The sequence below is a fragment of the Sinohyriopsis cumingii genome, chromosome 4 (assembly GCF_028554795.1).
Source record: "Sinohyriopsis cumingii isolate HCF-2022 chromosome 4, ASM2855479v2, whole genome shotgun sequence".
Classification (NCBI taxonomy): domain Eukaryota; kingdom Metazoa; phylum Mollusca; class Bivalvia; order Unionida; family Unionidae; genus Sinohyriopsis; species Sinohyriopsis cumingii.
The window spans coordinates 132,060,316-132,204,494 of NC_142964.1; the positions used below are offsets into that span (position 1 = coordinate 132,060,316).

Below are 144,179 nucleotides of genomic sequence, written 5' to 3' on the forward strand. Positions count from 1 at the left end.
TCCTGTTATTTTCGATTTTGTTTGTCTTACTTTTCAGCATTCCATTTTCAATATTATCGAATCGACATTATGGCTTTTGTGTACTCTATTTATATAAAAATGCATAAAATTAAAATACATTAGGTTAATTTTCTAATAAAGATTATACCCTACATTTAAAATCACAATATTGATTTAAAGTATTTGCGAGTAAATAATTTCGTGTTTTTTTTATTTAAATAAATTAGTACATATGAAATTATTGTCAATGACATCTATGACATTTATTGAAAATAGGTTATGGCTTGTAATAAAATGACAAAAATAACAAAAATATGTCTTATTGTCAAAGTCTTGATCATGGAGTATTCTATACTATCTGTGCATATCCTGCACTTTCATTTCGCTTTATTTTTGCTCATAATTCATTGCTTAGTGTTTTACGTATATACGTTTCTCCGGGGGTTTTCCGGGTTCTTCCTCCACCATTAATACTGGCCGCCATGTATAGCCTATCGTGTGCTGAAAAATGGCGTTAAACCCCACAACAACAACAACATATATACGTTTCATTTTTTTAACTTAAATTCATAGATTCGTTTGCTTTCAGCTTGCACGGCGTATGCAATCATTCTGCCTTCCCTTTCCCTTTATTATACATTACAGTTCCATGCAATAGGAGTAAAAATGGAATGTTTATTATTCTTTGTTACAATACTTAATTTTCGACCGTATTCTGTATGCTGTACCGCCACTAAGATCGAAATGGAATTGTTCTTTAATGTGAGTGGTGATGCAGAGATGCATTGTATGGCAACTATGGCAGTAGCCACATCATCACTGTGGAGCCACTTCATCATTGTAGAGTTTCGGCATTATATATTTACTCAAAACGGTTAGATCTGATCCACATCATTCGCTGTATTTAACTGAATCTTTGCGATGGTTTCATTTTGTGTCTAGCGGTTGTTGCCAGATATTATAGATAAAAACAATGAATATTACAAATGTTAATTGTTATTCATTTGATTCGTTACGATCGATGATCGGTTATTATGCTTGATAATCCTTTATAATATATTGTCTCTTAGGAAATGTGGACCACGTCATTATATTACAAAATGTCACAATGTTCAGATCTGTATGATTGACCTTCTGGGCAAATAGGCAGCAGCTCTAACCTGGCTGGTAGAATAGACATTGTATTCTGGTGACTTTCACTTTGCTCCATTGATTTATTTTGACTACGTAAAATACATAAATGAGGCTCAGTAGTTTAGAGCATTCTCCGCAATATAACTCCTAGATCATGTCGTTGCACATCCAAATGTTCAATTTGTCTGAACTATGCCATTTTCCTATCAAACGTGATGATTTGATATAATACAAGATTATAAAAGTCCGAATATGGACATGAGGACTGGTATATATATATATATATATATATATATATATATATATATATATATATATATATATATATATATATATATATAATCACTGTTCTATAGGTGATTGATGATTTGATATTATACAAGACTGTTTTTTGTAAAGTACAAATATGATGACGAGGACAGGTTGGTAAACACACACACACACACACACGCACACACACACACACACACACACACACACATATATATATATATATATATATATATATATATATATATATATATATATATATATATATATATAATCATTGTTCTATAGGTGGATTGTACTGTCCATACATGTCATTACATGTTGAATCATTCTTCTATAGGTGGACTGTACTGTCCATGCAAATCATCACATTTTGGATCATTGTTCTGTAGGTGGATGGTACTGTCCATACATATTATCACGTGGTGAATCATTGTTCAATATGTGGATTGTACTGTCCATACATATCATCACATTTTGGATCATTGTTATATAGGTGGATGGTACTGTCCATACATATTATCACGTGGTGAATCATTATTCTATTTGGTGGATTGTACTGTCGACATATCATCACCTGTTGAATCATTGTTAATCACATATTCGATCACTGTTCTATAGTTTGACTGTTCTGTCTATACATATCATCACATGTTGAATTATGCTTTAGGTGGACTGTTCTGTCGATACAGTAAGCTGTGTACGACTGGGTGTACAATACTATCCCACATTCAAAGTGTTTAGAAACGGTGAAGCAGAGGATTATACCGGCCGATTTATCGCAGGTAGGAGGCAGAATGTGTTACCGTTTCTCTTATTTTGCTGATTTTAATCCGTGTAGTATTTGGGCATTTGTATCCCTAAAACTATTTAAAGACTGTTTAAATAGAAGCTTCAATGCATAAAATAAGTATTTTACCAAATTAATATTGTCAAGCTATGAAAGGGTATATTTGAAACTGCAGTAATTAACTTACTGTCAACAAAATCTAATAAGAACAAATTTTGTTCAATTGATAAGCGCAATTTTTTCATATTTATGCAATATGTCTTTATGTGACCTCCAATTTTAGAGATTTATCTATAGGAAAGATTTGGTTTTGCTATTTCCGCTTTTTATGCATATATGCTTATGGGAATTTCCCAAGAGTATTTCAATATAAAATGTTCGAACATACCGTTTAATCATTGGTAAAATACTGGACTAAGGACATATTGAACTCTAATCAAAAAGCCCTACTCTTATAAACTTCCAGTCTGTTAAACATTTTCTTTAACATAATTTGGTTAGAATATGTTTGTTCACAATTTGTTTCCATCATTTTTTATGAATAAGTCATTACATTTAGAAGTTTATGAATTAGTCACACAAATATCGATATACCCATCTCGTGGGGTCAAGTCTCTGCTCGGCCAACGTGGGAATGTAAGACGTCCTACCAATAGCTTCTCGTGGTCCGGTGGTTCTGCTTAGGGTTTTCCTGGGTTCTTTCTCCACCAAATATACTAGCGCCATATATAACATATAATGTTCTGAACAATGGCGTTAATGCAGACAGATTTACCAACAACAATTTTATGTCACATGGCAGATTATTCATTGGTTGAATGTGATCCTCTTGTTTGGTAATTTATAACTCCCTTGTTTTCTGCAGATGTATTAGATTTGCAGTATATTTTATCTGCGCATTATCTATAAACTGCAAAGTTGTTCTAACTGTATTGTATTGGATAATTACTATATTTTATATCTGCATACAGTTATGCATATTAATTTGCATTTTTCGGTTAGTTTTTTATATTCCTTCATTACATGCTATTGTAAAGTAACATTGCGTATTGTACTTGACCTTGTCCGAAATTGAGTTCATTTATGCTTGACCTTTATCTGGAACATAACTAATACATAGCTAAATAAATACTATTATATGCATTGGTTTAAAATCAGAATTATTACTGTGAGAAATAAATGTTTATTTGGGCATGGGTCTAGGTTTTGAAAATTGTTTAGTGCATAGTCAAATTTCTGGTTCTTAATAATTACTAATAGTTTTTTTTTGTTAACATCAGGATCATTTTAGAAGCTTATTTTCCATCAGGTAATAGTTTTTTTTTAGAGAATGATAATTGTGACCTGAGGTCAAGCAGAGAACAATATAATCTTGTAACTGAGATGATTTTTCAGTCCTGGTTTAAGATCTAGCACCTTCAAATTGTATCATATGTTGTGTCCAGTATTTCATTTTTGGGCTGGAATTCTATTTCTTCAAAGTGTTTAATTCAAGTGATTATTTTCTCCGGAAATACAAAAGACAGTGAGTAAAATGTATCGTGAATTCAAACCTGGAATTATATTACTGTGTTCAACAACAGACTGGTGGCACATCTTGACTCTACGAGCTACCAGACACACATTATCACCATCAGCTTCTATTTAATTTGGACTTCTACTAAAATTTGTTTATGACTTTAATTTATTAGGACTCGGTATCTGTGCTGTATGATTATTTAGGATTTAATTCGTAATACCGCATGTTCCTAGTTATTACATTTTTTATTTTATATTCTAGGAAATAAAGTATTTGTAGAATTTTACAAAGCTGTTGCTTTTCACTATTTTATGTTACCTATTTTAAGAGCATAGACTCGTAACAATACTTTAATAATTTTTCGTGTTCAAGAAAAACACTTTACATATTATTGGATCGTTAGATTGTCGTCCGATTATAGTCAATTTGCAAATATTTTTACAGCCATTTAATTTCAGCATATCAAAAAATGTTGCAATAGTGTTTCAAACAAAGTTTTATTTTCAGATGATATTGTGAGCAGCATTGGAAACATGGCTGATTCCACATCATTAGAACTGAAAACTGTTGAGGTTGTCGAGAAATTATTGGCACATGACGGTTATTCTGTGATAGGTATGTATATAGTTGGTATCTGTGTGAGTAAATTTCACCTATATTGAAACAACAACACGTGCTATATCGGCGACTGTTAACTGTGTCAAGTTCTAGATGACCACCGTTGGCTACCTATATTTTATTCGCCCTCCATCAGGTGGAATGATTATATTATGATCTTTTTAGTCTGTGCATTATACATTCTTTTGAGTAATTAATTTTGTGTTTGCAGAATAATCTCACTGGCTTATTTATGGACATTGGGGCACTACAAAATCCTTCGAACTAGTGATCAATGGTTTAAGTGTCAAGGTAATTTTGACTTAAATACGCAAAATGGTTCCCGCACAATAACACGTGCCTAATTTCACATACATGGATAAATCTTTTTCATGCTTCCACATACAGTAAGAATGAAGCTGTTGAATTTGGGATCAAAATCTCAAGCGTAACGGTCATTGTGACAAGCAGAAGTAAATTGGTTTCAGCTATACAACATTAGATTTTTATACAGATATAGCTATTGAACATGGGCCAGATGTACATAGTGTACCTTCCAAGATACGCTTGTTATCTATGAATACGGAAGGTGCATAGAGTTACAGACGCTGTTTATCCCTAAATACGTTAGGCTGTTTAAGTTTGCTTGTGAGACAGTTTTACGTGCACAATTGATCGTCAGAGAAGAGGTAACCGCACCCTATTCATCAGCAAAAAATGCAACATAGCACATCACAACGAATATTACATGCTTGACATTGGACCGGCGAGATATTAATGAACATGTTTGACAGTGATATTATTGGTTCGTGGTACATATGTTTAAGTGTTTGAGTAACGGTTATTATCTTCAAGGTCGTACATTTTTTTCTATCATTGCTTAGAGTTACTTGCATCAAGATATTATAATGGGGAGTTTATAGCAGTGCCAACATTACCAACATGACACATTATGTCTTCTTAAATATAATTCAAGTCAGCAACAGCAAGTTATATTTATAAAGATTTAGGTCATGCTGAAATGTCAAAGTAAGGCATTTCTTATTAACATCACAATGGCTCCATAGTATATATATCCTATTAACACGGTTATGTTTCTCTTATTACTAACGTAAACCAAGGATATCTCTTCTTAAAAATAATACTCATATTCTGCTGGCTAACACACATCTACAATTTCAGTCAATTCAATGGATTTGTTTTCTTCTGTATTTATTATATCTGATGCACACATGTAATAGACTAATGATTTCTTTAACGTATACTTTTCTAAGCAGAGGAATCGTCCATAATTAAGGTATTTAGCATTTTATGCAGCCTGTTTGTTGCATATGTTTATCTTAAAATATGTAAACATATGCATGCAGTAACAGGCCAAGTAAAACCCACAGTCACTGAAATGTTTAAGATTGAATATGTCTTGTTCTTTAAATTTTATATTGCAGGTTTCTTCTACGATAGCGAGAGTGAATTGGCAAAGGCATACCGGAAGGTAGCGGATGCTTTAAGGCAGGAAATCGTCATTGCCTATACCACAGAGCAAGCTATCAGAGACAAGTATAATTATAACGAGTAAGTGTATAATTTTCCACTAAATGATAATTTAACACTTTTGTCTTCAATAAACATCTACCTGTGGATTTATTTATTGTGCATCATAGAGCCTATGAAGTATAAATTTATAAGTGCAAAATTACACAATTATATCGGTCCACATAGAGCAAGGAGGTATTTAATTAAATTGCAAGCATAGCTGATCAAGCTCAATTTGGTTGCATTACAGGTCCTGCTATACGTATATACTGAATCACTGCAAGCCGTCAGTCTCGCCTCTCAAATAACTAACCTGGTACTTTCAGTTTTCTTTCAAACTTAGAGAGTCATGTTGATGTCTACATTCCAGTGGATCACAAACAGTTCTTTGTTGGTCATTTAAGGTATAGGACAAAAAACGAAATTCATTACAGTGCACTCGGTAATAAAGACACTGGAAAATCTAAAATGTTACCAGGGTGTAATTATAGTCAAACTTATTTTTCTAATGAATTTGTAGTTCTTTTTTTTTTTAAAAAAAAAAAAAGATTTCCTGCCCACTGATGGATTTCTTTTATCCTTCTTCAAATACGTCACACGATCATAATACCTAAAGCGATCTACTACCATCTCGCTAATCCAGATAACTCAGGCTACAACGTTCGTCTAATATACAAAAAGTAATCTGCTCAAGTAGGTGGCATTTAGACTAGTGCCAAATCGTATAAACTTCGATTACTGCTTCGCTCAAGCTCTCTACAGATGGAGGCTTCAGAATCGCCATACAAGTATTTTGAAAGTTTGCGACCGTAAAGTAAGTTGCAGGAGCGTTCTCTTCCAAGCGAAATATACTCTATGTATACATTTCCAATTTTTCCTTTCTTTCTTTGCTTGAAAACAATCTATCTGGCATTTCAGTTTTATCACTTTACCGTCCTCGCACACTTGTTTCGGTTTAGAAACATATGCTCACCATCCAATACACTTGTTTTCGAACGTGATACACCAGATGAGAGAACTGGAGAATCGCCACATCATGATTGCTCCGCTCAAGTGGGAAAATTTAAGTCTGAACGAACTCATCAATATAGCAGCCGAAATTCAAAGGAAAATATATATTTCCTCATCCACTAAGGAAAGAGATTGATTCCTATCCATATTTGCTTAATTGACATATCAGGATTATATTAAACCAGACCTAACGATAAAATGGTTCTCGTATCAAGTGGCGGAGAAACTCGATAGAGCATCGTGACAGGACACACTAGCACAAGCTAAAGGTACCATGATTGACTAATTTTGTAAATAGATAAACGTAGCAGGCAATAAGGTCCGGGGCTAGTGAGACGAAGGTATGATATTTGCAATTTACTTGGAGTCAATAGATCCGCCTGTGTCCTGTCCCAGAGGGAACATATGCGAATGAATCCCAATGACTAATTGACCATTCTGCTTGTATTCGTTGATTCATCGTGGACAACGTGTCTACTAATACCTGTGGTCGGCCTGGACTATGACGAACTTGTCCTTGGATTTATCATTTAAGACATCGGTTTAGAAGTTTTCAAAGAAGAACGCAAAGCTATGGTACCTTGTTCCCCTTACCTGCTGAGATTTGTCGTGACAGTGGAGAGGTCGCACTGAATAAGAATACTCTTAAAGTAGGTTATCTTGCCAACAAAGCAATCCTTTCCATGTGACTTTAATATCGGGGATATCGGTTTCAAATATACGATCCAGAGCGAGCTAATATCCACTGGCCTTATATAATGATGGAAGGAAAGTACTCACATTTCGCTGTGTTTGTCTCCATACAAAGTGTGAGCTCGAAGATTGTACCAGCAAAGTATCACCTGACGTAAGCCAAGAAAGGTTCTCCAATTTCTGAAATGTGGCCTCATATGCTTTGTTTGTTCCAATGAAGAATTAACAAAGTTTCGGCTGCCATTCAGACTAAATTATCGTTCTTTTAATAGTCGCATAAATAGGCTATGTAGAACGGTGATGTAAGCTGCTGACCACGAAATATTCTCAGGCACAGAGACAGTTTACAGAATAATCAACTATCCTATGTATCGGGTCCGTAATAGGATCTGGTCACAAGGGTACAAACGGGCCATATAGTGAAATGAAACCGTTATGGTTCCATTATGCATGTCTTCACCAAATGGATACGTACACTTACTGAACACGTGATATTGAATCATTTAGACTGTGTTCGGTATTGACCGTGATCGATCTATATTTTATAGTATGGAGAGAAATTGTGGTGAACAATCCTTTTATTTGTGCTGTTATCCAAAATGATTCTGGAAAACCTAACTTTTAACTTAGTTAATCTTTAGAAGTGCTTCCCTTTGAAGCGTCCATATTAAGCTAATAATGTGGCACAACTGGTCACAAAGCCCAAATGGGTTCATTTGTGGCACAATTGGTAGACTGAGTCCTAAGATTGCCAGTGCGCTAACGTAGAGACTGCGTTAGGAATGATGATGCACGTAAGCGGGCCCAAAATTCAACATAATAGACCGGATCGCCGTGGTTATTGAGTTCGTGCAGTCTGATTCAGATTGCAAAATCCGAAAATGATGGAAAAGGGTCATTGTATCTTCTTTAACACTCTCAAATTGTTTATGTTGTGAGCGGGTTATAGGATATATACTCGACAAAACCGGTACCAACTGCATCGTACAGGACTGTATATGAGGTACTTCCGAGGGATTCACCATGTCTATGGCTGATGTTTGTCTGTAATGCTCTCCAGGTCAACCATACAACCCGACGGCGTCAGTTGTCGAGTGCGGGTGGTCTTTGCTGATCAGTATGATAAAGATTTAAAACACGAGTCTTTTCATGATTGCACAGACAAGTGCGGCACTAGCTAGGCTGATAACTATTTTGAAGAATGGCGCCATTACGCTTGGTCCAAGATTAAGCTTAAGCGCTCTCTTTTCATGTTTCTATTCCTGTATGCATGGTCGACACGACCCTGAAAACAGTAGTAGGGAGAATAATAAATGCTTTAGAGATAAGCTGTTATCGAATGATCCAGAAAATCTCACACTTAGAATACGTCTCTGATGAGAGGCGTACGTTAGAATCAAAGATGCAATTTAACCCAATGAAGGACGGCTCACCACCGTAAAAAAACACAGACTAAGATGGTACGTTTACGTCTCAAACACAATCCAACAGGGCACATTGAAAGTAAAGAGATACATGCAGAAGAAGGGACAGGAAGATTACACCAAATAGTAGACAAGCATGAATTTTGCATAGTCCCAAAGAGTATTGGAGAACCGATCAAAATGGAGAGAGGTTGTCCAAAAAGTATCAACGGTGCCCTTCGACCAGCCAGGTTACAGGTGAAATGAAAACTATGTATAACAACAAATGATGGTATTTTGGACCAATATGTTTACGGAGATGGAGAATGACAGTAAAAGTGTTGGCAACGTGCTGAAAAAAGTCTTCCGGTTGTACCACCAGAGTTTCACTCAATTAACTGTCGGAAGGCAGAGCCCTCTCTTGTCAGTCAGATATATATCAAAGAGGATTGAGCTTGTAAGCATACTTCGTGGTGTATATGTGAAAGTCGCAACTATGACGTCTCTTTTGCAATCATATATAAAACGGGAAAATATTCTCTTCAGGAGCGGCGCACCAAGTTAGAGAAACGTGCTCAAGGGAATGTGATCATTAAGTGAATATTCCTTTTGAGTGCAAAGACATGATAACCCGGTGACTCTATATCCTGTGTGTCCTGATGAACTAAACCATCACCAGGTGCATTGAGTAACCTGTGGCTGATTCGTGAATATGCCTTACGTTGTGGTGTAGGCAAAATGCACAAAGACCTTTCGTCATTTGTCGTAAATGGTAAGATCGATTGTGGTATTAGTGATCCACGAAAATGCATACATTACGTGGTTTTGCAAACTGGAAACAGAGCATTCGTCTGGTGACTTCATAGTGCGAACTGATGACGTCTTTGTCCCTCAACGTTACTCCTGCGCCTTCCACTTTACCTTCGGTACATCATCCCACTGATTTTCTGTACCTACAACAACTTTAGATTGGCAGCCAGAGCAAGCTACATATGTAGAGTGGGTGTCTGTACCGTGTTTCCAGCGTTTACATAGATTGCATTCATTCATATCCATGGTCTAAATCTGTACTACAAAATAAAGCGGACATAATATGAACGGGTAGTGCGGGACACATGGTGCCCTCTGAACTCAGCGTACGTGCAGAGTTGCATCCGATAGCAATTACTTTTATAATGGTGTGTGTTGCCGCCAATACAGTTAGAATATTGGTGCGTCGCCATTGATACTTACGATGTGGACCTTAAAAACATTAATTATAATAAACGTTACCTGCAAGAACGGCCAGGTGACTGGATATGGAAGGAAAAGCACCGATGCGTCGCTTAAAGTAACTATGAAATCTACATTTTAGCAAAACGTTGTATAGAGAACTTGCCGTTGTGTATTGAACAGCGTCGGAAACCATGAACCAATATGACCGAGTTTAGTTTCTTATTGCACTCGCAATACATGCACATAAATGTACTAAAGCGAGTAGATTTATACCTGCGAAGTCGACACTATAATATTAATTGCATTATAATATAACCCTGTTTGAAACGTCAAATGACGTCCTAAACGGGTAAAATCAGTAAAGCATCACGTATTTAACTATAAAGCGCAGGTTTGTCTTGTGTATGGCTATAATTCTTACCTTGAATCTTTGGCTTCCATTGAATATTTAGGAAAATATTTCTTTCGCCTGCATTATCACTTGTTGAGACATTCTTTAACTTGCAAATTCGAACAGCCCATTACACTGTTTAACTGACTACTCTTTTTTCAGTAACATTGTATTGTTCCAGCCAAAGATTTACCAAAGTGAGTTTGAAAACCCTGTCAGGATGTATAAGGGTGCTGCAAATGTGCAAAAGATTACAGCTTGGATTCAAAAGCAAAGGTATTCAGGTGTTTAATCATCACTTTATTAGCAAAAACAACATCTCTCATAGACATTACAGAGTTTTTGATCACAAAATGGGCACACAAGTCAAGCAACATCATAAGTATGATTGATAAGAGATGCAAGACAATTGTCAATGCCATTTCTATAGGTGTTTTCTCACTTTCGTGCACACTCAAACTCATCCATTGGATTATCATTATTATGCATGTCATATTCAAAATGTAGTTCTAATATGTTTTTGAGGTACAACACAAATATAATGGATTTTGCCTTATTGTGGACATAGCTTATGTCAGTTTCTCGTTTTATTTTCGAAAATAGAAACCATCCATGACTATAAAATTAAAGTAGAAATGTACATTTTATTTATGTTATTTATCATGTACGAAAGACTTAATATAAACTGCTCTCGAGTACGTACTCCGTTAAGGGAATTTGTACCTACTCGTTTAAGGGGCGCGCGTACCTAGTCCTTAAGGGTTGAGGTATAGCTCTCTATCTGTAAAGAAATTACAATTTGTTTGGGAGGGGGTACAATTTCTTATTTTGAATTTTTATCAGATTAATGTTGCTCCCTTATAGTTAAGAAAATTTGTTTTAATCTTTACGATTATATTTTTTTTATTCGTTTATTGGCTTTATGATATCAGAAAACTATTATCTTCCAAGACTGTTGCGCAATCCGGTTTTTTTAAAATTCCTTATTTCTGTTTTTGTTGATTGTGCCGGTGTCGCCGGTACTTCTTGGGTATCATGTTTTTTTATTGGTGCTAGTTGGTATTAGTGAAGAACCCAATGGGTATTTACCCTTCTTTCCTTCTCCTAATTTAATATTTTTATTCATTATTTTATTTTTAATTCTTTGATCCTGCTAGTTTCTTTACAGTTTCCTTAACGGCATTGTCCTTGATATTTTGTCTTCTGCCATATTTCTTACTCTTCTTTTTTTTTTCATTTTATTCTTTTGCTTTCGTTTCTTCTGCTATTATGACAGCTTTCGTACCCTTCCTTCTCTATCTTCTTGTTCTGCTTTATCTGCATTTTCCATTGCGTTCTTTTCCAGTCAATTGTGTCTACAGTATGGGAAGCTTACATACACGTTTTTTGGGTTTAAATGCACACGCAAGAGAAAATGTTTTAAAATGGATTCAACAGGAAACATAGAGTAAAGAACTTAGAAATACATACTTAGCAAACATATTTTACATACTTAGATGGTAGATTGTTTTGACAGGAATCACGGCTAATTACAGTCCTTGAGTCCTAAAAACTGAAATGCTAATAGTTATACCCAAATGATATATGTGTATGAGTTTGTGTGTGTGAATGTGCATTTGTTAGAATGGCATGTTGTGTAATGATATTCATGTTTCTCTGTTGTTTCTGTTTGTGTATATCAAGATCGGCGGACAATCTAAAACGTTTTAGGTATGAATAGCATTATTTATAATTAACATGAGAGCAATATATTCTTTAATCAAACAATCCCCGCATTTACCCATTAAAAATGGACACCTAATGGATCCAGATCGGCTAGCACATTGCATCAACAAAATATTTTACAAAGCATAAACAATCATTTGACCCGGGATTCATTTTATTCACCAACTGTCGGTAAATCGAGGTTAGATCTAATTCTATTTATGATACTCAAACAATGTTAATATCTTTATCGAAGTCTAAGATATTGGAAAGGCATTCTCGGGAATCCAAGTGTTGTCGATGAACTTGTGACACACTAAATACATAACAAGCTTAAAATGCTTCGCTATCTGATGAGATGGAAAACTATCCAATTCACAATTGGCTAAAACATGCTAAATGTTGAAATTAATCCAACGCCTGAAGAAAACGAATCATTGCAAGTGATAAAGATCCTAATATAATTCATATGACCCGATCTGACACTGGACTCGGTCCTACATGAGTCACTTATTTACAGATCATACATACCAATAAGGTGAAATGCTCGTTCTCAATGGGTTATTGATTTTACTTGGTACAGACAGATAGTCCTACATACGAATGGCTGCACCTGTTAAAGATACACGTGCCAAAGGTTGATTCGGAATGAACTGGATTGGCAAACGTTAGCTACCCAGAAATGGTGAAAAGAAAGCAATGTCAGATTTCATTTTTACACTATTACGCACGTAAATCTTTTTATTCTTAGCGAACTTCCTCAGTTTTGACGAAATGTCCAATCTTTCTTCAATGAAAACCATTTATCTTATATTTCAAGGCTTTTATGTTATTTATATTTTGTTTTCTTCTGATCTATTTCACATTCTTGAACCTCGTGTATATATTTTAATTCATATGATAAATTTCACGTTTTAGTACTTTATGTTTCAATTTTCCTTTGAAGATTTATTTTATCTCAACTTTAGACGAAGCAATCACTCTTGAAAATTAAGTAGATATCGTCAGAAAATCTACACATTGGATGCTGCTTGGAAATGGCATGGCTCAGACCAGTCAGCAAGAATCGAAAATAGCATCAATATTGTCCCGTAGACTTCAAAATTACCTTGATGGGGTTTATGTCATCAACATTATTATTGAAAAGATATGAAAATGTATGTGTAACTTACATTATTGTGAACTAAATCCAAAAGTGTCTTAAAGGTTCTAACATCTGTACCAATGAATAGAATGTTCCGAATCAATTCCATGTACGGAATGTGCTGATGCTGCAACAATCTTGATGACACTAGCCAAAATGTCTCCGAATGAATTCACAACAGACAAAATATAAATATATAAAACTCATGTAATGCATTATAATTAATATGGTAACATCATTTCCTCTGAGACCTATGTGTTCTTTATGGTTTATGGTTTTATCCCATTTACTCCTTTATGGACAGGGCTATTGTCCCAGGCAAGCTCAGTAAGCATTATCTTTTATGATGCACTTACTCTAGTTCATTTACTTCTTGCAGCCTTGGTCTTTGCTCTGAGCGTACTGAGAAAAATGCTGAAAAGTTTACGAAACCTCTTGTTGTGGTATATTTTGATGTGAATTTCCATCAGAACGAAAATGATACAATCTATTGGAGAAACAGGTGTGTATAAATGTTTGTTCGCTGTCTATAATGCTATTGCTCATATACTTTGGAGTGTTTAAGCAACAAAATGTTTAAAGTCTGTAACGTTATTGTTAAAGCCAATATTAGATCATGGATTGTTTTTACAAAATATTTGAGTAGTTAGACAATCTTCCTTAGGCATTGATGTTTCTCCCTGAACGAAATTAAAGTACCTTATTTTTTATATCATCATTATCTTAATTTACAATCTACGACCAGGGACATAACTGAAGAACAGAACATATGTCTACATACATAAATACATACATACATATCAAAATAAATATCCATTGTTTATAACTTGCAATTAATTTATTACAACATTCAAACAGGTCTAAAATATAACTGACTTTACCATCATCATATTTGTACTTTTGAACTTCTGACCATATAAGTAATTTCAAAAAGGTTTTAAAATGTTTTTTTCTGGACTTAAAGGGTACTGAAAGTGGCCAAGGAGTTCCAGGATGCAGGTAAAGAGGTTACTTTTGCCATCAGCAACCACAAAATGTGGGTCCATGAGCTTGGGACGTTTGGACTCACCGAACTTCAAGACAACAGACCGGTGTTTACTCCCAGAGATAAACCAGTTGTTACTGCTAGAGATACAAGGGAGAGAAAATATGTCATGTCTGATGAATTTTCGTAAGCATTTTACTCACTATGAGAACCTGATTTTGAGTCTAAAGGTAGAATTGTACGATTGGTTGAGTTAATACAGCTGAACACTGATGATCCAGACATTTAATTTGCAGATCATTTAGTCGTATGAACGTCCATACACCTACGCTAATGTCTATATAATTAGTTGCCTCGACAATGTTTGTAAATTTAGATAATGTTAGTGACAGAGTAACACGTGTAGCTTACATAGGCAAACAGCTAGGTACCTGCTCAAGGACACATAATAGTAGTCAAACGCATTCTTTCAGTTGAGCAAAACAAAAAAGGACTTGACAATGGTATCTTAGTTATATCTTTATTTAGGGCTCTGCATCAAAACCCGAAATCTTGATAGTAATATCTATTCATGTCCCTCCATCTGCCCATTTCGTCACACTTATTTGACCGTGCATAACTTAACCGACTTGCAAATAAATGGGTGTCGTTTAGTAAGTGAATTGTCGATGATACTTAGATGTCCCTTTTAACGATCTTACATTGTAATGTTCGATTATGACAGAGCTATTGCACTTTTTTAACCAAATTTAAATCTTCACTAAAGAAGATCCTTGTAACCTGCATAGCTCATGAACATTAATATACTATGACGCAGCTTGATGTGTAGGGTCTCTCATTTCCAGAGATGTGGTTTTTAATTGGTTTATCTCTCACCTCTATTTTGCGTATAGTTATGGCTGTGAAACTTAACCTTAATATGTTTATATTCGTCGCGTGTGCGTTTAACATGAATTATTTCAGTAATGGGTAAAATATTTTAGAATTCCATTACACATACATTTAAATTGCAAATATTTACTTTATTTAGGATCCTCATACATTCATATTCCTTTGGAAGGTACTTATTTACACGCCCCGAGATGTACATACGGCAGATCATTATTAAAGAATGTGGACGTGTTTGGACGATATCATCCGAAAGGTGTGATCACTAACATCCATATTTGATGTCGGGCGTTCTGATTTCACTGGGAAAGCGATGCATGTTGATAAACAAGTTCGAAGTTTCTATATTGTGACCATTAAACTCGACATGCCCTTTTCCTGATTCAGTTTAGTCCATGGCTAACATTGTAAAAGCCCATATCAATAGATAATGCTCGTCTGGAAGTTTCTTAACTTCAACTAATGCGCAGAGCATTCATTAATCAGGACTAAGCTGACATTAGTTAAACGAATTTAGTATTATTTTTTAAAACAACATTTAATTAAGATGAGTATGCATGATATTTACTACAGATAATGCTATTTGGTATGAATACTGTTTATAGAATGTGCTTAGATGATGTTATTTGGTATAGATATTGTCTAAATAGTTTTAATGGGTTTTGACATAGTTTGGACTTAATATGCCTTTCTCTAGGTAAATTGTGTGTTCAGGTGGAAACTCAAAATAATTCATACAATAAGCATATCTCAAGAACAATTAGAACTATTTTCGTGCAATTCGGAAATAATATTGTTATTTAGATCTGTAAGTGGTCTTATGAGATCTGTATTGACTATATCATTTTGAAAACGTTATGACCCTGTGAATCAACTTCATATTTTCGGAGGGGATCTGTTGCTTTAATTAGCATGGCTCATGAACCATGGAGCATATTTCAATGCAATTTTATGTGAACATAGCTCTTCGAACCGTGATGCACTAATGGCTAGTAGTTCTTGTTTCTCTTTGAGATCATTATTGAAAAGCCATTTTGTCAACATTTTCAAAATTATTATTCAAATTTTATTTGACTTTTCTAAAATAGTACCTGATTTCATGAGCATGTTAGTCTCATATCTAATTATCGAGAGATATTTCTCCATTTGGCAGCTAAATCTCCTTGAACAATGTAAGAGCCTCTGTTAAGTCGTTTAGACAGTCATGTAATTTCTACATCAGTATCCATACTGACTTCGAACTGAGGTATATTATCCAAATGATGGCCAAAGCCTGCATCCTGATTAGCTAGTGTTACTCTCATGACTGTATTGACAGAACTATATGTAATTAGAATGCATTACGTGAAACGTCTATGTGTAACATATACATATTTGCAGTTTATAAAAATATCAGCATTTTCTGCTGAACTTCTAAGAGCTAGTTGACACGTTTAAACGAATTGCTTGCACATTTAGCATTCTACACAAAGTCACCTAAGGCTATATTTATTTGAATGATTGATACCTGCCAGGGTGTTCACTTAGAGCTGCTATAGAAAAGGAATGTTCGTTGAATTGATAGCTCAAGAATCACTCCAATATATGTTGTTTGTATTGCTGATCTTCAGTAATAGTAGTAGTAATGTTATTACCATTATTATTGCTATGATTATTATTATCATTATTATTATTATTACAGAGAGGATAATCTAGAGAAGTTTGTAAACGACCTGCTGGAAGACAAATTAGAACAATTCTTGATATCGGAGCCTATCCCTGCTTCAAATGATGAACCTGTCAAGGTACAAAGCAAAACAAACTACAAATCATTCTCGGTACTCGAAAATCATATTGCGTTTCTTACAGGTGTAGATTACATTATTTATACTGAACTCCAAAGTTTCACATGTTGAATTTCCAACTGCATCAGCTGTTATATGCTCATACGTCTCGAGCAAACAATGTCTAACTTTCGATATATATGACATGGTGTTAGTATTACGTAATAACAGCAGGGCTGCAAAACTTTCACTGAGCACTATGACACAATACCTTTTTCAACTTATCACCCATACAAAACGAGATTCTCATGACTGCATGGTTACGAATCCAGTTTTCATACACTATACGGTATACAATGGGATTTTGTTGTGCTTTAATTTAACTTTCTTGCAACAAACGATTTTGATATTTTGCTCCCATCAGTGATGTGAAAGTGGATCTGTATCTCTAATGGTGATCTATACATAAAGTCGTCGTAGTGGATAAAATGTCGATTCACAGAAGGACTGAAATTTAGATGGTACAACTCAGTCTAGGGTCCATCGTAACAGAATATTAAGGCGTATAATTGTAACTCCTGCTGCAACATTTTAATCATTTTAGAGAATTAAAATTTGAAAGTTTTATCAGTACACACCATCAAAACGTATTTCTAAGCTTAGATGTTTAAATTCTAGTTGAATATTTTGAAAATCGGAATTGTTAAATATAAATCCAAACATTGCTGGACTTTAATGCTAGAGCGTCACTTCATATAAATAAGGTTTATTGGTGTGAGTGTCGCATTAGATTACTGCTTGGATTTTTTAATTATATGAAATCGATTTTAGTCCTGCCCTCCTCTTTATTTGGCATAAGGACGCTCCAAAAAGTAAAAAACAAGTCCTACCGCTCTTAACTATTAGCCACTCATGGCTGTAACAGCTCTGTGTATATGATGGAAGTGGGTGTTAAACTGGAGGTACAATCAAAACCTAAATTGATGGTAGAGGTACTTGTATAATTTTTATGCTAAGTTGACTGTAATTATTTGTCGTTATTAAAATAATTGGACATGAATTTTGCTTTAATTTACATTGCACATCACTTCTCTTAAATTAGCATATTTCAGGTGTTTTCCTTTTGCCAGAATACAATAATTTTTCACAAGCAAGATGAAAGCATCAGCTTTTTAAACACCAGTTACAAACAAATACTAGGCTATAAAGAAATTAGCCTTTTGCTTATGTACACTAATCAGCATCTATACGGGTTTTCTTCCAGGTGGCAGTTGCTAAAAACTTTGATGAAATAGTCAATAATGAGGACAAGGATGTTCTGATAGAGTTTTATGCCCCATGGTGTCCGCAATGCACGTCCTTTGAACCTAAATACAAGGAACTGGCTGAAAAGGTATGAAGATATTGAATAGACAAAAACCACAGAATTTTATACAAGCAAAAAATATTTGTAAATAGGTGAAACATGTAAGACTTTTTTAATCTTTGAAATTGTAGTTTTTAGTTTGCATGTGAAAAATTGCAAAATGATGTGATGCATGGGTATTGAAACGTGTATGATATTATATCTAAATAGATATATTATACAATTGGTTATACAGGATATTATTGTTGCAAATTTTATGGAAAGTGTAAACTGCAGGTAGTCAATGTTTGCAAAATCTTTTCATTCATGGAACACATTTGGTTAAATTAGTAACTGATTACGAACATTTTGCACCGTTTAGAAACTCAAAGCAGTTAGTTTCATTTCTAATTTTACTCAACACATTTTCGTATCACCTATTAATGACAAGTCTAATATAATTCATTATATTCTCTAGTATCGATACGTAAATCCCATATAATGGTTCCAAATTATAGGAAGAAGGATGGGTAGGTCAGGAAATAGCATATCGTCAATATAGATGTAGCATTCAAACAACAGAGTATTTCGTACCAGCATTTGTGTCATAAGCGGCGAACACGATTCTTGTTTACAATATAAATGTTTGTTACAAGCTAGAATTCTAGTAATGGGACAAATATGAATACAATTTGTTACTTGATCAGCATATGCATAATAAGAGTAAAAGTTCTTTTGGAAGTTGTACATATACATTTTGGCCATATATAACAATATTTTGTGTGATATTCATCTGTATCTCTCTCTCTCTCTCTCTCTCTCTCTCTCTCTCTCTCTCTCTATATATATATATATATATATATATATATATATATATATATATATATATATATATATATTATAACTCGCATATTTCATTGTTATAGTAGTCATCGGCTATTAAGCAAATTTAGAGAATTATGTAAAAGAAAATGTGTTGGCTGCAAAGATAATTTTATTTGTGCATGGTTTTTTTTTCTAGTTTAGTTTTGTTCGATTGGATTCAGTGTTCTAAGGCGGCGTTTTCAGTAAGACTCCTTTTCTTTCCATGTTTGGGGACTCTATTTGGGGTTGTGAGCAACTGCAATAAGTGTTATATCAGTGAAAATGTGGCACGGGGAGGAGACGTATTATGTGACCATGCTTCTGTACAGCTTTTTTTGTCATCCAGTCAGATCTATGAAGGTTGATCATTTTGTGTAGCTTTTCAGTTTGAACCCTTATACCGTATAGTCTAAGACGAGACATATCAACATATCAATGGTAAATCAAAGCTTCTACAGACACCTAACTAATTTGTAATTAGCTGAATTGATCGTGAGGCTAAAAGTGTTTATGAAACAGTTCCGCGTACATCGTCTATGGTCTGATTATCATGTATCGTTTGCTCATCAATAGATGATTTATAAAAGACTAGAACCTATTTTTCTGATCTGCAATGAAACTTGCATTATGATTTAATATCATTCACATTTTGGATTAGACCCTACATAATGCTAAGGTGGTATAGCATGTGATTGGCATAGCTTCTCGTCACACATAAAAATCTATTATTTCTCATCCTATTTGCTTGGATAAGACGTTTAAATATTTGATTTGCCTATATCATGTTGAATAAAACAAGTTGGACAAGAATCCAGTAATGAGAGATTCCATCTCTTTGTTTCACCTTCATGCAACTGTATAGGCAGATGGCTAGCCCGATTTTGATTATGTACAAGATCTACATATATTAGAGAGGTGATTTTGCATATGACTAACGAGCTTCTTACCAATGGATATACTGTTTTTCTCACCAGACTGTAATATCCCTTGTTAAAATTACTAATGGCGTAATGATGTTGCTTGATTCTTAATAATAATAATAATAATAATAATAATGAGCATTTTGTATAGTGCCTAATCTTTAGAAGCTCTACGCGCTTTACAACATTAAACAACGCATATAAGATAAAAAAACATATAATGATATGATTACAAAAACAAACACCATGAAATTAGAAAACATTAAAAGAAAACATGTTGAGAATATTTAAGGTAGGAAACATTATTAGGTCTTTAAGTTTGTTCTTGCAGTCGAAATAAGTGAGTTTTGAGAGCCCTCTTGAATGTGATCTCTGTGTCTTTGTGTCTAAGTTCAGTGGGCAATTCATTCCACGTTGCTGGGCCCTAGTATGCAAAAGAACGCTGTCCATATGACTGTTTTCATACTAGGAATAATGAGTATACGATTGTCAGAAGAGGAGCGTAACTATCTTGCTGGTGTGTACACATGGGTGAGGTAGGATAGGTATGTTGGACTAGAGTCCGACAGTGAAACGTAGCACAGAGAACAAATTTGGTGTTTGATTCTGGATCGAATGGATAGCCTTGGATATGTTCATGACATGTTGGTGCAATGTGAGAGTACTGACCAGAGTAACACCTAGGTTTCGTACTGATTGTGTGAATTTAATGTTGGTGTTGCTGATATTTATTGTTTGAGGTAAAGGATGTGAATGAGAAAGTCTTTGTGTTGTGATCAGAATGGCCTCAGTTTTATCATCATTCGTCCGCAGCTTGTTACATGTCGTTCATGATTTCACACCAGGAATGCACCTCTTCAGTTGGGTGGCTAGATTTGTATATTTGGGTGTCATCAGCGTACAATTGGTGAGACACTGGATGACGATATATGACACTTGAGAGCGACTGGTTGTACAGAATGAAGAGAACAGGTCCAAGAACAGACCCCTGTGGAACACCACAACAAAGATCAATTGGGCTGGAGTGTATTCCATTTGCAGATACAATTTCTGTCCTGTTCACCAAGTAGGACTAGAACAACAGTAAAGCTGTATCATGAATGCCAAATACATACTGGAGACGGTGAAGTAATATATCATGGTCTATTGTGTCAAATGCTACAGACAAATCAAAGAGGGTGAAGACTGTAATCTGTCTACTTTCCAACGCAGAGAGAATGTCATTAACTACTTTTAGAAGAGTAGTTTCAGTACTTTGGCAAGGGCGATATGCAGATTGTACATTGCTAAAAAGACTGTTTTAATTTAGATGAGATACAAGCTGGGATAGAACAACCTTTTCTAAGATTTTTTTATATGAATGGGAGATTAGAAACTGGGAGGTAGTTCTTTAAATCGTTATGGTTTAGTGTTGGTTTCTCCAGCAGAGGCTTTACAATGGCAGTTTTTAAAAATGATGGGAATTCCCCTGATGAGAGAGAGGTATTAATAATATCAGTTAGTGAAGGCAATACTGGACCTAAGCACTCAAGCAGCAGTGATGTTGGAACTGGATCAAGTTCACATGACTTTGGTGCACTCTTCATCAGGATTGTACGTACGAAATCCATAGAGAAAGGTTCAAATGCTGCTAATGGTTGCCGCTCGAATTCTGTATCCTAACTGTATCAGCAAGAATTGTGTATCAATATGAGGTTGTGTTATATTTGGTATGATTAAGTAAGCATTTATATGATTACTGTACACACTAGAGACTATATCTTCATAGGAATTTGGTCTGACTTTTTAATAAGATCGGTGCCATCAGCATATTGGTTGAGTACTATTTCGATATACATGCACACTAATGATGTGAAATTGTATTACATTTGTCAGCAATTTATAAACTATACTTTTGGTCAAAAAGCAATATTCTTGTATATTAATAAGATAATATTGGATTTGATTGGCAGAGCTTGTTACCATTAAGGGGAGCTAATTCCAATCGGAATGTGCCCTACTTAGATCATCATCGTCATATTAAAGTTCCATAAAGGTGAAGTCACCGCATATAAATGAGATATTTTGCTAGATCTAGAAATCTAAGTACATTATTGTAATTGTACTTCCTATATTTTTACAAGAGTTAAACAATTTTATAGCTTACCTGGTTGTAAGGTCAAGTGAAAAGTAAAATATTGTAAATAATAAATATATTGTTATGTGATAGATCAGTGTAACGTGTGGTCTATGTTATAGTTTAGAATGACATATTTGTGTAACATTATGTCCATGTTAAAGTTTAGAATGACATTTGTGTAACGTGATGTCCATGTTATAGTTTAGAAGATATTACCATACATATCAATTAATTAATATTTGCTTACAGTTGAAAGATCAACCAGAGCTGACCATTGCCAAGATGGATGCCACGGTTAATGAGCTGCCAAAGCCATATGAATACTCAATGTGAGTGTCATGTTTTGAGAAAAGAAAATATGATTAGATCACGAGATAACAAATATAAAACAGTATACAGTTTAAGTTGATTTAGAAAATAAATCATATTAGGTAAAAAGTGTCAATTCCTGATTTACAATATGTACATCATATGGGCTGTATTGCACTATACATTTTATGCCAATTGATACAGTTGTTGCCAATGTGCCATCAAATATAGCCGCCATTGCTACAAATAAAAATGTCTTCAAGGACTTTGTTTACAACATACTGAACATGAATGGACCAAATTAAGGAATTTAATTTACTCTTTATATGAGATTTAGTATACTCTGGATATATTGTACGAAATTTTGTAAATGCTTATCTCTTTCTAAATCATATTTAATAATGAATTTTGAATCTGAAACGCTATATATTTCTCGTTATTAATTAGAAATAATATAAAAGCTATTTTTCTTCTACAATGTAGGTCCTGTAGTAAACATTCGATTATAGACAAAACCAATTTGACTCGGCTGACAAAAGTTAAGAATATGTTATCCAGATTGTATGAGTCGACCATGCTTCGGTAAGGTGTAATATACCATTGCGTGGTTTATAATTAATACATTTTGCAGGCTTTTCCGTGTTAACGGTGAATCCGAAGGAATTATGAAATTTGTTATCTCAAAGGTTTCACTTTATTTCAAAGTTGAAATTCTTGTTTACGTTTTGCTTGGTTTCAACATCTCTCATCTCTGTCCTATTTCAGGTTCCCATTAATATATTTTGCTCCTAAGGGAAATAAGAAAAATCCAAAGCTTTATAATGTAAGTATTAATAATTCAGAATGTATTAATATGTGACAGGTTTTGCTTATCGTGTGAAGCATTGGCGAGACATAGGTATCACTCTTCCGACGTCATTGTAATTAACTGATACGTCAACATTAATGCTTGCATTAAGTTCAGTGTGTGTGACACTGTTACATAATACAGTCAAGAATAGTTTTATGAAACTGTTTTGACACAATTGCATAATACAGTCATGACACCTTGTTTGACACTATTATATAATACAGTCATTTAACTGTGACAGTTTCATGATATAGTCATGAAACAGTGGGGACACGTTTACAGAAAAACATCATGAAACATTTTGTGACATTGTTATATAAATAAGTCACGAAACCTTGTATGACACTGTTACATAATACAGACATGAAATGTCATAAGTCTATTAGTTATAGAGGGTACTACAAATTACATACCTGATGCTACACTAGCGTTATTTTGAAGCGACAATGACGTATCATAAATACGCATAGGTGGAAAAGACAAAACATGCCAGTCTATGGAATTGTTGTTTCGTGTATTAAGCTTACGATAACTACCATACCCTTCCTAATTGTTGTTAATCCCTCAATAGTACACGGTTTAACAGTTGTTTTGAATTATAGCTATGGGTGGGATGGAAGGTAAACTATGGGAAGACAGATCCAGAAATATCCTTTAGTATTCGGGTTTGAGACGAATGATAACACATATTCTAAGGATCTGTGAGATGGAACCCCGTGCAACATGTTTTGAAACATTATGTCTATAGTGTCAGTCGCTTTTAAAAGCGGTTTGCAAGTGCCATTCTTTCCACATTTATGCCAAATTTGGCTTCACATTTAAACTCCACTGGTAACAGAATTGAAGACCTTATGTAATGGTGAAATGTCTCTCAATTGGCATCCGATGTTCAATCAGCATATTTTTGATATTGCTACTGCTAAACCATTTGGAGGAATATCCCTTTAGGTCATTTATGTACTGTCACTTTACTTAGGTAGGTAGATGGGTGTCTGGATTGCTGTATCAGCAGATAGGATCAAATTATAGAAAATATTTCGTTTTAAAAACGCTAAACTGACTTTAGTGTGAATATGGTGTGAACTAGTGATTTTGTTTGAAACTGTTACTGGAAAGAACTGCCAGTAGAGGTGAGTTTTAAAATCACTGATCACGGTTCATATTTAAAGCATTATGAAAAATTGAGCTAAACAATTGCCGCTTTGGTGGCTATCTTACAAGTTTTATTACAACGTTTCACTATGAACATATTGTCATATCAATTTAAAGTTTGCATGTATTCCTTATAAATGGAAAAAATTCGATAGGTTCACAATCTTGAAATCAATCTTATTATGACGATGCCAATTGAATAGATACTAGAATAAACACGGGACTTGTTTTGAAAAAAATACTTGCAATATATAATTGGTCCTATATAACTGTATGCTAAGCATCTGGGCCTTGTGGGATGATCTAGGTGGGGGTGGGAGTAGGTTAACCTTATTTAATAGGGTTGTATTGCCAACATTTTGAAGAATACACTATCACTGCCACCATTTTTAAGAATACACTAACACTGCTAAAATATTGAAGAATACGCTTTCACTGCCAACATTGTGAAGAATACACTGTCACAGCCAACAGTTTGAAGAATATCAATCACTGGCAACATTTTGAAGAATATCTATCAATGGAAACATTTTGACAAATACACTATCACTGCTAAAATATTGAAGAATATACTATCACTGCTACAGTATTCAATAAGTCACAATCACTGCCAACATTTTCAAGAATACATTATCATTGCCATCATTTTGAAAAATATATATCACCGGCAACATTTTGAAGCATATCTGTCACTGGCAACATTTTGAAGAATACTCTATACTGCCAAATATTGAAGAATACACTATCATTGCTAAAATATTGAAGAATACGCTATCACTGCCAACATTTGAAGAATATTTATCTATCATTGACAACATTTTGAAGTATATCTCTCACTGGCAACATTTTGAAGAATACACTATCACTGCTAAAATATTGAAGAGCATCAAAGCAGGTTAGCTCTTTAATGTGCCCTTGTGGGAAACTGCATCCCGCTTTATTTGTTAAAAGGCTACACTGGGTCGCATATTGGGAATGACTGGAATCTAATGATTTTTGGGAATTCATTAACATGAACTATATTTCAGTTTACAATGGATATCACATCTAGTCCGTAAAAGCAAATGTTACAATTTAGGATTGTATGCTATTTTGTCTAATAAGTAGGAGAAATAAATGCATAAGCAAAATAATAAATTCTCTTTATATGTCAGGATGCACTGGAGGTTGATGCGCTTATAAAGTTCATAGCTAAAGAATCAACAAATGGACTCGAGGGATACACCAGAAACTGAAAGTGGAACAAGACCGAGCCTTAATATGCTGAAAGCGCACTTACACCTTGCTTTGAATTATCTTCACTAGCATATGCATTGATTTCATATTCATTTGATCTAATTAATGTTGTTATAGTTCTTCAACGTTATAATTAGTTTCATTATAATTCGATTCCGGACATAATCAGTTCCGCTCTAGAGCATGAGGCCAAAAATTCACTCAATTGTGCATGAATAGTTCAATCAAATCAATCACAATATGGTCTGAAACAAAACAACTTAATGTATTGTATTATATAGCTTTATTCGTTTATAAGGCAATGTTTTCCAGTCTCATGTTCGTCCATATTTGCTTATTCCTTCTATAATGTGGTTTTCGATATAATATTGTTTAATACATACCCATTTATCGCTATAACGTATTTTCGTATATATCTCAGTCGACAGTAATGGACCACATCTTCAGTGTTATAGCAAGTAAAATGTATATTGTCTATTTGGTTTAGTAACAATAGTTTAGAATGTCTTTCCACTATGTACTGCAGCAAACGCGATTTTTTAAAAATTATGTTCAATTGAGAAAGAAATTCGACCAGCGTAAAGGATTATACCGCTTTGTTTAATTTCTTCCATGCACTTGTAGTCTCTCAGTACTATTGTTTATGTTGAGACAGAATAATGTGTGAATGAAGTATATAGTCATCAATGCAAGGAGAATCTCCTGTAATTTTTTTCAAGGGTACATAAATTTAGGCGAAACAGAATTTGTTCATCACCTGTTCATATCGCTGATATATGAATGGGCAGTTGTATCAATATTATTGATGTGCGGATTTACCAACAGATTTGAACGTGAAATAAATCAGAATGACAGAATCGAGCATGTCTTTGAATGCGTTCTCAATAAGCCCAAATTAATCTTTAGTTCAGAATGTAAATGGTCACTTTATATTTCAATTAATAATGTAAATATATAATTCTCTACAACTGTATCTTGTTACAACTCTATGGTCTTAACAGAAGTAACAAAAAAGAGAGAGAAACCCAAGTTTTGTATATAATAATATATAATTGTTTTCCTTAAACACAAAGTGAACAAATTACAAATAAGATAGTGTGGTGAATTGTTACGTGTATATGCTCTCAAAATAAGTACCAAGGAAGATTTAAAGAAAACAATCTTTGTGAAGTTTAGCAAATATATTTCTTTCCCTAGAATACAGGGTGAAAATGAAAAAAAACTTATAGTATTGCGAAATAAATCCCAAATAATCAAAGGATCAAATGATTACAGACATAAGTCCTAATAAAATAATGTCCTGAATAAAACTCAGTACAAGTCCGGATGAGATCTAAAATTGAAGGCGATGACGGGTCAGTTATAGTTTATGTAGTGCTGATGTGTCAACAGTCTTTTGTTGAATCACAGAAATATAATTCCAGGTTTGAATTCAGTATGAATTCCTGTGAATTTCTGTATCCATGCATTTTATCAGAGGACGATTGAATTTCAACAGAACATTATCACTTCAATTGAATCATTTGTACAAAATAAAATTCAGCCCGAACTATACATAACATGATACAACTTCAAGGTGCCAGATGGTAAAGCACGATCACCCACCGAATCCTCACAATCATAAGATTAGTTTGCTCACTACTTGGCCTCAGGAAACAATTAACATCTTTTTAAAAAATTACCTAGTGGAAAATAACCGTCAAGAATGATCCAATGAGCCTTGTTTATCTACAACACAATACCCTGTAAAAGTCGCATAGGAAACTTCATAAACCTGACCCAAATCAACATACTTATTCATTCTTGTTTAACTAAATAAAAAATCTTGATATTAAGTTGATACATATAGAGAATAATGTACATATTATTAGTTGTTTACATAAAATGAACATAAGAAGTCAATCAGGTCAAGGAGAAATTAACTCAGTTTTTGACACGGTCAAATGCAGCATAAAATGTTATATTACAAAGTATGTAAAAATATTTTAAAAAATTAAAACTAACAAACAAGCAATTCAATTAAAGACGCATAACAGTTCCCCTCATAAAGATAAAGAAAGATTTGGTTTTTAAAAAAAAAGATGAAATCATATGAATACCACAAATCATACATAAGAAATATACTTCTATGCAGTTGAAAATGTATCCGCTGTTATACTGTCTTTTCTCTTGATGTACTTGATATTAATATTTTGTTCATGGAAAAACAAACTCAACCTTAAAAATATTGTGGTCACTAAAATCGCCTTATCCGTCAGTGGAATTTGCCATAATCATTTCAGAAAATTTATATTTGCTGACATACTTTGCACTTCCAATCTTATCTATACACTCGTCGATTCTTGGTAATGGAAATGAAATTGTTTTAGTCACACTGTTCACCTTTCCATAATTAGTACACATGCAGATTTTATTATCTTGTTTTGGAACAAGTATACTTTGTGAAATGCGGTCCCTATTACTGAGCTCAATGAAATCATTCTATATCAAATACTGAATTTCTTTTTTCAAGCATTCCATTTTGATAGGGTTCATCAGGTACGAGTGTTGTTTCATAGGTTTGGAATTTAAAATTTCAATGTCATGATAGATTGTACTTGTTCTTGTAGGAATATCTGGAAATAAGTGCTCATATTCAAGTAATAACTTTTTAAGTTCATTCTTTTCTTGATGCTACAAATGTGAATGATTTTTGTTCAGGTTATTCAGAACTTCTGAATTCCGATTTTGTTTAACTCCAAAATCAGTACAGTTCGATAGCATTCCTTCGCTTACATCCTCAGTGAGAGGTACAAGTATAACTAAATTGTTTGCATGATTAACCTGGCTATCTCTCTCGACCTATTTGGTACTCTCTTGATTAATTTGCATCCCAGGAGTAATATTATTGTAATTTAACTCATTCATATGCTTAGCAACTTTGTAAAGGACATAAAACCTAGTCTGAAAAATATTTCGAAGAATAAGCAAAAGAGATAGAACTCTATTATCAAAACTGTACAATTCGCTCCATTATTGTTCTGTCGAACCTTAATTTAACTTTTGAATTGAATTGCTGAATGACAATATCAAGCATATCTAGGTGGAAAATTCCAGACATACAATTTGACCCTTTATCAGATTGAACAGATTTGGGAAGGCCCAATTGATAAACAAAATCTTTATCAAAGCTTTTCCTGATGTTTTAGATTCAATGTTACTCAAAGGATTTGTCGCTGTAAAATATTGTTGGCGCACACATTATGGTCAACAAGTAATATTCTTCTAAACGGTTCTTCAAATGGAGTAATATGTTACTTGTGATCCGTAGGTATCTTCTGATTGGTTTTTCCTATCATTAGACATTCGTGACAAGATCTTCAGGATTTACAAACATCACATTTAAATTTTGACACATACAAGTATTCAAGATCTTGCGATAAGTCGTATTAATCGTTAAATGACCAGCAAAAGGAGTTTCATGGACGAAACTAAGAATGTCATGTATGTATGATTTTTGGAACTACAATTTGATAGTTCACGGACTACTCGAAATCAGCAGGTACCTTATGGGTTTCCATTTTCTCATAAGAATCCCGAGCCTAAGTCTGATGACAAATTTGCATAACAAAGCCGCACTCCATGAATACGAACACTCTCATTAGAAGAAGACTTATCAGAAAAAGGCAAAATAACTGACAATAAAAGTCTCAGAGAAGCTCCTGTGTACCTTAAAATTTTAATAGAGATGGGATTTGCAATATCACCCAAGAGTGATATAGAACCCGTAGACATGAATAGGCCTAGTGGTTAGAGCGTCCGCCTCGGAAGCGGGAGGTCGTGGGTTCGAACCACGGCCGAGTCATAACAAAGACTTACATAAATGGTACTAACAGCTGCCTCGCTAGGCGCTCAGCATTAAGAGGTTAGTGTTAGGACTGGTCGGCCTTGTGTCAGGACAATGTGACTGGGTGGGACATCATGCTATATGTATGTGGCATGATGACCCTGTGGGAAACATCACTATAAACTGCCACACTGCATACATCGTAGCTATATGACTTAAAAATGGTTAAAGCTACGTTAAAAATCATAATCACAAACACACACATACACACACCCTCGACAGGAATGGTTCATAATTCTAAATAATATAATCATACTCGTGTTTATTAGACCCAACAAATGTATTGCACTCAAAACATAACCTTGACCTTGACCTCTTAGCAATAAGATCATTTGGATAAGGTTTGTCGTGATTCTGATGCTTAGGTTTTAATTTGAAGCAATCCGAAATAACGTGTCCAGTCTCCATGCAATAGGTGCATGTAGGAGAAGATTAGGTCTTCTGATCGATATTAACAGAAACTTGATTTCTAAAACTTGTTCCAGATTGAGATTTGGAAGGGCTCGTATTAGGCTGGAATACACTTTAACCAGAAGACTGCTGAGTGGAAGACTTACTAGCAAACGAAGAATTAAGCTAATAAATACTCATCAGCAGTACGAGCAGCATTTTCTAATGTTTCGACATTATGCTCATCAAGATTAGTATTAACGTCACCGTGGACGCAATTCTTGGGCTCTTCAAGTAATAGTAGCTACCTGAAATTTTCGTAATCTTTCTTAACCTTTATAGAAGAACACCACCTTTCAAATTTTCTTGATTTGTCCCATGCAAATTCAACATAAGTCTGGCCATTTTATTTTGTAATAGCTTAATGAATTTTTGCCGATAAGACTTCGGCACAAAATCGTAACCTTTTAAGATCCATTGCTTAACCAGTTCATAGTCAGCACTTTGATGTACTGATAGGGAAGCTTAGATTTCTCGGGTTTTCTCAAAAAGTGAACTTTGTAATAAAAGTGTCCAATGCTCTCTTTGCCATTTCAAATTTTCAGCAACTTTGTCTCAATGAGGAAAATATGTATCTACTTCTTTTTATCTAAAATGTAGCACTAACATAAAATTCCTAACAACATAAAAACTTCACTTTGTATGTAAAGTGGGGATATGCTTTTCACTTGCCACCTCTAATTATTTTAAACGAAATTGAAATTCTCTTTTTTCGTTTTCTTTTGCATTTGAATTTGCATTTATCTCTCTCTCTCGCATTCCTCTTTCTCCAATTACATTTGCATTTGTTTCTCTATCTCTCCTCCCTCTCCAATTGCATTTGCATCTCTTTTTATTATTTTTGTAACTGCATTTCTCTCTCTCTCTCTCTCTCTCTCTCTCTCTCTCTCTCTCTCTCAATCTTGTATTTTAATTTTAATTCATTTACTTTTATGTTAGAGTCTAATTCAGACTTACTAATCAAATCCAAAGCACAGTTATTCAAAACATTTTTTTCACCATGTACTGGATCAATTTCTTATTACTTGCTTTGTTAAAGAAGCGTTTGACTCTGAAAGATCATATTTTCTGGAAAGCTGAAGCCATTCGTCTATTTTCAAGAAGTCTAGCTGCTCCTGGGAAGGATTCGAAATCAAAATCTCCATTTTAGATGACATTGTAAAAAACTTGGATTTCACTAAAGATTTCTAAAATGTGAACTAATATTTGGGATTCATAAATTCTGAAACTATGGGAATGTAAATTTAAGAAACAAAGTTTTATGAATTATTTTAGCAAACTTGTTATCCCCAGGAGGAAAGCCCAATTGTCTGGTACTAGTCTATGCCAAGAAGGAGCATTGAGATCTAACTAAACAAGACACAGAGAGAAAAACAGAGCATGAGAATATGGAATGACAAATAATGAAAAATAAGGATAACGAAAAGAGGAAAAGAGAGAGGATATAGAGGTAAAGGGCGAAGGAGACTCGATGAAAGATGAGAAGAAGAAGAAGAATGTCGTGCAGAAAATTAGATCTTGGTGGAGGAGAAGATAAGAAGATAGAAATTAGAAGACAAAGATGAAACATGAAACATTAATGCTCTTTACAGGGCCACTCCGTTGCCTTGAAAATATATATATATATTCTCTCTGGACAAGAAAAGGTTGAGTCCATTTTTATTGTGATAGATTTATATTTTTTTAATGTCCCTAGAGTCACTATTCCGACTGATGGACTTCAGCCACTTGCAACATTGTTGCCAGTGTACAGTAACTTGATGTCACCCCTGTTACATTTCCCTTGAGTCTAAACATACCCACACTGTTCCATTTTCTATTGTGAAGCTATAGCGCAACTCCATAAATTTAACACAGAAGTCTACGTGAGGCTATACATTTTGAGGCTATTGTGCAAACCTCCAAATTTAACATACAAGTTAACTGATACTGTATTGTTCCCCATCACTACTGTTTAGCTTTACATGGTTGCTAGAGTAGCGTTAGGGTTAGCTATTCATGATTGCTAATGTGCCAATATAAACCTTATTCCTAAGTTATAACGGCACATAATGAAAGTAGTTTGCAGTCTCTTAGTAACGTATCTTACTAAAGCTTGACAACAAGCTTTGCCTCTATATTTGCATTTGGAGACACCATCCAATGTGATAGCCTCATCGTTGACACATAAGCTTCAAGCTTCTATGCCAGTACGACCATCGTCGGTTTCCTTAATTAAAATTCGATAAATAGTGTTGACACGGTAATAATGGCTGATAGGCACAGTGAGACCTTCGTCTTCATCAATGGAAATACCAGACTGATCGAAGAATAAATCTATCAGGCACTACGCTACAAAGAAATATCAGAAGATGAGTTATATTATAAATAAAGATGTAAAATACTTGGCCAGGAAAAATAAAAATATGGTCCGACCTGTTCAAGCCCACAATCAGCCATATCTATATATATATATGTATATACACGTGACAGCATTCACTATGTTCCTGTTGCTGTCCAGGACTAATACAAGTATGCATAGGGGCCGCCATGTATGCTCCAATTTTAGTTGTTAATATGGTTGTTTATGGACAATGGGAATGCCCGACAAACCTATGTTAAACTTTCCACCATAAAAACAAATGTAAGTGTCGTGATATTTTTTTAAACTAGGAATAACGTAATCTCCCTCCCTCAAACACTTACACCCTAAAATTTGTCGAGAAATTTCTTGCCATACGTAAATCGTTGAATGCTATAAAATCTTGAATTGACTTGAACTTGTACACATTATGTACTCTATTTGGCACTGCCATATGTCACGGAAAAAGATTATAACATTATATATACCATTTTTAAGAAAGGAAACAAACACATGTATTTTTAAAAAAATAACTCAAGTTTCACTGCATTCTATGATACTCCCTATTGTAAACTCTCATTCTAAAACCAAAACGTGCGTTCAGAAAATTTAACAATATTTGTTATATTATTTTTCTCTCCGTTGCTTAAGAATGCAGTAGAACCAGACTTTTGTTTTGGTGATGTCCGCAGTTTAATTGGAAACTTTGCCACATTGTTTGTAGTGTGTGCTGCCAAATATGACATCTCCTAAATTGGGATATCCAACAAATGTTATGGTAGAATGAAAACAATTGTCTATGAACATTTCTCACATAGAACAAACATATCGTTATCTTAATTATCATTGTTCTCTAATACTTTTTAAAAAATATTTCCGTCTTTTTTCCATTCTTTCTTTCTCTATGCAATGTAACGTTAGGTCAGTCTGTCCATCTTTCACATCACTAGTCCCCTTTCTACTGGCACCCAATGCAGTAGCACGTCTGTACGCGCGCGCACGTGCGTTTGTGTGTGTGTGTGTGTGTGTGTGTGTGTGTGTTAGATTTCGTTTGTACCAAAATTTCACATGAACATTACATACTAATACATAGTAACCATCGACTTAAACCGTTAAATTTATCTGTGTAGATGTATGCCATCGTTCTCAATTTGTTTCTGCAAGTCACTTTTAGATTACAAGGTTGTAAAACATAACTTCGATGAGGAACCAAAATAATTTCTGTATTCACTGATTTTGTTGATTTTGTCATCCTATGATATTTACAACCGTTTTTTCTCTCTCAACGTCTCACCATCTCTCTGCAGTGGATGTAGATGGCAATGAATATGAGGTAATCATATCCTCTTCAAGATCGCTAGCACAAACACATCTGGAAAGTATAGTGTGAGATGGATCGCTATTGTCGCTTGGTATCTGCTTTCTCTTTGAAAGGTGTCATCGTTTCATCTTGATAATACACTTTAATTTGGCTAAGTTTTACACAATACTTGAACTTCTTTTATTTCATAGTGTGGAGTAATCCTTCGTTTTCAATTTTCTGTAAGTGCGTGTTGAGGTCTCTAAAATTTGACAATAAATTAAGGGGGACGAACCAAATTATTTGGGCTAAATCAGGACTCTCATAGTTTTGTGACAGAAGTGGCGGACATTGATGCAGGCTCATTCATGTCGTCTTAGGAATCACTGACATAGATTTCAACTAACTGTTCCACTCGTGTGTGGGGTGATGAATGATACAGACTGTTTAATGAATATTATGTTTTGTAATGCAAGAGACAGGTTAAGTTATTAAACTGTATCTCCTATTCTCACATTTTAAACTAAAAGAGGGCAATTGGATAGTGGGTATGATATAATGGATGGTATAGTGGACGTAATGGATAGTATTTTGTGTGTAAAGGATAAATATTTTGTGAGATTTCGTCTCCTTTTCTCCCATTCTCAGCGAATACAAATCGTTTTGGATAGTGAGCATATATTTTGATAGCATAGTGGTGAAATGGATATTATTTTTGTGGTGTAACGGATAGTCCTTTTGTGGGATTTCATCTTCTTCATTTAAATTCTGAGATAAATAATGTGATGGATATTGTTTTATGTGGTGTAACGGATAGTCCTTTTGTGGGATTTCATCATCTTCTTCATTTAAATTCTGAGATAAATAATGTGATGGATATTATTTTATGTGGTGTAACGGATAGTCCTTTTGTGGGATTTCATCTTCTTCGTTTACATTCGAAGAAAGCAAATAACGTTTGGTGTGTGTGTGTGTGTGTGTGTGTGTGTGTGTGAATTGGTCTTTGTTTGTCATTATAAAATACCTTTGTCCCTATGAAATTCATTTTAGCTACCTATCTACCTATAGTAACGCGTATTCAGGTCCGCCACTTAGTTTCAAGCAAACATTGACCATTCAATACACAAATAAGGACATAGACATAGGGACATACAATTTGCATACTTAGCGATACTTTAGGGACACTATAGAGAGAAAAGATAGACATACAAATCCAATGGATACAAAATGTAGTTGGCTAATGGTATATAAGTACCAATTGTTTTTCCATAGACCTTATTGCTTATGTTTGGGGAAATACATATATTTTCTATCCTACTTTAGCGTACATGTCACACACTTTTCTAGAGAGCAGCGTTAGATTGTCAATTTGACAAGGACAGAACCGCCATTTACTCCATTGCATTAAAGAGAGATAACTCTACTGGAACTAGACAGGGGTAAGAGTTATTTAGTCACAACAGGCACATTTTCAGCCATGTGTTCCATATTTTAGAAAAAAAATCATAAAAAATATAAAATATAATCTAGACAGAAATTAACATAAACTCACATGTTGCCAAGAGGTTCAACATCTTTTAAGCTTAACAGAAAGTACAACTCTTGCATAATGCACGAATCACATCTAGTTTTGTTCTTTATTTTAGCATGCAATCTTCAATACACCTCATGCTCCACCCACTTACGCAATTGTACTTAGTATCACTTGTGAAAAGAATTTTATGAAGTACTAAGCTATGTCTTACATGAATGTGTATAGAAATGTCATTGAGCTGTTTGAACTCTTGTTTTCATACTTTTGCTTCACTAGCAAAATCATATTTAGAAATAAAATGAATTCTTTTAACTATGAGTTGTGTCTTATTCATATCATCCCTTATCTAATTTCACTTTGGCGATATGGGATAAATCACATTATGCCATATTATGTAATAACAAGGTCAAAGGTCAATGCACTAGTTAGCATGTATCTGTTTTTTTATTTCGGAATGCAATCTTCCCTACACCTTAGGATCCACCCACCTGGACTTGCGCAATTGGTACCGTTATACCTAATCAAACTTATAAATAACGCATCTATGAATAACTACGATATCTCATGCTCGGTTCAGCTAAATCTGGGAGCCTCTCGAAGATGACTCTTCGTCTTACTTATCGACACCTTATCGACACAATAAAACCAAATTATAGGGACACAGGAAAGAGATATTATATAGACACATTTAAGGACATCGTAGGAACGTTAAAGCCATGCAACACTTTTAATCCGCATAGCTATAGCGTACCTGATCATGTGTAACTAAATAAAACCCAAATATTCCAAAACATAAGGGATTACATCGAAGAGGTCAGGTGACTACTCAAATATATAAATAACAGGTATAAGTAATTTCGAAATCTCCTGCTCGGTTCAGCTTAAGCTCGGAGTATTTTTGTGATTTTGTGTGTGTGTGTGTGTGTGTGTGTATTCATTTCTCGTGATTGTGTGCGCGCGTACGTTTGTGTTTGTGAATGTGTTTGTTGTTTCCTTAACAATAAACACTTGTCCCTCAACACAAAATGTAGTGTATGTGTGTATGTGTTTTGCATGCACGCGTTCGTTTGTATGTGTGTGTATTTTGTTGATGTGTGTATTTTGTTTGTGTGCGTACATACGTTTGTACGTGTGTGTGTTTGTATATTTCCTTAACAAAAAAGCTTATCCCTTAATAAAAAGTGTGCATGTATGTTTTAGTATGCACGCGTTCGTTTGTGTGTGTGAGTGCGCATAGGTTTGTGTGTGTATATGTTTGTTTTTGTGTGTGTATGTGTGCGCGCATGCATTTGTATGCGTACTTTGTTTGTGTGTCTATTTTTTGTTTGCATGCCAAAGTACGTTTGTATGCCTATGTACGTTTGTATGTTTGTGTTTGTTTCTTTCTCTTAACAAAAAGCTAACCCTTAATAAAAAAAGTGTCTCTGTTTGTGTATGCATGTTTTTGTATGCACTCGTTGTTTGTGTATTTTGTTTGTGTGTAGTTTGTTTGTGTGCTCGCGTACGCGTCTTCTCTTAACAGAAAACTTTCCCATAAAAATAGTGTTTGTTTATGTGTGTATGTATGTGTTTTGTATGCACGCGTTTGTTTGTGTGTTTGTGTGTTGTATTTTGTTCGTGTGTGCACATAAGTTTGTATGTGATTGTGTGTTTGTTTCGTTCCCTTAACAAAAGCTAATCCCTTAAAACAAACGTGTATGTATGTATGTATTTTTGTAGACACGCGTTCGTTAATGTTTTTATGTATGCGCTTTTGTATGCATGCGTTCATTTGTGTGTATGTGTATGTATATGTTTTTGTATGCACACGTTCGTTTGTGTGTGCATATATGTGTGCGCGTCTACATTTTTATGTGTTGTGTTTGTGTGTTTGTTTTCTTTTCTTGGCAAAAAAACATCATTTTTTAGAAAAATCTTTGCATGTGTATGTATGTTTGTATGTGTTTGTGTGCGTTCGTGTACGTTTGTGTGTGTGTGTGTGTACGTGAGTTTTTTCTTCCCTTAGCAGAATACTTATACCTAAACGAAAAAGTGTTTGTATGTGTGTGTGTTTGTTTAATTCCCCGAACAAAAATCGCATCCTTTAAGAAAATAGTGTTTGTAAGTGTTTATGCGCTTTCGCGTACGTTTATATTTTCGTTTGTATGTGAGTTTCTTTTCTTCCGTTAACAAAAAGCTTATCTCTTAATAAAAAGTGTGTGTCGATTTATCTCTGTATATGTTTTTGTGATTATTTTTTCACTTAACAAAAAACAAACCTTGTCCATGCTCAATGTGTTTGTTTTGTGTGAATGTGGAGTAGTGTGACTATAACCACTCACTCTTTTGCGTGATGTAATTGTAGGTAATAGTGTGTTTTGTAGATAAAGTTGTCCTTCTCCACAATATATTGATAGTAAATAACGCGGATTTTGTAGCTGAGTGTGTTGTTTTGTATAAATATTTATTTTAGATTAGCATTCTCATCACTATGGATTGTTTGGTAGGTGATTCTATGTCTATACAGTTATATGTCTGGGCCCGATATTCATTATATTTTCTTCCGCCATCACTGTTTTTCCCGATTCAGGTCAACCACTTGCAACATCGTCGTCAATGTCCAGTCAACCCACCTGTTCCTTTCATATTGTTGTTATACACCCCTATTATTTTTGTAGCTATTCAGGCCCAACCTATTGTCCGTATAAATCTTGTCCGTTCATCGTCCCATGGTCTTTTGTAATGGTAATCAGTGCCGTCACGAAGGAGTGCAGGGTTGCGGATTGCACCGGGTGACACCATCAGTGGGGGTGACACCAAAATGACTGTCCATAAAAGTTTTGAAGTATTGTCCAGGAACGAGGTTTCATGGGGGTGACACCATGAATTACCGCACATGACTGTCTATAAAATGGAGAGTATCTAATAAATGCGATTTGTCAAGCGTGCTACGTTCATGATGTCGCGTATAAAAATCCAGATTTACAACATCGACATATTGGAGACGTGCTACGTGGAGTTGATACACACGTTAAAGTCTGTGAAAATATAAGTCTCTCAGACCATTGCTTGCTAGTGTTGGTAAGATCGGAAATGAAATGTAAACTAGTGCTAGGTGCTGGTAATTAGTCAGTCGATTACTACGATAATAATGAAATCGGTTTATAATAGCGCAAGAGGATATTGGAGGGGTAGAGCAGCGTTTAGTAAACTTGCTGATGCAGCAGATGTCGCATGTTGCTTAATATCGGTTAACACGCGCGGTAATATAGCAAATTTAACTAATACCACCTAAACAAATTCAGAATGCACATTGTGATGTCAGTTCTTCCAATGAGGTTCATCAGGCAGATATTTTGTTTTAACCACATGATACTATTAAAACAAGTAGACGTCAAGCACGCACATACAAATACGCGTTGATCGTCGTTGAAGTAGATATAAATAGCAGAGCCGCTATCAAGTAAAACAGCAGCTGAAGTTCCGTCTACGTCTATACGAATTTATCAACGTGGTGGTATACGATGGCCACAGTTGGTACAGGTTGATCCTGGCAAGGAATTTCTTGGTGTACTAACGTCGATGATGCGACACCAATAACGTCAAGATCAGATGAGTACATACCACAATTCATCGTGATCAGGCAATCGTTGAACGATTTAATCGAACATTTGCTGAGCAGTTATTTGGCTATCAGTATGCGCAGGAAATAAAACTTAATAAAGTTCAGAAAGACATGAGATTGCAAGACTACAATATATGATACCTGCGCTATAAAATGTGATTACTCCTGCAATGAAACCCATCAGTGTAATCACACAAATATACCAATACAACGACATGACTCTTTCTCAAAACAGCCAATAATAGGAAATGTGACTGTAAGAAATTTCTTTAAACCTGGTGAACTTGAACTGGCTAAAAAAAGAGCGACTGACCCTGTCTGGATTGTGACCACACACATAATTTCAGCGTGGTAAGATCCACTGGTAGACCTGCTATTTACTGACTAGATCCAACTTTTCCTCAACGTGAATTTGTACGTGAACGGTTAAAAGGAATTCCTGAGGATACAAAATTCATCGTTGTGAAAGCAGTGCACCAGCGCCCTGACGAATGAAATGCTATAGCATAACCTAGAGTCCACGGAATTTTGTTCAACGTTTACGCGCTCTCAACAGCACTTACCGAAATTAAAACATTGTCATTAAAACGGGGAACCTGAAATTTCATCGTCGATATTTTGTTTGCGTGTACCTAAAGGACGATTTCAAAATGGTACAGGTAGATCTAAAGTATTTTCTTCATATAACAGAAATGATTTCTGCTGTAGTGAATCACGAAATATGTTCCGACTTGCAGTTATCAAATCAACAGGCCTCTGAAATTATCTCACGCATTATTTCACACTGAACTTTATCTGGTTGTAGTGTGATTAACTTCTTAAACTATTTTAACGAATCATCAACGGCTCTGTAATCGTCGTTTATTTCCTCATAATAATCTACAAACGTTTATTTGCCATTCATGCAGAGACCATGATCGCCACACATAATAACAGCAGTATTCCGAGCCATTAACCAATGAAGAAACGTTTTTAATACTTCTAAAGAAACCGTACATATTTCGACCCAAATAATGATATTGGGAACGTATTTTTCACCCATTCGATCAGGATTGAATGCATCTCCTTTCCATCTAAAGAAACTGTGATAATTTGATATTTAACTCCACGTTCGCTCATTTCACTGGTTAGCCGATGACTTGGAGTTAACACAACTACTCCTGAACAACTTTCAGAAATAATTCAATCGCACGCGTCGTTTTACCACAACGATCACACCCATTGAGATAAATGATTTTATGTCTAGCTACACGATCATATACCGATGTTGTTGATAATAATTGTGAAATTCGATTATTGTTATAATAAATATCATTAGATTCAACGTCTGCGGATTCAGAATAACTGAGAATCTTTTTTTTTTTTTGCACTGTCCATTCACTCCATGATTTATCAGCGCCAGGTAATAGTTCTATCAATTCTGCTTTATTTTTATTTATATGAAATGAATATGTGACTATTATAACCGCGGTATTAGTAAATATCTTTATCATCAAAAACAATTATTGAAGCCTACGCGATCATCGAAGATCTTATATGTATCAATTGTTACATATATTAGATTTAATTTATACTATTTTTACTTGTATTTAATTTAATTTGATTGTTAGTGAGTTTTGTAGTCTTTTTATTTTCTTTACATTTCAATATAATGTAATTTTGTTTACAAGGAATTTGATAGTTTCCAGAAAATTCAGTTTGACCCGAGTTTTAACTTAGATACCTAATAATAGAAACACTTTTTTTTTATTTTTGACTTAGTTCCTAGCCTTGATTGAGGGTCAAGTAAACAACTTTTTACTAGGAGTAAAATGATTGGTTCTTATCAAGTACATACATGAGCGCTGTTACTTTTACATGTAATTATGATCATATCATTCTCTATTTCGCAATATATTTCGCACTTTTGCATTTCAGTAAATAGTGAAACACTTAGTATTAATAGTGATATTTAGAGAGAGAGAGAGAGATCTCAGAGTCCAGGGCTTTTAAACACTTGATGTTGTTTTCTTCTGTTGTGACCAGCATTGTCGATATTGAGTATTTGAGTTAAATATTACATTTGCTTTAGACTATGTGGACTCTAGAAGATTAATTCGTTTATCTGGAAATAGTATTGTGTTCATACATAACTCTTGGAAAAGAACTTTCTTGAAAATTTTATTTGGATTTCCAAGACAGGAGCATTAATTATTGTGTTTGTACAAGGAACTGTAGACGTCAACACAGTACAAACTACATCATACTTCATCGCCTTCCATCTTGGATTCTTCGTCGGGACTTGAACTTGAAATCATTAGAACATTTCAAAATCAGGGCTTCAGAAACTGTATTCGTGGATTATTCTTATAATAATGTTGGATTTGATTCTGGAAAGCGTAAGTCCTCATATTATTTTACAGTATTTTTCCAGGTAAATACATTATTTGTTACATATTCCAAAGCTTGTTTTTCACTCTTTCTTGTGTTACTGTTTATTCGAGCTTACACACGTAACATGAGACAATATATATCACAACTGTACCTAATTTAGATTTTATAGTAAGCACTATTCAAATTTATAAATGTGCCTTTCTTTGTTGTATCATTCATTATAAAATCGAGATCGACATCGCCAATGATTAGTCACGTGCAATGTCGTTTATGATCACAGCATCCTCCTTGTGTAAAACTGCAGAATATTTTTCTGCCGAGATCCTTTGCAAGTTTATTTTCGTGTTCAATTTTACGCTAAACAACTTGAACAAGAATAGTTTTCTCACTGATATCGATGTCAACAACTCTGTTCCTGACATCATCATAGTCAGGGAGCTGTGGAAACCTGGTTCTACCTCCATCATTAATACTGGAAGCCGTGTACAGCATATCCTGTGCTGAAAAATGGCGTTAAACCCTATACAACAACAACAACAATAACGTCAAGCATATATCGTAATAGCACTATTGGAACCCAACCTTTTTCTGAGAGATGTCTTCCAAACCAGACATAAACAATCGAGTGAAAACCTCTCATTAAAACAAACGATTATATACGTGCAAATCCAGTCTAGTCTAAATCTGGTAAGGGCCCATTTATCGCAAATCTTGTAATCTCGTGTGTTGGATGTCCAAGTATTCAACACATTCACCAGCTCCAAGAAAACTTCCAGAATAACATGCAACCATATCAAGTAAGATAACGTTGTTGTAATCGTATTTTGTATTCCACAATCCACCGTGTCCGTATTCGACACAGCTTAGAGGCATATTTGCAAGAAATTCCAGTTGTGTTGGTTTCCTCGAATGTTTTCCCTGGCAGCGTGGGCAGCAACTAACGGAACGGTAAATCAATTATTGAGTAATTGATCAGCATCATGGGTATATTTCGACACAACTTTTTCATTTCCGAGTGGAGAAATTCTGCACGATAAATAACTCCATTAAGTCGTACAAATTGATCAAAATTTCATATTGGGAACTTTGAAACAACCATACGGATACAGGATTGCTTTTACTAACCTTATTTATAAAATTTATTTATAAAATCAAAAATATTACCATTACAAACATTAACAGTTCTAACTCGTGGAAATATTGTTACGTAGTTCATCCAAGGGTGGTCGTTTGATCAATGATCTCTATCTCTCTTTTTTCTGACCCTTATCGAAATTTAAATTTTTTTCAATCTCGACGACGTCGTTGAAAGTAACGCCATGTTCCTTGACACACGTAGCACATTCATTTTTATTTACGTCTTAGATCCGTTAAACCATTTCCACGTATCGCATTTGTGAGTGTTCTGTGACTCGCTCAGCTACACAATTCAGCGTCGAACATTTCATCGGTTAGAGGTCATTAACTCTAGGTTTATCATTGAGTGAACAGATTGCAAAAACAACTGCCCTCACAAGAAATGCTCGTTCATAATATGGTTTATCAATACCAGCCAACATTCCTGGTCTGGAATTTTTACTCAACTTTAAAAATGTTTCCATTGGGTCACGTTTGTCATGGATAATACATGTGTCGTCGTCTTCCACAATAAGCTTTATTCTAAAAATATATCTTTGTTTTTCGAGATAATTAATAATTGTCGGTGCATGCCGGTCATTGATTGTAGCATCAACGTCGTACATGATTCTGAATGTTGACCAAACATGAGCCGAAATTCTCTCTTCCTTCACGGATACTATCGATCAGAGTCTGATCAGGAGATTACCTCGGCATACGTGATATCATGCTTCTTGATGTAAACGCGGTCGAATCGCCAAAATATAATGATTCAAGCAAAGAATATATATTAGTGGCTGATAATTGGCTCTAGAACTCCTTCAATTATTTGGATATTAAATGCAAAGGGTGGGAAAAGGGCGTCTTGAACGAAAACCATGTCTAAGGTGTGGTGTTGGGGTAAGACGAGAAACATTGTTGTTTGTGCAAGGTGGTGGTAAACAATACACAGAGCTAAAACGATATTATGATATAAAACTAATGCCGGCAACAGTGTCGCTGGTATAATAAAATGCTGAATACTATCTAGCCAGATTTCTACGCTTACAATGAAATAATAATTTAGTCAAATAGCATTATTACATGACTGAAGCAGAATGAATTTGTGTAGGCTTCCATCATCAATGATTATGACGGGTATCGTGTTGGTATAATTAGGATATGTCGACTAAAAAACAGGTCGGTTTAGTTATCTTATACTCTGTGCTTGTGGCAAATACATATCTGGTCATATATGTATATATATATATATATATATATATATATATATATATATATATATATATATATATATATATATATATATATATATATATATATATATCGATAGATCATATCAGCGACAGAAAAAGTGATAATTTTTTAAATAATTTGGGTGCCGTTATGCAAAGTCAGAACTGTAAATTTGGAAAAATCGGTGATAATGATACGAGCGCAAATCAGTTATATAAGTAAATGTAGAGACATGCGAAGAAGTATAATTTGATTGGATATATGCAGCTGCCAAATATTTCAATATTTGCTGTGCTTCAGTAAAACATGTCCCAGATAAATAATGAGATCAACGTTTTCAAACAAATACAAACAGTGAATAATGTTTAAGTACGCTACCATTCCTGAATACTGAAACAACAAGAAACACTTTAAAGTTTTTTTGTAGTCGTCATGCAAAAACACTCTATACGAGTGTAACTCTGTCGGGTAAACGATAGAGCGATGAAAGAGTTATCTCGCTTATATTTTAGAATATTTTTCGATTATAAATTAATTTCAGATGTTAGTTAATTTGTTTCCCATCATATCCCAAATAATATAACCTAATCGGTATTTTCAAAGACATTATCTCAGGTCTCAAGTTTAACTCTATTGCTTGAGAGAAAAATTTAACGTACAATGACCAAGTCAATGATTTTGTCATTGGACAAATTTAAAGGTTACATCTATGTTAGGTAGAGACTGGATCTTATAAATACTTTTTATATTTACTAATGAATAATGGTTCTTTTGGGTTTTTTACGAAACATTATCTTTATTTTCACGAACCTGTCACGTTTCTTGCTTCCTCTAAATTAAGTCAGGGATAATAATTAAGAAAAAAGAAAATACATACAGTGAATGAGCAACGCCCTGCTGGAGTGTTATTTGGTAACTGGGGGTTGTGTATATACGTAAGTTGTGCCGACCCTAGAATTAAAATTATATATACTGTAAATATGTGCCAATAATTCGAATTACCCGTTGGACTTGCTAAAATGTCGTTTGAAAATATAGGTTTCACACAGGGATTGTGCGGTCCAAGGAATTAATATTATATATAATGTGAATATGTTTTGTGCAAGTTTTCTTTTATTTTAAATATATATTTATTATATAATGAATTTCGAAAATGCTAATAGTATTATTTCTGCGATTGAAACATTACATGATGAAGGTATGCAAAGTTCCGATAAACTGTATCCTGACAAAAGTAAGTCTGATTTTGAATCACTGCAGGAACAAAGATAACAGGTTAAATATACATTACCAGCCGAGTATTGGTTCATTGAATTACTTTAGCAGTCAATGACACAGTCCTGTATATTTCAACACCCTCAGCTCGATATTTAATGGATGTATAGAGTGGTGTCCATAATGCTGATCCAGACGCTACTGTATATGTAACACCACCGGTAAAAATTTAATATTAGATGGCTTAATGTTGATGACTGCTGGATTTCCAAAAAGTTCATGAATGGTTATTTTTCTGTTCCTACGAACATTTGTAAACGCGGTTGCATGATTAGAACATTCAGATCTAAACTTGGTAAATCCATCATTAATTGTATTTATCAAGTTCATCATTGTAATGATGCTACATCTTCGTTTCAGCGTCCTCGTTTGATTCTGGTTCTTCAAGACCAGTAATTTTGTTATTAGCGATTTGGAGAGAACCTGTCATCGTATCAAGTGCGGATAGTAAACCATCATCGATCTCAGTTCTGATCGTGTTGTTGTTGTTTTTAACGCATCATTTTGTTGCCACATCATCATCTGATTTCGGTTCTCTCACATTAATAATTATATGTTTACTCATGTTGAGATCGCCATACATACTATCACAAATTATTCTGATGCGTCCAGTAATCTCTCCCCAATTGTTAAAAGCGATTCCTCCGAGTTTTTAATTTTTCCGATTTTACTAAACACCACTAAGTTATCTTCCTTCGCACTTGGAACCAGCAGAATAATATCTTTCAACGGGATATTACTTGTCTTTAATCGTCTTTGTTTATCCTTAAAAAAAGACTTCATTTGGGTTCACATTTGAGAGACTCAAAAGATCAGCGAGTTCATTCTTCACTTGTGCAAGGGTAGCATATTTGGATAAGTCACCTTGAAGTTTGCCCTGAGTAAAACTCCGAGCAGATCTTCCGAATTTCTACAATTGTATATTAACTAAGACCCGTTTAAAACTTTGGACGACGTTGTATATTGGTACACGACTTTATGAGGTGGTATCGGCGACATTGACACAGCAACGAGTACAGTAATTACTGCACGGCCACATATTGGTGGATCGGTTATTGTCTGTGTCGGTAATATTGAATACCAAATCGGAGTGTTCTGATTTCCTCCGACATATTTTAAAAATTCTTTTGGTGACGCCAACCCATACGAATCAAAATAAACAACTGTACGTGGATGCATCCCAATGAATACCTGGTCCACATCTTCCGTCGAGATTAATGATACCGGTTTCGACACAGTTTGGTTGTTTGGATAATTGGTCACGCTTAAAAACACCTTTAAAGTTTTGCATGTTTGATATTTTAGCAGCATCAAGTAAATCACAATTGGACATAGGAAGAATCAGCGAAGTTTCCGGGGATTCGTATATCCTTCCCATTGGATTGACCGTACCATTAATGAAAAGTTCCTGACAGTCTTACCCCTTTCTCTTCTTTTGGAAGCTTTTAGTCCGTAACATGTTGCTTTATTTAATGCCATCCGTACTCGCCTGAATAGTTTTAAAACTAAATATGTGGGAAATGTAATGAGGGATTGGGAAATAATAAAAACAATGAGGTTAGGAGGATAACTAATTATTTTGACAAAAGTAAAACAATCTATAGACAATGGATTAAAAATAAATTTTCTAAAATTAAGACAGATAATGAACCTCTAACACAAAAGGATGAGACAATTACTAGAAAATGGAGGAAATAGAAAAAGAATCAACTAAATGTATCATGACTAGAGCATGAAGACACTGATATCTATATAAGAAACAAAGAGGACTGTATAAAAGATTAGAAATAAAAAAGGGAAACTACAAAAAATTGAATCAATTCGCTTTAACCATATAACGTACAAGGATAAAAAGGCACATTAGAATGGATTAAAACCTATTACGCAAATATATATAAAACTCAAAATATTGATGCTAATATTATGAGTAGGTATTTTTAGCAAACTAAATATAATCAAATATAAACAAATGACTGTGAAAATTGCGATAAGTTTATTACCGCTTATAAAATCTTAAAAGCTATATAAAAAATCTCGAAAAAGGAAAGTCTCCAGGGTCGGATGGCATTACATCGGATTTTTATATTAAATTTCAAAATGAAATAGTAGATTCTTTAGAATTGCTCTATAACAATATATTTTTTAATGGTGAAATGCCAAAAAGGCTGATGGAGGGAATCATTACATTATTATATAAAGGGAAATAGGATAGGGTAGAAATAAAAAACTGGAGACCAATAACTGTATTAAATTATGATTATAAAATATTAAGTAAGATTAACCTATAGAATAATAATTGCTTAAATTCAACAATAAATCAAAATCAAAGTTGTGGAGGGGTAGGAAGGAAAATTGTAGATAATACATTATCAATATCCGCTATAATAGAATATTCAAAACTTAAAGATGAAAAGGGAGTCATGTTTCTATTCGATCAAGAGATGGATTTTGATCGAATAGAGCATGACTTCATTTTTAAAGCCTTGGAAAGGTGTGGATTTGGTAGAATTATTATAAATTGGATTAAAGCCATGCATGTTAATATTACGTAAAAAATAAACATTTATGGAAAGCATACAGATGAGATAAAAATAGAACGATCAGTAAGACACGGCTATCCATTATCTATGTTGCTATATGTAATAGCTATAGAATCCTTGAATATAAATATCAACCAAAACACAAATATTCAAGGATTCCAAACACCAAATTTGAAACATGATTTTAAAACTGTACTATATGCAGATGACTGTTCAAACTTTACCAGAGATTAATATTCCCATAAACATTTATAGTATGAATTCCAACAATTTGGAAAAGCCTTTGGTTCCGCAATTACTAATGATAAAACATAAATGTTATTAATAGGAAACTGAAGGGGTAACCAAACTGGGTTCCCCAAACTTGGTTAAGGATCATGTAAAAGCACTAGGTATAATTTACGGAATGAACTCTACTCACAAGAACAACAGTGAGTTACAAATTAAGATAGAAGGGCCGATTGAAACTTGGTCGCACACGAATATTAACTTAATAGATTATATAATGAATTCGGTGCAACTCACAGAAGCCATGATTGGCAACATTGAAAGAAAAATATTTTGAGCTACATTTGGAACGAAAAAATACATTACTTGAAGGAAAAACATGTATCTATGCCGACATAAAGGAAAAAGAAGAGCTAAGCCTGCCCAACCTTAGTATTAAACAAAAATCCACTATTTTAAATAGGTTTAGTCAACTAAATAGCTCTCCTAAGAACCATGGGAAGCAATAAGTATTTATTTATACGCTTGTTTATACCATCTTAAAAATGAAATTTATAACAAAATAATAAACTAACTGAATTATTAATACCCCTGGATTATGTTGATGAGTCAGTGAACTCTTATATATTTATAGAGATAATCCAATAGTATGGGACAGGATGAGCAATATCTATGCGACACTTAATAATATAGCCTGCCAGGATAAACAGAAAATTGGACTTATCTACCTTGATTTAAACTGGACGTCCATTTGGAAAAATTGGGTGGCTATAGGGTCAGCCTCCATACATGGGTGACTGTTCCTATACCTGCAGGACAAATGGCTAAAGGGTGAAAATGCTTTTCATAGAGATTTAGTAAATATTTTACCAAAACGTAGATTGTGCGGAAAACTATAGATTCTAAAACACAAGATAATACCTAATATTAAATTGCTATGTACAAAAGGTTACAAAGTTATCTTCTCAGAATTGCAAAAACACCTGAATTTAATCATGTCATACACACTGCTTTTACAACATGGGGTTTTCAATAAAACACGACTTATGGTCATATGAAGGTGTGGTTTTCACAAAAAGACTTCCTATGGTCATATCAACATGGATTTTCACTGAAAGACTTCTTATGTCAGATCAACATGGGGTTTTCACTAAAAGACTTCTAAATGGTTATATCAACATGGGGTTTTCACTAAAAAGATTTCTTATGGTCATATCAACATGGGATTTTCACTAAAACACTTCTTATGTCAGATCAACATGTGGTGTACACTAAAAGACTTTTCAAAATATATGGATGATCATGAATAAAAATGGTTTTGATCTGATGTATAATCTCGCCACCATAACATCCATCTTGAAACTATTGTTATCACTACTACACATAAATCAACATTTGGTTTTCACTAGCCTTTTTACAATGTCTAGCTGGTCCTAAATAAAAATGATGCCAGTCAGATGCCCATTATGTCACCATGGCAACAATCTTGCAAATCTTGTAAACATATCTATGCTTGAATACAAAGTCATAATGATATAAGATTTTCACAGGTAAATTTCCTATGATGTATGTTTGGTCTTATATATAACTGGGATGGATCTGATGTCAAGTCTTGAAAATAGTGTTATTTCTATTCACTAAATGAGAGCTATATCAACATGGGGTTTTCAGCAGCACACTTCTTACGATACCTTGTTGGTCCTGAATGAAAATGGTGCAAGTCATGCATCCACTCTGTCTGGCATGATGACTAACTTAACATCTTGTCATAACTCCTCCTTAATTGATGATGATTATGACATGGACTTTCACCAAACAATTACTAATGTTGTGGGCTTTGTTATAAATGATAACTGTGCCACGCTGACTTTCAATATGTGTACAACAGCAGCAAATGTGAAAATTTTGTTGTTGCTAAAGAATATCATAGATTGTTTCAACACTCAACACTTAAAAGGAAGTGATGGTCTTATCTTGAATTTCTGGAAATTCATTTAGCCAAGTAGAGTGTCAATGGCATCGATGAAAACTTTTTAAATAAAACCCACAGTTATAACGAGAATTTTAAAAGAAAAAAGTACTTAATAATTTTATCATAACTGTACAAATTAAAATAATTGCAATAAAACTATACAAACATTTTGTTTTATTTCTTTATTAAAAAGTGAAACAAATTTGGGAAACAATAAATTACGTATAAAAATATTAAAAATGTTTTAACTTCAATAAACTTTTAAAATGAATATTTTGCATATTGTTTCAAAATTATGAATAGAATTAAAAAACAATATAAAAACTAAACACATTTTAAAATACTAATTGTAAAATAAAATATGAAAAATAATAAGATAACAATCAATAAATTTATATTAAAAAGTTAGAATGTTCTGCACAATTCATTTAAACTCTAACAATACAATGACCAAATCACGGATGTGCAACATATAAACAACACTTCCATGAGACAATGTCAAATTTTTTTTAGTTTTTTTTTTTTTTTTTGGGGGGGGGGTATTTCCAGGACTGTTATATGCTCTCTTCCTCTCTCTGTTTCTCTGTCTCCCTCTCATTTGTCTATCTAAAGCATTCAATAGGTGATATAACATAATAACGTTTGGAAAACATGGTGTCTTTCTTCATGCTTCTCAGACGTTTGTATGTTTTATTCACTCCCACCACCAACAGGTAAAGACTGGTCATATGCTGAAATGGGCACTGTTATTGAGTGTGGAGATAGAAGTGATGAAGTAACAGTAGGTATGGTAGTCTATTGTAACAGAATGCAAAGAACACAAACCAAATTCCTGCAGGCTTCAGATATATTTTTGTGTTCCAATTTTGAGGCATTTATGGTCTTAGATTTGAATCCATTTGGAAATGAGGACCAGTTCTGCCACTTATGACATGAAACTTTCTTTGATATTCGAGACCATATTTCGCCCTACGGCTAGAGTAAGCCCAGACTCATACAAACTCTATTAACTGTCATGTAACAGGATCAGATCCTATTATACAAAATCCTACTAGATAGAACATGAGAGATACAAAATCAGACATGCCTGTTCTTACCTGCGTGATAGAAGTTTTGCAAGCAGCTTTTTTCTGCATTAGGGACATTGGCCGAATCAAAAGTCATACAAATACAATCTTTGGTAAGGAATATTTATTATGTTTGGCTTTACTGGTCATAGACCAGATGACTTTATGGGAAGGTCGGTTTATATTGGTCATTTGCCCATCATCCAACATACATTAGAACAAGTTTTCTATTACTAATACTCCGAAACAATATGGAGGATTCACTTCAAGTTTTTACACTAAACTAACTGTTGATACAACATCAAAAAAGATTCCTTTTTTTAAAAAAGACGCGACATTTATTTCGTGAGACAATCGTCTACGTTGAAAGTAAAAAAAATTATTGCTCAATTAGTACAATATTGATGTCGTGATTTCATTGGACTTAATGATGAAACTACTTATCATCCTTGATGATATCTCTAAATGCCAGTTCAAGAATTCTCTGAACCTCGCTTGCCCACAATTGTCCATATCTGTGAAATCAAGCCCTTTATTTTACGAAGTATTGATTTTGCTTGCCTGCCTTGTTATCTTTGATCACAGTCATGAAAGAGTCAGTTAATTTAAGTTAGTTGATGTCACATACACAATAACATTTATAAGTGTTTGATTGATCAAATTAAGTGAGTTCACCCGACATACGACTGGGGCCGCTAGATTTTAAGTTTGTAGGATTTTCGTGCCTTTTAACTTTTTGTTTATTCCACCTCCTTTATTCGATTCAAAATACATCATTAACGTATAATACAAAGGAGACCAGCTTTTAGTTTAGTGCAACAATATAACAAATACTTCTAGAAGTCAGTTATGAAAACACGGTCGGCAATTAATTAGGTTCTCAGAGAAATGCTCGTGGACATAGTTGTTACGGTAGATTGACGCATTTTAAGTTTAATTAAAAGATGACACATTGCATTTATGACGATTACACTTAAAAGAAACTAAAATAGATAGAACGAGAACACAAATTTAAATTGAGAAAAAAATATTTAATTCGAATTTATTTATTAAAGTACTGCCTCCACTCGGCGTGAGTGGAATTTTCATTGATCGAAATTTCCTTAGAGATCGTTAATTGTGGTGTACTAAGGATGTCGTTTGGAAAGAAAATGTAAGAAATTGTATGACCTGATTTTAAATTTGATATTTCATAGTGTTGATTAAAATATCCAGGTCCTACTTACGGTTTTTGCCAATAAAACGAGCTATACATCAAATTTCTGTTACCAATTTTTATAACGATTTTCTTCAAGTTCAACAAAAATGGATCAATTTTTGAGGTATTTTCTGTTTTTAAAAAAACGGGATCCATGCCTGACCCTGCATTAAAAGCGGGTTCACGAGTTATCAAGGAGCCATTTATCGAGGGAGTGGTGTATGTACCATGGTATTTTTTCACTGTCCCAATAATTGCGTAGTTTTATCAGTAAGTAATGTTTGTAGATTCCAGAGTAATCTTGTTACAGATCTAATTACGTTAAAAGCATGTTTTCATTTTCGTGATGAAGCATTTCAGAAAATTATTTATTTATAAAAATGTAGTTTTTATCCCAAACTAATTTCAAATATCAAAAAAAGAATTATATGTACAATATATGAATCTTTAATCATGTGTTAGAGAATACCACACAGCTTTGCTAAGAGAATGAAACAGTTTTTAAACAGTATTTAAAAAGTGTGTATTGAGCCGGTTTAAAATTGTGCATTGGCAAACATTAGTCTGCTTGCCACTTTCCCACCACAATAATGGGAAAACGATGACAGATATGTTCTACACTAGCTTTTGCCTGTCATAGGATGGGAGTGATTAAAGAAAGTTTCAAGATATAACAAAATGTAAAAAGTATTTTTTGTACAAATTTGAAAAATTCAGATGAGCGAGTTAAAAGAAAAGTTTGACCATTAAGATACCAAAAAGTATTTTTTAAAAATGGTGATGCCTCTGTGGGTTTCTTGTTTGGCAGCCTTGACACAAATAAATACAAAATGTGGGTATTTATATATAAGATGTTGCTGTAAAAACAGCCTTTGATAGTAGATAGATCATAAAAATGAAGCTTCTAAGTGAAACCAGGTCTTAACATAACATCACGTGTACAATATATGTATCACCAATCTATGTATGGATTTGCTAGCTGTAAATTGAAGCATTCTTATTACAAAAATACTCAGAAGAGATTTCATTGTAAATGTTTCCTTAAGGAAATATTTCCTATTCAGATAAGTTAATGTATGTATGTAGATAGGTAGGGAGATAGGTAGGTAGGCATGTATGTAGGTAAGTATATATGTATGCTTTAAGGTTTTTCTATGCATCATTGAGTATTCAGTACTTTATATATTTGAAGTGATTAATAGGTTCAACTAATTATATATTTCATGTTACTAGTGTATTAATAAGATCGGATTACAGCTGATGTATGATTTATGCTATAGATGTCTTCTTCAGAGATCATGGCATCAATCAGAAGTGGTGTAAATTGAAAGTAATTTTACCATAGGATATTTGTAAGGAAGTTCTTAGGTAAATTATACTTGTACGTTTTCCAGTAATTATTATCAATACATAATTTTCAAACCAATTAATACATATAATACTTAATTGCATTGATTAGCTATGAGATGCACATGTATGCATAAAATGTATGCATGTACATGAACTGTGCATGAGTCACAACACATGGCACAAGTGATGGCATAATGACCAGCACAGTTGTGCATATTGAATGTATGTCTTCATTTTAAATGGCATTAAAGTGAAACTGGTTCAATTAAATTGGTATATAGCGAGCATCACCTGTATTTTGAAAAGCATAGGTAACTTTAACGAATGATTTCTTAAACATGCTTAATGTTCAAAAATTACAAAATCAATTTCTGCACTAACAATTAATTAGATTTTAGATTTTTTATGTTAGAGTAAGGTGGGATTAATGTAATGTGGCATGCACATGTATAAATGAAGATCTAATTACTATAAATGTACATAGAAACAAATCAATGGTCAACACCATAATTTTGATTGAGGCTCGATATAACATGTCTATCTTCACTATTATGTTATTTCTATTTCCAATTTCATCCTTAGCAAAATCAAGGAGAAGCATTTACACATTCAGTTTGAATAAAACATTTTCAGTTTCATTTGAATTAAAAGCATTGTTAAAATGGCAGTTGTGAGTAGACCTGATAATATGATTATAAGTCTTTAGGACAGGTAATTTGTAATGAACGTTTGTCAGAAAAATGCATAAAAGTAAGTGGTTCAGGTCGCCTTTTAGGCACTATAAATGAGATTAAATAGCAACATAAATCAAAGATATTTGAAACTTCATATGAAGTAAAGTGACTCTAAGCAATACATTGTGTGGTTTTCAGTTTCATTTGAATTAAAAGCATTGTTAAAATTGCAGTTGTGAGTAGACTTGATAATATGATGATAAGTCTCTAGGACAGGTAATTTGTAATGAACGTTTGTCCTCTTTGAGTAACTGTTTGGTATCTAATTTACTTTAAAATGACATCTATAAATTGGTTGGAAAAAGACTTTTGCATGAGCTTATTTTCAGTAACTTTGTACATGTCTTTTGCTATTTGTTCTGTGGAAATTACATGCAGATGATGCACATTTAGTGTTGCAAAAAATATCCTCAAGGAAAACAAAATACCAGGTGACAAAAGCACCTTATAGTACTGCTTTGACACCTTCTCACACCAGACCCTTCCCGTCACACTTTATAAATTGCATTGTACACCATCTCATTCAAATTTGTGAACAGTTTTCTTTGATGGTGGCTTACATTAACCTAGTTGTCGATTTCCTAGTCATCAAATTATTTTATATGATATTTATTTCATATATTTCTTTTATGAGAATCGATACATATATATGTTGATATCCATAATGAATGTCACCATTCAATCAAACATATCCGATATCAGTGTCTTAACATGATATTTTTCTCATCACAACCAGAATCATCTGATAAATCCTTGTTGTCATTTTCATTATGCAGCTCATTTTATACTTTTTTCAATCAGCACAGGCCTCCTGCTTTGATAATGTCTTGATTTGGCAAAATACCTTCTGTATTACTGTATTAAAACTTGTTTCTATCATATATATTTTCTCTTTCTTCCATTATATCTTTTTTTAAAAGACTCCCAAAATAATATATTTTATTAAAATCTTTTAACTGTATATATAGTTCATGTATGTATGTATGTATGTATGTATGTATATATATATATATATATATATATATATATATATATATATATATATATATATATATATATATATATATATATATATATATATATATATACAGTAGTCCCCCTCTTGAACGGCCCCCCTGACCAGCGGCCACCCGCTCCTTACGGCCAGAATCCGTTGGCACCGACGAGTTTGTGTTCAAAAGTACCCCTCGCGAAAGGCCACCCGGCTAACGCGACCAGCGGCCAGCATATTAGTGCAAAATCATAAAATTTACCCGTCACAAGCGGCCGCATTTTATTTGAATATGTATCCAGAACCAGTATTGTATTCATAACGTGTGTTAAGTAATCCGATTTCTGTTTCCCGATGTCAGGTTTTCGTTACTGAAAGAAGTGTTGAGTAAAGTACATTTACCACTAAGGTTAATATTATATCATTTACGCCTCACGAGAAGCCAAATTTATTCCATAAAAACCGAGAAAGACTCAAATTTTAATCCATTCAAAAGGGTAAGTACATGTAATCCAATTAGCCTTACTGCTGTGTTATCATAAGATGTCCGGTTTAGTCACTCTGATAATTGTTAAGAATACAATTATCGAACAGTAGTAACAGCTGAGAAGTGGCAGTATCGATGAACAATACCCAAGTCAGCAGGTAAATGGTTTAATAGCCTTTATGGCTTCCCTTCGTAAGATGTTGAGCTTGTTCACTTTGGTAATCAGTGTCTATTACTACTGACAATAATTGTCAAAATTACGAATCCTAGCGGCCGCGAGGTCAAATCTGCGTGATGTTAATGGTACACATCGAACCCGTTTTGGCTTCTCTCACCTAGTTTCAAGAAATGTATAAAAATAATAGGGTACCAGACTGCGACTAACAAATCACGTGACAAGATCACTTCCTTTAAAAACACACGGCAATTTGTTTAGATGCATACAAAATTGTTTTATCAGTATTGTAGTTGGCAACATGAATAACTTACTGCAAAAAGATCAACATGTCATCGAGGAAAATAAAGATTCTCAGTTTAGAGGAGAACGTGAAAGTAATTCAACTGACGGGGGGGGGGGGGGAGAGGGATCGTCGAGGATCCTTGCAGAAAACTAACGTCGGGAAGACTCAGATAAACAATATCGTGAAAGATAATGAAACAATTCTGCAGAAGTGGAAAGGTGAAATGGACGGAGAAAGGAAGATTGTTTGAGCCAGGAGACGTTTGTATCCTGATTTGAAAGACAAGAAAAAGCAAAATTTTGTCTGTTGAACTGGGATATGACGACTTTACCGCAAGTAACGGATGGTTGCACAGATTTCAAGTGCGACACAATAGCAAGTGTTCTGTCATTAGCGGCGAATCAGCTGATGTTAATAATGAAGTTGTCGAAGATTGGAACAAAAGACTAAACGATATATGCAGGGGATATCACAGCAAGGATATTTTTAATGTGATGAGACTGGTTTGTTTTTTAGACTGTTACCAACAAAGTGACGTGATGTGAACTGTAACATAATTAAAAAGGCAGTTTTAAAACTGTATCAATGGTTATTCGTAGCATTCTTTTGCAAATGATGACAAAGTTTGTTTTACATTTATTTCACATCATGCATGTGATTTTTTAATTAAAATATTAAATATTTAAAATTAAATGTACTTGTGACTTTTTTCATATGTATTTACTATTCGCATTTGTCATCCCCTCTAGAAAGGCCACCCGCATTATAAGGCCACTTCCCTGCTATATATAAATGATGGGCTTTACTTTGAAGAAATGGAGAACACATTTGTATAAAGGCTGGCATAATAGCAGTTCACTCCTGAATGTGGAGCTGAGTTTAGAATGAAGCAGTTCACTCCTGGGTGAAGTTTTGAATTTATTCTGTTAATTAATGCAGCTGGATCATTCTGGTAAATTTCACAGCGTCATAACAAAAGTCAAGCATTTGACTTAATCGAAATGAAATAAGTATTTTTAAATAATACAATTTTCAGTAAAGGTATACAACCAGAATCAAAGCCAAGGATAAGCATTAAACAAAAGAACAGTACCAGCACCAAGAACAAACATAAAACAAAAACCATTAGCAACACTATGAACAATCGCTAAGTTGGTAACAGTACCAAGACCAAGCAATAAACGAACACAACTAACAGCACCATGACCAAACAATAACGAACACCAGTACTTCATTCCAATTTTAAACATGATGATGCATTCCGCACATTCTATGATCATGAACATATTGTGCCAGAATACAGTTTTAATAATGATGATTTGCATAAATTTATACAAAGCATAAGGCCTCAAATTAAACATTTTCAGTTGGGAATTGTAAACAAATTACCAGGGTCTGTTAAGAGAGTAGTATTACATAGGAAATATAAATAAATGCTTACGTATGTGTTGACAATTATTAATAATAATCTTAATAATAAGGTTTAGTGGTGCCTTTGGCTTATTTTCTCATTGGCGGATGGGGTTTCGACGTTTATAGAAGAATTTATTAACTTCCCATTTGTTGGGCTAGGTCACATGAATAGGTCATTTTGACACAAAATCAGTAGTAAGATCCGTAACGTCGGAGCTATTGCGAAATATAGTCGGAATAGACGGCGAAGAGATAACTGAGCAATCAGTTTCATTCTGATTTTGGAGTCATTCTCATTTCTTGTGTTTTTGTTTTAAGTCTGTTGACGTGTTTTATGTTGTACTTATATATGATTCGAGAATACAAACATTAGTTTGGACTGTTCAATACAAATATAAAGTGCTCATTATCTGGACTATACTATTATGGTGGAACTGTTATAAATTATTCCAAGAATTCTGGACAACATCACGGATCGTGGAGGACCAGTTCAATTCCGGTTTTGAAATGTATACGTATTTTTTCATTCATTCCGTACTTTCAATGACCCTTATCGGATTTATTCTGGATTCACTTCATAATACTCTCACGTTTTATATATAAGTTTGATAATTAATTTTTTTTAAAGAGTTTTTCAAAACTCGTGGGTTTTGCTTCTTTCTGATACTTAGTTTATGACCATAGATTCGTATCAATATTTAAACTTCATTAAGAAATCAATTAGATTAAATAATCATTTCCAAACGTACTTAATCTGCATGAAACAAGAGAGAAAATGATATTTTTTCCCCGACAATTTATATATCTTCAAATTTTCTCTGCAATGAACTAAAACATGAATCACGAGTCCATTAAACCGTCAGCAAATTGTGGGAAAAAACTATTCAACCATTCAACCATTCTAAAACTGTTGTTGTTGTTGTAGGGTTTAACGCCATTTTTCAGCACAAGATAGGCCATATATGGCGGCCAGTATAACTGGTGGAGGAAGAACCCTGGAAAACCCAGGAAAGAACCACCGACCCACGAGAAGCTACTGGCAGGCTTTCCCACGTACCCACGCTAGCCGAGCCTTGGACTCGAACATACGCAGACAGAGGTGAGATGGCAGTGATCCGGAACGGTGAGCGCTTTAGACCACTAAAACTGTCGATTCACCTTAAAAATTGCTATAATAAAAAAAAAACTGTTTATGAATCTATTTAATCATCACCGTGCTTGGTCATTAAATATTTTGTCCCATGAAACATAATGAAAACGAGAGTGGAAAATGATATCAGAATGATGAGTTTATCCAGCAATCTCCTCAAAACGACAGTAAAACGAGGTCGTACATTATTTGTTTATGTTACTACTAATTATGAACACATCGAAACTTTATCCAGGCATGCATACACACAGACACACTTACACACTCCTTGGTATCTCAAAAGCATGCCAGTCTGAGAGCCTGTATATTTACAATTGTGTACGGAGGATCTGTTGTGACACCTTAGCAAATTGCATCGTCAAAGTAGAAACATAAGTACAGATATATGGACGATTTCTTATAAGAATTATTTCCAAAATCTTTAACCGTTTATTTAAAGGAATATAATTAAAATTAATATATAAGTTATATTTAAGTTCTCTTTTAAAGAAATGTGGGAATGATTGAACCATAAATATCCTAAGAATGATTTTTTTTTACAATAATACGAGTCTGTGAGCGGTATTTTATATACTTCCTTAATTACTAACAACAATGAATATTTTTAATCAATCCCTGGCCAAAGATTGATTTGACAGACTATACATGGCAGACAGTATATCTGGTGGAAAAAGAACCCGGAAAAACTCCCGGGAAGAATCTCCGACCCACGGGAAGCTACTGGCAAGCATTCTCACACACCCACGTTTGCCGAGTCTGAATTCGAACACGCGGATAGACGTAAGATATCAGTGATCTATAAAGACGAGATCCTAAGAACACACTGCCACCTAGCGCCGTTTTCCTTGACAGTATATGTATCTTGTCATTTGCATAATTCTTGTTTATTTGTTTTATAAAACAGTTTTCATTTCTTCCCTAGATCTGTAAAACAAATTTAGCATTTTCAACTTGCAATATACTTCGAAATATGTAATTTCTTAATAAGACCCATAACCATATTTACAAAAGTCAGTCATATAACAATATACTTGATACGTGGCTATACTAATAACTTGCATGCATATTGATAATTGCTTTCGAACAGCCGTACATACTTATAAAGGTGTACGTGATACTAGATATGATTTATGTAATAGATTAACAGGCATAAATAATAGATACCCGATTATTTCTTATCCAAAGAGATTGCTAATAATACTATGCTACAAGTGCCCAAGGGAAAATTTAGATACTTTCTTTTATTTTCTCCAAATAAATATTTACTCAGTACAAAATGAACAGGGTAAAATTATGTAATTTTAATGTTCCCTGCCTATGTAATATCTACCACTAGGACGAGCCGTGCTGGATGTGGATTCGGAATAATATAAAGGACGAAGTACATCTACAAAAAATGCATGTGCAAAGAAGAAGCGGAAAATGAAACAAAATAAATTATTGTTTACATAATTGAAACTGCCCAGGAACCTTGCAATTAACCCGAGGCAATCATTGACCAATCTTCACCTTGTCACTTCTTGAACTCGTATAATATGTAATCAGACTGAACATGTTTACCAGTGGTTTATTAACACATACATGCCCTTGTTAGAGCAATCGTCATTGTTTGTTTTCTTAGACCCCTCCCCCCCAAAAAAATATACTAGATCACTAAACTCGGAGTTAAAAATTCACAACATCAATCCGAGGCTGTGTTTGTTATGTGTTTTCTAAATGTAAAGAACATCCAGGCATTGCATCCTTTATCACCACTGCAGATTAAATTAACTATCACTTGCACAAGCAGACTAATATTACACACACACATAAGCAGAATAATATTACACACACACATAAGCAGACTAATATTACACACACATAAGCAGACTAATATTACACACACATATGTGTATGTGTGTGTGTATATATATATATATATATATATATATATATATATATATATATATATATATATATATATATATATATATATATATATATATATATATATCTCAGTGTGTTGCCTGGTCCTGATTGGTCCAATAATTCCTCCATATTGAGTTGTACAATCTCGCATAAGTACTACAAAAGCTGCAACATAAGGCTAGACAACAAACTGAAAAGGCATTATGTCTCACCGACCATAACACGACGGGTTACGATAAAATAAGCCTTTCTGACTCACAAGCCTTTGGACACTCTCTTGTTTAGAATAAAATACAAATTTAATTTAATTTTCGGCGAAAAAAGATAGAGAGGGAGAACAAATTGACATATCATAATTCGCAATGGAACTGTGTTCCAGGATACAAAGATTTCAGCTTCATTTGGGTATTTTCGTGTTACGTCCTTTTATACAGTAATGCGGTGTGAAAGTTCCGAAAATAATTCATGAATATTCATGATACATGTATGCTTGCGTATATGTTTCTTTAGCTTGGGTTACATACCGGTCAAATATAGTAACTATATCTGTATGTTGCCATATATTAATGATAATCTGTTTTCGGTGGATTATCAGCCGAGGAATAAGAAGAATAACTACATTGGTAAATGAACCATCATATATCGATGATTAAGCAAATATATATCGACTATTTTACCTAGGTTAGTACTTCTTTTATGAAAACTAAAACTTAATTACAGTTATAAAATGGATTAAATAACTTTGGAAATATAGATTTATCATAAATGTGTAGCAAATACCTTTCATTTACAGACTACCTTTACTTATTTTAAATTGAACTTAGATGATCGACATTGTTAGATTAAAAAATAAATGTATTCCTGAGAAAATGTTGATATTACCGTTAAAAAGAAAACGCTGTAAATAATAGATGAAGAATATATTCCCTTTCTAAAACTTTTTAGTGTAATCACAAATAATTGCAGCTTGTAAAATTTATTGATTTCATCAGCTGAGTATTTTATTTTCGCTTTTTCTTGCAGGTGAGAGACTGTATCGTACAAATTTTGAATTGTGTAAATTCTAAATTAAATGCCTGTTTGTAATCAGTATAGCCTTTTGTCATTGAACGCTACAATAACCTTACGAATAATAAGGGCAGAAATCAATATTGATATAAAAGGTTCTACAATTGCATAAAGATAAATGACATAAATGTTTGACTTAGCAATAACGTTTTGGTGTGACAAAAGATACTCAGGCTATCTTTATTAGAAGTAGTTGAGATTAACCATAGGGGAATAATTCAAATAGAGCCAGAAAATATAACAGAGGATTGGTTGCAAAGTCACTGCTGGAATAATGTTCGTCCATCGGTGTCGATGAGGACCATTTAATGTCATCGATTCACTGGGGGTGGGTCCTGAGATGGCTGATCAGTCCAAACCGAGCAAGGTAGAGTCTGTTGCAGTGGGAACATAGATGTTCAGGTTGCTGACTGTGACTTGAGGAAGTGCTGTTCCTGGATTTGAGCAGATTACGTTTCTCAGTCATAAGGAATATATACCCGATTATTTCTTATCCAAAGACATTGCTAATAATACTATGCTACAAGTGCCCAAGGGAAAATTTGGATACTTTCTTTTATTTTCTCCAAATAAATATGTACTCAGTACAAAATGAACATTGTAAAATTATAATATCTACTGCTAGGATGAGCCGTGCTTGATTTGAATTTGGAATAATACGAGGGACGAAGTACATCTACAAACAAATGCATGAGCAAAGAATAAGCGGAAAATGAAATAAAAGAAGTTGAAATATGCATACTTCTAAACAGCCCAGTAACCTTGTATCAAACCCAAGGCAATCATTGACCAATTTTAACCTTGTCACTTCTTGAACTCGTATACTATGTAATCAGACAGAAAATGTTTACCAGTGGTTTATTAACACATACACGATCTTGCTAGAGCAATCGTTGTTGTTTGTTTTCTTTGACCGCCCAAAATATACTAGAACACTAAACTCGGTGTTTAAAATCCACAAAATCAATACGACTTTGTTTTTGTCATGTGTTTTCTAAATTTAAAGAACATCCAGGCATTGCATCCTTTATCACCACTGCAGATTGAATTAAATATCAAACCTATATTACACACACACACACACACACACACACACACACACACACACATATATATATATATATATATATATATATATATATATATATATATATATATATATATATATATATATATATATATATATATATATCAGTGTGTTGTCTGGTCCTGATTGGTCCAATAATTCCTCATACTAAGTTGTAAAATCTCGTATAAATACTACATATGCTGCAACATAATGCTAGACAACAATCTGAAAAGGCATTATGTCTCACTGACCATAACACGACGGGTTACGATAAAAATACGAATTTCTGACCCACAAACGTTTGGACACTCTCTTATTTAGAATAAAATACAAATTTTTCTTTAATGATCGCTGCATCGTCGATGGAAGTGGTTCTGTTGAGGACACCGTCAAAATGTTTCGCCCAGTATCTTCTCCTTCTCGGTTATGAGAGTGCTTCCATGGGGCTCTCGTGGAGGGGTAGTACCTCTGATGGGGGTAGCAGTCATACTATTTTGGGGTAGCTTGTCCACCTTTGGTCCCCACTTAGTGCTCAGCTCTCAAGTTGTAGTTGTTGGAATAATGTAAACATCATTAGCAAATACTAGAGAAATATAACTTTTTAAACAAAGTAAAAGCTTCATGTATGTGCGTATTTCCTTGTTTGTGACAACTTCTCTAGACTTAAGAAGCTAACGAGGACGGTTTCAATGTGTGATCTGCTTCTTATTGGTCAAATAATTCCTCCCTACTGGGTTCGTAGAGTCTCGTATAAGTATTACGTCAGCTAGGCCTATGGCGGAGGAAAATATGAAAATGCTTACGTCTGACGAGCTGTAACACGACGGGTCACGCATAAATACACTTTCTCACTCACAAACAATTCGACACAGCTCACCTACCTATTCTAATGATGTCATTTTATTTTTATGAATCACTGTAGCATACGGTCGTGATAATTTATGTAATATATTGATGCCTATATTCCCTGTTCAAAACTATTCCAGACGTTTGTGTGCAACTACTGCGAACAAATACCTATTTAAGACTCATGTTTCATGTTACTATTTAACCGCCATTTTAATACACGGCTAGCATGAAGAGCACATATAGATATTGAACATGATTGTTTAAGCAAAGAGAAAAGAAAAGTCGCATCCATAAGATGCTTATCAATTTGAAGACGAGAATGTCTTCCCTTTTAATATATTTTTCTTTTAAAGGAAAAATGAAAGGTAAATAAAAGTTTTGTAAATATAATACTGGTTTTGGTCTACTACCATTTGTAAGGTTATTGTAATGTTAAACGACAAAAGATATAATTATTAGACACAGACATTTAATTCAGTAGTTGCACAAGTCAAAAGTTGGTACAATAGAGACTCCTAGTTGCAAGAAAAGGTTAGAATAAAATACTTTGACCCGTTGACCAGCTGAAGAAATCTGTCAGTTTTACATGGTGTTGTTATTTGTGATTGGACAGAAATATTTCAGTAAGCGAATATATTCTTTACATAGTAATAATCATTGTTTATTCAAATTTAAAGGCAACTTGTTTAAAGTAGTCTGAAAATTAATGGCATTGCTTAGCATTTAAGTTAATTCCATATTTCTAACATGTTTGAAAATATGCGTGTCTTTAACTGAGACTTAGCTTTCATATAAGAAGCATTAACATGGGTACAGTCGTCAATATCTGTTTGCTTTTCCAAGATCACCATTTGAAGACACCATATTGATAATGTGGCGATATTTGACTGGACGGTAATCCAAGCCAAGACAAATATACACAGGCACAAACGTATCAAGAATGGTCATGAATTATTTTCGAAACTTTCACACGTCATTACTGCAGATTATGACGTAACACACGACCAAAAAAAATGAAGCTTAAATTTTTGCATCCGAATTAGGATATATCCATTTGTTTCTCTCTCTCTCTCTCTCTCTCTCTCTCTCTCTCTCTCTCTCTCTCCGTTTTGATCTAATATTAAAGAAAGTTTGTTTTTTTCTAAGCAAGAGAATGTGGAAAGACGTGTGAATCGAAAACGTGTTTTCTGCCTGACCCGGTCGAGCCTGCCACGACCGGGTCAGGCAGAAAATATATTTTTCGACTCAGCCTTACGCAGTTTTATTTGTTTGTGTAGCCTTAGGCCCAGATTATGGTGAACTTATGCGAGATTTTACAGCTCAGTAAGGAGGAATGATTGGACCAATCAGCAACCGACAACGCATTTATATTCTCATCGTTAGGTAGCATTTAAGACGAGAAGCTGTCACAAACTTGGAAAACACACGTACAAGCATGAATCTTTTACTTTGTTTAACAAGTTTTATTTCGCTAGTATTTGCTGGTGATGTTTTATATTATTCCATCAGCGACTTTGCATCCAAGGCTCTGACACATGACTTGGCTCTGGTTGAATTCTTCGTACCTGGGTAAGTTCTCGTACTTCTTGTAAAGATCTCCTACTTCTTGTAAAGATAGTTTGGGTTTCGTTTGTCACACCAAAACTTTATTGTTAAGTCAAACATTTATGCAATTTATCTTTATGCAAGTACATGTAGAATACGGCCGCAATACTATATATACACGTATTGGTGAATATACTAGTTGCTCAAAACTATTCCTGAATTGTATAAGTACCAGAAAGTCCTTTTCAATCATTTAAATGATAGGTATGCAAAATATGTTTTGAAATATATGGCTTCCATGAGGAGTGTGTATCTCTGGGTGTTATCTAAGACTCGGTACTTCATATTACTATTTTTCGGCCATTTCAATACCCCACTAGCAAGAATAGCATATATATAGATATTGAATATGGCTGTTTAAGCAAAAAGAAACGAAAACTCGCATCCATAAGATATATATCAATTTGAAGACGGGGAATTCTTCTCTATTTAATAAAGTTTCCTTTTAAAAGGTAAACTTAAAATGTAGTTATACGTTTTGAACCTTTTAAATATAATAATGAGTTATGGCTCCTACCAGTCGTTGGGTTATTTTAGATTTGAAACTGACAATGCCAAATATCTAAGTTCAATTTACAAGAAGTGCAAGGTAGTCTGTAAATTAATTGTATTTGCTAATCATTTATGAAAAATCCATATTTCCAAAATTATTAAAACTATTTTTGCCTTTAATGCAGTTTCGTTTTTCGTAGAAGAGGAATTAACCTGGATACAATTACTGATTTGTAGTTACTTAGCCAATGTAGTTTTTCTTATTATTCCCGGACTGAAAATCCGTCGCAAATAGACTTTCATTTATTAAAGAGACCATACTGATACTGTCGAGATATTTTAAATAGACGGTAATCCAAGCTAAATAAACATATTCAAAGGCACAAATGTGTCATGAATATTCATGAATTAGTTTGGAAGTTTTCACATGTCATTACTGCTCACAATGACGGAACACGAGAATACTCAAATGAAGCTTAAATCTTTGCATCGGACGACACTTTTTCATTGAGGATTAGGATATTCCATTTGTGCTCTCTCTCTCTCTCTCTCTGTCTCTCTCTCTCTCTCTCTCTGTCTCTCTCTGTCTCTCTCTCTGTGTCTCTCTCTCTCTCTGTCTCTCTCTCTCTCTCTCTGTCTCTCTCTCTGTCTCTCTCTGTCTGTCTGTCTGTCTGTCTGTCTCTCTCTGTCTCTCTCTCTCTCACTCTCTGTCTCTCTCTCTGTCTGTCTCTCTCTCTCTCTCTCTCTCTCTCCATCTTCTTCTTTTCAGATTAAAGAAATTTGTGTTTGTTTCTAAACAAGAGAGTGTTGAAAGGCTCTTAAGTCAAAAAGAGTATTTTAACCGTGAGCCTTCGTGTTATCGTAGGTTAGATTTAAGCTTTTTAGGTTTGTTGTCTAGTCTAAGGCCCAGCTTATACGATACTTTACAGCTCAGTAGGGAGAAATTTGTTGACCAATCATAAGCTGTGAACGCAACGATATGACCTTCGTTAGGTAGCATTTAATTAAATAGAAGCTCTCACAAACTTGGAAACACACCCAAACAGACATGAAACGTATAATTTATTCAAAACAAAATTCTTTCGCTAGTATTTGCTGGTGATGAATATCGGTATTCCAAAAGTGAGTTTGCCTCCAAAGCTCAGACACATGACTGGGATCTAGTTGGATTCTTCGCACCGACGTTCACATATGTATTTTAAAGATAGTTTTTTTAAAACATCTTCCTTTTAAAGGGAAAAATGAGACATAGTTGTAAGTTTTGAAGCTTTAAAGATAATTCTGGTTTCTGTCTCCTACTTGTCGTAAGGTTATTGTAGCGTTAAATGTCAATAGAAAAGGCTATATTGAAAATAAATTGGCATTTAATTTAGTATTTATACAAGTCAAAAGTTAAATGACAAAAAGGCGTATAGATTAAAAAGTGGCATTTCTTTTAGTATTTGTACACCAGTCAAAAGTTGGCAAAGTACAATCTCCCAGCTGCAGGAAAAGGTGAACTTAAAATACTTTGATCAGCTGTCGTAATCGATCAATTTTACATGTTGCGGCTATTTGTGATTGGACTGAAAATGTTCAGTAAGGGAGTATATTCTTTACGTAGTATTCCTTGTTTATTCAACTATAAAAGCAACATTTGCTCTATAATTAAACTTACTTCTGAAACAAATAATGTCAAACATCTAAGTGTAATTTAAAATAAGTTAAAAGAAATTTGTAAATTAATTGTATTTTCTAAACATTTATAAAAATCCATATTTCCAACATTAATATATCTTTGTCTTTAATTCAGTTTTATTTCTAATAAGAAGCGTTAACATGGGTATAGTCCTTGATATAAATCCTCTTTCTCCAATGTAGTTTTATTCTTATGATTGCCGCTGATTATCCTTCGAGAAAAGAGTATTTTTGTTTTAAAATATTAATACTGTGTCGATAATTGACCGGATGGTAACCAAATCAAAATAAACTTATACACAGGCACAAATTTACCATGAATATTCATGAATTATTTTCGGAACATTCACACGACATTACTACCCACAAAGATGCTGCACGCGACTACCCAAATCAAGCTTATATCTACGTATCCTGGAACACAGTTCCATTGTGTATAAATATATGTTTATTTGTTGCTATTTCTTTCTCTCTCTCTCTCTCTCTCTCTCTCTCTCTCTCTCCTTCTTCTAAGTTCATAGAATTTTGTGCTTTTTTTCTAAACAAGATAATGTCGAAAGACTTGTGAGTAAAACAAAACCTATTTTTAGCGTGACCATCGGTTTGTGCCTGGTCAGACTTAAACTTTTTTCATTTTTTTTTTCTAGATATACGCCCAGCTTAAATATTACTTACACGAGACTTTACAACATAGTAGGGGCGGATTTTTGACCAAGCAGAGGCCGACGACGCACTATAACGTTAGGTAGCATTTACGTGTAAAGAAGCTGTCACAAACGTGAAAACACGCAAAGTATAAGTATGCCCAATGTGTTTTGAAATATTTGGCTTCCATGAGCAGAGTGTATCTCTTGGTGTTACCTAAGACTCGGTACTACATATTACTATTTTTCCGAAATTTCAATACACAACTAGCATGAGGAACACATATATAGATATTGAACATGATTGTTTAAGCAAAAAGAAACGAAACTCGCATCCGTGAGATACATATCAATTTGAAGACGTGATATTATTACATTTTCAATATTTTTTCCTTTTAAAGAGGAGGATAAAACTTAATGATACATGTTGAGCCTTTTGAAAGATAATACTGATTTCTGTCTTCTGTATGTCGTACGATTATTGTAATGTTAAATGACAAAAGTCTACACTGATTACAAATAGGCATGTTATTTAGAATTTACGCAAATCAAAATGTGATAGAATAAGTCTCTCACCTGCAAGAAAAGGTGAACAGAAAATACTTTGACCAGCTGATTAAATAAATCAATTTTACATAGTGCTGTTATTTTTTTTTATACTGAAAAGTTTCCGAAAGGTTATATTATCTTTACCTATTATTCCCTGCATTTCAAAATATCAAAGCATTATTTTCTCAGGAATACATTTATTTCTGAAACTAACAATGAAAAACATTTAAGTGCAATTTAAAAAAAGTTAAAGGTAGCCTATATATTAATGGTATTTATGATAAATCCATATTTCCAATATTATTTAAACTATTTGTACTTTTCTTCACGTTTTAGGGTTCATTTAAGAAATATCAACGTGGGTACAATAGTCACTATATATTTGTTTTGCCAGTGAAGTCTTTTTCATTCCTCGGCTGATAATCCGTCGAAAATCGATCCTGATTAATTAAAAGCATCATGTTTATATTTTGGCGATATTTGAATGAACGGTAGCCCAAACTAAGGAACATACTCAGGCCCAAATGTATCATGAATATTCATGTAATATTTTCGTAACTTTCCCACATCACTGCTGCCTACAAAGATGTAACACAAAACCAAACAAAATGAAACTTAAGTCATATCTTCTCATGCACGAACACAGTTCAATCACGAATTTGGAGATATCCATTGGTCCTCTCTCTCTCTCTCTCTCTCTCTCTCTCTCACACACGCACACACACACACACACACAGAGTAATATAAACATCGCACAATTCAATTCCCAAAATCAATGCTTTTGTTTTTATCAAGGAGTTGATTACACACATCACTAGAGTGGAACGTTTTAAAATACATTAACGTACTAATGCGATATGCAGGCATGCCAAAAGTGATTTTGAAAAAGTGATTATGAAAAAGTGATAAAAGCATTTTCTCTTGTGTATGACCAATCGTTCTCGAACGTAAATAATGTTTAACCTCATTTTAATTTACTCCTTAATGTAAGTACTATGTGACAAAATCAAAATCTTGAAATGTACTGCTGTATTTATTGTTCGCAGATCTATACCGTTATTGCTCCTAAAAACACAGAACTAAATTAAAAACACAACGAGTAATCTTCACGACACTTGCTTCAGAATGGCACTGTGTATAAAACTGAATAGGTGGCACTAACACTCAGAACTCACAAGATGATGCGACCAAACGGTCGATAATTATTAAGCAGACACTTGTTACAATTGAAAGAGAATAAGTCTGAAATTCAAAATTGAAACGATAGCACAGTTCTCTGTCGAATTTGGTCCTAAGCTGAACTGTTGTTTTTTTACTTTCGGTTTTTTACATGCATGGTAAGCTGCAATATTTTCACTTTGAATTTTTTTGTGAATGATCCAATTTATGATAAACATAGTTCCAGGCAAGGCCCATCATATATAAGTTTCAAAATATAATTTTATAACAATTTAATAGCAAAAGGTAGCTTTTTTTCAAACATTGATGCGTTGGGCATATATTTTTGTGCAGATTAATCGGATCGACCGCAAATGTGATGCAGCGTCTTTTGTTTCCCGACCTAAAATGGAGAGCTACATTATTTGCCAGGCCAGATATGCAAAATGTGTGCTTTCATAAATGTTCGCTATTTGATTCTAGTAGCAATGATGTGACAACATTATTTTGCAGAAAAAACATATAAAATAATAGGTCAACTATTATGTTTGGAAAGGGACTCAGAATTATTCTTTCCCTTTATTTAAGCACGATGAAAAAGTGTAGAACTTTTCATAGCACCCTTTCTCCTTCTACCACTGAATACAAGGTGCCGTTTGAATCGTGTCCCGGATGTCAATTAAATGCAATGAGTTTTTACACTGTTAATGCATTTAGCCACATAATGCTTATATCAAAACCAAAAAGCACTTTGTAAACTTGACCCCATGCACGATTTAAGTATTTTACTGGTCGTCTAGGTAATGACATGGTACAACAGTTGTCATGGAGAAAAGAGCCACACATTTCACAACTACTGCTGTTCCTTTGACATATGCTGGCATATCGACCTCTTACTATGGAATATACAACTTGCTTCAGTTTCTAAAATCTATTTGTTTCTCTACCATAGATGTGTGGCCTGTCAAGCACAAGATCAAGCATACGAAGAAGCCGCACGAATACTGAAAGACAATGACCCACCGGTTACTCTCATCAAGGTAAATGATATTTTCCTGAATATAAAAAATTAATATTTGACCTCTTTGACACTTTTCTTTGTACTATATTACATTAAAGCACTTTTATTTTTCATCATTTTTGTATGCCTTCTACACCAGCATCACCAGTCAGACGTGAGCTGTTATCTTCCAATAAAGCGTTTAGTTTTGTTCAATTGTAGCACGGCAGGCCTTTTCGGGGTTTGTGCTTTTTTCTAATTTCAAGAAAACGGGTGTTTATGGGTCTCGTAGTTACTGAGAGAAACACCGATATACTAAACGATGCATGCAGCGAAACTGAAAATTTCGTTTACTTTGTTAAGCAAATAGAAATAGAATAGTTCAATCGTTGTACGTAAACTCCTTTTTATATTCCCACCATAACATAGAATCTGTTATATTTTGATGTCGTCTCTCCTTCTGCCTGTAGCAAATTAAATGTACTGCTTCCATTCATTGTTTCCTGTTATTTTCGATTTTGTTTGTCTTACTTTTCAGCATTCCATTTTCAATATTATCGAATCGACATTATGGCTTTTGTGTACTCTATTTATATAAAAATGCATAAAATTAAAATACATTAGGTTAATTTTCTAATAAAGATTATACCCTACATTTAAAATCACAATATTGATTTAAAGTATTTGCGAGTAAATAATTTCGTGTTTTTTTATTTAAATAAATTAGTACATATGAAATTATTGTCAATGACATCTATGACATTTATTGAAAATAGGTTATGGCTTGTAATAAAATGACAAAAATAACAAAAATATGTCTTATTGTCAAAGTCTTGATCATGGAGTATTCTATACTATCTGTGCATATCCTGCACTTTCATTTCGCTTTATTTTTGCTCATAATTCATTGCTTAGTGTTTTACGTATATACGTTTCTCCGGGGGTTTTCCGGGTTCTTCCTCCACCATTAATACTGGCCGCCATGTATAGCCTATCGTGTGCTGAAAAATGGCGTTAAACCCCACAACAACAACAACAACAACATATATACGTTTCATTTTTTAACTTAAATTCATAGATTCGTTTGCTTTCAGCTTGCACGGCGTATGCAATCATTCTGCCTTCCCCTTCCCTTTATTATACATTACAGTTCCATGCAATAGGAGTAAAAATGGAATGTTTATTATTCTTTGTTACAATACTTAATTTTCGACCGTATTCTGTATGCTGTACCGCCACTAAGATCGAAATGGAATTGTTCTTTAATGTGAGTGGTGATGCAGAGATGCATTGTATGGCAACTATGGCAGTAGCCACATCATCACTGTGGAGCCACTTCATCATTGTAGAGTTTCGGCATTATATATTTACTCAAAACGGTTAGATCTGATCCACATCATTTGCTGTATTTAACTGAATCTTTGCGATGGTTTCATTTTGTGTCTAGCGGTTGTTGCCAGATATTATAGATAAAAACAATGAATATTACAAATGTTAATTGTTATTCATTTGATTCGTTACGATCGATGATCGGTTATTATGCTTGATAATCCTTTATAATATATTGTCTCTTAGGAAATGTGGACCACGTCATTATATTACAAAATGTCACAATGTTCAGATCTGTATGATTGACCTTCTGGGCAAATAGGCAGCAGCTCTAACCTGGCTGGTAGAATAGACATTGTATTCTGGTGACTTTCACTTTGCTCCATTGATTTATTTTGACTACGTAAAATACATAAATGAGGCTCAGTAGTTTAGAGCATTCTCCGCAATATAACTCCTAGATCATGTCGTTGCACATCCAAATGTTCAATTTGTCTGAACTATGCCATTTTCCTATCAAACGTGATGATTTGATATAATACAAGATTATAAAAGTCCGAATATGGACATGAGGACTGGTATATATATATATATATATATATATATATATATATATATATATATATATATATATATATATATATATATGTAATCACTGTTCTATAGGTGATTGATGATTTGATATTATACAAGACTGTTTTTTGTAAAGTACAAATATGATGACGAGGACAGGTTGGTAAACACACACACACACACACGCACACACACACACACACACACACACACACACACATACACACACACACACACACACACACATATATATATATATATATATATATATATATATATATATATATATATATATATATATATATATATATATATATAATCATTGTTCTATAGGTGGATTGTACTGTCCATACATGTCATTACATGTTGAATCATTCTTCTATAGGTGGACTGTACTGTCCATGCAAATCATCACATTTTGGATCATTGTTCTGTAGGTGAATGGTACTGTCCATACATATTATCACGTGGTGAATCATTGTTCAATATGTGGATTGTACTGTCCATACATATCATCACATTTTGGATCATTGTTATATAGGTGGATGGTACTGTCCATACATATTATCACGTGGTGAATCATTATTCTATTTGGTGGATTGTACTGTCGACATATCATCACCTTTTGAATCATTGTTAATCACATATTCGATCACTGTTCTATAGTTTGACTGTTCTGTCTATACATATCATCACATGTTGAATTATGCTTTAGGTGGACTGTTCTGTCGATACAGTAAGCTGTGTACGACTGGGTGTACAATACTATCCCACATTCAAAGTGTTTAGAAACGGTGAAGCAGAGGATTATCGCAGGTAGGAGGCAGAATGTGTTACCGTTTCTCTTATTTTGCTGATTTTAATCCGTGTAGTATTTGGGCATTTGTATCCCTAAAACTATTTAAACACTGTTTAAATAGAAGCTTCAATGCATAAAATAAGTATTTTACCAAATTAATATTGTCAAGCTATGAAAGGGTATATTTGAAACTGCAGTAATTAACTTACTGTCAACAAAATCTAATAAGAACAAATTTTGTTTAATTGATAAGCGCAATTTTTTCATATTTATGCAATATGTCTTTATGTGACCTCTAATTTTAGAGATTTATCTATAGGAAAGATTTGGTTTTGCTATTTCCGCTTTTTATGCATATATGCTTATGGGAATTTCCCAAGAGTATTTCAATATAAAATGTTCGAACATACCGTTTAATCATTGGTAAAATACTGGACTAAGGACATATTGAACTCTAATCAAAAAGCCCTACTCTTATAAACTTCCAGTCTGTTAAACATTTTCTTTAACATAATTTGGTTAGAATATGTTTGTTCACAATTTGTTTCCATCATTTTTTATGAATAAGTCATTACATTTAGAAGTTTATGAATTAGTCACACAAATATCGATATACCCATCTCGTGGGGTCAAGTCTCTGCTCGGCCAACGTGGGAATGTAAGACGTCCTACCAATAGCTTCTCGTGGTCCGGTGGTTCTGCTTAGGGTTTTCCTGGGTTCTTTCTCCACCAAATATACTAGCGCCATGTATAACATATAATGTTCTGAACAATGGCGTTAATGCAGACAGATTTACCAACAACAATTTTATGTCACATGGCAGATTATTCATTGGTTGAATGTGATCCTCTTGTTTGGTAATTTATAACTCCCTTGTTTTCTGCAGATGTATTAGATTTGCAGTATATTTTATCTGCGCATTATCTATAAACTGCAAAGTTGTTCTAACTGTATTGTATTGGATAATTACTATATTTTATATCTGCATACAGTTATGCATATTAATTTGCATTTTTCGGTTAGTTTTTTATATTCCTTCATTACATGCTATTGTAAAGTAACATTGCGTATTGTACTTGACCTTGTCCGAAATTGAGTTCATTTATGCTTGACCTTTATCTGGAACATAACTAATACATAGCTAAATAAATACTATTATATGCATTGGTTTAAAATCAGAATTATTACTGTGAGAAATAAATGTTTATTTGGGCATGGGTCTAGGTTTTGAAAATTGTTTAGTGCATAGTCAAATTTCTGGTTCTTAATAATTACTAATAGTTTTTTTTTTGTTAACATCAGGATCATTTTAGAAGCTTATTTTCCATCAGGTAATAGTTTTTTTTTAGAGAATGATAATTGTGACCTGAGGTCAAGCAGAGAACAATATAATCTTGTAACTGAGATGATTTTTCAGTCCTGGTTTAAGATCTAGCACCTTCAAATTGTATCATATGTTGTGTCCAGTATTTCATTTTTGGGCTGGAATTCTATTTCTTCAAAGTGTTTAATTCAAGTGATTATTTTCTCCGGAAATACAAAAGACAGTGAGTAAAATGTATCGTGAATTCAAACCTGGAATTATATTACTGTGTTCAACAACAGACTGGTGGCACATCTTGACTCTACGAGCTACCAGACACACATTATCACCATCAGCTTCTATTTAATTTGGACTTCTACTAAAATTTGTTTATGACTTTAATTTATTAGGACTCGGTATATGTGCTGTATGATTATTTAGGATTTAATTCGTAATACCGCATGTTCCTAGTTATTACATTTTTTATTTTATATTCTAGGAAATAAAGTATTTGTAGAATTTTACAAAGCTGTTGCTTTTCACTATTTTATGTTACCTATTTTAAGAGCATAGACTCGTAACAATACTTTAATAATTTTTCGTGTTCAAGAAAAACACTTTACATATTATTGGATCGTTAGATTGTCGTCCGATTATAGTCAATTTGCAAATATTTTTACAGCCATTTAATTTCAGCATATCAAAAAATGTTGCAATAGTGTTTCAAACAAAGTTTTATTTTCAGATGATATTGTGAGCAGCATTGGAAACATGGCTGATTCCACATCATTAGAACTGAAAACTGTTGAGGTTGTCGAGAAATTATTGGCACATGACAGTTATTCTGTGATAGGTATGTATATAGTTGGTATCTGTGTGAGTAAATTTCACCTATATTGAAACAACAACACGTGCTATATCGGCGACTGTTAACTGTGTCAAGTTCTAGATGACCACCGTTGGCTACCTATATTTTATTCGCCCTCCATCAGGTGGAATGATTATATTATGATCTTTTTAGTCTGTGCATTATACATTCTTTTGAGTAATTAATTTTGTGTTTGCAGAATAATCTCACTGGCTTATTTATGGACATTTGGGCACTACAAAATCCTTCGAACTAGTGATCAATGGTTTAAGTGTCAAGGTAATTTTGACTTAAATACGCAAAATGGTTCCCGCACAATAACACGTGCCTAATTTCACATACATGGATAAATCTTTTTCATGCTTCCACATACAGTAAGAATGAAGCTGTTGAATTTGGGATCAAAATCTCAAGCGTAACGGTCATTGTGACAAGCAGAAGTAAATTGGTTTCAGCTATACAACATTAGATTTTTATACAGATATAGCTATTGAACATGGGCCAGATGTACATAGTGTACCTTCCAAGATACGCTTGTTATCTATGAATACGGAAGGTGCATAGAGTTACAGACGCTGTTTATCCCTAAATACGTTAGGCTGTTTAAGTTTGCTTGTGAGACAGTTTTACGTGCACAATTGATCGTCAGAGAAGAGGTAACCGCACCCTATTCATCAGCAAAAAATGCAACATAGCACATCACAACGAATATTACATGCTTGACATTGGACCGGCGAGATATTAATGAACATGTTTGACAGTGATATTATTGGTTCGTGGTACATATGTTTAAGTGTTTGAGTAACGGCTATTATCTTCAAGGTCGTACATTTTTTTCTATCATTGCTTAGAGTTACTTGCATCAAGATATTATAATGGGGAGTTTATAGCAGTGCCAACATTACCAACATGACACATTATGTCTTCTTAAATATAATTCAAGTCAGCAACAGCAAGTTATATTTATAAAGATTTAGGTCATGCTGAAATGTCAAAGTAAGGCATTTCCTATTAACATCACAATGGCTCCATAGTATATATATCCTATTAACACGGTTATGTTTCTCTTATTACTAACGTAAACTAAGGATATCTCTTCTTAAAAATAATACTCATATTCTGCTGGCTAACACACATCTACAATTTCAGTCAATTCAATGGATTTGTTTTCTTCTGTATTTATTATATCCGATGCACACATGTAATAGACTAATGATTTCTTTAACGTATACTTTTCTAAGCAGAGGAATCGTCCATAATTAAGGTATTTAGCATTTTATGCAGCCTGTTTGTTGCATATGTTTATCTTAAAATATGTAAACATATGCATGCAGTAACAGGCCAAGTAAAACCCACAGTCACTGAAATGTTTAAGATTGAATATGTCTTGTTCTTTAAATTTTATATTGCAGGTTTCTTCTACGATAGCGAGAGTGAATTGGCAAAGGCATACCGGAAGGTAGCGGATGCTTTAAGGCAGGAAATCGTCATTGCCTATACCACAGAGCAAGCTATCAGAGACAAGTATAATTATAACGAGTAAGTGTATAATTTTCCACTAAATGATAATTTAACACTTTTGTCTTCAATAAACATCTACCTGTGGATTTATTTATTGTGCATCATAGAGCCTATGAAGTATAAATTTATAAGTGCAAAATTACACAACTATATCGGTCCACATAGAGCAAGGAGGTATTTAATTAAATTGCAAGCATAGCTGATCAAGCTCAATTTGGTTGCATTACAGGTCCTGCTATACGTATATACTGAATCACTGCAAGCCGTCAGTCTCGCCTCTCAAATAACTAACCTGGTACTTTCAGTTTTCTTTCAAACTTAGAGAGTCATGTTGATGTCTACATTCCAGTGGATCACAAACAGTTCTTTGTTGGTCATTTAAGGTATAGGACAAAAAACGAAATTCATTACAGTGCACTCGGTAATAAAGATACTGGAAAATCTAAAATGTTACCAGGGTGTAATTATAGTCAAACTTATTTTTCTAATGAATTTGCAGTTCTTTTTTTTAAAAAAAAAAAAAGATTTCCTGCCCACTGATGGATTTCTTTTATCCTTCTTCAAATACGTCACACGATCATAATACCTAAAGCGATCTACTACCATCTCGCTAATCCAGATAACTCAGGCTACAACGTTCGTCTAATATACAAAAAGTAATCTGCTCAAGTAGGTGGCATTTAGACTAGTGCCAAATCGTATAAACTTCGATTACTGCTTCGCTCAAGCTCTCTACAGATGGAGGCTTCAGAATCGCCATACAAGTATTTTGAAAGTTTGCGACCGTAAAGTAAGTTGCAGGAGCGTTCTCTTCCAAGCGAAATATACTCTATGTATACATTTCCAATTTTTCCTTTCTTTCTTTGCTTGAAAACAATCTATCTGGCATTTCAGTTTTATCACTTTACCGTCCTCGCACACTTGTTTCGGTTTAGAAACATATGCTCACCATCCAATACACTTGTTTTCGAACGTGATACACCAGATGAGAGAACTGGAGAATCGCCACATCATGATTGCTCCGCTCAAGTGGGAAAATTTAAGTCTGAACGAACTCATCAATATAGCAGCCGAAATTCAAAGGAAAATATATATTTCCTCATCCACTAAGGAAAGAGATTGATTCCTATCCATATTTGCTTAATTGACATATCAGGATTATATTAAACCAGACCTAACGATAAAATGGTTCTCGTATCAAGTGGCGGAGAAACTCGATAGAGCATCGTGACAGGACACACTAGCACAAGCTAAAGGTACCATGATTGACTAATTTTGTAAATAGATAAACGTAGCAGGCAATAAGGTCCGGGGCTAGTGAGACGAAGGTATGATATTTGCAATTTACTTGGAGTCAATAGATCCGCCTGTGTCCTGTCCCAGAGGGAACATATGCGAATGAATCCCAATGACTAATTGACCATTCTGCTTGTATTCGTTGATTCATCGTGGACAACGTGTCTACTAATACCTGTGGTCGGCCTGGACTATGACGAACTTGTCCTTGGATTTATCATTTAAGACATCGGTTTAGAAGTTTTCAAAGAAGAACGCAAAGCTATGGTACCTTGTTCCCCTTACCTGCTGAGATTTGTCGTGACAGTGGAGAGGTCGCACTGAATAAGAATACTCTTCAAGTAGGTTATCTTGCCAACAAAGCAATCCTTTCCATGTGACTTTAATATCGGGGATATCGGTTTCAAATATACGATCCAGAGCGAGCTAATATCCACTGGCCTTATATAATGATGGAAGGAAAGTACTCACATTTCGCTGTGTTTGTCTCCATACAAAGTGTGAGCTCGAAGATTGTACCAGCAAAGTATCACCTGACGTAAGCCAAGAAAGGTTCTCCAATTTCTGAAATGTGGCCTCATATGCTTTGTTTGTTCCAATGAAGAATTAACAAAGTTTCGGCTGCCATTCAGACTAAATTATCGTTCTTTTAATAGTCGCATAAATAGGCTATGTAGAACGGTGATGTAAGCTGCTGACCACGAAATATTCTCAGGCACAGAGACAGTTTACAGAATAATCAACTATCCTATGTATCGGGTCCGTAATAGGATCTGGTCACAAGGGTACAAACGGGCCATATAGTGAAATGAAACCGTTATGGTTCCATTATGCATGTCTTCACCAAATGGATACGTACACTTACTGAACACGTGATATTGAATCATTTAGACTGTGTTCGGTATTGACCGTGATCGATCTATATTTTATAGTATGGAGAGAAATTGTGGTGAACAACCCTTTTATTTGTGCTGTTATCCAAAATGATTCTGGAAAACCTAACTTTTAACTTAGTTAATCTTTAGAAGTGCTTCCCTTTGAAGCGTCCATATTAAGCTAATAATGTGGCACAACTGGTCACAAAGCCCAAATGGGTTCATTTGTGGCACAATTGGTAGACTGAGTCCTAAGATTGCCAGTGCGCTAACGTAGAGACTGCGTTAGGAATGATGATGCACGTAAGCGGGCCCAAAATTCAACATAATAGACCGGATCGCCGTGGTTATTGAGTTCGTGCAGTCTGATTCAGATTGCAAAATCCGAAAATGATGGAAAAGGGTCATTGTATCTTCTTTAACACTCTCAAATTGTTTATGTTGTGAGCGGGTTATAGGATATATACTCGACAAAACCGGTACCAACTGCATCGTACAGGACTGTATATGAGGTACTTCCGAGGGATTCACCATGTCTATGGCTGATGTTTGTCTGTAATGCTCTCCAGGTCAACTATACAACCCAACGGCGTCAGTTGTCGAGTGCGGGTGGTCTTTGCTGATCAGTATGATAAAGATTTAAAACACGAGTCTTTTCATGATTGCACAGACAAGTGCGGCACTAGCTAGGCTGATAACTATTTTGAAGAATGGCGCCATTACGCTTGGTCCAAGATTAAGCTTAAGCGCTCTCTTTTCATGTTTCTATTCCTGTATGCATGGTCGACACGACCCTGAAAACAGTAGTAGGGAGAATAATAAATGCTTTAGAGATAAGCTGTTATCGAATGATCCAGAAAATCTCACACTTAGAATACGTCTCTGATGAGAGGCGTACGTTAGAATCAAAGATGCAATTTAACCCAATGAAGGACGGCTCACCACCGTAAAAAAACACAGACTAAGATGGTACGTTTACGTCTCACGCTCCTATGGCCTGTCAAACACAATCCAACAGGGCACATTGAAAGTAAAGAGATACATGCAGAAGAAGGGACAGGAAGATTACACCAAATAGTAGACAAGCATGAATTTTGCATAGTCCCAAAGAGTATTGGAGAACCGATCAAAATAGAGACAGGTTGTCCAAAAAGTATCAACGGTGCCCTTCGACCAGCCAGGTTACAGGTGAAATGAAAACTATGTATAACAACAAATGATGGTATTTTGGACCAATATGTTTACGGAGATGGAGAATGACAGTAAAAGTGTTGGCAACGTGCTAAAAAAAGTCTTCCGGTTGTACCACCAGAGTTTCACTCAATTAACTGTCGGAAGGCAGAGCCCTCTCTTGTCAGTCAGATATATATCAAAGAGGATTGAGCTTGTAAGCATACTTCGTGGTGTATATGTGAAAGTCGCAACTATGACGTCTCTTTTGCAATCATATATAAAACGGGAAAATATTCTCTTCAGGAGCGGCGCACCAAGTTAGAGAAACGTGCTCAAGGGAATGTGATCATTAAGTGAATATTCCTTTTGAGTGGCAAAGACATGATAACCCGGTGACTCTATATCCTGTGTGTCCTGATGAACTAAACCATCACCAGGTGCATTGAGTAACCTGTGGCTGATTCGTGAATATGCCTTACGTTGTGGTGTAGGCAAAATGCACAAAGACCTTTCGTCATTTGTCGTAAATGGTAAGATCGATTGTGGTATTAGTGATCCACGAAAATGCATACATTACGTGGTTTTGCAAACTGGAAACAGAGCATTCGTCTGGTGACTTCATAGTGCGAACTGATGACGTCTTTGTCCCTCAACGTTACTCCTGCGCCTTCCACTTTACCTTCGGTACATCATCCCATTGATTTTCTGTACCTACAACAACTTTAGATTGGCAGCCAGAGCAAGCTACATATGTAGAGTGGGTATCTGTACCGTGTTTCCAGCGTTTACATAGATTTCATTCATTCATATCCATGGTCTAAATCTGTACTACAAAATAAAGCGGACATAATATGAACGGGTAGTGCGGGACACATGGTGCCCTCTGAACTCAGCGTACGTGCAGAGTTGCATCCGATAGCAATTACTTTTATAATGGTGTGTGTTGCCGCCAATACAGTTAGAATATTGGTGCGTCGCCATTGATACTTACGATGTGGACCTTAAAAACATTAATTATAATAAACGTTACCTGCAAGAACGGCCAGGTGACTGGATATGGAAGGAAAAGCACCGATGCGTCGCTTAAAGTAACTATGAAATCTACATTTTAGCAAAACGTTGTATAGAGAACTTGCCGTTGTGTATTGAACAGCGTCGGAAACCATGAACCAATATGACCGAGTTTAGTTTCTTATTGCACTCGCAATACATGCACATAAATGTACTAAAGCGAGTAGATTTATACCTGCGAAGTCGACACTATAATATTAATTGCATTATAATATAACCCTGTTTGAAACGTCAAATGACGTCCTAAACGGGTAAAATCAGTAAAGCATCACGTATTTAACTATAAAGCGCAGGTTTGTCTTGTGTATGGCTCTTCACTCAAACCCTGCGTCCTCTTTCTTTCTACTCTGCGCATCTCCAAGGTCCTACGGCGATATGGGCGGGACGAAGCGACAGATAGAGGTAACTACTGGCAGTCGTAGTTACAAACAGACACGGTGACGGAACGTACCCACATTCATGGACAAGGAAGATAAATCCAGGCCTCAGACAAGAACATCCCTCATAGCCAGAGAACTGGGCCGATACAAGGTTTACATTGCCGCTCTTAGCGAGACACGTATAACCGATGTAGGATCTGTCTGCGAACCCCAGGTTGGCTTCACCTTCTTATGGAAGGTGAAAACAGAAATGAACAAAGAATCCACGGAGTCGTGTTTCCATTCGTACTGCACATTTGAGTCAATTCCCAGTCGTTCCTACGCATGTGAACAAACGCTTTAAGTCACAGTATATCACCATCATCAGTTCGTATGCCCCCACATTGACCAGCAGCGAAGAAGACAACGAGGCCATCTACGAACTTCTCGATGCACTCGCAAAAGCTACCCCAGTTTGCGACGAAACTCGTCGTACTTGGCGATTGTAACGCCCGAGTGGGTCACGACTACGAAAGGTGGAATGGATAATTGGGACATCATGGAATCGGAAAAATAAACACGAATGGACTGCTTCGACTGTCCATATTTGCAGCGAATAATCTGACTATCTCGAACACACTCTTCCGTCAGAAGAGAAAGTGTAAAGCGACTTGGATGTATCCCAGATCCAAACAATGGCCTTTGATCGAATATATCATCGTCCGTAACTGATATGTCCGCGATGTCCAGATAACAAGAGCAATGAGGGGGACGAGTGCTGGACGGACCACCAATTAGTCAGGGCTATCCTTGATCTCAACATTATCCCGCAACAGCGCAAAAAAAAACGAAACTTACCCGAATCAAGTTGAACACTGCAAGGCTGAACCACCCGCATGTGAGAGAGAAATATCAAGCTCACATTGAAAATCTACTGACTGCGCACGAACATCTGACTGGTGACCCAGTCTGAAAGGACATATTGAGTGAGTCTGCGAAGGTCATCATAGGACCAAAAATAAAAGTCCACCCAGACTGGTTTGACGAAAATAACGAAATGATAAGCATCATCCTTCAACAAAAGCGAGAGGACTATATAGAATGGTAGAACAAGGTTGACTCAGTCTCAGAATGTGATCGCTTCAAATACCTGCAGAACAAAGCACAGAGAGAACTCAGCATTATGCACAATAGCCGGTGGGACCGAAATGTACATGAAGTGCTGCATTACGCAGACACTAACACTCGAAAGAGTTTTTCAGGTCAATCAAAAATGTATAAGAAACGTAGAAAGCCTGCAGCATCCAGCTAATCTCTTTTGACAGGACCACTCTGATCAAGGACAAAGAGAGTATCACCGAATGGTGGAAGGAACACTTCTCCAACCTACTGAACATGTCCTCCACCGTAGACTCTGCAGCGTTATACGCAAATTTGTCCCGAAGCCAACTATCTCGGACGTGGACTTAGCCCCTACTACAGAAGACGTCGAGCGACCCATCAACATTATCAGCTCTGACAAGGCACCAGGCGAGGATGGGATTCTTGTTGAACACTATAAAGCAGCTAGCCCTAAGGTACTTGATGTACTGCACATCATCCTGATCAGCATTTTGTTAGGAGGAGTCCATGCCACAATGTATGTTTTTCTACATACAAGTACCCAAATAATACAGAAAAAAATTATACTTGTTGCTATATCACAAGGTTGCAAGACCTTCGTATCTGAAGTGTGTATGCTTATCGACACGAGCGACAAGAGTAAATAAATTGTAACTGGATTTGACACTCATGCTCATATCGAAGAGGAATCACTTCATCTCACCGTCAGCAATCCTTAATTATAGAATTAAACAATGGTTGTCTCATTTATTAAAAAAGCAAAAGCCATCAAGTAATCTTTTCCTGCTGCACCGGTCACTGTCCTGACAATATATTTTTGCCTTCAGTAGTTTTTCTTGGTTGTAAGGTTTCAAGTATCATCGGCATGTATCTGACCTGTAATACATTATTCTCCATAAAAATATAATTCAAAATCAAGTCATCCATCCCTGCTTACTTTATGTCTTTAAACAACAAAACCGACTAAGAGATAGATATCGAAAAATAAATAATACATTTAGTTGATCTAATATTACACTCGGATAATGAAAGCAATTAAAATCACTGCATTTATAATTCTAGTAGATTAGACTCATATACCAAATCCAAGACTAAAGTAAAATAAAAATGTAAAACCCTCAACAAAGACTTTTATTTCAAACTGACTGAACGAAAATAGCAAAACAGTATCACTCTCTCACAAAATCGCCTCAGATCAAATTTTACAAAGAGTGACAAATATATTTCTGAAAGGTAAAACCTTGTCGACGGCTACTTCTCCCACACTATCGAATGATCAGAGGCACCTGAAGTAAAGAATGTTATTGATTGTATTTACAAATTAAATCGGAAATATTCAGTTTAAACAAGTTCTTACTGAACAATCGTGACTTTCAACGTCAAATACCCTCGCAGAGCTCTTACATGATATTTGTATGTCAGGTAAACAACAAGTACCGTCGAACCTCCTATGATTAGATGGGAATATAATTGGAGAGAATGTATGGCTCTTTAGTAAGGACCCCGTATATAAAGATTAATTTAGTATGAAAGAAGACGTTTTGGGACAACAATAAGACTCCAAGTTACAGAAAGGTCACTTTCGAGAATAAAACTGTTAGAGTGTCATCGGTGTCAACAAAGAGACCAATCTTGAGCAACGGTGGTTGTTTGAAAAGAAAGGCAGATAAAATGGAGCAAGCGTTATGCAGACAATTGATACTGTTCTTGGTGATGTAATGAAACAAATTATAAAGCTGAATTAGGATTTATTACTACTTTAAATAAACTCTTCACTGAGACCAGTTTAAACAAACGTGTTTTAAAGGTCCAACATTGTGTTTAAAGTGCTTGAAATTTCACGCGCTTGACTTGAAATGGCGAGTTAAACTTTGCGATCAAATTACAGTTTCAATCACTCGTTCTTTCAGTCAAGTCCTGTTTCAAGGTTGGTCTTAGTTTCTCCTTAGTTAAAAGTATGGGGAGATAATATTGCCAACGTTGTTTGTTAAAGTCCATACTTTCTTTCTTGTTTCTTTTTGTGTTTCCGCTACATTTGCAGTTAGTGCGAGTGATTAGCTTTCACTCTTTACTGATCAGCAGATTTTTTCACGTAAAAATACGTATAGCTAGTATTGAGTAAGAAAACATTCTTGTCAGAAAACATATTTGAAGACTTATCTAACTAAAAAGTGAAATTATACGCATTTTATTTTTGATCCCGGATTTGATAAAGAATTTTTCTCAGATCGAAAAATAATTCTTACCTTGAATCTTTGGCTTCCATTGAATATTTAGGAAAATATTTCTTTCGCCTGCATTATCACTTGTTGAGACATTCTTTAACTTGCAAATTCGAACAGCCCATTACACTGTTTAACTGACTACTCTTTTTTCAGTAACATTGTATTGTTCCAGCCAAAGATTTACCAAAGTGAGTTTGAAAACCCTGTCAGGGTGTATAAGGGTGCTGCAAATGTGCAAAAGATTACAGCTTGGATTCAAAAGCAAAGGTATTCAGGTGTTTAATCATCACTTTATTAGCAAAAACAACATCTCTCATAGACATTACAGAGTTTTTGATCACAAAATGGGCACACAAGTCAAGCAACATCATAAGTATGATTGATAAGAGATGCAAGACAATTGTCAATGCCATTTCTATAGGTGTTTTCTCACTTTCGTGCACACTCAAACTCATCCATTGGATTATCATTATTATGCATGTCATATTCAAAATGTAGTTCTAATATGTTTTTGAGGTACAACACAAATATAATGGATTTTGCCTTATTGTGGACATAGCTTATGTCAGTTTCTCGTTTTATTTTCGAAAATAGAAACCATCCATGACTATAAAATTAAAGTAGAAATGTACATTTTATTTATGTTATTTATCATGTACGAAAGACTTAATATAAACTGCTCTCGAGTACGTACTCCCTTAAGGGAATTTGTACCTACTCGTTTAAGGGGCGCGCGTACCTAGTCCTTAAGGGTTGAGGTATAGCTCTCTATCTGTAAAGAAATTACAATTTGTTTGGGAGGGGGTACAATTTCTTATTTTGAATTTTTATCAGATTAATGTTGCTCCCTTATAGTTAAGAAAATTTGTTTTAATCTTTACGATTATATTTTTTTTATTCGTTTATTGGCTTTATGATATCAGAAAACTATTATCTTCCAAGACTGTTGCGCAATCCGGTTTTTTTAAAATTCCTTATTTCTGTTTTTGTTGATTGTGCCGGTGTCGCCGGTACTTCTTGGGTATCATGTTTTTTTATTGGTGCTAGTTGGTATTAGTGAAGAACCCAATGGGTATTTACCCTTCTTTCCTTCTCCTAATTTAATATTTTTATTCATTATTTTATTTTTAATTCTTTGATCCTGCTAGTTTCTTTACAGTTTCCTTAACGGCATTGTCCTTGATATTTTGTCTTCTGCCATATTTCTTACTCTTCTTTTTTTTTTCATTTTATTCTTTTGCTTTCGTTTCTTCTGCTATTATGACAGCTTTCGTACCCTTCCTTCTCTATCTTCTTGTTCTGCTTTATCTGCATTTTCCATTGCGTTCTTTTCCAGTCAATTGTGTCTACAGTATGGGAAGCTTACATGCACGTTTTTTGGGTTTAAATGCACACGCAAGAGAAAATGTTTTAAAATGGATTCAACAGGAAACATAGAGTAAAGAACTTAGAAATACATACTTAGCAAACATATTTTACATACTTAGATGGTAGATTGTTTTGACAGGAATCACGGCTAATTACAGTCCTTGAGTCCTAAAAACTGAAATGCTAATAGTTATACCCAAATGATATATGTGTATGAGTTTGTGTGTGTGAATGTGCATTTGTTAGAATGGCATGTTGTGTAATGATATTCATGTTTCTCTGTTGTTTCTGTTTGTGTATATCAAGATCGGCGGACAATCTAAAACGTTTTAGGTATGAATAGCATTATTTATAATTAACATGAGAGCAATATATTCTTTAATCAAACAATCCCCGCATTTACCCATTAAAAATGGACACCTAATGGATCCAGATCGGCTAGCACATTGCATCAACAAAATATTTTACAAAGCATAAACAATCATTTGACCCGGGATTCATTTTATTCACCAACTGTCGGTAAATCGAGGTTAGATCTAATTCTATTTATGATACTCAAACAATGTTAATATCTTTATCGAAGTCTAAGATATTGGAAAGGCATTCTCGGGAATCCAAGTGTTGTCGATGAACTTGTGACACACTAAATACATAACAAGCTTAAAATGCTTCGCTATCTGATGAGATGGAAAACTATCCAATTCACAATTGGCTAAAACATGCTAAATGTTGAAATTAATCCAACGCCTGAAGAAAACGAATCATTGCAAGTGATAAAGATCCTAATATAATTCATATGACCCGATCTGACACTGGACTCGGTCCTACATGAGTCACTTATTTACAGATCATACATACCAATAAGGTGAAATGCTCGTTCTCAATGGGTTATTGATTTTACTTGGTACAGACAGATAGTCCTACATACGAATGGCTGCACCTGTTAAAGATACACGTGCCAAAGGTTGATTCGGAATGAACTGGATTGGCAAACGTTAGCTACCCAGAAATGGTGAAAAGAAAGCAATGTCAGATTTCATTTTTACACTATTACGCACGTAAATCTTTTTATTCTTAGCGAACTTCCTCAGTTTTGACGAAATGTCCAATCTTTCTTCAATGAAAACCATTTATCTTATATTTCAAGGCTTTTATGTTATTTATATTTTGTTTTCTTCTGATCTATTTCACATTCTTGAACCTCGTGTATATATTTTAATTCATATGATAAATTTCACGTTTTAGTACTTTATGTTTCAATTTTCCTTTGAAGATTTATTTTATCTCAACTTTAGACGAAGCAATCACTCTTGAAAATTAAGTAGATATCATCAGAAAATCTACACATTGGATGCTGCTTGGAAATGGCATGGCTCAGACCAGTCAGCAAGAATCGAAAATAGCATCAATATTGTCCCGTAGACTTCAAAATTACCTTGATGGGGTTTATGTCATCAACATTATTATTGAAAAGATATGAAAATGTATGTGTAACTTACATTATTGTGAACTAAATCCAAAAGTGTCTTAAAGGTTCTAACATCTGTACCAATGAATAGAATGTTCCGAATCAATTCCATGTACGGAATGTGCTGATGCTGCAACAATCTTGATGACACTAGCCAAAATGTCTCCGAATGAATTCACAACAGACAAAATATAAATATATAAAACTCATGTAATGCATTATAATTAATATGGTAACATCATTTCCTCTGAGACCTATGTGTTCTTTATGGTTTATGGTTTTATCTCATTTACTCCTTTATGGACAGGACTATTGTCCCAGGCAAGCTCAGTAAGCATTATCTTTTATGATGCACTTACTCTAGTTCATTTACTTCTTGCAGCCTTGGTCTTTGCTCTGAGCGTACTGAGAAAAATGCTGAAAAGTTTACGAAACCTCTTGTTGTGGTATATTTTGATGTGAATTTCCATCAGAACGAAAATGATACAATCTATTGGAGAAACAGGTGTGTATAAATGTTTGTTCGCTGTCTATAATGCTATTGCTCATATACTTTGGAGTGTTTAAGCAACAAAATGTTTAAAGTCTATAACGTTATTGTTAAAGCCAATATTAGATCATGGATTGTTTGTACAAAATATTTGAGTAGTTAGACAATCTTCCTTAGGCATTAATGTTTCTCCCTGAACGAAATTAAAGTACCTTATTTTTTATATCATCATTATCTTAATTTACAATCTACGACCAGGGACATAACTGAAGAACAGAACATATGTCTACATACATAAATACATACATACATATCAAAATAAATATCCATTGTTTATAACTTGCAATTAATTTATTACAACATTCAAACAGGTCTAAAATATAACTGACTTTACCATCATCATATTTGTACTTTTGAACTTCTGACCATATAAGTAATTTCAAAAAGGTTTTAAAATGTTTTTTTCTGGACTTAAAGGGTACTGAAAGTGGCCAAGGAGTTCCAGGATGCAGGTAAAGAGGTTACTTTTGCCATCAGCAACCACAAAATGTGGGTCCATGAGCTTGGGACGTTTGGACTCACCGAACTTCAAGACAACAGACCGGTGTTTACTCCCAGAGATAAACCAGTTGTTACTGCTAGAGATACAAGGGAGAGAAAATATGTCATGTCTGATGAATTTTCGTAAGCATTTTACTCACTATGAGAACCTGATTTTGAGTCTAAAGGTAGAATTGTACGATTGGTTGAGTTAATACAGCTGAACACTGATGATCCAGACATTTAATTTGCAGATCATTTAGTCGTATGAACGTCCATACACCTACGCTAATGTCTATATAATTAGTTGCCTCGACAATGTTTGTAAATTTAGATAATGTTAGTGACAGAGTAACACGTGTAGCTTACATAGGCAAACAGCTAGGTACCTGCTCAAGGACACATAATAGTAGTCAAACGCATTCTTTCAGTTGAGCAAAACAAAAAAGGACTTGACAATGGTATCTTAGTTATATCTTTATTTAGGGCTCTGCATCAAAACCCGAAATCTTGATAGTAATATCTATTCATGTCCCTCCATCTGCCCATTTCGTCACACTTATTTGACCGTGCATAACTTAACCGACTTGCAAATAAATGGGTGTCGTTTAGTAAGTGAATTGTCGATGATACTTAGATGTCCCTTTTAACGATCTTACATTGTAATGTTCGATTATGACAGAGCTATTGCACTTTTTTAACCAAATTTAAATCTTCACTAAAGAAGATCCTTGTAACCTGCATAGCTCATGAACATTAATATACTATGACGCAGCTTGATGTGTAGGGTCTCTCATTTCCAGAGATGTGGTTTTTAATTGGTTTATCTCTCACCTCTATTTTGCGTATAGATATGGCTGTGAAAATTAACCTTAATATGTTTATATTCGTCGCGTGTGCGTTTAACATGAATTATTTCAGTAATGGGTAAAATATTTTAGAATTCCATTACACATACATTTAAATTGCAAATATTTACTTTATTTAGGATCCTCATACATTCATATTCCTTTGGAAGGTAGTTATTTACACGCCCCGAGATGTACATACGGCAGATCATTATTAAAGAATGTGGACATGTTTGGACGATATCATCCGAAAGGTGTGATCACTAACATCCATATTTGATGTCGGGCGTTCTGATTTCACTGGGAAAGCGATGCATGTTGATAAACAAGTTCGAAGTTTCTATATTGTGACCATTAAACTCGACATGCCCTTTTCTTGATTCAGTTTAGTCCATGGCTAACATTGTAAAAGCCCATATCAATAGATAATGCTCGTCTGGAAGTTTCTTAACTTCAACTAATGCGCAGAGCATTCATTAATCAGGACTAAGCTGACATTAGTTAAACGAATTTAGTATTATTTTTTAAAACAACATTTAATTAAGATGAGTATGCATGATATTTACTACAGATAATGCTATTTGGTATGAATACTGTTTATAGAATGTGCTTAGATGATGTTATTTGGTATAGATATTGTCTAAATAGTTTTAATGGGTTTTGACATAGTTTGGACTTAATATGCCTTTCTCTAGGTAAATTGTGTGTTCAGGTGGAAACTCAAAATAATTCATACAATAAGCATATCTCAAGAACAATTAAAACTATTTTCGTGCAATTCGGAAATAATATTGTTATTTAGATCGGTAAGTGGTCTTATGAGATCTGTATTGACTATATCATTTTGAAAACGTTATGACCCTGTGAATCAACTTCATATTTTCGGAGGGGATCTGTTGCTTTAATTAACATGGCTCATGAACCATGGAGCATATTTCAATGCAATTTTATGTGAACATAGCTTTTCGAACCGTGATGCACTAATGGCTAGTAGTTCTTGTTTCTCTTTGAGATCATTATTGAAAAGCCATTTTGTCAACATTTTCAAAATTATTATTCAAATTTTATTTGACTTTTCTAAAATAGTACCTGATTTCATGAGCATGTTAGTCTCATATCTAATTATCGAGAGATATTTCTCCATTTGGCAGCTAAATCTCCTTGAACAATGTAAGAGCCTCTGTTAAGTCGTTTAGACAGTCATGTAATTTCTACATCAGTATCCATACTGACTTCGAACTGAGGTATATTATCCAAATGATGGCCAAAGCCTGCATCCTGATTAGCTAGTGTTACTCTCATGACTGTATTGACAGAACTATATGTAATTAGAATGCATTACGTGAACCGTCTATGTGTAACATATACATATTTGCAGTTTATAAAAATATCAGCATTTTCTGCTGAACTTCTAAGAGCTAGTTGACACGTTTAAACGAATTGCTTGCACATTTAGCATTCTACACAAAGTCACCTAAGGCTATATTTATTTGAATGATTGATACCTGCCAGGGTGTTCACGTAGAGCTGCTATAGAAAAGGAATGTTCGTTGAATTGATAGCTCAAGAATCACTCCAATATATGTTGTTTGTATTGCTGATCTTCAGTAATAGTAGTAGTAATGTTATTACCATTATTATTGCTATGATTATTATTGTTATTATTATTATTATTATTATTACAGAGAGGATAATCTAGAGAAGTTTGTAAACGACCTGCTGGAAGACAAATTAGAACAATTCTTGATATCGGAGCCTATCCCTGCTTCAAATGATGAACCTGTCAAGGTACAAAGCAAACCAAACTAGAAATCATTCTCGTTACTCTAAAATCATATTGCGTTTCTTACAGGTGTAGATTACATTATTTATACTGAACTCCAAAGTTTCACATGTTGAATTTCCAACTGCATCAGCTGTTATATGCTCATACGTCTCGAGCAAACAATGTCTAACTTTCGATATATATGACCTGGTGTTAGTATTACGTAATAACAGCAGGGCTGCAAAACTTTCACTGAGCACTATGACACAATACCTTTTTCAACTTATCACCCATACAAAACGAGAATCTCATGACTGCATGGTTACGAATCCAGTTTTCATACACTATACGGTATACAATGAGATTTTGTTGTGCTTTAATTTAACTTTCTTGCAACAAACGATTTTGATATTTTGCTCCCATCAGTGATGTGAAAGTGGATCTGTATCTCTAATGGTGATCTATACATAAAGTCGTCGTAGTGGATAAAATGTCGATTCACAGAAGGACTGAAATTTAGATGGTACAACTCAGTCTAGGGTCCATCGTAACAGAATATTAAGGCGTATAATTGTAACTCCTGCTGCAAGATTTTAATCATTTTAGAGAATTAAAATTTGAAAGTTTTATCAGCACACACCATCAAAACGTATTTCTAAGCTTAGATGTTTAAATTCTAGTTGAATATTTTGAAAATCGGAATTGTTAAATATAAATCCAAACATTGCTGGACTTTAATGCTAGAGCGTCACTTCATATAAATAAGGTTTATTGGTGTGAGTGTCGCATTAGATTACTGCTTGGATTATTTAATTATATGAAATCGATTTTAGTCCTGCCCTCCTCTTTATTTGGCATAAGGACGCTCCAAAAAGTAAGAAACAAGTCCTACCGCTCTTAATTATTAGCCACTCATGGCTGTAACAGCTCTGTGTATATGATGGAAGTGGGTGTTAAACTGGAGGTACAATCAAAACCTAAATGGATGGTAGAGGTACTTGTATAATTTTTATGGTAAGTTGACTGTAATTATTTGTCGTTATTAAAATAATTGGACATGAATTTTGCTTTAATTTACATTGCACATCACTTCTCTTAAATTAGCACATTTCAGGTGTTTTCCTTTTGCCAGAATACAATAATTTTTCACAAGCAAGATGAAAGCATCAGCTTTTTAAACACCAGTTACAAACAAATACTAGGTTATAAAGAAATTAGCCTTTTGTTTATATACACTAATCAGCATCTATACGGGTTTTCTTCCAGGTGGCAGTTGCTAAAAACTTTGATGAAATAGTCAATAATGAGGACAAGGATGTTCTGATAGAGTTTTATGCCCCATGGTGTCCGCAATGCACATCCTTTGAACCTAAATACAAGGAACTGGCTGAAAAGGTATGAAGATATTGAATAGACAAAAACCACAGAATTTTATACAAGCAAAAAATATTTGTAAATAGGTGAAACATGCAAGACTTTTTTAATCTTTGAAATTGTAGTTTTTAGTTTGCATGTGAAAAATTGCAAAATGATGTGATGCATGGGTATTGAAACGTGTATGACATTATATCTAAATAGTTATATTATACAATTGGTTATACAGGATATTATTGTTGCAAATTTTATGGAAAGTGTAAGCTGCAGGTAGTCAATGTTTGCAAAATCTTTTCATTCATGGAACACATTTGGTAAAATTAGTAACTGATTACGAACATTTTGCACCGTTTAGAAACTCAAAGCAGTTAGTTTCATATCTAATTTTACTCAACACATTTTCGTATCACCTATTAATGACAAGTCTAATATAATTCATTATATTCTCTAGTTTCGATACGTAAATCCCATATAACGGTTCCAAATTATAGGAAGAAGGATGGGTAGGTCAGGAAATAGCATATCGTCAATATAGATGTAGCATTCAAACAACAGAGTATTTCGTACCAGCATTTGTGTCATAAGCGGCGAACACAATTCTTGTTTACAATATAAATGTTTGTTACAAGCTAGAATTCTAGTAATGGGACAAATATGAATACAATTTGTTACTTGATCAGCATATGCAGAATAAGAGTAAAAGTTCTTTTGGAAGTTGTACATATACATTTTGGCCATATATAACAATATTTTGTGTGATATTCATCTGTATATCTCTCTTTCTCTCTCTTTCTCTCTCTCTCTCTCTCTCTCTCTCTCTCTATATATATATATATATATATATATATATATATATATATATAAATGCAATAACATTGACAAGACAAACAAATAAAACAGAAAAACGGTTATGTTTGAGAAACTTTACATGCCTATTTCTACAGGAATCCAACCTTTTAACTCTATCGTGTGTCTACCAGTTTATCTCAGCTTGTTACTGATACTGGAAAATATTTGTATTGACCTAGAAATTGATAAGAGATAACGACATCTGTTATTTTATGCAAATTTATGTAATCGCAGATTATAACCCGCATATTTCATTGTTATAGTAGTCATCGGCTATTAAGCAAATTTAGAGAATTATGTAAAAGAAAATGTGTTGGCTGCAAAGATAATTTTATTTGTGTATGGTTGTCTTTTTCTAGTTTAGTTTTGTTTGCTTTAAATCGCTTGGATTCAGTGTTCTAAGGCGGCGTTTTCAGTAAGACTCCTTTTCTTTCCATGTTTGGGGACTCTATTTGGGGTTGTGAGCAACTGCAATAAGTGTTATATCAGTGAAAATGTGGCACGGGGAGGAGACGTATTATGTGACCATGCTTCTGTACAGCTTTCTTTGTCATCCAATCAGATCTATGAAGGTTGATCATTTTGTGTAGCTTTTCAGTTTGAACCCTTATACCGTATAGTCTAAGACGAGACATATCAACATATCAATGGTAAATCAAAGCTTCTACAGACACCTAACTAATTTGTAATTAGCTGAATTGATCGTGAGGCCAAAAGTGTTTATGAAACAGTTCCGCGTACATCGTCTATGGTCTGTTTATCGTGTATCGTTTGCTCATCAATAGATGATTTATAAAAGACTAGAACCTATTTTTCTGATCTGCAATGAAACGTGCATTATGATTTAATATCATTCACATTTTGGATTAGACCCTAAATAATGCTAAGGTGGTATAGCATGTGATTGGCATAGCTTCTCGTCACACATAAAGATCTATTATTTCTCATCCTATTTGCTTTGATAAGACGTTTAAATATTTGATTTGCCTATATCATGTTGAATAAAACAAGTTGGACAAGAATCCAGTAATGAGAGATTCCATCTCTTTGTTTCACCTTAATGCAACTGTATAGGCAGATCGCTAGCCCGATTTTGATTATGTAAACGATCTACATATATTAGAGAGGTGATTTTGCATATGACTAACGAGCTTCTTACCAAAGGATATACATATACTGTTTTCCTCACCAGACTGTAATATCCCTTGTTAAAATTACTAATGGCGTAATGATGTTGCTTGATTCTTATAATAATAATAATAATAATGAGCATTTTGTATATTGCCTAATCTTTAGAAGCTCTAAGCGCTTTACAACATTAAACAACACATATAAGATAAAAAAAAACATATAATGATATGATTACAAAAACAAATACCATGAAAATAGAAAACATTAAAAGAAAACATGCTGAGAATATTTAAGGTAGGAAACATTATTAGGTCTTTAAGTTTGTTCTTGCAGTCGAAATAAGTGAGTTTTGAGAGCCCTCTTGAATGTGATCTCTGTGTCTTTGTGTCTAAGTTCAGTGGGCAATTCATTCCACGTTGCTGGGCCCTAGTATGCAAAAGAACGCTGTCCATATGACTGTTTTCATACTTGGAATAATGAGTATACGATTGTCAGAAGAGGAGCGTAACTATCTTGCTGGTGTGTACACATGGGTGAGGTAGGATAGGTATGTTGGACTAGAGTTCGACAGTGAAACGTAGCACAGAGAACAAATTTGGTGTTTGATTCTGGATCGAATGGATAGCCTTGCATATGTTCATGACATGTTGGTGCAATGTGAGAGTACTGACCAGAGTAACACCTAGGTTTCGTACTGATTGTGTGAATTTAATGTTGGTGTTGCTGATATTCATTGTTTGAGGTCAAGGATGTGAATGAGAAAGTCTTTGTGTTGTGATCAGAATGGCCTAAGTTTTATCATCATTCGTCCGCAGCTTGTTACATGTCGTTCATGATTTCACATCAGGAATACACCTCTCTACACCTTGGATGGTAGCATCAACTTCAGTTGGGTGGCTAGATTTGTATATTTGGGTGTCATCAGCGTACAATTGGTGAGACACTGGATGACGATATATGACACTTGAGAGCGACTGGTTGTACAGAATGAAGAGAACAGGTCCAAGAACAGACCCCTGTGGAACACCACAACAAAGATCAATTGGGCTGGAGTGTATTCCATTTGCAGATACAATTTGTGTCCTGTTGACCAAGTAGGACTAGAACAACAGTAAAGCTGTATCATGAATGCCAAATACATGCTGGAGACGGTGAAGTAATATATCATGGTCTATTGTGTCAAATGCTACAGACAAATCAAAGAGGGTGAGGACTGTAATCTGTCTGCTTTCCAACGCAGAGAGAATGTCATTAACTACATTTAGAAGAGTAGTTTCAGTACTTTGGCAAGGGCGATATGCAGATTGTACATTGCTAAAAAGACTGTTTTAATTTAGATGAGATACAAGCTGGGATAGAACAACCTTTTCTAAGAATTTTTTATATGAATGGGAGATTAGAAACTGGGCGGTAGTTCTTTAATTCGTTATGGTTTAGTGTTGGTTTCTCCAGCAGAGGCTTTACAATGGCAGTTTTTAAAAATGATGGGAATTCCCCGGATGAGAGAGAGGTATTAATAATATCAGTTAGTGAAGGCAATACTGGATCTAAGCACTCAAGCAGCAGTGATGTTGGAATTGGATCAAGTTCACATGACTTTGGTGCACTCTTCATCAGGATTGTACGTACGAAATCCATAGAGAAAGGTTCAAATGCTGCTAATGGTTGCCGCTCGAATTCTGTATCCTAACTGTATCAGCAAGAATTATGTATCAATATGAGGTTTTGTTATATTTGGTATGATTAAGTAAGCATTTATATGATTACTGTACACACTAGAGACTATATCTTCATAGGAATTTGGTCTGACTTTGTAATAAGATCGGTGCCATCAGCATATTGGTTGAGTACTATTTCGATATACATGCACACTAATGATGTGAAATTGTATTACATTTGTCAGCAATTTATAAACTATACTTTTGGTCAAAAAGCAATATTCTTGTATATTAATAAGATAATATTGGATTTGATTGGCAGAGCTTGTTACCATTAAGGGGAGCTAATTCCAATCGGAATGTGCCCTACTTAGATCATCATCGTCATATTAAAGTTCCATAAAGGTGAAGTCACCGCATATAAATGAGATATTTTGCTAGATCTAGAAATCTAAGTACATTATTGTAATTGTACTTCCTATATTTTTACAAGAGTTAAACAATTTTATAGCTTACCTGGTTGTAAGGTCAAGTGAAAAATAAAATATTGTAAATAATAAATATATTGTTATGTGATAGATCAGTGTAACGTGTGGTCTATGTTATAGTTTAGAATGACATATTTGTGTAACATTATGTCCATGTTAAAGTTTAGAATGACATTTGTGTAACGTGATGTCCATGTTATAGTTTAGAAGATATTACCATACATATCAATTAATTAATATTTGCTTACAGTTGAAAGATCAACCAGAGCTGACCATTGCCAAGATGGATGCCACGGTTAATGAGCTGCCAAAGCCATATGAATACTCAATGTGAGTGTCATGTTTTGAGAAAAGAAAATATGATTAGATCACGAGATAACAAATATAAAACAGCATACAGTTTAAGTTGATTTAGGAAATAAATCATATTAGGTAAAAAGTGTCAATTCCTGATTTACAATATGTACATCATATGGGCTGTATTGCACTATACATTTTATGTCAATTGATACAGTTGTTGCCAATGTGCCATCAAATATAGCCGCCATTGCTACAAATAAAAATGTCTTCAAGGACTTTGTTTACAACATACTGAACATGAATGGACCAAATTAAGGAATTGAATTTACTCTTTATATGAGATTTAGTGTACTCTGGATATATTGTACGAAATTTTGTAAATGCTTATCTCTTTCTAAATCATATTTAACAATGAATTTTGAATCTGAAACGCTATATATTTCTCGTTATTAATTAGAAATAATATAAAAGCTATTTTTCTTCTACAATGTAGGTCCTGTAGTAAACATTTGATTATAGACAAAACCAATTTGACTCGGCTGAATAAAGTTAAGAATATGTTATCCAGATTGTATGAGTCGACCATGCTTCGGTAAGGTGTAATATACCATTGCGTGGTTTATAATTAATACATTTTGCAGGCTTTTCCGTGTTAACGGTGAATCCGAAGGAATTATGAAATTTGTTATCTCAAAGGTTTCACTTTATTTCAAAGTTGAAATTCTTGTTTACGTTTTGCTTGGTTTCAACATCTCTCATCTCTGTCCTATTTCAGGTTCCCATTAATATATTTTGCTCCTAAGGGAAATAAGAAAAATCCAAAGCTTTATAATGTAAGTATTAATAATTCAGAATGTATTAATATGTGACGGGTTTTGCTTATCGTGTGAAGCATTGGCGAGACATAGGTATCACTCTTCCGACGTCATTGTAATTAACTGATGCGTCAACATTAATGCTTGCATTAAGTTCAGTGTGTGTGACACTGTTACATAATACAGTCAAGAATAGTTTTATGAAACTGTTTTGACACAATTGCATAATACAGTCATGACGCCTTGTTTGACACTATTATATAATACAGTCATTTAACTGTGACAGTTTCATGATATAGTCATGAAACAGTGGGGACACGTTTACAGAAAAACATCATGAAACATTTTGTGACATTGTTATATAAATAAGTCACGAAACTTTGTATGACACTGTTACATAATACAGACATGAAATGTCATAAGTCTATTAGTTATAGATGGTACTACAAATTACATACCTGATGCTACACTAGCGTTATTTTGAAGCGACAATGACGTATTATAAATACGCATAGGTGGAAAAGACAAAACATGCCAGTCTATGGAATTGTTGTTTCGTGTATTAAGCTTACGATAACTACCATACCCTTCCTAACTGTTGTTAATTCCTCAATAGTACACGGTTTAACGGTTGTTTTGAATTATAGCTATGGGTGGGATGGAAGGTAAACTATGGGAAGACAGATCCAGAAATATCCTTTAGTATTCGGGTTTGAGAGGAATGATAACACATATTCTAAGGATCTGTGAGATGGAACCCCGTGCAACATGTTTTGAAACATTATGTCTATAGTGTCAGTCGCTTTTAAAAGCGGTTTGCAAGTACCATTCTTTCCCCATTTATGCCAAATTTGGCTTCACATTTAAACTCCACTGGTAACAGAATTGAAGACCTTATGTAATGGTGAAATGTCTGGCAATTGGCATCCGATGTTCAATTAGCATATTTTTGATATTGCTACTGCTAAACCATTTGGAGGAATATCCCTTTAGGTCATTTATGTACTGTCACTTTACTTAGGTAGGTAGATGGGTGTCTGGATTACTGTATCAACAGATAGGATCAAATTATAGAAAATATTTCGTTTTAAAAACGCTAAACTGACTTTAGTGTGAATATGGTGTGAACTAGTGATTTTGTTTGAAACTGTTACTGGAAAGAACTGCTAGTAGAGGTGAGTTTTAAAATCACTGATCACGGTTCATATTTAAAGCATTATGAAAAATTGAGCTAAACAATTGCCGCTTTGGTGGCTATCTTACAAGTTCTATTACAACGTTTCACTATGAACATATTGTCATATCAATTTAAAGTTTGCATGTATTCCTTATAAATGAAAAAAAATTCGATAGGTTCACAATCTTGAAATCAGTCTTATTATGACGATGCCAATTGAATAGATACTAGAATAAACACGGGACTTGTTTTGAAAAAAAATACTTGCAATATATAATTGGTCCTATATAACTGTATGCTAAGCAACTGGGCCTTGTGGATGATCTAGGTGGGGGTGGGAGTAGGTTAACCTTATTTAATAGGGTTGTATTGCCAACATTTTGAAGAATACACTATCACTGCCACCATTTTTAAGAATACACTAACACTGCTAAAATATTGAAGAATACGCTTTCACTGCCAACATTGTGAAGAATACACTGTCACAGCCAACAGTTTGAAGAATATCAATCGCTGGCAACATTTTGAAGAATATCTATCAATGGAAACATTTTGACGAATACACTATCACTGCTAAAATATTGAAGAATACAATATCACTGCTACAGTATTCAATAAGTCGCAATCACTGCCAACATTTTTAAGAATACACCATCATTGCCATCATTTTGAAAAATATCTATCACCGGCAACATTTTGAAGCATATCTATCACTGGCAACATTTTGAAGAATACTCTATACTGCCAAATATTGAAGAATACACTATCATTGCTAAAATATTGAAGAATACGCTATCACTGCCAACATTTGAAGAATATTTATCTATCATTAACAACATTTTGAAGTATATTTCTCACTGGCAACATTTTGAAGAATACACTATCACTGCTAAAATATTGAAGAGTATCAAAGCAGGTTAGCTCTTTAATGCGCCCTTGTGGGAAACTGGATCCCGCTTTATTTGTTAAAAGTCTACACTGGGTCGCATACTGGGAATGACTGGAATCTAATGATTTTTGGGAATTCATTAACATGAACTATATTTCAGTTTACAATGGATATCACATCTACTCCGTAAAAGCAAATGTTACAATTTAGGATTGTATGCTATTTTGTCTAATAAGTAGGAGAAATAAATGCATAAGAAAAATAATAAATTCTCTTTATATGTCAGGATGCACTGGAGGTTGATGCGCTTATAAAGTTCATAGCTAAAGAATCAACAAATGGACTCGAGGGATACACCAGAAACTGAAAGTGGAACAAGACCGAGCCTTAATATGCTGAAAGCGCACTTACACCTTGCTTTGAATTATCTTCACTAGCATATGCATTGATTTCATATTCATTTGATCTAATTAATGTTGTTATAGTTCTTCAACGTTATAATTAGTTTCATTATAATTCGATTCTGGACATAATCAGTTCCGCTCTAGAGCATGAGGCCAAAAATTCACTCAATTGTGCATGAATAGTTCAATCAAATCAATCACAATATGGTCTGAAACAAAACAACTTAATGTATTGTTTTATATAGCCTTATTCGTTTATAAGGCAATGTTTTCCAGTCTGATGTTCGTCCATATTTGCTTATTCCTTCTATAATGTGATTTTCAATATAATATTGTTTAATACATACCCACTTATCGCTATAACGTATTTTCATATATATCTCAGTCGACAGTAATGGACCACATCTTCAGTGTTATAGCAAGTAAAATGTATATTGTCTATTTGGTTTAGTAACAATAGTTTAGAATGTCTTTCCACTATGTACTGCAGCAAACGCGATTTTTTAAAAATTATGTTCAATTGAGAAAGAAATTCGACCAGCGTAAAGGATGCTACCGTTTTGTTTAATTTCTTCCATGCACTTGTAGTCTCTCAGTACTATTGTTTATGTTGAGACAGAATAATGTGTGAATGAAGTATATAGTCATCAATGCAAGGAGAATCTCCTGTAATTTTTTTCAAGGGTACATAAATTTAGGCGAAACAGAATTTGCTCATCACCTGTTCATATCGCTGATATATGAATGGGCAGTTGTATCAATATTATTGAATGTGCAGATTTACCAACAGATTTGAACGTGAAATAAATCAGAATGACAGAATCGAGCATGTCTTTGAATGCGTTCTCAATAAGCCCAAATTAATTTTTAGCTCAGAATGTAAATGGTCACTTTATATTTCAATTAATAATGTAAATATATAATTCTCTACAACTGTATCTTGTTACAACTCTATGGTCTTAACAGAAGTAACAAAAAGAGAGAGAAACCCAAGTTTTGTATATAATAATATATAATAATAATATATAATTGTTTTCCCTGAACACAAAGTGAACAAATTACAAATAAGATAGTGTGGTGAATTGTTACGTGTATATGCTCTCAAAATAAGTAACAAGGAAGATTTAAAGAAAACAATCTTTGTGAAGTGTAGCAAATATATTTCTTTCCCTAGAATACAGGGTGAAAATGAGAAAAAAGAACTTACAGTATTGCGAAATAAATCCCAAATAATCAAAGGATCAAATAATTACAGACATAAGTCCTAATAAAATAATGTCCTGAATAAAACTCAGTACAAGTCCGGATGAGATCTAAAATTGAAGGCGATGACGGGTCAGTTATAGTTTATGTAGTGCTGATGTGTCAACAGTCTTTTGTTGAATCACAGAAATATAATTCCAGGTTTGAATTCAGTATGAATTCCTGTGAATTTCTGTATCCATGCATTTTATCAGAGGACGATTGAATTTCCACAGAACATAATCACTTCAATTGAATCATTTGTACAAAATAAAATTCAGCCCGAACTGTACATAACATGATACAACTTCAAGGTGCCAGATGTTAAAGCACGATCACCCACCGAATCCTCACAATCATAAGATTATTTTGCTCACTTCTTGGCCTCAGGAAACAATTAATATCTTTTTAAAAATTTACCTCGTGGAAATTAACCGTCAAGAATGATCCAATGAGCCTTGTTTATCTACAACACAATACCCTGTAAAAGCCGCATAGGAAACTTCATAAACCTGACCCAAATCAATATACTTATTCATTCTTGTTTAACTAAATAAAAAATCATGATATTAAGTTGATACATATAGAGAATAATGTACATATTATTAGTTGTTTACATAAAATGAACATAAGAAGTCAATCAGGTCAAGGAGAAATTAACTCAGTTTTTGACACGGTCAAATGCAGCATAAAATGTTATATTACAAAGTATGTAAAAATATTTTTAAAAATTTAAAACTAACAAACAAGCAATTCAATTAAAGACGCATAACACTTCCCCTCATAAAGATAAAGAAAGATTTGGTTTTTAAAAAAAAGATGAAATCATATGAATACCACAAAGCATACATAAGAAATATACTTCTATACAGCTGAAAATGTATCTGCTGTTATACTGTCTTTTCTCTTGATGTACTTGGTATTAATATTATGTTCATGGAAAAACAAACTCCACCTTAAAAATATTGTGGTCACTAAAATCGCCTTATTCGTCAGTGGAATTTGCCATAATCATTTCAGAAAATTTATATTTGCTGACATACTTTGCACTTCCAATCTTATCTATACAATCGTCGATTCTTGGTAATGGAAATGAAATTGTTTTAGTCACACTGTTCACCTTTCCATAATTAGTACACATGCAGATTTTATTATCTTGTTTTGGAACAAGTATACTTTGTGAAATGCGGTCCCTATTACTGAGCTCAATGAAATCGTTCTATATCAAATACTGAATTTCTTTTTTCAAGCATTCCATTTTGATAGAGTTCATCAGGTACGAGTGTTGTTTCATAGGTTTGGAATTTAAAATTTCAATGTCATGATAGATTGTACTTGTTCTTGTAGGAATCTCTGGAAATAAGTGCTCATATTCAAGTAATAACTTTTTAAGTTCATTCTTTTCTTGATGCTACAAATGTGAATGATTTTTGTCCAGATTATTCAGAACTTCTGAATTCCTATTTTGTTTAACTCCAAAATCAGTACAGTTCGATAGCATTCCTTCGCTTACATCCTCAGTGAGAGGTACAAGTATAACTAAATTGTTTGCATGATTAACCTGGCTATCTCTCTCGACCTATTTGGTACTCTCTTGATTAATTTGCATCCCAGAAGTAATATTATTGTAATTTAACTCATTCATATGCTTAGCAACTTTGTAAACGACATAAAACCTAGTCTGAAAAATATTTCGAAGAATAAGCAAAAGAGATAGAACTCTATTACCAAAACTGTACAATTCGCTCCATTATTGTTCTGTCGAACCTTAATTTAACTTTTGAATTCAATTGCTGAATGACAATATCAAGCATATCTAGGTGGAAAATTCCAGACATACAATTTGACCCTTCATCAAATTGAACAGATTTGGGAAGGCCCAATTGATAAACAAAAACTTTATCAAAGCTTTTCCTTATGTTTTAGATTCAATGTTACTCAAAGGATTTGTCGCTGTAAAATATTGTTGGCGCACACATTATGGTCAACAAGTAATATTCTTCTAAACGGTTCTTCAAATGGAGTAATATGTTACTTGTGATCCGTAGGTATCTTCTGATTGGTTTTTCCTATCATTAAACATTCGTGACAAGATCTTCAGGATTTACAAACATCAAATTTAAATTTTGACAAATACAAGTATTCAAGATCTTGCGATAAGTCGTATTAATCGTTAAATGGCCAGCAAAAGGAGTTTCATGGACGAAACTAAGAATGTCATGTATGTATGATTTTTGGAACTACAATTTGATAGTTCACGGACTACTCGTAATCAGCAGGTACCTTATGGGTTTCCATTTTCTCATAAGAATCCCAAGCCTAAGTCTGATGACAAATTTGCATAACAAAGCCGCACTCCATGAATACGAACACTCTCATTAGAAGAAGACTTATCAGGAAAAGGCAAAATAACTGACAATAAAAGTCTCAGAGAAGCTCCTGTGTACCTTAAAATTTTAATAGAGATGGGATTTGCAATATCACCCAAGAGTGATATAGAACCCGTAGACATGAATAGGCCTAGTGGTTAGAGCGTCCGCCTCGGAAGCGGGAGGTCATGGGTTCGAACCACGGCCGAGTCATAACAAAGACTTACATAAATGGTACTAACAGCTGCCTCGCTAGGCGCTCAGCATTAAGAGGTTAGTGTTAGGACTGGTCGGCCTTGTGTCAGGACAATGTGACTGGGTGGGACATCATGCTATATGTATGTGGCATGATGACCCTGTGGGAAACATCATTATAAACTGCCACACTGCATACATCGTGGCTATATGACTTAAAAATGGTTAAAGCTACGTTAAAAATCCTAATCACAAACACACACACATACACACACCCTCGACAGGAATGGTTCATAATTCTCCATAATATAATCATACTGGTGTTTATCAGACCCAACAAATGTATTGCACTCAATACATAACCGTGACCTTGACCTCTTAGAAATAAGATCATTTGGATAAGGTTTGTCGTGATTCTGATGTTTAGGTTTTAATTTGAAGCAATCCGAAATAACGTGTCCAGTCTCCATGCAATAGGTGCACGTAGGAGAAGATTAGGTCTTCTGATCGATATTAACAGAAACTTGATTTCTAAAACTTGTTCCAGATTGAGATTTGGAAGGGCTCGTATTAGGCTGGAATACACTTTAACCAGAAGACTGCTGAGTGGAAGACTTACTAGCAAACGAAAAATTAAGCTAATAAACACTCATCAGCAGTACGAGCAGCATTTTCTAATGTTTCGACCTTATGCTCATCAAGATTAGTCTTAACGTCACTGTGGACGCAATTCTTGGGCTCTTCAAGTAATAGTAGCTACCTGAAATTTTCGTAATCTTTCTTAACCTTTATAGAAGAGCACCACCTTTCAAATTTGCTTGATTTGTCCCATGCAAATTCAACATAAGTCTGGTCATTTTATTTTCTAATAGCTTAATGAATTTTTGCCGATAAGACTTAGGCGCTAACTCGTAACCTTTTAAGATCCATTGCTTAACCAGTTCATAGTCAGCACTTTGATGTACTGATAGGGAAGCTTAGATTTCTCGGGTTTTCTCAAAAAGTGAACTTTGTAATAAAAGTGTCCAATGCTCTCTTTGCCATTTCAAATTTTCAGCAACTTTGTCTCAATGAGGAAAATATGTATCTACTTCTTTTTATCTAAAATGTAGCACTAACATAAAATTCCTAACAACATAAAAACTTCACTTTGTATGTAAAGTGGGGATACGCTTTTCACTTGCCACCTCTAATTATCTTAAACGAAATTGAAATTCTCTTTTTTCGTTTTCTTTTGCATTTGAATTTGCATTTATCTCTCTCTCTCTCTCTCTCGCTTTCCTCTTTCTCCAATTACATTTGCATTTGTTTCTCTATCTCTCCTCCCTCTCCAATTGCATTTGCATCTCTTTTTATTATTTTTGTAACTGCATTTCTCTCTCTCTCTCTCTCTCTCTCTCTCTCTCTCTCTCTCAATCTTGTATTTTAATTTTAATTCATTTACTTTTATGTTAGAGTCTAATTCAGACTTACTAATCAAATCCAAAGCACAGTTATTCAAAACATTTTTTTCCACCATGTACTGGATCAATTTCTTATTACTTGCTTTGTTAAAGAAGCGTTTGACTCTGAAAGATCATATTTTCTGGAAAGCTGAAGCCATTCGTCTATTTTCAAGAAGTCTAGCTGCTCCTGGGAAGGATTCGAAATCAAAATCTCCACTTTAGATGACATTGTAAAAAGCTTGGATTTCACTAAAGATTTCTAAAATGTGAACTAATATTTGGGATTCATAAATTCTGAAACTATGGGAATGTAAATTTATGAAACAAAGTTTTATGAATTATTTTAGCAAACTTGTTATCCCCAGGAGGAAAGCCCAATTGTCTGGTACTAGTCTATGGCAAGAAAAAGCATTGAGATCTAACTAAACAAGACATAGAGAGAAAAACAGAGCATGAGAATATGGAATGACAAATAGTGAAAAATAAGGATAACGAAAAGAGGAAAAGAGAGAGGATATAGAGGTAAAGGGCGAAGGAGACTCGATGAAAGATGAGAAGAAGAAGAAGAATGTCGTGCAGAAAATTAGATCTTGGTGGAGGAGAAGATAAGAAGATAGAAATTAAAAGACAAAGATGAAACATGAAACATTAATGCTCTTTACAGGGCCACTCCGTTGCCTTGAAAATATATATATATATTCTCTCTGGACAAGAAAAGGTTGAGTCCACTTTTATTGTGATAGATTTATATTTTTTAATGTCCCTAGAGTCACTATTCCGACCGATGGACTTCAGCCACTTGCAACATTGTTGCCAGTGTACAGTAACTTGATGTCACCCGTTATATTTCCCTTGAGTCTAAACATACCCACACTGTTCCATTTTCTATTGTGAAGCTATAGCGCAACTCCATAAATTTAACACAGAAGTCTACGTGAGGCTATACATTTTGAGGCTATTGTGCAAACCTCCAAATTTAACATACAAGTCAACTGATACTGTATTGTTCCCCATCACTACTGTTTAGCTTTACATGGTTGCTAGAGTAGCGTTAGGGTTAGCTATTCATGATTGCTAATGTGCCAATATAAACCTTATTCCTAAGTTATCACGGCACATAATGAAAGTAGTTTGCAGTCTCTTAGTAACGTATCTTACTAAAGCTTGACAACAAGCTTTGCCTCTATATTTGCATTTGGAGACACCATCCAATGTGATAGCCTCATCGTTGACACATAAGCGTCAAGCTTCTATGCCAGTACGACCATCGTCGGTTTCCTTAATTAAAATTCGATAAATAGTGTTGACACGGTAATAATGGCTGATAGGCACAGTGAGACCTTCGTCTTCATCAATGGAAATACCAGACTGATCGAAGAATAAATCTATCAGGCACTACGCTACAAAGAAATATCAGAAGATGAGTTATATTATAAATAAAGATGTAAAATACTTGGCCAGGAAAAATAAAATATCTATATATATATATATGTATATACACGTGACAGCATTCACTATGTTCCTGTTGCTGTCCAGGACTAATACAAGTATGCATAGGGGCCGCCATGTATGCTCCAATTTTAGTTGTTAATATGGTTGTTTATGGACAATGGGAATGCCCGACAAACCTATGTTAAACTTTCCACCATATAAACAGATGTAAGTGTCGTGATATTTTTTTAAACTAGGAATAACGTAATCTCCCTCCCTCAAACACTTACACCCTAAAATTTGTCGAGAAATTTCTTGCCATACGTAAATCGTTGAATGCTATAAAATCTTGAATTGACCTGAACTTGTACACATTATGTGCTCTATTTGGCACTGCCATATGTCACGGAAAAAGATTATAACATTATATATACCGTTTTTAAGAAAGGAAACAAACACATGTATTTTAAAAAAAATAACTCAAGTTTCACTGCATTCTATGATACTCCCTATTGTAAACTCTCATTCTAAAACCAAAACGTGCGTTCAGAAAATTTAACAATATTTGTTATATTATTTTTCTCTCCGTTGCTTAAGAATGCAGTAGAACCAGACTTTTGTTTTGGTGATGTCCGCAGTTTAATTGGAAACTTTGCCACATTGTTTGTTGTGTGTGCTGCCAAATATGACATCTCCTAAAATGGGATATCCAACAAATGTTATGGCAGAATGAAAACAATTGTCTATGAACATTTCTCACATAGAACAAACATATCGTTATCTTAATTATCATTGTTCTCTAATACTTTTTAAAAATATTTCCGTCTTTTTTCCATTCTTTCTTTCTCTATGCAATGTAACGTTAGGTCAGTCTGTCCATCTTTCACATCACTAGTCCCCTTTCTACTGGCACCCAATGCAGTAGCACGTCTGTACGCGCGCGCACGTGCGTTTGTGTGTGTGTGTGTGTGTGTGTGTGTGTGTTAGATTTCGTTTGTACCAAAATTTCACATGAACATTACATACTAATACATAGTAACCATGGACTTAAACCGTTAAATTTATCTGTGTAGATGTATGCCATCGTTCTCAATTTGTTTCTGCAAGTCACTTTTAGATTACAAGGTTGTAAAACATAACTTTGATGAGGAACCAAAATAATTTCTGTATTCACTGATTTTGTTGATTTTGTCATCCTATGATATTTACAACCGTTTTTTCTCTCTCAACGTCTCACCATCTCTCTGCAGTGGATGTAGATGGCAATGAATATGAGGTAATCATATCCTCTTCAAGATCGCTAGCACAAACACATCTGGAAAGTATAGTGTGAGATGGATCGCTATTGTCGCTTGGTATCTGCTTTCTCTTTGAAAGGTGTCATCGTTTCATCTTGATAATACACTTTAATTTGACTAAGTTTTACACAATACTTGAACTTCTTTTATTTCATAGTGTAGAGTAATCCTTCGTTTTCAATTTTCTGTAAGTGCGTGTTGGGGTCTCTAAAATTTGACAATAAATTAAGGGGGACGAACCAAATTATTTGGGCTAAATCAGGACTCTCATAGTTTTGTGACAGAAGTGGCGGACATTGATGCAGGCTCATTCATGTCGTCTTCGGAATCACTGACATAGATTTCAACTAACTGTTCCACTCGTGTGTGGGGTGATGAATGATACAGACTGTTTAATGAATATTATGTTTTGTAATGCAAGAGACAGGTTAAGTTATTAAATTGTATCTCCTATTCTTACATTTTAAACTAAAAGAGGGCAATTGGATAGTGGGTATGATATAATGGATGGTATAGTGGACGTAATGGATAGTATTTTGTGTGTAAAGGATAAATATTTTGTGAGATTTCGTCTCCTTTTCTCCCATTCTAAGCGAACACAAATCGTTTTGGATAGTGAGCATATATTTTGATAGCATAGTGGTGAAATGGATATTATTTTTGTGGTGTAACGGATAGTCCTTTTGTGGGATTTCATCTTCTTCGTTTAAATTCTGAGATAAATAATGTGATGGATATTGTTTTATGTGGTGTAACGGATAGTCCTTTTGTGGGATTTCATCATCTTCTTCATTTAAATTCTGAGATAAATAATGTGATGGATATTATTTTATGTGGTGTAACGGATAGTCCTTTTGTGGGATTTCATCTTCTTCGTTTACATTCGAAGAAAGCAAATAACGTTTGGTGTGTGTGTGTGTGTGTGTGTGTGTGTGTGAATTGGTCTTTGTTTGTCATTATAAAATACCTTTGTCCCTATGAAATTCATTTTAGCTACCTATCTACCTATAGTAACGCGTATTCAGGTCCGCCACTTAGTTTCAAGCAAACATTGACCATTCAATACACAAATAAGGACATAGACATAGGGACATACAATTTGCATACTTAGCGATACTATAGGACTCACGGTACTAATTCCACTCCAATGGTAAACATATGGAAACACTATCATATTCAAAATTCAATAACTTAAAATTTATGGGTGCTGATAATGACACCTATAATTTTTCGTGCACATCTAACCGTGGTGCAAGCTTGTGTGTGGAGAACACCATATGACCCGCGGCAATTTGTTTACATACATGTGCATGAAACACGTGTTATTGATTCTGCACCAAATGAATCAGGTGCTACTTTCAGTATTGAGTACTCCTGAGTGAAGCCTGTAAAAATGCTAAAATTGCATCAGTAGAAATTTGTCAATATTTTTTTTACATTACATATAGGATAAGCTCTCAAAAGATATTTTTCCTAAAATTTTAATTTTCATTATTAACCAATTATGGACCACCAAACCTGTAAATACTCTATTATTTCTTCACCCATTTCTAGACTGGTTCACAGTTCTTCCGTATAATTAGTACCGTGTGTCCTATAACCAGATTTAATTTTTTTTGAAAAAGTTGTGTTTTACTCCTTGATATTAGAGCATAATTGTAAGAAAGAATTGGCCATGCTTGTGCATGGATAATAGTACAATAGCATTTTATGTGATACCAATATCTGTAGTTAAATTGCATCCGTATTACATGTTGCTGTGTTGTATTGTACTTATTAATGGCTTATTCTTGTTATTAAAATAATTGTTTTCTGCCTTTGTATCTTCATGTTATCTTTCTATGGCATGCATGCTACACAAAAGAAACACAAGCATTCTGACATCAGCAAGTATGACATCACAGGGTATCAAATTACATGACGCATTGTATTTTCATCTCTCACTGGCTATAAGACAAGTTTTAAATGTTTTAAATTTCAAAATTGCATTTCTTTTCTTGCTGACTCTCACAGAAATAACATACAGTGCATCCCTATTCACATCAATCAAACAAAACAAATAAGTGTGCCACATGACAGGTCAAAATGATACGAGGCCATTGCCCTTTTGTGACTAAAACAAATACACACACTCATGAAGCATCAAGAGATGCTGATATTCCAAACTTATTTAAACTATCATCACATGTGATTCATGACCCCCAAATGTTAATAAAAAGGTATAAAAGCCAAGGAAGAGTTCCATAAGCTGTATTATACTGAATAATTAAATAACATAGTGCTACTTTTTAGTATAAAACTATGGGGAAGGGTGAATAAGCAAAGAATAGACAGAGTAATTTCTTCAAGCCTGGTAATGTTCCCCACAACAAAGGGGGTGGGGGGGAATGTGTATCAACCCAAATAACACATCAACATGAGGTATGTTACATAAGGACATCAAGAGACAAATTTGAAAAAACTATCCAAAGTTCCTATAATGCTGACATTGATGTTGGAGACAGAAAGTGTATGCACAAACTGTTATGACTCAAGCTGGTATGCTGGAGGTGGAGAAATGTGTGAAAAACTTTGCTATGCCAAGACAAGTTCATGTCTCTATGCAATATGCAGACACCGATAAAAATTGTCACTGAATACACTACTTGTTAAATTTAAGTAATAGAATTGAATTGCATATTGAAGTTGTCTAATACATAAACATATACCTACATTTACCCAAAGCTCATACAAAGTTAAGAAAAGTCTAAAAATCATTACTGTGGCTGCTTTCCACTATAAGCAGTGTTAAATTACTTACTTTTTAATATAAAGCTGAAAAAAAATGCATACATTATTGAACAAAAGAGAAACAAAGCAACATTGCAATCACTCAATTACAGTCAAAGGGGAGGTAATACACCTTGATTTGGCAAACCAAATAGCAAGCTCTAATTTACAGCTAAATGATTCCTTACTATTACTTGATGGTAAGAACAGAGCAATGTAGGTTTTATAAATAGCTTTTGTTTCAAATATGAAACCATATTTCTGACATGAAGCTTGTTTTCATTTATTCACAACAACATATATGGTGAAGAAAACCCATATCACTTAGTGCACGCAGTAATCAAATGCTGAGATTTGGAATAATGTGTTCTGAGACCACAAGTTGCAACACCCTGAGTATGAAGGTTTTCTATCATGGGACTTGGTACATGAAGAAAAAAGAGATCTGGTTTGGTGGGAGAGAGCAGTATGTTCACCATGCAGTTATGCATCAAGAATGTTTCAACTGTATGAAGAGAGGTTGGGGAAGAAAAACTGCCTGTGTAAAGAATGCAATACAGATAGGACTTTTGCAGAGTTATATTTGGAATGAAGGGTTGAAAACTATTATTTTAAGTGAAAATATCCCTCCCTGCTCCCTCAACAAAAGGAATGCAGAAAAGTTCCAATACTGTTTGCCCAAAAATGTAATGTACCAATATGAGAAACATGCTGAACATAGAATAGGTGTCAAGGAGTTTAATTCTAGGATAAGAAATAAGACCGGTATAATTGATATTCAATGTGACTCGACATATAATAATTCAATTTACAGGTTGAGGCAATGCAGCATGTGCAGTTTTGTGCACAGTCCTTATTTTTACAATGTTCTCTGCTTTGATCTGCTGAGTGTGTCTCTAAAGTTAAATGATCAGTACTGATACATAAGTGATTGTGACATAAGTGGATTACATATAAAATCTCCCCCACCCCCACCCCCTTTTGGGGAATTGTTGCATGTGTTAAATGGTATTTAACCATATAGGCCAATCTATGGGTACCATCATATGAAATTCTGCCATCAGGCCATACTCTGCTCTTTTCCCTATGGCCTGAGCTATCTACTTCCACTCTCCAGTGTATAAAACCATCCCCATCTGTCTTTTGTATAGAATTTTTCTCCAAAACCACATTCAAACCATGATAAAAAGACTCCATTATGATTGTCATATGTAAAAACCACCAAATTGATACCCTGTATGCACGTGGTAACCATGGAAACAACAAACTCCTATTATGGTATAGGTCGAATATAGGACTCACGGTACTAATTCCACTCCAATGGTAAACATATGGAAACACTATCATATTCAAAATTCAATAACTTAAAATTTATGGGTGCTGATAATGACACCTATAATTTTTCGTGCACATCTAACCTTGGTGCAAGCTTATGTGTGGAGAACACCATATGACCCGCGGCAATTTGTTTACATACATGTGCATGAAACACGTGTTATTGATTCTGCACCAAATGAATCAGGTGCTACTTTCAGTATTGAGTACTCCTGAGTCAAGCCTGTAAAAATGCTAAAATTGCATCAGTAGAAATTTGACAATATTTTTTTTACATTACATATAGGATAAGCTCTCAAATGATATTTTTCCAAAAATTTTAATTTTCATTATTAACCAATTATGGACCACCAAACCTGTAAATACTCTATTATTTCTTCACCCATTTCTAGACTGGTTCACAGCTCTTCCGTATAATTAGTACCGTGTGTCCTTTAGGGACACTATAGAGAGAAAAGATAGACATACAAATCCAATGGATACAAAATGTAGTTGGCTAATGGTATATAAGTACCAATTGTTTTTCCATAGACCTTATTGCTTATGTTTGGGGAAATACATATATTTTCTATCCTACTTTAGCGTACATGTCACACACTTTTCTAGAGAGCAGCGTTAGATTGTCAATTTGACAAGGACAGAACCGCCATTTACTCCATTGCATTAAAGAGAGATAACTCTACTGGAACTAGACAGGGGTAAGAGTTATTTAGTCACAACAGGCACATTTTCAGCAATGTGTACCATTTTAGAAAAATAAATCATAAAAAATATAAAATATAATCTAGACAGAAATTAACATAAACTCACATGTTGCCAAGAGGCTCAACATCTTTTAAGCTTAACAGAAAGTACAACTCTTACATAATGCATTAATCACATTTAGTTTTGTTCTTTATTTTAGCATGCAATCTTCAATACACCTCATGCTCCACCCACATACGCAATTGTACTTAGTATCACTTGTGAAAATAATTTTATGAGGTACTAAGCTATGTCTTACATGAATGTGTATAGAAATGTCATTGAGCTGTTTGAACTCTTGTTTTCATACTTTTCCTTCACTAGCAAAATCATATTTAGAAATAAAATGAATTCTTTTAACTATGAGTTGTGTCTTATTCATATCATCCCTTATCTAATTTCACTTTGGTGATATGGGATAAATCACATCATGCCATATTATGTAATAACAAGGTCAAAGGTCAATGCACTAGTTAGCATGTACCTGTTTTTTTTTTATTTCGGAATGCAATCTTCCCTACACCTTAGGATCCACCCACCTGGACTTGCGCAATTGGTACCGTTATACCTAATCAAACTTATAAATAACGCATCTATGAATAACTACGATATCTCATGCTCGGTTCAGCTAAATCTAGGAGCCTCTCGAAGATGACTCTTCGTCTTACTTATCGACACCTTATCGACACTATAAAACCAAATTATAGGGACACAGGAAAGCGATATTATATAGACACATTTAAGGACATTGTAGGAACGTTAAAGCCATGCAACACTTTTAATCCGCATAGCTATAGCGTACCTGATCATGTGTAACTAAAAAAAACCCAAATATTCCAAAGCATAAGGGATCACATCAAAGAGGTCAGGTGACTACTCAAATATATAAATAACAGGTATAAGTAATTTCGAAATCTCCTGCTCGGTTCAGCTTAAGCTCGGGGTATTTTTGTGATTGTGTGTGTGTGTGTGTGTGTTTATGTGTGTGTGTGTGTATTCATTTTTCGTGTTTGTGTGCGCGCGTACGTTTGTGTTTGTGAATGTGTTTGTTGTTTCCTTAACAATAAACACTTGTCCCTCAACACAAAATGTAGTGTATGTGTGTATGTGTTTTGTATGCACGCGTTCGTTTGTATGTGTGTGTATTTTGTTGATGTGTGTATTTTGTTTGTGTGCGTACATACGTTTGTACGTGTGTGTGTTTGTATATTTCCTTAACAAAAAAGCTTATCCCTTAACAAAAAGTGTGCATGTATGTTTTAGTATGCACGCGTTCGTTTGTGTGTGTGAGTGCGCATAGGTTTGTGTGTGTATATGTTTGTTTTTGTGTGTGTATGTGTGCGCGCATACATTTGTATGCGTATTTTGTTTGTGTGTCTATTTTTTGTTTGTATGCCAAAGTACGTTTGTATGTTTGTGTTTGTTTCTTTCTCTTAACAAAAAGCTTACCCTTAATAAAAAAGTGTCTCTGTTTGTGTATGCATGTTTTTGTATGCACTCGTTGTTCGTGTATTTTGTTTGTGTGTAGTTTCTTTGTGTGCTCGCGTACGTGTCTTCTCTTAACAGAAAACTATCCCATAAAAATAGTGTTTGTTTATGTGTGTATGTATGTGTTTTGTATGCACGCGTTCGTTTGTGTGTTTGTGTGTTGTATTTTGTTCGTGTGTGCACATAAGTTTTTATGTGATTGTTTGTTTCGTTCCCTTAACAAAAGCTCTTCCCTTAAAACAAACGTGTATGTATGTATGTATTTTTGTAGACACGCGTTCGTTAATGTTTTTATGTATGCGCTTTTGTATGCATGCGTTCATTTGTGTGTATGTGTATGTATATGTTTTTGTATGCACACGTTCGTTTGTGTGTGCATATGCTTTTATGTGTGCGCGTCTACATTTTTATGTGTTGTGTTTATGTGTTTGTTTTCTTTTCTTGGCAAAAAAATCATTTTTTAGAAAAATCTTTGCATGTGTATGTATGTTTGTATGTGTTTGTGTGCGTTCGTGTACGTTTGTGTGTGTGTGTGTGTACGTGAGTTTTTTCTTCCCTTAGCAGAATACTTATACCTAAACGAAAAAGTGTTTGTATGTGTGTGTGTTTGTTTAATTCCCCAAACAAAAATCGCATCCTTTAACAAAATAGTGTTTGTAAGTGTTTATGTGTTTTCGCGTACGTTTATATCTTCGTTTGTACGTGAGTTTCTTTTCTTCCGTTAACAAAAAGCTTATCTCTTAATAAAAAGTGTGTGTTGATGTATATCTGTATATGTTTTTGTGATTATTTTTTCACTTAACAAAAAGCAAACCTTGTCCCTGCTCAATGTGTTTGTTTTGTGTGAATGTGGAGTAGTGTGACTATAACCACTCACTCTTTTGCGTGATGTAATTGTAGGTAATAGTGTGTTTTGTAGATAAAGTTGTCCTTCTCCACAATATATTGATAGTAAATAACGCGGATTTTGTAGATGAGTGTGTTGTTTTGTATAAATATTTATTTTAGATTAGCACTCTCATCACTATGGATTGTTTGGTAGGTGATTCTATGTCTATACAGTTATATGTCTGGGCCCGATATTCATTATATTTTCTTCCGCCATCACTGTTTTTTCCGATTGAGGTCAACCACTTGCAACATCGTCGTCAATGTCCAGTACCGTGACGTCAACCCACCTGTTCCATTCATATTGTTGTTATACACCCCTATTATTTTTGTAGCTATTCAGGCCCAACCTATTGTCCGTATAAATCTTGTCCGTTCATCGTCCCATGGTCTTTTGTAATGGTAATCAGTGCCGTCACGAAGGAGTGCAGGGTTGCGGATTGCACCGGGTGACACCATCAGTGGGGGTGACACCAAAATGACTGTCCATAAAAGTTTTGAAGTATTGTCCAGGAACGAGGTTTCATGGGGGTGACACCATGAATTACCGCACATGACTGTCTATAAAATGGAGAGTATCTAATAAATGCGATTTGTCAAGCGTGCTACGTTCATGATGTCGCGTATAAAAATCCAGATTTGCAACATCGACATATTGGAGACGTGCTACGTGGAGTTGATGCACAAGTTAAAGTCTGTGAAAATATAAGTCTCTCAGAGCATTGCTTGCTAGTGTTGGTAAGATCTGATATGAAATGTAAACTAGTGCTAGGTGCTGCTAATTAGTCGGTCGATTATTACGATAATAATGAAATCGGTTTATAATAGCGCAAGAGGATATTGGAGGGGTAGAGCAGCGTTTAGTAAACTTGCTGATGCAGCAGATGTCGCATGTTGCTTAATATCGGTTAACACGCGCGATAATATAGCAAATTTATCTAATACCACCTAAACAAATTCAGAATGCACATTTTGATGTCAGTTCTTCCAATGAGGTTCATCAGGCAGATATTTTGTTTTAACCACATGATACTATTAAAACAAGTAGACGTCAAGCACGCACATACAAATACGCGTTGATCGTCGATGAAGTAGATATACATAGCAGAGCCGCTATCAAGTAAAACAGCAGCTGAAGTTGCGTCTACGTTTATACGAATTTATCAACGTGGTGGTATACGATGGCCACAGTTGGTACAGGTTGATCCTGGCAAGGAATTTCTTGGTGTAGTAACGTCGATGATGAGACACCAATAACGTCAAGATCAGATGAGTACATACCACAATTCATCGTGATCAGTAAATCGTTGAACGATTTAATCGAACATTTGCTGAGCGGTTATTTGGCTATCAGTATGCGCAGGAAATAAAACTTAATAAAGTTCAGAAAGACATGAGATTGCAAGACTACAATATATGATACCTGCGCTATAAAATGTGATTACTCCTGCAATGAAACCCATCAGTGTAATCACACAAATATATCAATACAACGACATGACTCTTTCTCAAAACAGCCAATAATAGGAAATGTGACTGTAAGAAATTTCTTTAAACCTGGTGAACTTGAACTGGCTAAAAAAAGAGCGACTGACCCTGTCTGGATTGTGACCACACACATAATTTCAGCGTGGTATGATCCACGGGTAGACCTGCTATTTACTGACTAGATCCAACTTTTCCTCAACGTGAATTTGTACGTGAACGGTTAAAAGGAGCTCCTGAGGATACAAAATTCATCGTTGTGAAAGCAGAGCACCAGCGCCCCGACGTCGATTACATTCAAGGCAGGTCAGCATCACGTTTTCGCGCATGTAGCTAAGACTACTATTAATTCTACTTGCAGTAAACTGTCGTGGATTATTATTTGAATACTCTCACAACATTACTGTGTTACAGCTTGCACAGTGATTATCTTGTCACTTTTTCATTGTCATGATAAATTCAGCATGGAGAACAAAGTCGCGTTTATTTCTTTTGTCACATTGCTTATAACCAGCTAATTTGTTATTGACTGCATCATAGGCAGCAACTTCGGTGTGGCCAGTAGTTAATGTGAAGTCTATGATTGTGCTCCGTAGCTGAGACATTCTTCTGACTCAAGAAACTGCCAGATAAACTTAGTTTGACCATAGTTGTGATCATGAACAGTGCAAATATTTGTATCGTAATAGTTAATACTTGTGACGAATGAAATGCTATAGCATAACCTAGAGTCCACGGAATTTTGTTCAACGTTTACGCGCTCTCAACAGCACTTACCGAAATTAAAACATTGTCATTAAAACGGGGAACCTGAAATTTCATCGTCGATATTTTGTTTGCGTGTACCTAAAGAACGATATCAAAACGGTACAGGTAGATCTAAAGTATTTTCTTCATATAACAGAAATGATTTCTGCTGTAGTGAATCACGAAATATGTTCCGACTTGCAGTTATCAAATCAACAGGCCTCTGAAATTGTCTCACGCATTATTTCACACTGAACATTATCTGGTTGTAGTGTGAATAACTTCTTAAACTATTTTAACGAATCATCAACGGCTCTGTAATCGTCGTTTATTTCCTCATATTAATCTACAAACGTTTATTTGCCATTCATGCAGAGACCATGATTGCCACACATAATAACAGCAGTATTCCGAGCCATTAACCAATTAAGAATCGTTTTTAATACTTCTAAAGAAACCGTACATATTTCGACCCAAATAGTGATATTGGGAACGTATTTTTCACCCATTTGATCAGGATTCAATGCATCTCCTTTCCATCTAAAGAAACTGTGATAATTTGATATTTAACTCCACGTTCGCTCATTTCACTGGTTAGCCGATGACTTGGAGTTAACACAACTACTCCTGAACAACTGTTCAGAAATAATTCAATCGCACGCGTCGTTTTACCAGAACCACCACACCCATTGAGATAAATGATTTTATGTCTAGCTACACGATCATATACCGATGTTGTTGATAATAATTGTGAAATTCGATTATTGTTATAATAAATATCATTAGATTCAACGTCTGCGGATTCAGAATAACTGAGAATCTTTTTTTTTTGCACTCTCCATTCACTCGATGATTTATCAGCGCCAGGTAATAGTTCTATCAATTCTGCGTTATTTTTATTTATATGAAATGAATATGTGACTATTATAACCGCGGTATTAGTAAATATCTTTATCATCAAAAACAATTATTGAAGCCTACGCGATCATCGAAGATCTTATATGTATCAATTGTTACATATATTAGATTTAATTTATACTATTTTTACTTGTATTTAATTTAATTTGATTGTTTGTGAGTTTTGTAGTCTTTTTATTTTCTTTACATTTCAATATAATGTAATTTATTTTACAAGGAATTTGATAGTTTCCAGAAAATTCAGTTTGACCCGAGTTTTAACTTAGATACCTAATAATAAAAACACTTTTTTCTATTTTTGACTTAGTTCCTAGTCAAGTAAACAACTTTTTACTAGGAGTAAAATGATTGGTTCTTATCAAGTACATACATGAGCGCTGTTACTTTTACATGTAATTGTGATCATATCATTCTCTATTTCGCAATATATTTCGCACTTTTGCATTTCAGTAAATAGCGAAATACTTAGTATTAATAGTGATATTTAGAGAGAGAGAGAGACAGAGAGAGAGAGAGAGATCTCAGAGTCCAGGGCTTTTAAACACTTGATGTTGTTTTCTTCTGTTGTGACCAGCATTGTCGATATTGAGTATTTGAGTTAAATATTACATTTGCTTTAGACTATGTGGACTCTAGAAGATTAATTCGTTTATCTGGAAATAGTATTGTATTAATACATAACTCTTGGAAAAGAGCTTTCTTGAAAATTTTATTTGGATTTCCAAGACAGGAGCATTAATTATTGTGTTTGTACAAGGAACTGTAGATGTCAACACAATACAAACTACATCATACTTCATCGCCTTTCATCTTGGATTCTTCGTCGGGACTTAAACTTGAAATCATTAGAACATTTCAAAATCAGGGCTTCAAAAACTGTATTCGTGGATTATTCTTATAATAATGTTGGATTTGATTCTGGAAACCGTAAGTCCTCATATTATTTTACAGTATTTTTCCAGGTAAATATATTATTTGTTACATATTCCAAAGCTTGTTTTTCACTCTTTCTTGTGTTACTGTTTATTCGAGCTTAAACACGTAACATGAGACAATATATATCACAACTGTACCTAATTTAGATTTTATAGTAAGCACTATTCAAATTTATAAATGTGCCTTTCTTTGTTGTATCATTCATTATAAAATCCAGTTCGGCATCGCCAATGATTAGTCACGTGCAATGTCGTTTATGATCACAGCATCCTCCTTGTGTAAAACTGCAGAATATTTTTCTGCCGAGATCCTTTGCAAGTTTATTTTCGTGTTCAATTTTACGCTAAACAACTTGAACAAGAATAGTTTTCTCACTGATATCGATGTCAACAACTCTGTTCCTGACATCATCATAGTCAGGGAGCTGTGGAAACCTGGTTCTACCTCCATCATTAATACTGGAAGCCGTGTACAGCATATCCTGTGCTGAAAAATGGCGTTAAACCCTATACAACAACAACAACAATAACGTCAAGCATATATCGTAATAGCACTATTGGAACCCAACCTTTTTCTGAGAAATGTCTTCCAAACCAGACATAAACAATCGAGTGAAAACCTCTCATTAAAACAAACGATTATATACGTGCAAATCCAGTCTAGTCTAAATCTGGTAAGGGCCCATTTATCGCAAATCTTGTAATCTCTTGTGTTGGATGTCCAAGTATTCAACACATTCACCAGCTCCAAGAAAACGTCCAGAATAACATGCAACCATATCAAGTAAGATAACGTTATTGTAATCGTATTTTGTATTCCACAATCCACCGTGTCCGTATTCGACACAGCTTAGAGGCATATTTGCAAGAAATTCCAGTTGTGTTGGTTTCCTCGAATGTTTTCCCTGGCAACGTGGGCAGCAACTAACGGAACGGTAAATCAATTATTGAGTAATTGATCAGCATCATGGGTATATTTCGACACAACTTTTTCATTTCCGAGTGGAGAAATTCTGCACGATAAATAACTCCATTAAGTCGTACAAACTGATCAAAATTTCATATTGGGAAGTTTGAAACAACCATACGGATACAGGATTGCTTTTACTAACCTTAGTTATAAAATCAAAAATATTACCATTACAAAATTTAACAGTTCTAACTCGTGGAAATATTGTTACGTAGTTCATCCAAGGGTGGTCGTTTGATCAATGATCTCTATCTCTCTTTTTTCTGACCCTTATCGGAATTTAAATTTTTTTCAATCTCGACGACGTCGTTGAAAGTAACGCCATGTTCCTTGACACACGTAGCACATTCATTTTTATTTACATCTTAGATCCGTTAAACCATTTCCACGTATCGCATTTGTGAGTGTTCTGTGACTCGCTCAGCTACACAATTCAGCGTCGAACATTTCATCGGTTAGAGGTCATTAACTCTAGGTTTATCATTGAGTGAACAGATTGCAAAAACAACTGCCCTCACAAGAAATGCTCGTTCATAATATGGTTTATCAATACCAGCCAACATTCCTGGTCTGGAATTTTTACTCAACTTTAAAAATATTTCCATTGGGTCACGTTTGTCATGGATAATACATGTGTCGTCGTCTTTCACAATAAGCTTTATTCTAAAAATATATCTTTGTTTTTCGAGATAATTAATAATTGTCGGTGCATGCCGGTCATTGATTGTAGCATCAACGTCGTACATGATTCTGAATGTTGACCAAACATGAGCCGAAATTCTCTCTTCCTTCACGGATAGTATCGATCAGAGTCTGATCAGGAGATTACCTCGGCATACGTGATATCATGCTTCTTGATGTAAACGTGGTCGAATCGCCAAAATATAATGATTCAAGCAAAGAATATATATTAGTGGCTGATAATTGGCTCTAGAACTCCTTCAATTATTTGGATAATAAATGTAAAGGGTGGGAAAAGGGCGTCTTGAACGAAAACCATGTCTAAGGTGTGGTGTTGGGGTTAGACGAGAAACACTGTTGTTTGTGCAAGGTGGTGGTAAACAATACACAGAACTAAAACGATATTATGATATAAAACTAATGCCGGCAACAGTGTCGCTGGTATAATAAGATGCTGAATTTGATTGGATATATGCAGCTGCCAAATATTTCAATATTTACTGTGCTTCAGTAAAACATGTCCCAGATAAATAATGAGATCAACATTTTCAAACAAATATAAACAGTGAATAATATTTAAGTACGCTGCCATTCCTGAATACTGAAACAACAAGAAACACTTTAAAGTTTTTTTGTAGTCGTCATGCAAAAACACTCTATACGAATGTAACTAACTCTGTCGGGTAAACGATAGAGCGATGAAAGAGTTATCTCGCTTATATTTTAGAATATTTTTCGGTTATAAATTAATTTCAGATGTTAGTTAATTTGTTTCCCATCATATCCCAAATAATATAACCTAATCGGTATTTTCAAAGACATTATCTCAGGTCTGAAGTTTAACTCTATTGCTCGAGAGAGAAATTTAACGTACAATGACCAAGTCAATGATTTTGTCATTGGACAAAATTAAAGGTTACATCTATGTTAGGTAGAGACTGGATCTTATAAATACTTTTTATATTTACTAATGAATAATGGTTCTTTTGGGATTTTTTACGAAACATTATCTTTATTTTCACGAACCTGTCACGTTTCTTGCTTCCTCTAAATTAAGTCAGGGATAATAATTAAGAAAAATACATACAGTGAATGAGCAACGCCCTGCTGCAGTGTTATTTGGTAACTGGGGGTTGTGTATATACGTAAGTTGTGCCGACCCTAGAATTAAAATTAAATATGTGCCAATAATTCGAATTACCCGTTGGACTTGCTAAAATGTCGTTCGAAAATATAGGTTTCACATAGGGATTGTGCGCTCCAAGGAATTAATATTATATATAATGTGAATATGTTTTGTGTAAGTTTTCTTTTATTTTAATATAAATTTATTATATAATGAATTTCGAAAATACTAATAGTGTTATTTCTGCGATTGAAACATTACATGATGAAGGTATGCAAAGTTCCGATAAACTGTATCCTGACAAAAGTATGTCTGATTTTGAATCACTGCAGGAACAAAGATAACAGGTTAAGTATACATTACCAGCCGATTATTGGTTCATTAAATTACTTCAGCAGTCAATGACACAGTCCTGTATATTTCAACACCCTCAGCTCGATATTTAATGGATGTATAGAGTGGTGTCCATAATGCTGATCCAGACGCTACTGTATATGTAACACCACCGGTAAAAATTTTAATATTAGATGGCTTAATGTTGATGACTGCTGGATTTCCAAAAAGTTCATGAATGGTTATTTTTCTGTTCCTACGAACATTTGTAAACGCGGTTGCATGATTAGAACATTCAGATCTAAACTTGGTAAATCCATCATTAATTGTATTTATCAAGTTCATCATTGTAATGATGCTATTTCTTCGTTTCAGCGTCCTCGTTTGATTCTGGTTCTTCAAGACCAGTAATTTCGTTATTAGCGATTTGGAGAGAACCTGTCATCGTATCAAGTGCGGATAGTAAACCATCATCGATCTCAGTTCTGATCGTGTTGTTGTTGTTTTTAACGCATCATTTTGTTGCCACATCATCATCTGATTTCGGTTCTCTCACATTAATAATTATATGTTTACTCATGTTGAGATCGCCATACATACTATCACAAATTATTCTGATACGTCCAGTAATCTCTCCCCAATTGTTAAAATCGATTCCTCCGAGTTTTTAATTTTTCCGATTTTACTAAACACCACTAAGTTATCTTCCTTCGCACTTGGAACCAGCAGAATAATATCTTTCAACGGGATATTACTTGTCTTTAATCGTCTTTGTTTATCCTTAAAAAAAGACTTCATTTGGGTTCACATTTGAGAGACTCAAAAGATCAGCGAGTTCATTCTTCACTTGTGCAAGGGTAGCATATTTGGATAAGTCACCTTGAAGTTTGCCCTGAGTAAAACTCCGAGCAGATCTTCCGAATTTCTACAATTGTATATTAACTAAGACCCGTTTAAAACTTTGGACGACGTTGTATATTGGTGCACGACTTGATGAGGTGGTATCGGCGACATTGACACAGCAACGAGTACAGTAATTACTGCACGACCACATATTGGTGGATCGGTTATTGTCTGTGTCGGTAATATTGAATACCAAATCGGAGTGTTCTGATCTCCTCCGACATATTTTAAAAATTCTTTTGGTGACGCCAACCCATACGAATCAAAATAAACAACTGTACGTGGATGCATCCCAATGAATACCTGGTCCACATCTTCCGTCGAGATTAATGATACCGGTTTCGACACAGTTTGGTTGTTTGGATAATTGGTCACGCTTAAAAACACCTTTAAAGTTTTGCATGTTTGATATTTTAGCAGCATCAAGTAAATCACAATTGGACATAGGTAGAATCAGCGAAGTTTCCGGGGATTCGTATACCTTTCCCATTGGATTGACCGTACCATTAATGAGAAGTTCCTGACAGTCTTACCCCTTTCTCTTCTTTTGGAAGCTTTTAGTCCGTAACATGTTGCTTTATTTAATGCCATCCGTACTCGCCTGAATAGTTTTAAAACTAAATATGTAAGAAATGTAATGAGGGATTGGGAAATAATAAAAACAATGAGGTTAAGAGGATAACTAATTATTTTAGCAAAAGTAAAACAATCTATAGACAATGGATTAAAAATAAATTTTCTAAAATTAAGACAGATAATAAACCTCTAACACAAGTGGATGAGACAATTACTAGAAAATGGAGGAAATAGAAAAAGAATCAACTAAAGGTATCAAAACTAGAGCATGAAGACACTGGTATCTATATAAGAAACAAAGAGGACTGTATAAAAGATTAGAAATAAAAAAGGGAAACTACAAAAATTGAATCAATTCGCTTTAACCATATAACGTACAAGGATAAAAAGGCACATTAGAATGGATTGAAACCTATTACGCAAATATATATAAAACTCAAAATATTGATGCTATTATTATGAGTAGGTATTTACAGCAAACTAAATATAATCAAATATAAACAAATGACTGTGAAAATTGCGATAAGTTTATTACCGCTTATAAAATCTTAAAAGCTATATAAAAAATCTCGAGAAAGGAAAGTCTCCAGGGTCGGATGGCATTACATCGGATTTTTATATTAAATTTCAAAAAGAAAAAGTAGATTCTTTAGAATTGCTCTATAACAATATATTTTTTAATGGTGAAATGCCAAAAAGACTGATGGAGGGAATCATTACATTATTATATAAAGGGAAATAGGATAGGGTAGAAATAAAAAACTGGAGACCAATAACTGTATTAAATTTTGATTATAATATATTAAGTAAGATTAACCTATAGAATAATAATTGCTTAAATTCAACAATAAATCAAAATCAAAGTTGTGGAGGGGTAGGAAGGAAAATTGTAGATAATACATTATCAATATCCGCTATAATAGAATATTCAAAACTTAAAGATGAAAAGGGAGTCATGTTTCTATTCGATCAAGAGATGGATTTTGATCGAATAGAGCATGACTTCATTTTTAAAGCCTTGGAAAGGTGTGGATTTGGTAGAATTATTATAAATTGGATTAAAGCCATGCATGTTAATATTACGTAAAAAATAAAAATTTATGGAAAACATACAGATGAGATAAAAATAGAACGATCAGTAAGACACGGCTATCCATTATCTATGTTGCTATATGTAATAGCTATAGAATCCTTGAATATAAATATCAACCAAAACACTAATATTCAAGGATTCCAAATACCAAATTTGAAACATGATTTTAAAACTATACTATATGCAGATGACTGTTCAAACTTTACCAGAGATTAATATTCCCATAAACATTTATAGCATGAATTCCAGCAATTTGGAAAAGCCTTTGGTTCCGCAATTACTAATGATAAAACATAAATGTTATTAATAGGAAACTGAAGGGGTAACCAAACTGGGTTCCCCAAACTTGGTTAAAGATCATGTAAAAGCACTAGGTATAATTTACGGAATGAACTTTACTCACAAGAACAACAGTGAGTTACAAATTAAGATAGAAGGGCCGATTGAAACTTGGTCGCACACGAAGATTAACTTAATAGATTATATAATGAATTCGGTGCAACTCACAGAAGCCATGATTGGCAACATTGAAAGAAAAATATTTTGAGCTACATTTGGAATGAAAAAATACATTACTTGAAGGAAAAACATGTATCTATGCCGACATAAAGGAAAAAGAAGAGCTAAGCCTGCCCAATCTTAGTATTAAACAAAAATCCACTATTTTAAATAGGTTTAGTCAACTAAATAGCTCTCCTAAGAAACATGGGAAGCAATAAGTATTTTTTTATGCGCTTGTTTATACCATCTTAAAAATGAAATTTATAACAAAAATAATAAACTAACTGAATTATTAATACCCCTGGATTATGTTGATGAGTCAGTGAACTCTTATATATTTATAGAGATGATCCAATAGTATGGGACAGGATGAGCAATATCTATGCGACACTTAATAATATAGCCTCCCAGGATAAACAGAAAATTGGACTTATCTACCTTGATTTAAACTGGACGTCCATTTGGAAAAATTGGGTGGCTATAGGGTCAGCCTCCATACATGGGTGACTGTTCCTATACCTGCAGGACAAATGGCTAAAGGGTGAAAATGCTTTTCATAGAGATTTAGTAAATATTTTACCAAAATGTAGATTGTGCGGAAAACGATAGATTCTAAAACACAAGATAATACCTAATATCAAATTGCTATGTACAAAAGGTTACAAAGTTATCTTCTCAGAATTGCAAAAACACCTGAATTTAATCATGTCATACACACTGCTTTTACAACATGGGGTTTTCAATAAAAGACGACTTATGGTCATATGAAGGTGTGGTTTTCACAGAAAGACTTCCTATGGTCATATCAACATGGATTTTCACTGAAAGACTTCTTATGTCAGATCAACATGGGGTTTTCACTAAAAGACTTCCTTATGGTCATATCAACATAGGGTTTTCACTAGAAGACTTCTAAATGGTTATATCAACATGGGGTTTTCACTAAAAAGATTTCTTATGGTCATATCAACATGGGATTTTCACTAAAACACTTCTTATGTCAGATCAACATGTGGTGTACACTAAAAGACTTTTCAAAATATATGGATGATCCTGAATAAAAATGGTTTTGATCTGATGTATAATCTCGCCACCACAACAGCCATCTTGAAACTATTGTTATCACTACTACACATAAATCAACATTTGGTTTTCACTAGCCTTTTTACAATGTCTAGCTGGTCCTAAATAAAAATGATGCCAGTCAGATGCCCATTATGTCACCATGGCAACAATCTTGCAAATCTTGTAAACATATCTATGCTTGAATACAAAGTCATAATGATATACGATTTTCACAGGTAAATTTCCTATGATGTATGTTTGGTCTTATATATAACTGGGATGGATCTGATGTCAAGTCTTGAAAATAGTGTTATTTCTATTCACTAAATGAGAGCTATATCAACATCGGGTTTTCAGCAGCACACTTCTTACGATACCTTGTTGGTCCTAAATGAAAATGGTGCAAGTCATGCATCCACTATGTCTGGCATGATGACTAACTTAACATCTTGTCATAACTCCTCCTTAATTGATGATGATTATGACATGGACTTTCACCAAACAATTACTAATGTTGTGGGCTTTGTCATAAATGATAACTGTGCCACGCTGACTTTCAATATGTGTACAACAGCAGCAAATGTGAAAATTTTGTTGTTGCTAAAGAATATCATAGATTGTTTCAACACTCAACACTTAAAAGGAAGTGATGGTCTTATCTTGAATTTCTGGAAATTCATTTAGCCAAGTAGAGTGTCAATGGCATCGATGAAAACTTTTTAAATAAAACCCACAGTTATAACGAGAATTTTAAAAGAAAAAAGTACTTAATAAGTTTATCATAACTGTACCAATTAAAATAATTGCAATAAAGCTATACAAACATTTTGTTTTATTTATTTTTTAAAAAGTGAAACAAATTTGGGAAACAATAAATTACGTATAAAAATATTAAAAATGTTTTAACTTCAATAAACTTTTAAAATGAATATTTTGCATATTGTTTCAAAATTATGAATAGAATTAAAAAACAATATGAAACTAAACACATTTTAAAATACTAATTGTAAAATAAAATATGAAAAATAATAAGATAACAATCAATAAATTTATATTAAAAGGTTAGAATGTTCTGCACAATTCATTTAAACTCTAACAATGCAATGACCAAATCACGGATGTGCAACATATAAACAACACTTCCATGAGACAATGTCAAAAATTTTTTAGTTCAGCACTTTTTTTGGGGGGGGGGGGTATTTCCAGGACTGTTATATGCTCTCTTCCTCTCTCTGTTTCTCTGTCTCCCTCTCATTTGTCTATCTAAAGCATTCAATAGGTGATATAACATAATAACGTTTGGAAAACATGGTGTCTTACCTCAAGCTTCTCAGACGTTTGTATGTTTTATTCACTCTCACCACCAACAGGTAAAGACTGGTAATATGCTGATACGGGCACTGTTATTGAGTGTGGAGATAGAAGTGATGAAGTAACAGTAGGTATGGTAGTCTATTGTAACAGAATGCAAAGAACACAAACCAAATTCCTGCAGGCTTCAGATATATTTTTGTGTTCCAATTTTGAGGCATTTATGGTCTTAGATTTGAATCCATTTGGAAATGAAGACCAGTTCTGCCACTTATGACATGAAGCTTTCTTTGATATTCGAGACCATATTTCGCCCTACGGCTAGAGTAAGCCCAGACTCATACAAACTCTATTAACTGTCATGTAACAGGATCAGATCATACTATACAAAATCCTACTAGATAGAACATGAGAGATACAAAATCAGACATGCCTGTTCTTACCTGCGTGATAGAAGTTTTGCAAGCAGCCTTTTTCTGCAATAGGGACATTGGCCGAATCAAAAGTCATACAAATACAATCTTTGATAAGGAATATTCATTATGTTTGGCTTTACTGGTCATAGACCAAATGAATTTATGGGAAGGTCGGTTTATATTGGTCATTTGCCCATCATCCAACATACATTAGAACAAGTTTTCTATTACTAATACTCCGAAACAATATGGAGGATTCACTTGAAGTTTTTACACTAAACTAACTGTTGATACAACATCAAACAAGATTCCTTTTTTTTAAAAAAGACGCGACATTTATTTCGTGAGACAATCGTCTACGTTGAAAGTAAAAAAAATTATTGCTCAATTAGTACAATATTGATGTCGTGATTTCATTGGACTTAATGATGAAACTACTTATCATCCTTGATGATATCTCTAAATGCCAGTTAAAGAATTCTCTGAAACTCGCTTGCCCACAATTGGCCATATCTGTGAAATCAAGCCCTTTATTTTACGAAGTATTGATTTTGCTTGCCTGCCTTGTTATCTTTGATCACAGTCATGAAAGAGTCAGTTAATTTAAGTTAGTTGATGTTACATACACAATAATATTTATAAGTGTTTGATTGATCAAATTAAGTGAGTTCACCCGACATACGACTGGGGCCGCTAGATTTTAAGTTTTTAGGATTTTCGTGCCTTTTAACTTTTTGTTTATTCCACCTCCTTTATTCGATTCAAAATACATCATTAACGTATAATACAAAGGAGACCAGCTTTTAGTTTAGTGCAACAATATAACAAATACTTCTAGAAGTCAGTTATGAGAACACGGTCGGCAATTAATTACGTTCTCAGAGAAATGCTCGTGGACATAGTTGTTACGGTAGATTGACGCATTTTAAGTTTAATTAAAAGATGACACATTGCATTTATGACGATTACACTTAAAAGAAACTAAAAGAGATAGAACGAGAACACAAATTTAAATTGATAAAAAAAATATTTAATTCGAATTTATTTATTAAAGTACTGCCTCCACTCGGCGTGAGTGGAATTTTCATTGATCGAAATTTCCTTAGAGATCGTTAATTGCGGTGTACTAAGGATGTCGTTTGGAAAGAAAATGTAAGAAATTGTATGACCTGATTTTAAATTTGATATTTCATAGTGTTGATTAAAATATCCAGGTCCTATATACAGTTTTTGCCAATAAAACGAGCTATACATCAAATTTCTGTTACCAATTGGTATAACTATTTTCTTCATGTTCAACAAAAATGGATCAATTTTTGAGGTATTTTCTGTTTTTAAAAAAACGGGATCCATGCCTGACCCCGCATTAAAAGCGGGTTCACGAGTTATCAAGGAGCGAGTTATCGAGGGAGTGGTGTATGTACCATGGTATTTTTTCACTGTCCCAATAATTGCGTAGTTTTATCAGTAAGTAATGTTTGTAGATTCCAGAGTAATCTTGTTACAGATCTAATTACGTTAAAAGCATGTTTTCATTTTCGTGATGAAGCATTTCAGAAAATTATTTATTTATAAAAATGTAGTTTTTATCCCAAACTAATTTCAAATATCAAAAAAAGAATTGTATGTACAATATATGAATCTTTAATGATGTGTTCGAGAATACCACACAGCTTTGCTAAGAGGATGAAACAGTTTTTAAACAGTATTTAAAAAGTGTGTATTGAGCCGGTTTAAAATTGTGTATTGGCAAACATTAGTCTGCTTGCCACTTTCCCACCACAATAATGGGAAAACGATGACAGATATGTTCTACACTAGCTTTTGCCTGTCATAGGATGGGAGTGATTAAAGAAAGTTTCAAGATATAACAAAATGTAAAAAGTATTTTTTGTACAAATTTGAAAAATTCAGATGAGCGAGTTAAAAGAAAAGTTTGACCATTAAGACAACCAAAAAGTGTTTTTTAAAAATTTGATGCCTCTGTGGGTTTTTTGTTTGGCAGCCTTGACACAAAGAAATACAAAATGTGGGTATTTATATATAAGATGTTGCTGTAAAAACAGCCTTTGATAGTAGATAGATCATAAAAATGAAGCTTCTAAGTGAAACCAGGTCTTAACATAACATCACGTGTACAATATATGTATCATCAATCTATGTATGGATTTGCTAGCTGTAAATTGAAGCATTCTTATTACAAAAATACTCAGAAGAGATTTCATTGTAAATGTTTCCTTAAGGAAATATTTCCTATTCAGATAAGTCAATGTATGTATGTAGATAGGTTGGGAGATAGGTAGGTAGGCATGTATGTAGGTAAGTATATATGTATGCTTTATGGTTTTTCTATGCATCATTGAGTATTCAGTACTTTATATATTTGAAGTGATTAATAGGTTCAACTAATTATACATTTCATGTTACTAGTGTATTAATAAGATGGGATTACAGCTGATGTATGATTTATGCTATAGATGTCTTCTTCAGAGATCATGGCATTAATCAGAAGTGGTGTAAATTGAAATTAATTTTACCATAGGATATTTGTAAGGAAGTTCTTAGGTAAATTATACTTGTACGTTTTCCAGTAATTATTATCAATACATAATTTTCAAACCAATTAATACATGTAATACTTAATTGCATTGATTAGCTATGAGATGCACATGTATGCATAAAATGTATGCATGTACATGAAATGTGCATGAGTCACAACACATGGCACAAGTGATGGCATACTAACCAGCACAGTTGTGCAAATTGAATGTATGTCTTCATTTTAAATGGCATTAAAGTGAAACTGGTTCAATTAAATTGGTATATAGCGAGCATCACCTGTATTTTGAAAAGCATAGGTAACTTTAACGAATGATTTCTTAAATATTCTTAATGTTCAAAAATTACAAAATCAATTTCTGCACTAACAATTAATTAAATTTTAGATTTTTTATGTTAGAGTAAGGTGGGGATTAATGTAAATTTTGATTGGCATGCACATTTATACATGAAGATCTAATTACTATAAATGTACATAGAAACAAATCAATGGTCAACACCATAATTTTGATTGAGGCTCGATATAACATGTCTATCTTCACTATTATGTTATTTCTATTTCCAATTTCATCCTTAGCAAAATCAAGGAGAAGCATTTACACATTCAGTTTGAATAAAACATTTTCAGTTTCATTTGAATTAAAAGCATTGTTAAAATGGCAGTTGTGAGTAGACTTGATAATATGATTATAAGTCTCTAGGACAGGTAATTTGTAATGAACGTTTGTCAGAAAATGCATAAAAGTAAGTGTTTCAGGTCGCCTTTTGGGCACTATAAATGAGATTATTGTTGTTGTTGTTGTTTTAGGGTTTAACGCCATTTTTCAGCACAAGATAGGCCATATATGGCGGCCAGTATAACTGGTGGAGGAAGAACCCTGGAAAACCCAGGAAAGAACCACCGACCCACGAGACGCTACTGGCAGGCTTTCCCACGTACCCACGCTAGCCGAGCCTTGGACTCGAACATACGCAGACAGAGGTGAGATGGCAGTGATCCGGAACGGTGAGCGCTTTGTCCTCTTTGAGTAACTGTTTAGTATCTAATTTACTTTAAAATGACATCTATAAATTGGTTGGAATACGGCTTTTACATGAACTTATTTTCAGTAAATTTGTACATGTCTTTTGCTATTTGTTCTGTGGAAATTACATGCAGATGATGCAAGTTTAGTGTTGCTTAAAAATACCCTCAAAGAAAACAAAATACCAGGTGACCAAAGCACCTTATAGTACTGCTTTGACACCTTCTCACACCAGACCCTTCCCGTCACACTTTATAAATTGCATTGTACACCATCTCATTCACATTTGTGAACATTTTTCTCTGATGGTGGCTTACATTAACCTAGTTGTCGATTTCCTAGTCATCAAATTATCTTATATGATATTTATTTCATATATTTCTTTTATGAGAATCGATACATATATATATATATATATATATATATATATATATATATATATATATATATATATATATATATATATATATATTGATATCCATAATGAATGCCACCATTCAATCAAACATATCCGATATCAGTGTCTAACATGTTATTTTTCACATCACAACCTGAATCATCTGATAAATCCTTGTGTCATTTTCATCATGCAGCTCGTTTTATACTTTGTCCAATCGGCACAAGCCTCCTGCTTTGATAATGTCTTGATTTGGCAAAATACCTTCTGTATTACTGTATTAAAACTTGTTTCTATCATATATATTTTCTCTTTCTTCCATTATAACTATCTGCTCAGTATTTCCTTATTTCTTTTTTAAAAAGACCCCCAAAATAATATATTTTATTAAAATCAACTGTTTATATAGTTCATATATGTATGTATGTATGTATGTATGTATGTATATATGTATGTATGTATAAATATATCGATATGTATCCATATATATATATATATACATAGATATATACATATATATATATATATATATATATATATATATATATATATATATATATATATATATATATATATATATATATATATATATATATATATATATATATATATATATATATATATATATATATATATATATATATATATATATATATATATATATATATATATATATATATATATATATATATATATATATATATATATATATATATATATATATATATATATATATATATATTAGTGTTTTGTGTGGTCCTGATTGGTGCAATAATTCCTCAATATTGAGTTGTAAAATCTCGTATAAGTACTACATTAGCTGAAACATAAGGCTAGACAACAAACTGAAAAGGCATTATGTCTCACCGACCATAACACGACGGGTTACGATAAAATACGCCTTTCCGACTCACAAGCCTTTGGACACTCTCTTGTTTAGAATAAAATGCAAATTTAATTTAATTTTCGGCGAAAAAAGATAGAGACAGAGAACAAATGGACATATCATAATTCGCAATGGAACTGTGTTCCAGGATACAAAGATTTCAGCTTCATTTTGGTATTCTCTTGTTATGTCCTTTTATGCAGTAATGAGGTGTGAAAGTTCCGAAAATAATTCATGAATATTCATGATACGTGTATGCTTGCGTATATGTATCTTTAGCTTGGGTTACATACCGGTCAAATATGGTAACTATATCTGTATGTTGCCATATATTAATGATAATCTGTTTTCGATGGATTATCAGCCAAGGAATAATAAGAATAACTACGTTGACAAATGAACCTTATATCGATAATTAAGCAAATATATATGGACAGTTTTACAAAAGTCAGAGCTCCTTATATGAAAACTGAAACTTAATTAGAATTATAAATAGATTAAATAACTTTGGAAATATAGATTTATCATAAATGTGTAGCAAATACCTTTCATTTACAGACTACCTTTAACTTCTTTTAAATTGAACTTCGATGTTTGACATTGTTAGATTAAAAAAATAAATGTATTCCTGAGAAAATGTTGATATTACTATTGAAAGAAAACGCAGTAAATAATAGGTGAAGAACATATTCCCATTCTGAAACTTTTTAGTTTAATCACAAATAATTGCAGCTTGTAAAATTTACATTTACTGGTTTCATCAGCTGGTCAAAGTATTTTATTTTCGCCTTTTCGTGCAGGTGAGAGACTGTATTGGACCAAGCAGCAGAAAGGGCGACCAACCTCTAATTGATTCACACTCCGTTTCGCAAAATAAGCCTTCCTCGAAAATCGCAAAAAAAAAAAAAACGCGATTGACTCAGTACCTGGTATGAGGCAACCCTGTCAACGAACTTAATGAACTCTAATTGACTTACCCAGACTATCCCTGATAAGATTTTCTGGTGGCGAGAAATCGCAGGAAAAGTCAGCGATCGCGTCGGTGCCAAGTTTGAGACAGCGCCCGTTTTGCTGCTATTATCCAAAAATTGTATCAGGGCCAATTCGATCACGTGTTCGAGGATCATGTAAATGTATTGTTATAAATCCATGCGGAGATAACTGAGCCTGACTAAATAAATTTCTAAACTTGGTTATATCCATGTCACCCTCGCACCAGGTCCGATGAATATTTTTCAACGCATTCGTGTCAACTCCATTATACACAGCAAGAATATTACAGTTATCTCTGATCACTTTAGGGATTTGTGTATATCGTTGAGTGACATAAATCACATCTGTGTCTTTATGCCTGCCTCTGGAAAATATTCTAGCAGGGTTTGTCTGTTTATCCAACATTACATCATCGTACACCACTAAAGTATTAATAAATCCATCAATACATCAATAATTGGCGCTTCATCGATATCAGTAATAAACTCGATAACTTCATCACCGTTCTCGTCTAACAACTTTGCATTTTCAATAAATTCCTTAAGTACTTCGTAGCATCGTTCATCATCAACTGACGGAGCAACTAAATGCAATTTATTCCATCTGAGCCATCTCATTATCAAATTAAGTAGCAGTTGTGTTTTACCAGACCCAGATGGACCTATTATGATCATTCGGACAGAATTTGGTAGCGTAGCATGACGCTTGACCGGCTCTTGCTTTCGTCTTGCAAAAATCAATTACATTCATGTTATATAAAAGATAAATAAGTATGGATTTTTATTGTGTGAAATGCAGGACGGGTACCCCACAAGTACACTAACAACTATTACAACAAAAAATATCAGGTCAGCACTTACAGGTAAGTGTGAACAATATGGTACAAAGAAATTTAAATATATTCCCCTGACCCAGTCAGGTGACAATTCAGTGCCAGACAATATTTAAAAAAAAAACAAACGAGGAGGTTATATTTCAGCAAAATTAGGAAAATTACAGGGGACTCCGTGGGCAAAATACCCAGGAGAAAAACACCTCCCAGGATAAAATTATTGTGGCCCTGGAACCAGACTTGATATCAGGCTTGATAATCAAGATCAACCAAGACCTGGTGAATATCCGATAAATGAAACTGATATAGCGTGTCATGCTCATGATGTAGCTTATAAATGTAAAGATCTACAGCATAGGCACATAGCAGATGTAAAATTAATTTATCCGCTAAATTTCATTACGAATAAATCTTTCAAGGAATCATTAGCTAATTGGTTAGTAAGATCCGCGTTGAAAGGTAAGCTTGTATTAGGAGCTGGTAATTAATCAACCGATTATAATTATAATGGAATCGATTTATTATTCCCCAAGAGGATATTGGAAAGGTGGTAAACTTGCCGAAGCAGCAGGTGTCGAACGTTCTACTGCTGAAGCGAGGTTAGCACGACAGGCAATATGGCAAATTTCTATACCACCATCTAAATGAATTCACTTTGCACATTTTGATGTGAGCGTGCCAAATGAAGTTCATCAGGCTGATATATTATTGCTACCACACGATACCATTAAAATACGAAGACGTCAAATAACACAAAAATACGCGTTAACTGTCGTTGATGTTGTAAGTAGATACAAGGAAGCAGAACCGTTATCAACAAAGACAGCTGCTGAAGTTGCTTCTGCGTTTGAACGAATTTATCAAAGTGGAGGTCCACGATGGCCACAGCTGCTACACGTTGATCCTGGCAACGAATTTCATGGTGCAGTATCATCGTTGATGAAAAAACATAACGTCTAGATCAGACGAGGACATATTACAATTCATCGTGATCAGGCAACTGTTGAAAGATTTAATCGAAGACTTGCTGAGTGGCTGTTTGGATATCAATACGCGAAGGAATTCATTCAAGACAAGAGATCTCGTGATTGTGTTGCAAGATTACCACGTGTGATAGCTGCGCTAAATAATGAAATAATTCGAACAACTGCGTTGAAACACGTTAATGCAATCACAAGCGCGCTTATATCAATACAATGACGTGATTTTTCAGCGCAGCCAGTATTAGGTAATGTCACTGTGATGTATTTATATGAACCTGGTGAACTAGAAGGACGTAAAAAATAGAGCGACTGATCCTATCTTTAGTATCACATCGCATAAAATTTCCAGCGTTGTAAGATCTACTGGTAGACCTGCAATCTACAAATTAGATTCAACTGCTCCTCAACGTGGATTTACACGTGAACAATTACAAGTAATTCCCGATGATACACAATTACCACCCCGATCACTTAACTAGCACCTCGACGCCGATTACATTCAAGACAGGTCAAAATCGTATTTTCGCGTGTATGACCGCGACTGTTATCTTTTCTATCCACGGTAAATTGTCTTGGATTACTAATCGAGTACTACCACAACATTATACAATTACAACTTGCACAATGATTATTCTGCTGTTGTTTCAGCGCTATGATAAATGCAGCGTCAAGATCAAAGTCTAGTTTATTTTTTTTGTCACATTGTTTATAACCATTTTTTTTTCTTATTATATCGCTGTCAGTACCATTATTGATGGTTTCTGATGCGTCCACGACAATTCTCTGCAGCTGAGAAAATCTTCTGACTCGAGACACTGCAAGATAAACCAAATTCGACCATTCGATACGATCATCAACAATCCAAACAACTGTATCAGAAATAGTTAATCCTTGAGATGAATGTATCGTCATTGCGTATCCTATCGTCCACGGTGATTTGTCCATAGATAACGCATCTTCGACAACATTAATATCAACTGCGACAACATCATTTAAAACGAGATTTCTTTTCTCGGTCTGTAAATATTCTACCGTCATGTATCAGCTGGTCTATAACACAACGGTACGCGTAAAGCTGAGAATTTTTCTTTATGCGTTTCAAATAACCGTCGTTGAAGTGTGTCTCTGACTATCTTTCTACTTGCAACTATTAAATCATTTGGTTTCCACGTTTGTAAAAAGTCGTTCATTGAAGCCTCTGGAATTATTTTACGCGCTATTTCACATTAAATGTTATTCGGCTGTAGTCTGATTAATTTCTTAAATTCCTTTAATTCTTCAACAAGAGATCTGTGATCATCAGTTATATTTTATAAAAGAAAATTATTTTACGTCAGAAGACACAGACCTCTGTGAACGCCTAGATTGCTATCGAGATTTAGATTGCTATCGAGATTCTAGTATATATATATATATATATATATATATATATATATATATATATATATATATATATATATATATATATATATATATATATATATATATATATATATATATATATATATATATATATATGTATATATATATATATATATATATATATATATATATATATATATATATATATATATATATATATATATATATATATATATATATATATATATATATATATATATATATATATATATATATATATATATATATCTATATATATATGTATATCTATATATATATCTATATATATATATATATATATATATATATATATATATATATATATATATATATATATATATATATATATATATATATATATATATATATATATATATATATATATATATATATATGTATGTATATATATTTATATATATATTTATATACATATATATATATACTATAAAATGAAGTCAGAAAATATCAACGGTGTAATTTCTGCTATTAAAAAATTAGAGCACGACCGAGTGGCCGAGTGGTCTACAGCTCTCGCCCTTACGGATCACTGCCATCTCACCTCTGTCTGTGTGGGTTCGAGTCCAAGGCTCGGCTAACGTTGGTACGTGGGAAAGCCTTCCGGTAGCTTCTTGTGGGTCGGTGGTTCTTCCCTGGGTTTTCCAGGGTTATTCCTCCGCCAGTTATACTGGCCGCCATGTATAGCCTATCTTGTGCTGAAAAATGGCGTTAAACACTAGAACAACAACAACAACAAAATCAATCCTGAAAAAAATTCTTTCTGATTTTGAGACATTGCAAGAAGATAAGAACGAGGGGAGATAGATGTTTCCATCCGAATACAGATTTGTAAAAAAATTTAAACGGCGATCCAGCAATCGTTGTCTACAGTAAAAGAAACTGAAGTGGAGGAAATCGTCTCGCTGTCTCGTGCAATTGAAAAAATTAGATCGGAATTATCTTGTGTATATAAGCAAGAAAGGCAATTAATTCTCGCATAAGACAATTAAGAAAAATTATGTCTAATGAAAATGAAAGTTAGACTTCTTGAAAGTCAAGGATAGTGAAAGTGAAAATATGTCAAGTAAAAAAAAATATCCACGTTTGAAGACTACGTGGAGAATTATCTTTTTTGTGCAGTTTTTAAAGTATGTACTGTTTCCTTGATAAAAACACTACGAGAAATCATATATTTTCCAGATTTGGCTTAAAAATTTATACTTAGCGTTGCATTCCTTAAATCCAGCAAATGCCCGGACTGGTCAGTTAGTTTGAAATTTATTCTTGATAACGGTGGATTATGACATCGTAGATAGACCGGATTGATCGGTTCTTGTACAATCAGATATCCGTGTGGGTCTTTCGGTGTGAACGAATAAAGAATAAATCATTGCTGTGCTTGATTTGATATTGTTGTGTCTGTCTTATAACTTACATGAATTACATGACACACAAGATTGGCCGCGACTGTTGGGGTTATATTTACGATTTCCGGAAATACGTGGCGGCCTTCTCCGTATGGATTATTGTTGTATCGGAGAATAGCTGCCGGTGGCAGTGTTTTTCTCCATTGTTCAAGTATTTCAGAGAAAAACTCATCGATGATATCGTTGACTGATTTTCTTAACTCAGGTGCGTTATACCCGGGAAATTTAAAATTTGGCAATTCGGCTTTTGTTATCGAATATTTATTTAAAAATTGTTGTTTACTGATATTTCTGTAATCATAATAATTAATTGTTTCCTGAATTATTCGCTGGTTAAGATATTCCATGGCGGATACAAGGTGATTTAATATTTCAGTTTGTTTAATGATTTCGCTGCGTGAACTTGTTATATCAAAAACATGTTCTTGGAAACTTTGCCGTAGCTGCTCTCGTTGTCGCTTATGTTCTTGATTAATGATTTCAAAATATTCAATAATTTCTCCTAAGGAAAAATACGAACGGAGATCTCCTTCGTAACCATTTAAATCCATCAAACGCTCCATCTTTTATTCTAAGTAAGCGATGATCTTTGTACAAAGGGGTAGCATCCTGGTATGATTGTTTGTCCGTGGTATGATCAGACATTTTTGGTTCAGGTGAACGCGATGGTACTTCAAATGGAATTTCAGGCCATCCTAACACTGTTCTGATCGATGACTGATAGATATCAACGATGTAGTCGGGGAAGTTTGTCTCTATCGCGGCAGACAGTGTTGGTTCATGGGCTGTTATTGCTATCTTGGATTCTCTCACGGTGATACTTTTTATTCGACGTTGGAATTCCTCATTGATTTCTTCGATTTGATAGCACCCGGTGGATATTCCAACAACGTTCCAGTCGGGTGTACCATCTGGTTTATTTTTATTTGCAAACACCAACGAATTATTCGATTGTAGACCACCAAACGACGTTGATCTGATATTTGGCCAACTATGGTATACTCGCAACTGTGCTAACGCGATCTCGCTTACAGGAATCGCACTTGTAAAATTAATACTAAATTCAGGCATGGCTGAGTTTACTGACATCATCGTGGTTCATGCCGGAGTTGTATGTGCGGCTGTCGGTTGAAGTAATTCTGTCATTATTGTTTTTATTTTCTTTTAAATGGTGGGTTTCTGCCTCTGTTACTTCATTGTATGTCTTAACCATTACGGCAAATTCGGAATCTGATATCGTTGTATCGTCGAGGCTTGATGATATCAGCGACGATAATTTAGAATACGCGTGTGTTGCCGTGTTTAATTTTACAACGTAGTTATTGAGTTTTGTGCTCGTACAGGTGGATATCTTTTTCGCGATAATATTAAAAACACCTGCAAACGCCGCTGATGATGAAACGCATATTTTTACGGCTACTGCAGTTTTTACTGGTGTTAGCGCTGATAATACTACCCCGGTGGACGCAACTAGCGCGGATACTGAATAAAACCACAACATTGATGGCAACTGCAAGCCGCTTGTATTTTTTATTTACTTTCACGGTGTTATTGTCAATGATGGTTTTTAACGCTGTTTTTCATTCACGTACCTGATCATATCTATATTGTTGAACATTTAGTGTTGTTGTTGACGCTGTCAACGCCATTATTATTTTACGCAGTAACCAACTGATGTGTTTCAAATTCCAGACACTACCAGAAAGATGTTGCGGTTAATTTCTTATCAGCTGCTTCCAGAATAAATATTTCTTCGTTTCCTTTATTTAATATGACAGACACAACTCCAGAAAACATCGGTTGAATGCCGATAAGGAATCGTTTTAAATATCTCAAATTTTTCCATACTAAACACAGACAGTCTATACACACCAGTGACTTCTGCAGCATGTTTTAGAGTTTTATTTTGTTGTGACCATGTTGAGAATCCAGATGATACTGTGTATCCGTTATTGATGATCTGTTTGTGGGGAATTTTAATCAGATTAATTTTGTTAACGATATCAGGAATTCCACTTACGACATCTTCTAGTGTTTTTTTAATCGTTTCAATGCTCATCTTGACATCAGAGAGTTTCACGTGAGCGGTCAACGGGGTACCAAAGAAAACATCTACGATTTCATTAAGTTTTCTAAAGTTTCTACGGAGATTTGTAAACATGTTTCCGTGAACGTCATACTCGGCCCGCAACGTGAATAGTTTACCATCAACGGTGCTGTAGTTAACGTCAACATATTTTTTGTTGCCACATCTTCATCAGATGTTGGATCTGTTACGGCTACTATTTTATTTCCGTTCATACTGAGTTCACCCGTTTTTGTATTGCCAGTTGATACTAAACGATTAGGAAAACTTTCTGTGATTTCATTTCTGATGGTTGTAAATGATATACTTGAGTCTCTGATTTTTCCGCTGTCAGTAAACACAGGGATGTTATCGGTGGTAGCACCAAAAACACGTCTAACTATGTCATTCAACTTAATGTTACTCGTTTTTAAAACACCATATCGGTCCTCAAAAAACAACTACTTCATTTCGGTCAACCCCTGAGAGGTTCATAAGATCACCGAGTTCATCTTTAGCCACATATTTTGATCAATCAATATCATCGCGTTTTTTGCCTTTATTAACTTTAGAATATCTTCCGTAAATATCAACCATATTATCTTTAAGGGTTGTTTAAAACGACGATGGACGGTTAAACCTGCCATTTAATTTAGTAATTGCAAGAAAAGGTTAGAATAAAATACTTTAATCCGTTGACCAGCTTAAGAAATCTGTCAATTTTACATGGTGCTGTTATTTGTGATTGGACTGAAATATTTCAGTAAGTGAATATATTCTTTACATATTAATCATTGTTTATTCAAATTTAAAGGCAACTTGTTTAAAATTGTCTGAAAATTAATGGCATTGCTTAGCATTTAAGTTAATTCCATATTTCTAGCATGTTTTAAACTATGTAAGTCTTTAACTGAGACTTAGCTTTCAAATGAGAAGCATTAGCATGGGTACAGTCGTCAACGTATGTTTGCTTTGTCAAGATCACTATTTGAAGACACCATATTGATAATGTGGCGATATTTGGCCGGACGGTAACCCAAGCCGAGACAAATATACACAGGCACAAATGTATCAAGAATGGTCATGAATTATTTTCGAACCTTTCACACGTCATTACTGCAGATTAGGACGTAACACACGACCAAACAAATGAAGCTTAACTTTTTGCATCCGAATTAGGATATGTCCATTTGTTCTCTCTCTCTCTCTCTCTCTCTCTCTCTCTCTCTCTCTCTCTCCTTTTTGATCTAATATTAAAGATAGTTTTTTTTTCTAAGTAAGAGAATGTGAAAAGACGTGTGAGTCGAAAAACGTGTTTTCTGCCTGAACCGGTCGTGCCTGCCACGACCGGGTCAGGCAGAAAATACGTTTTTCGACTCAGCCTTAGGCAGTTTTTTTTGTTTGTCTAACCTTAGGCCCAGATTATGTTGAACCTATGCGTGATTTCAAAGCTCAGTCAGCAACCGACAACGCATTTATATTGTCATCCTTAGGTGCATTTAAGACGTAAAGCTGTCACAGACTTGGTGAACACACGTACAAGCATGAATCTTTTACTTTGTTTAACAAGTTTTATTTCGCTAGTATTTGCTAGAGATGCTTTAGATTATTCCATCAGTGACTTTGCATCCAAGACTCTGACACATGACATGGCTCTGGTTGTATTCTGCGTACCTGGGTAAGCCCTCATACTTCTTGTAAAGATCTCCTACTTCTTGTAAAGATAGCTGGGTTTCTTTTGTCAGACCAAAACTTTATTGTTAAGTCAAACATTTATGCAATTTATCTTTATGCAAGTACATGTAAAGTACGGCCGCAATAATAAATATATACACGTACTGGTGACTATACTAGTTCCTCAAAACTAATTCTGAATTGTATAAGTACCAGAAAAGCCTTTTCAAACATTTAAACAATAGGTATGCAAAATATGTTTTAAAATATATGGCTTCCATGAGCAGTGTGTATCTCTGGCTGTTATCTAAGACTCGGTACTACATATTGCTATTTTTCGGCCATTTCAATACACGATTAGCATGAGGAGCACATATATAGATATTGAACATGGCTGTTTAAGAAACAAGAAACGAAAACTCGCATCCATAAGATGCATATCAATTTGAAGACGGGGAATATTTCCATATTTAATAAAGTTTCCTTTTAAAAGGGAAACTTAAAATGTAGTTAAACGTTTTGAGCCTTTTAAATATAATAATTAGTTATGGCTCCTACCAGTCGTTGAGTTATTTTAGATTTGAAACTGACAATGCCAAATATCTAAGTTCAATTTACAAGAAGTGAAAGGTAGTGTGTAAATTAATTGTATTTGCTAATCATTTATGAAATATTCATATTTCCAAAATTATTTAAACTACTTTTGCCTTTAATGCAGTTTCATTTTTCGTATAAGAGGAATTAACCTGAGTACAATTGCCGATTTGTGGTTACTTAGCCAATGTAGTTTTTCTTATTATTCCCGGACTGAAAATCCGTCGCAAATAGACTTTCATTCATTAAAGACACCATATTGATACTGTGGTGATATTGGAAATAGACGGTATCCCAAGCTAAATATACATCTTCAAAGGCACAAATGTATCATGAATATTTATGAATTAGTTTGGAATTTTTCACACGTCATTACTGCCCACAATGACGGAACACGAGAATGCTCAAATGAAGCTTAAATCTTTGCATCGGACGACACTTTTTCA

At 34.2% G+C, this 144,179-nt stretch overlaps 1 protein-coding gene across 1 annotated transcript; it reads left to right on the forward strand.

The window, feature by feature from the left end:
* Nucleotides 1-4,246: 4,246 nt before the first annotated feature.
* Nucleotides 4,247-76,973, forward strand: LOC149802109 (protein disulfide-isomerase A3-like). Its single transcript, XM_089956894.1, has 10 exons — nucleotides 4,247-4,328; nucleotides 5,756-5,882; nucleotides 13,784-13,906; nucleotides 14,369-14,575; nucleotides 16,959-17,061; nucleotides 18,305-18,433; nucleotides 22,538-22,617; nucleotides 70,510-70,597; nucleotides 75,259-75,415; nucleotides 76,843-76,973. Exons 1-10 carry the CDS (start codon nucleotides 4,247-4,249, stop codon nucleotides 76,971-76,973), a joined length of 1,227 nt encoding a protein of 408 aa, XP_089813020.1.
* Nucleotides 76,974-144,179: the final 67,206 nt, after the last annotated feature.

Coding starts and splice junctions, on each gene's coding strand:
- LOC149802109 (XM_089956894.1), top strand. CDS start 4,247: ATGGCTGATTCCACATCATTAGAACTGAAAACTGTTGAGGTTGTCGAG. Junction 4,329..5,755: donor TGACGGTTATTCTGTGATAG/GTATGTATATAG, acceptor TTTATATTGCAG/GTTTCTTCTACGATAGCGAG. Junction 75,416..76,842: donor TGACAGTTATTCTGTGATAG/GTATGTATATAG, acceptor TTTATATTGCAG/GTTTCTTCTACGATAGCGAG.